This window comes from Hyalella azteca, unplaced genomic scaffold (assembly GCF_000764305.2).
Source record: "Hyalella azteca isolate HAZT.00-mixed unplaced genomic scaffold, Hazt_2.0.2 contig4677, whole genome shotgun sequence".
Lineage (NCBI taxonomy): Eukaryota > Metazoa > Arthropoda > Malacostraca > Amphipoda > Hyalellidae > Hyalella > Hyalella azteca.
This window is the reverse complement of record NW_025934888.1, coordinates 44,724-168,756: the sequence shown is the minus strand read 5'-3', so window position 1 is coordinate 168,756 and position 124,033 is coordinate 44,724. Positions and strand designations below refer to the sequence as shown.

Here is a 124,033-nt window from a genome sequence, read left to right as displayed (position 1 = left end):
CTGCGTACACACGGGACTGCTGCGTACACACGGGACTGCTGCGTACACACGGGACGTCTGCGTACACACGGGACGTCTGCGTACATGTGTCTAAATGCGGTGTACGCAGCGGCCTCCTCACTGAAGCCCGGCGGCTGCGTACACGCGTGTGCGTTCCTTGCAAGACGTACACGCGTGTGCGTTCCTGGCAAGACGTACACGCGTACGCGTTCCCCGCATGACGTACACGCATGTGCGTGTGTACAGCTACACGCTGGCGTGTGCGTGCGCGTGGCGGGTAGGTAAGGGGGGTGGGGAGGGGTTCCTGGGGTGGGCTGGCGGCTTACCTCCCCCTTTTACCCTCTCTGCCCCCTCTCTATCCACCCACCCTCCCCCTCCCAACTCTTTATTGCTCATTCCATCTGTTGCCCTTTCAACTTTCCCCCTACACCCCCTCCCTCTCCCTTCATCCTCTNTAGTATACAATATATTTAAGTTCGTACAAACGTATATATGTTATAGAGTGATATAGTTTCTATATTTCACTAAATTATTAGTTATTTAACTAAAAATTTAAAAGCAAAGAATAGTCCACAAAAATTCATATCTTTATAGAAAACGTTTCGGAGTCCAGCTCCATCGTCAGTGGAGCTGGAGCTACGAACTGGCGATGGAGCTGGACTCCGAAACGTTTTCTATAAAGATATGAATTTTTGTGGACTATTCTTCGCTTTTAAAATTTTAGTCAACTTGCGATCTAAGCAAATAAGTGACATTAATATTAGTTATTTGTTGTGTGAATTTCATGCAGTATTAGTGAAACATTTTCTTCAAGACCGACTGGTTTTGTTGAAGGTCCTGCGCAAGATGTGTATAAGAGACAGCCCTCGCCCCGTCTCCCGATCACCCCCCCCCTCACCCCCGATACGCACGATGGCCTCAAGTCACTTAACGAAATATGAAATGCTAAGAAAAATTCAAACAAAATCCCAAACAAAATAGGCACTATACATGACTAAATAAAATAGATTCTATACAGGGCTAAACAAAACTACTCCACACAGGGCTAAAGAAAGCTACACTATACAGGGCTGAATGATTCTCAAATCATATCTTGCTCTGACGCGTATATTATCATCCCCACATGCTCCAGGACCTTATTCCCCACAGCTTCCCCACGAGGTTGCTCACTCAGGGAGGGATGTGGGGATCACGTCGCGCTCTTTGTTAGGACTCACCTCCCCCCCCCTCCCACGAGGGGACTCGCGTGGGGCTACGTGATGTAGCCGCTCTCTAACTCGTGGCGTCGTATACGAGTATAACTATACTGGGGGATAGTCATATTATAAGATGATAGACATATGATGTCATATTGATAAGAGAACCAGGTGATGGTAGGTAATCGTGTTAGTAATAGTGGTGAGTTTAAATATATACATGATTATATAAAATACATGAAATACATTAAATATATACATGATATGATAAGGCACTGACAGTCATAGTAATTATGAAAATCGTGCATATTGCAGTGATGAGATGAAGAAAACTGCGCCTAACATCCAAATGCCTAATAAAGTATCTCATAAATATATCCCTACATGTTAAATATATTATTAAATATATTAAATAATATCGTTTGTTTGCTATTATATATTACTAATATTTTTAAGCTAAGCTTATGTGGTACAAACTTTCTTCCCAGACTGCATAAAATGAACTCATTAATATACACACCAATAGTAAAGGTACTCATAGTCATAGCTTCCTATGCTAAACATGGATAAGCTTGTGCGGACCATCTCGTTCTGCTCCGTTTCATTAAAAACAGAAAGTGCAAATATTGAGAATATGGTCGATAATCATGATTATATGATAAAGTTACATTGAGTAAATCATATCATGAATAAACGCAAGATACGAGCACAAACTTGTTGACAAAACTATTTTCCATTTTCGAACTAAAACGGCTACAGAATTGACAAAAATTAATATGCGAGCGTCAACTGTATTTACACGTTTAAGTTTTACTAGTTGGATGTACACTGTTGTGCTGTGGTCCACCACAACTACTCCTGCCAATAGAAAACTCGAGTATTTTCGATAAGAATTTTGAAAAAACGACATTGAAGCACAAACTTTTGTAAAAATAAAATTTCTGGTTTGAAGGAACCAGCAATCTTGGACCGTGCAACTGAAGCGATCCTTGTATTGCTAGTGTAAACGACGTGCTTGGTTAATAGCTTGCATTACCAAATGGTGTTTTACCACGGCCGTCGTGTGGTCAGCGCAGGTACCACGACCGTCGTGTGCTCAGCGCAGGTACCACGACCGTCGTGTGCTCAGCGCAGGTACCACGACCGTCGTGTGCTCAGCGCGGGGTACCAGTACAGTCCTGAGCAAATAATCGGTGGGTTGATTTAAATGTCTGAGTAAAGTCCCTTCAACCCCCACCCATCTGAGCGGATGCGTCCAGCATTAGGTTCGTAATGCTATTCTTACCGGAATTCTGGACTTAATGACGTAGTAAACGTTTAAATGCGACGGCGACAGAGCGCCACTAGGGACCATGAGTAAAAAAATGGACAAAGAAGGCTGGGAGGGAGAGGAGGGGAAAGATAAAGGGCAGGGTAGGTAAAGGGTGAGATCAGGCAACGGGGAGAAGGGGGAGAAGGAGAGGGAGTGGGAGTGAACGGTGACAGTGAAGTATAGCTAACCCCCCGTCATCCCCTCACCCCCATCTCTTCGTTGAGGGAACGATGGGGGGGGGCCGAGAGGGGGTGAGTGGCCGGAGAGGGGGTGAGGATGATAAATATGAATTGCCGTGATGAAAGGGCCGCGAGGCATGACCGAGGCGTGGAGACAGACGGTGTGAGGCGTGGAGACAGACGGTGTGAGGCGTGGAGACATGCGGTAGGCGGTGTGAGGCGTGGAGACAGGCGGTGTGAGGCGTGGAGACAGGCGGTGTGAGGCGTGGAGATATTCTGTGTGAGGCGTGAAGACAGAATGTGTGAGGCGTGGAGACAGGTGGTGTGAGGCGTAGAGACATGCTGTATGTGGCTTGGGTACAAGTTGTGTGAGGCGTGGAGACACGATGTGAGGCGTGTAGACGCGATGTGAGGAGTGGAGACAGGCGGTGTGAGGCGTGGAGACAGGCGGTGTGAGGCGTGGAGACAGGCGGTGTGAGGCGTGGAGACAGGCGGTATGAGGCATGGAGACAGGCCGTGTGAGGCGTGGAGACAGGCGGTGTGAGGCTTGGGGACTAGTGATGTGAGGCGTGGAGACAGGCTGCCTCCTCAAATTAATCAGGTTCGTGGGACGGAATCGGCTGTCGTATTCAAAGGTCACTTATCTAAGACAAATTACATGTTATTTCTCTAACAAAGCTAGATATTGGGCACCTATCTAGGCTACTTGTCCTTACTCATCAAGCTTACCCTTTACACTCAGTATTATTCATAAGGCATCCTTTATACGCTCAATATTTTAACTTTTACCAGAATATTGCCTAGTAATACTGAGCGCCTAGGCCATAATGCCATAGGGGCAACTATGTCGCGTGATTTCGACGAGACGCGTCAGTCGGGCTCTTTATAGATCAAGAACTAAGGCATACGGCATACCTAAATAATGTTCCCAATATCAATGTTCTCTAGGTACAGTAATAGACATCAGCCATCCTTAATTTATATATTATTGATGATGGGCATGTAACGACATAGGTAGTCAAATTATGCAGTTAGGTGTGATGTAGCACAAGAAAGAGGGGACTTACAATGCTCATGCTAACAAACGTTTAGGCGGCTAAGCGTTTGTCATCTTACTTAGTCAATCAATAGTCATCAGTGTGTCGTTGGCAGTCGATTTGATTGGTGTGCTTGTTGTTAGTGTAACTACGACATTCATGAATGCATCATTTTGTAACTGAAAACGATTAGTTAATTTGAGTGCGAAGGTTCAGGTGAGGTGGATAAATTGTACTTTTTCGTTCCACATGAACTCAAATCCTTATACGTTATTTAGAATGAGGTGGTTTCTTAGTTCTGAAAGCACTAGGCTACCCGTCAACTCGCACAACTGGCGTCAAATCAGATTTTGTATGTTCACCATCTGGGATGTTGCCGCCGATTGAAAATGACGCATTTCGTGAAGAAAATTATTTTGTACAACGAAATTGTTCGATTAAAAGAATTTCTATTAGACAATGGTTTTTCGATGGAGTTTTCCGTAGCTAGCTAATATGATAAAATGGGATGCGAGCGGAAAATACCTAATTTTTAAGGATGGACTTAGCTATGTAGGGATTTTGACTGCATTGCAATAATTATACTCTGTAAACAGTTACTATGTAATATACTCACGAATATTAATTTGTGAGCAGCTTACGGTTTCGCACGATTCACGAATGACGATCACACACGAAGAATAAGATCGCAAACTAGGTAATGCGATCGATACCAACTTTGTTCGGTGTTTGCACATCTGCCTGACGGCCCATCATGAAATATTCTGCCACTAAATTAAGGCTGATAGTAACTTCGATTTTGCGTGAATGAAAAAAAAAAATTAGTCATGAATTCACGATTAATCTGAAGTCATATGCTGGTTATGTTTTGCCCATCGCCCCATCCCATATCCTACACAAGTCCACCCATGTTGTGCATCAATACTCATGTCATTCACTCCCTCGCAATTTCCATCTCGCTACAGTCACTCTCCTTCACTAACTTCACATGCAACCACCCATTCACGTCACAGTCCCTCATTCACCTTCCACTCGGGCCACTCATTCACGATTCACCCCCACTCGGGCCACTCGCTGATGCAGCTCATTTCACAGGAGTGGGTAGCGGTAGCGCAGCAGCAGCGGGCAGCAGTAAACAGCTGTCCCTGTCCCCACATCTGCTGCCTCCTCCCCTGCCTTCTTCCTCAAGCACGTCGTCACTCCCCGGCAATCCCCAGCCGCCCCATTCCAAGGTGAGGAATGCCATGGGAATCTCCTCTGGATTGCAGTGAACGCTATTCCCGATCCTGGAATTAGGCGCGCGGTGTCCTGGAAAGGCGCCACCGTGTTGGTAGAGTGGCGCCGATAAGCCGCCGGTAGCCCATCCAAATCTTGCTCTCCACTTCTTCACAATTCCGGCCAATAAAATTTTGTTTACAGGAATTTGTAAATCCCTTCTCGCTCTGAAGGTTGGATGTTGATGAATGATCCTCGCATGATGAATGATCCTCTCTTGTCCCATTTAAAAGTTACAATTATTAGATAACATATAGACTTTTTGGTCTATCTCACTTGATGAAACCTTGCTAGTTCTAATTTGATGCTTCCATAATTCAGTTACGATGCAAGCCCTGTCCAATATGGATGTATCTTTCATCCTTATTTTAAAAACAAAACGTCCTCCCTCTGACCATGAGCTTAAGGCATATTCTTATTCTAGAGTAATCTTATTTTTGCTTGATTTTTTGACTAGTCTTGTTTAGTGACTCCATTTTTCACAATATCAGCTTGAAATTTGTTCTTTGAAATTTTGTACTCTCTTCTTATCAGTCATTGGTGCAGTAGATGATTGAAATTCTGTACATTTGTTAGCGAGCATTTCTAGCGACTGATGAACTTCAGGCAACGACAAAGAACATTTCACAATAATGCGTGGTTTTTGTAATTATGAAGCTTTGTGATGCCTGAGGTTTTGTTGGTTGCAGGTTACCGGCAATGCAAAGAATTTGTTAGACTCTCCCTCAAGTTCATTTTGGAGTCCTATAAGTAGACCAGTAAAGTATCATGGATACCAGCATTAACATACATAAGATATTGGTTTAAATCTTGAGTAAATAATTAAATTGAAAATGAACTGATTCTAAATAATCTCTGGTTTGCCACTATGGACTTGCAGGTTACCGGCAGCGGTGTGGGGATCATCAGCCCCAGCAACATCCCCAGCAGCCTCTCAGCTGGTCTAACTAGTCACGCTAGCCACCTGGCCAACAGCCACTCTAGCCTGCTAGCCATCAGCCACGCCAGCCATCTCTCGAACAGCCACTCAAGCCACTTGGCAAGCGGTCTCTCCAGCCACTTATCCAGCAGCCATGCAAGCCTCTTATCCAACAGCCACTCGAGCCTCTTATCCAACAGCCCCTCGAGTCTGTTATCCAATAGCCACTACCCCAGCAGCCACCTAGTCAGCCTCTCAGGTCCTCCCCTACACCTTCATCCCCACAGTTCCTCCCCCAATTCCCCCTGCCTCAACTCCTCCTCCACCTTCACCACCAACAGCTCCTCGTATCGCTCCACTGCGCCTCCCCTCTCTCTGGGAACCCCAATCCTCACCACAAGCGTCCCGGGACGCCCGCTGTCACCCGTGGGGAGGGACGCCACGTATCACCACGCCCTGGGGACGACGGGGACGGGCAGTTCATCGTCGGCGTCGTCATTTGCTGCCGCCCTCAGGACCTTAGCCAAGCACGCCACGTCGCCACTCGGTGAGTGGGTGGGAGTGGCACCCCCATTGATCTATATAGGATCTCTCCATGATACTTTATTAATACGAGTCTTATCTCTATAATACTTCAATAATCTATAATAGTTTGTTTACCTTAGCCTTGCAAAATTATTATAATTTGTCTTATCAGAGTTACGACATGGCTTGACATGATTAAAACATGGCTTGACATGATGACTCATGATGTTCTGTTTACATGCAGTGGGCGATAAAGATGGCGGCGGAGGTGGCCGCTCAACTAGCGGGGAAGGCCACTCCTCCACGCAGAGATCTTCCCCTAAACACATCCCCAGCTCGTCCTCCCAGTCCTCTACAGTGAGCATAGCCCCAACACACGCTCTTCCCCTCATCTCAGACCCCCGCAAGAGCCTGGACAGCCTCAGTGGGGAGATGGCTTTGGTGACATCAGAGGCTCTTCGCGCCTCATCGCTTGGGGAAGACCTCTTGGTCCGGGGATTCCAGCCATACAGAGCCCCTGATCTCACTCCCACTTCTGTGGGGGGAGCTCAAGCTTCCCTCAGACCTCCCCTCGCGCTGGACCTGCAGTCGACCTATTCTCCATACCATCCCTCCCTCTACCCCATGTCCCTCTCACATCCGGGATACAGGTTAGTGTTGCCACATATGCCTTCTCTCTTACTTTACTCTCTAACTCTTTCAACTTAACCTCTAAACCTTTTAATAACCCTCTAACTTAATCTCCAACTTTATAAACTTACTCTCTAGGCCTCTCGTGGTATACTTTGCCTGTACTCTTGGTGCTAATGATAGGTGATGTACAGCTTTATATCTACATTTTTTAAAATAATTTATCTTCAAATTTATTTTTGAATTTTGTTTCATTTTTTAGGAGATAAAACCTATAACTCTTGACCTACGCAGACTGCAGTAACAGGCTGTTCTGCAGTGGTAATGTCATGTAATAAGTGTACAAATGTCATGTAATAAGTGTACGAATGTCATGTAATGAGTGTACGAATGTCATGTAATGAGTGTACGAATGTCATGTAATAAGTGTACGAATGTCATGTAATGAGTGTACGAATGTCATACAATAAGTGTACAAATGTCATGTAATAAGTGTACGAATGTCATGTAATGAGTGTACGAATGTCATGTAATGAGTGTACGAATGTCATGTAATAAGTGTACGAATGTCATGTAATGAGTGTACGAATGTCATGTAATGAGTGTACGACATGTAATGAATGTGTAATGTAATTTTCGTGTTGTATCATATTTACGTGTATCATGTTCTTATTTCCGCCAAAATTTCAGTATTCAATGCTTCCTATAACTTGAAAATGAATGATGTCACATTCGAAACGTCGTTAATAAATTAAATTACTTCCTTGAACCTGAATTTTCATCAACCAACGTCCACTGAAGAATATTGTTCGATCCTGAAAATTTCAATCAATGATTTCTCAGGTCATTAACCACTCGTGTTTAAACAAGCTTATTCTGCTATCTTATAGTAATGACATGTAATGAGTGTACGTATGTCATGTAATGAGTGTACGTATGTCATGTAATGAGTGTACGAATGTCATGTAATAAGTGTACGAATGTCATGTAATGAGTGTACGAATGTCATGTAATAAGTGTACGAATGTCATGTAATAAGTGTACGAATGTCATGTAATGAGTGTACGAATGTCATGTAATAAGTGTACAAATGTCATGTAATAAGTGTACGAATGTCATGTAATGAGTGTACGAATGTCATGTAATGAGTGTACGAATGTCATGTAATAAGTGTACGAATGCCATGTAATGAGTGTACGAATGTCATGTAATGAGTGTACGACATGTAATGAATGTGTAATGTAATTTTCGTGTTGTATCATATTTACGTGTATCATGTTCTTATTTCCGCCAAAATTTCAGTATTCAATGCTTCCTATAACTTGAAAATGAATGATGTCACATTCGAAACGTCGTTAATAAATTAAATTACTTCTTAGTTCAGAGATTTAAGAGAAGAGTACAATCAAACATTAAACCTCTAGATTTGCAATCTAAAGGAGATACGAACTGCTATCGTTATTAAGATATGGTTTCCGTTTAATAATATGCTGCGATTCCAAAAACCTAAATTCCGAACCGAGTATCATCGTCTGGGCAGGAATAACATCCTTATATGTGCTGTTCTATGGTTAATGAATACAGTTGTGCGTGGTATGCTACAGTTGTGGCACGTCGCAATGCCGTCACGTAACTCCTACATCTCTGGGCCCATACTTTCAAAAAAAGTTAAGAGATCGTATGTTTATCAGCCAATCATTGAAGGCCTTTCAAGCCAAGTCCATCAATCATGGACAAGAAAATAGAGCATAAGTTTTTACGTTCACTTAGCGAGTTTTGAAAGTATGACCCCTGTTTCCGAACTCCACGGCAGGAGCTTTCGTTCGCATCTGCCACTCTCTAATCCTCCTCACTCTGCTGTGCGCCTTTCTGTAAAACATTCCTACGTCACTGTGTCTGAGAGCCATTTTGGGTATCAAATTTTTTGGAATCGCTGCCTTTTTTAAAGCAGAAATTTAATCTTAGTGGCGCGTTAAAGGCTCTTACAGCGTCAATTTCTAAATCGTTAGACTTTTATGTTCTGTTGTCGTTACTTAGGATTTAATCTCGTTTGTTAATATATGTTTTGATTTTTGCCACTGATTTTGATTCTATTTGGTGGTTTGATAAATTCTTGACCAACTTGTAATTTGAGCAGACTACTGATAGGAGTCCCAAAATTTATACAGTTCGTCATATTTAATTAGGAGAAAAGAGTTATTTTGAAAGAAGTTTCCTTGTTGTAAGGCGTATATATTGTATTAATTCATGGTATTTTGTATTATTTTTATGTTGTTTGGCATGCAGATTAAAGCTGGAGGAGGACATGCGGCAGAGAGAATACGAACTGGAGTTGCGGAGAGAGAGAGAATTGGAGAGAGAACGAGAGAAGGAAAGAGAGAGAGACAAGGAAAGAGAACGAGACCGGGAGAGGAGCAGAGAGCGAGAAGAAAAGAGGGAACGAGGGAGGGAGAGGGAACGAGAAAGAGAGCATGAAAAAGAGAGGCACAAACAACATGAAGGTAAGCCCTTAGATTTGATTTATTTTAAATCAATTCTAGTTATGATTTCATCTCATTTTAGCGTTATCGTAGGAAGTAATGTAATGTGCAGATTGCTCATTGCATTTGACTGATCCATCTTCACCGAGTGATCTGCGAGTTACATTGTTGCATGCGAGTTGACTTCATTGCTTTTAGAATCTCCTAAATGTTCCTCAACACGTCTACAACAAGAGATTATAAGCAAACAAAACGCTAAGTTCACTATAACTTAATTAAACACGCTTCTGAGTCCAGTTCCATCATTAATTCAGATATTTAAGGAAATACAAGTACAATCAAACATGGTGTTCGATCTATGGTGTGCGAACTATGGTGTGCGATCCACTTACCCCGACTCTCCGCCCAAACTAATCTTCCCGTACCTAATCTAACCTGCGGGGTGAGTGAGTTTAACGAGGCTGAAGTATGCGCGTGACGTGCGCCTAGATTTGCACGCGTCCAGTAATATGTTGATCAATGTTCTTTGATTTGCATTTAGTAAATTAAGTCCTTGTATTTTCTCAGATCGGGCAAAGGCTTCAGATCGGCATCTCAGAGATCGCAGCCCCCTTTCCAGCCCCCACACTCAAGCCCACTCGAATAATTCACATTCATCCCACGCCATCCCCTCGAGTGGAGCCCTCACTTCGAATGGCCCTCACCCACTACTGACGACCACCGCCCCATACACCCTCGGGGACCAAGCCCTCCCCGTGTCCGGGGCTAACACCCACGACCTCACGGGAAAATCCGACAGTCTTGTTCAAAACCCCTTGCCTAACAATAGCAATATTAATGGTCCGAGTGCCGTTCCTAACGTGTCTTCTACAAGAGCACTGCCGACCGTGGGAGTAAACACCAATGGCACCTTCCTCCCCAGTACGGACGCCGGGGGAAGGAATTTAGATGCCGTGTCTGTCAGCACGAGAAGTGTAGATGCTGCGTCTCTGGCAACTCGTACTGCAGACTCTAGTGCAATAAAAAGCCGCGCTGCAGACTCTAGCAGTCTTTGTAACAAAACCTTAGATCTCTCTACGACTGGATCCCAAATATTGCCTAGCAGTCGTGTTAGAAGCTCGTCCACACCAACTGTTGTCTCAACCATCGTCGGGGGAAGTTTAGCTCCAGTCTTGAGCAGTTCTCCTAGTCTGTGTGGTTCTTTGGTACCTGGTGTCAATAGTGTAGTCGTTGCAGACCAGCTAAATGGGCCGTCTGGTCTGATGGAGGAGAGGAACGCTCACGTCAGCGTTTCTGAATCTCCGTTGCTGTTGAGCCAGAATTTACCAGAAGGTAAGTTTTTTGTCTTTTTAGCGTCACGCTAGCACTTAGTAGTTTCATGCTGAGTATTGCTAGTTGAAGAGATCGGCTAGGTCTATTGAAAAATTATTGGCTTCATCCAGAATAGTATACAATATATTTAAGTTCGTACAAACGTATATATGTTATAGAGTGATATAGTTTCTATATTTCACTAAATTATTAGTTATTTAACTAAAAATTTAAAAGCAAAGAATAGTCCACAAAAATTCATATCTTTATAGAAAACGTTTCGGAGTCCAGCTCCATCGTCAGTGGAGCTGGAGCTACGAACTGGCGATGGAGCTGGACTCCGAAACGTTTTCTATAAAGATATGAATTTTTGTGGACTATTCTTCGCTTTTAAAATTTTAGTCAACTTGCGATCTAAGCAAATAAGTGACATTAATATTAGTTATTTGTTGTGTGAATTTCATGCAATGCAGTATTAGTGAAACATTTTCTTCAAGACCGACTGGTTTTGTTGAAGGTCCTGCGCAGTCCGTAATGGGTGTGCTGCCTGCACTTGGGGGGGTGAACGGACTGAAGCTCGCCGGGGGCCTCACCCAAGCACCTAACACAGAAGGAAACCACGTCAGCACCAACATATTGCACCAAAAAAAAGTTCCATCAGGCACCACTTCACCGCCTGCCGCGGTTGTATCGAACGCTGCACGGTCTCTCCCCGCAGCTGTTTTCCTCCCAGCTGCTGCGCAATCCATGCCCTACAGTAGCCAGCCTTCTTCTCAACCCCAAACTTGTGCCGACACTGCCGCTTCATTCGACCCTCAGTTACTCCCGACAAGTTCTGTGCCCTTATCTCTCTCTTCACAGCTCGTGGTGGCTCCCCACCAAATCCCTCCGTCAACATCCCCATCTAGACTTGCATCAGGAGCCACAGTCCCTTCGGGTACGAAGCTTCCATACCCTCATTCCCTACCTTCATCGCTAAGTTCTCAGTCTAAGGGATCCGTATTACCACCCACGCCAGCCACAAGCTTATCCCTGGTCCCCTCCACAACCACCCTCGGCGTCCCCTATACCCCGCCTGGGGCCCTTCAACCGCTCCCTCTTTCCACGCCGGACGCAGGGCAGATGAAGACTGAAATTTTGACTGCCACATCGCAATCTTTACTTTACACTGACCACTCCTTGCCACTCACGACTCACTCTTTACCACTGGGGTCTCAGACGCTGTCTCTCACCACTCTCCCATTGTCATTCTCCTCCCAGGCCCTCTCGTACACCACTTCTGCAGTCCCAGCACCTGCGCGAGTAACAGCAAACCCTACGAGTAACAACACGACCATTTCTACTCATGTTATATCTCTACCTTCTCAACCACTCCCATTCGCTACTCAAACCCCACCACTCTCCTCTCAAGCCCTGTCACTCATCTCTCAAGCATTACCTCACACAAATTACGCATTGCCTATCACCACTCAGCCGTTGCCTAACACCACTCAGCCTTTAGCCTTCACCACCTTAGCTCTCTCTTTCACCACTCAATCATTCTCAGCCCAACCGTCGTCTGTTGCTGACCGCGTAGGCATCCCAATTTCTTCGGTCGCCGAGCGGTTGGGCGCATCTGCTCTTCCTGTGGTGACTGCAACGCACAGTGTGTTGGGTTCATCTCGATATTCTCAAGTCGGTGGTACCACATCAACTATACCATTGATACCTACATCACAAGGGCTCACGAGTACAACCAAGTATCCTGTAGCCTCTGGTAGTGCAATTTCACTGCTGTCTAACCCCACAGTGTCAGGGTCTATCGTCGGTAAGTCCACGCCTTTACTCACGTCAGGTCACATGGTTTGTAACACCAGTTCATTTGAGGGTTCGGGCAACTTGTCAGGTATCCCTGCCACGTCAATCATATGCACTAGTTCCATGGGAGGTATTCCTGCTACAAACATCACCTGCGGTTCTTCTGGAATGACGGGGACCTCATTTCCCGGAAAGGCCATCACGCCGGCGAACTGCTCTTCAAATCTCGTGGCCACTTCTGTTAACGTGACCACGCCCAATGCAGGCGTTCCACCTATAGCAGTTTCTTTGCTTACTTCTTCGACCCCAAGTACTTGTATCCCATTGGACCCATCAACTGTGATGTCGCTTGGCGGGCCTGCAGGGCACATCTACGCCAGTGTGAACACCTCCAAAGACAGCAGCGAGCACGCCATCACGGGACGTGAACCGCGTAGCACAATTGGTAACGGGCCCTGTATTAATTCAGCTTCGTCTAGCACTTACCCTTCGGTTTTAGGTGCGATGTACCACACGAATAACCTCCCTTCTGGACAAACCGTTGGTGTGACAACGGCCCCGAAACTGGCCACATCTCTCATAGTCAGGCCGTTTGAAGTGTCACCTCCAGGACGGACTCAAACTTGCCTTCCGACTGCTGTGTCATTGGCTAACTCAATCAATGCCGCACTGAGCACGAGCAACCCAATTATCGGTGGCTTGACCTCTGCTTCTCTACCTTCCTGTACGCCGGACCAAGTTTTCCTTAACAAGAACTCTGTCTCTGTGAAGATTGAACCTGGCGTTGATGAGCACAAGAATGAAGTAGTTTTCAATCATTCAGGAGTAGCGCAATCGCGTGCCTCTATTCCTGTGGAGACAAGCAGGACGTTGTCAGGAAGCGGTAAATCAATCGTTACATCAGTGTGGTCAACCCCCCTGCCCGGTGTTGTGCAGTGCAAGATAGAGCCTATGCAAGTCGACTTCCCAACTCAACACAGTACTTTCTCTTATCCCCCTATGGGGTTGAATTTACAGGGACAATTCTCCGATGTCTCTTCAGCATTAACGGTTTCTTCGGAGCAAAAACTTCTCGTGCCAAAGTCGGAACCCAATTTGTCGTTTTATGTAAGCAACCTTGTTTCATCCGTCGCTTCTTCTCCCGCTGGTTCTGTACATAGTCAGCTAGTGGGCGATAAACCTGTCGATGTTTCAAGCAATGTTCTCATCAAGGCAGGAATGGCCGTGTTGCATCCGGCTAACAAGGACACCAACTTACCTCCATCATCAGCAGTCAACACGATAGGCTTACAGTATCCTCTCATACCCTCCACTGTTGCCAACAATGGCATGATCGTATCTTCAGTAACTGGTATCCCAAATTCAGCAGATTTTCCGAAATCGTCTAGTAAAATCGTCGCGACAAGTTTGCCTGTGACTTTTGCTTCGTGTAGTTCGGCTTCAGTTGACACACCTGACTTTGTGCCTGTGTTCTATCCTCAGTCATACGCCATGGCAGCTTCTATTCCGCCTGCAGTATCGACTGCTTGTGCTGTCACAAACTTCCCTCCAACAACGGGCCCGAGTAACCTGACTGAATTGAATCTAGCTGGCTGTGCTGCCGACAAGCAGAATTTCCTAGCAAACTTTAACTCATCTGCAGCGGTGACTTCTATCGGGGCACTTGGTTTTTCAGGAAGTAATGGAGATGTTCCTTCAAACTCCTTACTGCTTACCGATAGCGGTCTCCTTCCGTCATCTCTGATTGCCGTGTCTTCGGGCATTAGCTCTCAACACAAAATGATTTATTCTGCTCCAATGTTTTCCTCCTTACTTTCTGGTGGCCTCCCGATATCGGTGAACTCGGCTGTTACAAACCAAGCGTTGGTAGTTGAATCGGCCGGTGAGTCAATCGTCCCAAGCTCCTGCCCTCCCTCGGCAGGTATGACTACCGGACAGCGCATACCTTTCGATGCGTCGAACATTTCCAAGTCAGTGATGGCAGTGTCCAATGTAGCAACATCTTTAACGCACAGTGCGGGGGCATCGACAGTATCCTTGAAACTTCCTTTCAACAGCGGAAGCAATTTCTCGCTGCCATCCGTGACCGCAGCGTCCACATACGTGCACATTATTCCTCCACGCGTGGCCACTCCTGAGATGCCTAGGTCCCCCGTCAGTCTTTTGGACCTGCGCGCGAAACAGGAAGCTGATCAGAAGGTGCAGGAGCGTCTGGAGTGTAAGAAGCAGGAGGCGCAGTGCAAGAAGCTGCGTGAGGCGCTCAAGACGTTGGAAGAAGCCCATTTAGAACAGCAGCAGCACGCGCTACAGGAAAGCATCATAAAGGAAGAAGCCAATATCAAGAGGGAAATTAAATCTGAAGTTCCGCGATCTAGAAAAGAAGAAATCAGGATTCGGAAAGAGGAGGAGAAAGCTGCAAGAGAAGAGGCGAGGAATCGCAAAGAAGAAGCCCGGCAGAAAAGAGAAGAGGGAATGAGAGTAATTCGCTCAGAGCTGAAGAGAAAGCTACTGGAGGAGCGGCAAGGCAGCATCACCAAGAAGAGAGTCACTCTCTTGCATAAAGGCCTGCCGGCTCCGCTAGACTTGCCGGAAGAGGTAGGTCCAATTATGAGTAGTATCTGCATTCATCACTCCTGGTGATTTATATATATGCGTTCAATTATACACAACAGAATTCTGTTTCTTCTTATTCTGATGATGATGAACATTTATTTTTTTTTCTTCTAATAACAGAAAATTGCCATCTTCAAATGCGTGGGTTTGGTGACCCACGATGCTGCCGGTGAAGTGCTCTACAGTAACTGCGAACGTCGCGTACGACAACTGCATCCCCTCCTCTCCCCTCCTGCTTGTCCCTCCCCCGCCCTCAAGATCTCAGACTCGGGCGAGCAGCTCGCTCTTGCCATAGCGCCCTCTGCTAGTAAGGGCTTCATCAACCCGAAGTTGCTTGAAACGCAACAAGACCTCAACAAGAACGCCTTCCTCCACGACATCGGGCTCAAGAAGCAACACCCCATCGACGCTCAGAGTGAGTCAATTAATTTTTTGTAAGGCAATAATGCTCTCATAGTCGTTTTCTAAGACTTGCGTTGTGGTCATCATCAAGTCTGAATCGAAGCCATAAGATTTTCTGTCCATGATTTCACAGCATGAGACTCTAAAATCTCGGGGCTGCCTTTTACTTCTCTTGGTTATACCTTGGCTGAATAACTGGTCGTTTCTAGGAGGCAGACGAATAAAAAATTTCTATGGCTGAAGTAAATATGAATGAATTCTGAACAATTATATTGATTTGCCTACATGTTCTAAAAATTCGAATATTTTGCAAAGCGCTAAGTGCGGAGTACATATTTTATCCACGTTTGTGCACAGAACATTATATTTTATCCACGTTTGTGTACAGTACATGATATTTTATCCACGTTTGTGCAGAGTACATAATATTTTATCACCGTTTCCTTCACCAGATCTGGAGTTCCAGTACCAAATGGCCTTAGAGGAGCGATTGCGGCGCTACTCCAACAGTGCGCTGCAGGACAGCATGACGAGTACAGTGTGTGCTGCGTTGCTCGCGCGTCTGCGAGAGCGCGAAACCCAAGTTTCTATCGAAGCTAGTCACATCTTCAGCGTAGCTGAAGCATCAAACTGGCAGCCAGAAAACTTGGGGACTTTGAAAGCAAGCAACTCATCGCGTTGCGCTGCCAACGGCCCCACCCTTCAAGTTCCTGTGTCTGGAAATTTGGTCGTCGCCAATTCTGAAAAGATATCTGAGCGACAATTGTTGTTTGGCACGGTACATGGTCGTGCGCCATTGCAGCCAATCCTTCAGTCTAATAATCTCGCTAATAACTCCAAGCACGGCTCCTTGTTAGACTCTAAAAACTCAGGAGTCCTCTTTCAAAATTCTGAAATCCTCTTGTCAAAAATAGCACTGATGCCACCTCAGCAACAACTGCAAGTTCAAATGCAGCTGCTCAGTCAACAACAACATTTGACTGGAGCCGCTCGCGAGCTACTCATGGCTCAGCTGTCCTCCATTGCTACTTCTGTTTCGGACTCTGTTTCAATTCAGCACATTGCAAATATACCGGCAAAGAACACTTTACCACTGCCAATCTTACACACGCCATCCTCGTTCGCGGAAATTTCCCGCGTAGACGGCAGACCGATTCAATTGAATGTTGAACAAGGCTTCGCGTCAGGTCAAACTTCAGAGAACGGCTCCGGCCCAGGCTCGTTCCCTGCCTCCCCAGGCAAATCTACCACGACCAGCGCGTCAACTTTGGTAATTCCTCAGCCCCTTCCTCCCGCGGGGACCGCTTTGCCTGGTAACTTCCCTGGCCACGCTGAGACGGTCAAAGTTGAAGTGCCCTGCAGCTTCTTGAACGGTCAACTCCCAACTGCTGGCGTGAGCGTCAGTCTCTCGTCTCCCGGTAATATTGCCGGCACAAATAACATGGGCAGCGTTGAAGTGGTCGGTATCAACGGTACCGTGCTGCCGCATGGCTTGGTTGCTCCCCAACCAGCTGTACACCATGTGAGTAATGGGAAAATGCTTTCTGAATGAATTCAGTTATTTACATTTGTTGAGATTTTTAACATACATCCCGTGTGTTGATTTAAATGTGTTGTTATATTCTAAAATGATATTGATAAGCTAACATGATTTCAATTTGCGATTTTTTGGGTTATATTCATTTTCATACATGCTCATGGAAACTCGTTTGTTGGATAGAAATATAACGATTTATTACTGCTGTATTAATAAATCGTCATTCATCTTGAGATCAAGGAACACGATTTAAATTCTCTTTATATGAATTCGATTAACTTTTGAAACCATTGCTGATTGACTGACGAGGGTAATATCCTCAGGCTGGTCAGGAGGACGTGTTGCTGCTGCCGCCCCCCGAAGCTGACGCGTCTCTGGCTGGCCTGCACGGTCTCGACAAGGTCATCGAGCAGTTCTTGGCTGCCGCTGCTCTTGGTGGGTGCCCACCCCACATCCCCGCATTGTAAAATTTAATTTCGTTTTATAAATATTTGCCCGGCATTGTACTATGACGCGCATAAATAAATTTCTTGAAGAAATTTTGCTATAAGCTTCTCTTACTATGTTAGCTATTGGTTTCAACTTTGAATATCCATGTTTCCAGCCCCAATTAAATTTATTTGTTCGATTCATTGTTCATTATTTACAGATACGGCATCGCCAGAGAAATTTGGTATTTTAAATAACGTTTAAAACTTGATGAGTACGCTATTCGTAATGCATTCGTTTATTTCATATCAATGAACAGTCTAATATGATGAAATTGGTGCACGATGCTTCGAACTGGCCATGTTGGTTTGATTTGTTGATTGTATGTCTGAATGACAGGAGCGGCGAGCAATGCTGTACTGGCAAGCCACGTCGCCGGTGTACGAAGATGCCAAGCCGCGGTCATCAGCACAGCTCAGCTGGTGCAGGAGCAGGTACAACAGCTTGTGCAGACACGTCAACAGTTGGACGCTCATCGTCTCACTCTGCACCAACATCTGCAGGCAATCACCGCCCTTTTTTCCACTGAAGCTAACAAGTCTAACGACGGTGCTGGCTTAGAGGTACTGCCGAGTCGTGACGATAAGCCTCAACGAGCTGTTGTAAACTTCGCGGCTTCTAATCCATGCCCACCTGTGTCGAGTGGGCAGCAGGAAAGTGTACCTAATGTGAGCATGGCCCTCGCAAGTGAGGTCTGTCAGGATGGGCTGAGCAATGCCGAGCAAGTGGCTCGTGTCGGCAATGGAGTGCAGAGTAACGGTGTAGGAACGAAGCTCTGCAGTGCAGGTCGACAATCCCATGCTATACCATCATTCTACGACAACGGTTCCCCCATCCGGCCTGGGGCTCTATGCAGCAACATTTCTGTGTCGGTTGCGGTGACTAGTGCAGCAGGGAAAGCTATTAACGACGTCGGGAGGAATTTGATGGTTGTGAGCAAGCCCGTGACCAGCTTACCTACTTCGTCATCCACATTCGCACTGTCTCAAATTCCGACGGTTCCTGGGATCCCATGTACCGTAGTCGATGGTTTCAGCTTCAAGACTGGCAAAGACTCAGAAATTTTAACAGATTTTGTGACGGGCCCAAACGAGAATGTTTCATATATTGACGCAAATGGAAAACTGGTGCTTAACAGGTTGAATAATGTCCATGTTCAGTCTGCTGTTAACTCTCCTGTTAACCTCGATAAAACTATGTTTGCGATTTCTCGTCCTGTTAGTCCCTCCCCCGTTATCGGTGGTTCTCTGTACCCACATGCGCTCAATCTTACTCACAATTCAATACCTTCAACGTCCCATGCTGCGAATGCAACACATGGAGACAAACTTACGGACTTTTCCAAGCAAGGTATCAACTCGTCTGCGTATTCGTTGCAATGCAAAGACGTCCCACAGACGACAGTTATTTGTAGGGGAAAACAAATGATCATCGGAAACGGTTTGACTCCATCTTCGACAACCATTGAGGAATCCAAAGGTCTTGGCAATATTTTAACGCCTGCGAATGCCGCGAACACCACATTGACCGTACCAATAAATTCACAAGGAAGTAACGCTAGATCTGCTGAAATTGCCAATCTCGATTTGAGTTCACCTGCCAAGCGTCCCTGCCTGAGTTTCGATGCTGTGAACTTGATCAACGGGGCCAAGACTGGCGATCAACTGCGGCCTGTAGTCACGGCCTATCCCGGAGCTCTCAATAACACAGGCCTTAAATTAAACTCTTCCATGGTTACCGTGACTCTGCCCGCATCCGTCACCGAGGGTTCGGTTGCGAGTCCAGTGCCTTACCAGCCTCAGCCGCCGTCACTCCCTGGCAGCGCAGTGTTGCCTCTGAATATCGACCTCACATCACCGGTGCCTGCTCGCTCTTCGCCAGTCAACCCTCCTCTTTCGATGTCATCGCAGTCTTCTCGGTCAACTACTGCTTCTGGAACACCTCCATTTATTTCCACTACGCCTACGTCAGTAAACTCAATCACTATGCAGACCACTCTCTACAATTCTACTTTAACTAAAAATAACTTCAGCCAATCATCTTCAACGACTCCCCGAAAGAATTATACCTCTAACCAAATGACCCACAATTCGAATGTTCATTTGAATCACACTGCTACTGCACATCCGCAAAGCTTGTCCGTTGAAGCATCCGCAAAAATCATTGCAAATTCCAATTCAGGATTGCCCAGTCCATTCGCCATCGATCAAGTAATGCGAAGTTCCCCCAAACCATCGACCAATGCTCCGACCGCACTGAGTGCGAGTAGTAAGAATCAGTTTACTGGAAACTCGAGTGTCATTGTCAGTGTAAATACCACAGTGTTTGGTTCAACGTTAAATTTATCATCGAACTCTCCAACTTTACGGTCCGAAATCCAAGCTGAGTCAAATGAACCCATTTCTTCCAGTGGCTCTTGGTCCAAGAATCAGTTCGTCATCACGACGCCTGCAGATTTACCTAAACCTTATTTCGCTCCTCACCAAATCGTGTCGGGTGCCAAGGACCTATCGTCCCATAAGCCTGAAAATCTTGCTCAGAAGGGCGTATCAGGCCGTGCTGTTCATGGCATATCCTCGGCTAAGCCTACCAATTCGAAAGATAGCTACAACACGTTGCATGGGAAACGCTCATCTAATTCTGCAACGTCTGCTTCTGTACAAGCTAGATCCATACAAGCGGGAAATGCAGCGTCAACTGCAGCAACTCCTCTGCCCACATCCACCGCATCTGTTATATTGCAGCCTTCATCGTCTACGGTGTATGGCAAAAAAATGTATCAATCACCTCATAAAATGAATGGCATGGGAGGAGTGAGCACTTCCGGGTCCAAGCACATGGGGGGAGGTGGCATCAGCTCCCAGGGTTATAAAGCGAACGCTAAAGGCGTCCTCGGCCCTGGTCAAACTCAAGTCCGAGCAGCAAACCACGTTAGTCAATCCAAGCATCACAAGCGTCCTGATCAGAGAAGTCCTGCAAGCTTGAGCTCTGTATCTATTGGGCCTCACATACCGAGCTCTGTACCTGCTGGATCTCACATGACAACCTCCGTACCTACTGGTCCTCACATACCGAGCTCAGTACCTGCTGGATCTCACATGCCGAGCTCAGCTCAGAAACACGGCCAGTACAGGAGCGTTCAGCACAACAGTAAAGCTGATCACGGGTCCCTTGTTAAGTCTAATAAAGCAAACCATAACAAAAGTGGCGTCGCCTTCACTCCGTACACTTCGAGCAAGTCTCCGGCGTCGAAGGTTCAGCCCTGGTTACCTCACACTTAAAATGCACACGAATAGTTTTATTTTTGAGGCGTTTCCTGGGAGCTTCTCTCAATTGATGAAGTTTATTTGTTTTGTTTTTTTTTTCGGCTGCAGTAAATTCATGCAGGAAAATGTAGTAATTATAACAAAAATTATGTACCCCTTCATGGCAAGTGTTTGGTTCCACAACACTCCTGAAGAGTAAACTCTAGTCTCTTACAAATAACAATTCACAATCCATTCTCAGACGAACTTGACAGTAGTGCATTATGCAGACTCAAATTTGAGGACTTAACCGTAAGATGAATGCCATGACTTCGATTTTTCTAGCCTTTGTTGATGTTAAAGACAAGAACCACGTGATGGCCCCTTTGTACATATGCTCCCCTGAAGTATACCTGTACTCGACATTCACGAAGTCTATCAGTAAAAAGACATGCAAAAATGGCTTCTCGTGAATACTTGTGTGATATTTAGACCTTAGGAACATGAGTACGATGAGCTTGTGTTGCAAATACAATATCTGATGCGCAGATTATAGTGAAAGTTTCGATATCGTGAAATAGGGTAAGGAAGACATGTTACCTTCATGTAACTGCCTCTGGCTCATGAACGTCGATGACATGATCCCTCTTAGATACGAGATGTACATGTGTTATTAGCTGTCTTTGGGTAAACATGACGGCGTGATCATAGCGTGCTTTAGAGTGAAGCAGCCTTCATGCTGATGCGTGAGTAGCGTCTGCGAAATGATACCTAAAATTACCGTCAATATTAGACTCCAGTTTCTGTGTTGCTACAATTTTCTGCGGTAAATGTATCATTAAGCCATGCAGGCTCCACGCACTGAACTTCAGTCAACCACATTGACATTATGCGTAGTGTTTTAATAACAGAAATTAACGATGTAGACGTTTTGCCGTATAATTATTACCTACGTGTAGATTGAACATATTTATACGTTAGACGTCGTGTCTATTGAGAGCTTTATTACTATTGAGTTAGCGTTCGATGGAAGTGAGTGTTGCTGGCCATCTTGAGCTTGCGTCGTACATTCATTGTGGTGTAATATTTTATTCTAAGAAAACATTTCGCATTCTGTAGAAGAAACCTCCTTTTATGCAGTGATGATCTCCCTAACACATGATTACGTCGACTAGAAGATAGTAGGTGAAGAGTGATTAGAAAGCCCGTGCAACTATAATAGTACGGCTCCAACATTTCCCTCGTAGGACCTATAGACCAATCGTGGATTTTATCATTTTCGTCTACTATGTATTTGCGTACATTCTCCAAATTGTGATAGGAACCTTCATAATTCTGAAACCTCAAAAAGCACGTTGTTTGTACCTCAGTACGGCTGCCGGCATCACGTACGAAAAAGCTTAATTGGATTTTCCTGAGAAATTATACCTTCCGATTGAAATTTTAACGTAGCTCTAATGGATCTTAGTAACAACAAATTCAGTGTCTGATAGTTTTAACGCTAAATTTTAATAAATAACCTGAAAAGACTGTCGTTATTTTGGTATGCCACTCAGCCGAACAGGCACATAGACGTGTGTGGGCGTTAGGCCGAGTGGAAGCTTGGCCGTGTGGGCGTTAGGCCGAGTGGAAGCTTGCTTCTGCAGGTGCCTGGCCGTGTTTGCAAGACGAGGTCGGATGTGCAATTTGTTTTACCGACCGCTTTTTCTGAGCTGATGCTGATAAGAGTTGCGTTTCCCTATTACTGACTTGAACTTCATCTGTTATGTTCCGATATGTTATGGTATGTTCCGAATGAAGTCACGATCTCATTAGACTTTAGCTAACACATTCGCCAGAATTTCTGTCAATTGATGCGATTTCATTTACACATGGATCCCAAGGGCTCTTGTTGAATTTATTATTTGTATTTTCCAAATATAGTCCGGTATTTACGTGTGCATATTTATTTATTATTTTCTTATTTATTTATTAAATTTTAGGTAATTATATCCCCGGCATATTCTGTTAATAGGTGAAAAGTATATCTGTACATAAAATTGAGTAAATCTCCCTTCAATAGAACACCAAATATACCGCCTGAACCATTGTCCTTTCTAATTTATCCTGCTGATATTTCCTATTATTCGAGACTTGTTTCCCTATCTAAAAATGCTGCAAGATGATTTGTGTCCGTTTCATATTTGCGTAGCACGCTAAACGCAATATTTTATCAACCTTTGCTCGCATACCGAACTTAGCGCTTTGCGGGCTGCGAAAGACCTTAGCGGGCAAATAAGTTCTCGCACGCTCGCTGTAGCGTATTGACATTGTGTTCTTCTTAATTAATCTTTGTTCTTAATTAATTTAGTCATGACTGGTTTAGATTTGACAAAGGTATGCTTGGAACCGGAGCATTAGTATTGCGTTCCGATAATTCATCCCAAAAGTGTGGAAGCGGCGGTATATAAGCTATTTAATTGAGTTCACCTGCGGGTACGCATGAAAGTTCTATGGAAGTGTGGCATGCGCTGAGGACCTGTCAGGAGCTCAAGACGAAAAACCGCGGAAAAATACTGTACTCGTATCCATAAACTTTTAGTGCTTTGATTTTTAATTTATTCCAATGCATCAAAAAAGATTTTGTATTATATGATGACTGTAAACAAAAATGGGATAAGGCTCGGGACAACTTCTTTATAGACCGTAGTGAAAAATACGTACTTTTGTTTTTCAAGAACGGTTTTGATCGGACGAAGTTATGACTGAAAAACGAGCTGTAAATATTCGTCGCAAAAATTTGTTCCAAAATTGTCCGATCAGCAATTTACTGGATGAAAAGCTACGTTCAAAACATCTCTAGGCAGGCACACAATATCGTGACTTTAATTTTCATTCAATTACAATTCGTTATAACGATGTGGGAGTACAGTATTTGCAATGTTTTATTTGAAAGTTAAGATGTACCTGAACTCCTCTCTTAAAAATGATACCGAAAAATCCAAGTGGAGACTATGAGTATAATATAATCACATATTCATACCTTAGTATATGTGAGTTCCTTCTACAACATAGGCAGTAACTTAATTATATAAAAAATCTATCGCCGCCTTCCGCATTTATGTCCTGGAATGTCAAAAACGGCTAATTTTTACATTTAATATGTTCCAGAGAACCAGCATTATGCATTGATCAATCTTATTTTTATCTGTGGGGAAATTTGGCTTAAATGTATTTTCTTACATGTTTCACGTGTGTTTCTTATTATTGTTCTTCCGGTATGCAGACAGCTGATCGAAGCATAAGCAATTTCATTGGTTGAGAGCCCGAGAATCCTCCAATAAGATGCATGCATAGGAAACTTTTAGGTGGCCCAACACGGAATGAGAGACTGAGCTTCATTGGTTGACATTAGGTAGGTCTCCAACCAATGATATGCGTCAGTGCTCTGCCTGCTTCTGCTGAGGTGAGGAGTACTGATTTCAGTGCGGTAGCATGACGAATACATTTGCCGAGTTCATAAAAATTTTATGGATGAAGCAATCTTTTTAGTCCATTTATTATGTAAAATTTTAGCACTTAATACATTTATAACTATTTTTGATCGATGGAAATATCCTATAACCTAGTTCACAGGTTCATTTGCAAGCCTGACATGACACGCTATGTGTGTCGACAAGTGTTGTCCTCGCGACTTGCAAGAACTACTGTACAGTATAGTAGACGGATTCTGCAGCCTGCAGGAAAGTGAATTATGTGATCAATTATAAAACGAGACTGATGATAATCAGTCCCATTTAATTAGAGTTAGATGAATTAGCATTACAATTAGAGCAGTGAATTTTTATGGTTCTTTGTTAAAATTAGAGTGTCGACTCTCGTGACGTCTCATACACGTTCCTTGTTCGACTTTTAGTTAAAGAGATATAGGTGACCGTTCATTGTCGTACCTAATAGAATACTTTATAGTACTATTATTATCACTACTATATATATATATATTGTACTATAGTAATACTATAGTAGGCATGAGCTATTGATTATATTTCATCATTCTCTTGAATATGTCATTTTTATTTATTGGATATTAGTATCGCTGTAAGACGATATGGTTGAGGAGGCAAAATGGAAAATTGGACAAAATCCACTGGTGAATTGGACAAAAATGCCAGTGCTTCTGTCCAGTTCCATCAATTTCTTTGGCCATTTCCTAATTTTTTTTCAGTTGAGGATAATAATAAAATTTTCAGCTGCAATTTCCAAAAAGCACCTATGAAAAATTAATATTTGAGTATAGTAGTAATAGTACACTTCTGCCAAATGTTCCAAATTGGTTGGGAATGGGGATTGGGCTCATTGGGGGGTGGTGAATACCTACTGAAAGAGACAATTACTGTTTTCTTAACTGCTGTTGAGTTGATTCAATATACTATCAATTGGAAGATTGGAAATTTCAAATTTATGCAAAATACTAAAATTTTATGGAACCAAATTCTAAACTCCATGGTGACATATTTTTCATTAGGTACCTTGTAATCTTGGGGCTGGATCATCATCATGCACCTCTATGTCTAAGCATGATTGGAATATTTCTACTTGATTCCAGGGTGCAGAAAGTAGGTGAATATCTGAAGATTTTTGGTAATGCATCAGCAGCTAAATTGCACCTTTAGAAGATCTTGCCAGCACACTTATCACTTGTCCCATTTAAAATGGTGTGTTATTATTTCAAATTACAAGCCGTCCTGTATGCTCAGATACAGAAGAAATGCTATGTGGCTGCTGATATGAAGCTTGCAGTGGACAAGGTTGTTGTAAAATGTAAATGCTCAATGGCATGTTCATGGATAGGTATGGTAATATCCATCAATAATATGGTAATGTATGGATATGGCAATATCATAGCAATAGAGTAAAAACAAGTAAAAATCACAGAAAATGTCATTAATTCTACATCTATGTCATCAACAAAGGAAGAGGAGGACTTCAGAGTACCGTAAAATGGGGTTACTTAGACCGGCGGGGTAACTTAGACCACTTTTCGTTTTTTTTTTTAACAAAAACCCCCAAAACTCAAAAACTATTTGACATAGAATAATGTTGTCAATGGTCATTAAAGGCCTAATACTGTGGCTACATAACACAATATAAAGATTTAAAAAGTTTGCATATCTAATAGGTTAAAAAATTATCACTTTGCATGCTTCAAACATTTTAAAATCGATTTTTATTTCAAGTTTCCCGGATTACCCCATTCTAGGGGTAATTTGGGACGCATTTATTTGTGTCTGGCACCTTATAAATACCAGATGAAAATTTTTTTGAAATGCCATTTGATAGTACTCACAGAGAGCTTTAAAATGAACCCTAAATTGTTTATGAAATTTTACATGGTACTAAGTTATTAATGAATAATGCTTGAAGCTGTCCCTTATTATCCCGTTTGTTGGTATGAGGGAAAAACTGGAAAATGTTCTTTTTAGAGTCAAAGATACTTGTTCACTTGCCTGCTTAGGGATTAAATTAACTCGGCTTCACTGGTGCACTTAAGCCACTTGAACACAAAATCTGCGAGATTAGTTACCTAGATTTATATTTTTTGCCATTTATGACTCTTATGACACTTTGTATGTAAAAGTTGCCGCTTAAAACATTATCTTGAACTGAATAAAAGGAATTATGACTTGTATAACTCAATCAAAATATAGGGTTTCCTGGCAATTAATATTCATATAAGAGGTAATTTGAGTGAATTAGAGGTTTGAATTTCAGGTAGGTTTATATAATGTCTATAGGATAATTTCAAGATTTCATATTTTTTTTGCATAAGATAAGAAGTTAACAATTTTTGATAGTTGAAAATCAGGATACAGTGGTCTCTAAGAAACTATGTTTTCAATACCACACTTTAGATGGAGACCAAATAGAGTATATAGAGTCAGTGATGATATGTAAAGTAGGAAATAAAAATATTTCTGCATTGTATTCTCTATTCATATGCTAACTATTTGTTCAATTTTCCAGAGTGTTAATTATAATGAAGCAAAACAGTGGATCTAGCAATGGAGTGATAACATTTCGTAAAGTGGTATTTAATTCCACTAGTGACTCCAGTGTTGCTTCTGGAATAGCAAATGGCTCCATGACATATTCTGGGAACATTACAACATCTCAAGCTGTAAATAATGGAGTACTAATGCAGAGTGTTGCTGGAGTTGCTTCGAATGGCTCATTAATGCATTCAGTGAATGGCAGTGGAGCAATCAGTTGTGTCAATTCCAATGTTGTTAATGTTGGAGCCATGTTGGCCAACACCAATAATGGAGTGGTTACCTCAGTTACTGGTAGCTTACCTTCCTTCACTGCTAATGGCATTTCTACCATTGCTTCCAATGGGGTTCTTCAAACCAACTTAGCCAATGGCAATACAATTATTAGAGCCCAAAATGGCAAGATGATCACAACTTCCAATATTGTAGGTGCTGCTCCTGCAACTAATGTCCCAACTATGGGTAAATTGTGCCTTACACAGCAGCAGCTGCAAAAGTTGTTAGAGCAACAGTTACAGCAGCAACCTCAGCTAGGGTCTCAGCCTCAGATCATCAGACTTCAAAATCCTCAACAGCAACTAATTCGACTTCAACAGCAACCACAGCAAGTTCTCAGACTCCAGCAGCCAACACAAACTCAGATCATTCGTATTGCTCCCAACAACAAATTACATCAGGGGCATCAGCTACCTGATGGTAGAATAATTATCAATCAGCCTTTCCAGATAACAGCTCAACAATTGCAGCAACTTCAACAGCGTCAACAAACTCCTATTGCAATACAATCCCTTCAGTTGCAACCACAGCAGCAACAAGTTGTTTTACCTGGCGTTCAGCTTGTGTCAATTGCAAGTGCTCATGCTTTGTTGGAGAAGCAACAGCAGCAGCAGTCTATGAATGTCACCAATCAAGTTGTTGCAACCACTAGTCAACAAATAGGTGGATCTCAGCCACAGCTTCACTTACAAGCTATTCAACCCCACCCACAAATAATTTCAGTTTCACAATCCCAACAATTATTATCAGCAATTTCTAATGTGGCTAGCATTCCTAACTCGGTCGTCCAATCAAATTGTGTGTCTGTGAATGGCACAGCACCTTCAGCACCTGCTATTATGCCCTCCAATAATGTTCAGAGCAAAGAGAGTGATATGCCAAGCTTTCAGTCCCCCCTTGCTGAGGTGGAAATGAATGTTCCTTCAACTAATCAAGATAGTGAGTTGGATGGAGGTAAAAATTGTCAACTGACCAATGGTGCTGCTGTTGAGGCTCAGGAAAACACTCAGCCTCAGACCTCTTCTCCAGAAATTCATCAAGATGATGATGATGATGACGATATTCAAGAAGTTGGCCAGGTTATCAACACAACCAGTAATGGTTTTCTGTCAGGCACTGAAAAGGTAAGCATCAAGTTCTATGCTGTTGAATTTTTCATTTTCTTTGTGAATTGGAAATTTTTTTTAAGCATTCTCTGGAACTTTTTGCTTTTATTTCTATAATAAGTTTCATTAATAAAAGTATAACATTATTTGCGTATTAATCACTGCACTTGAATTCCATCAGACTGCAGAGTTGGAGAAGAAAGAAGATGCTGGTGGTGGCGGTGAATCAGACCCTGGAGTTATTGACATTGTCATCAACAATGTTGTGTGTTCGTACTCTGTTGGGTGCCATATAAACTTGCGGGAAGTAGCTACAAATGGCAATAATGTGGAGTACCGGCGAGAGCATGGGGTGAGTCTTGCCTTTTTTCAAACAATTCTTTTTTTCTGTTTTCATTCAATTGTCCTGTGTTATCTGTTTTTACTGTTCATTGAAAGCTTGATCATTTTAGAAGCCCAAATTTTATTTTTACTCAGAAATGCAAAATTTCTTGCCCATTGATGGTTTTATATAGCATTCTTATTTCTAAGTAATGATTGCACAGGACAGCAGTATTTTATTTATGAGAGAGATTTTTCCAAATGGATTTTATTTGCTTGGTTTTTGGATTTGATTCCAAATTACTCTAATAAAAGAATACTCAATCAATGGGGTTGGATATTTTCAAATATTATTTTGGCTGTCAAAATCTGGTTCTAGTTAAAAAGTGAATTTTATTATATTCTCTTGGTGTTTATGTTGTGTGATATTCCTGTATTTGATATGTGAACCGTATTCTCTTGCCTCCATGTTTGGGTTGTGCACTACCATCAAACAGGGTAAAAAGGGATGGGCGGGGTAAAAAGGGACAGTCCTCCAACATTTTGTAGAAATTTTGTAGCAGCTAAACTAATACAAATATTTCAAAATTAAAAATAGTGGCGTAAAGTTGAACATTTTTACTATCTTTACAGCATAAAGCAAGTTGAGAAATTATACATGTATTACCCCTAAAAAATCTCTGAAAAAAAGTGTGAAGAGTTAGATTTTGGAAAAGTACATCTGCTAAGGTCTGTAGCAGAAAAAATATTTGTCATATTGAAAAATTTTACTTACATAAAAGTTCACACTGTTGTTGGCTTAAAAACGTGATTGACAGAATTTGCATATCTCATTCCAAGAAAAAATGGCGGTCATTTGTGCAAAACGGGGTAATAAGGGACACCCCTAAAACTGCATTTGGAGTGAACTGCCTTGGTTAGCAAAGGCTCCAGTTAATGAAAAAATTAATTAACAACAAAGAAATTTGATTACATTCACCTTGCTTAGAATAAAGGGAAAACGAGTAAAAATTGCAGAAAATGTCATTTGTTCTACATTTATATCATCTACAATGAAAGAGGAGGACTTCAGAGCACTGTTAATAATACATGAGTACACTCTGCATGCTTCAAGCATTTTAAAACTGAGTTTTATTGCAAGTGTCCCTAATTACGTACCCCATTTCCAGATTAATTCAGGAGCCTTTTATATTGCGCCCAGCACCTTACAAATTGCATTTGGAATTATTTGGAGATGCCATACAATAGCCATCGCAAAGACCTTTAAAAATAAGCCCAAACACATTTGTAAAATGTTTTATGGTAAGAAGTTATTAACAAAAAAATGCTATAACTGTCACTTTTTACCCTGTTTGATGGTATTCATGTATGTGAACCATATTCTCTTGCCTCTGTGTTTATGTTGTGCACTATTCATGTATGTGAACCATATTCTCTTGCCTCCATATTTATGTTGTGCACTATTCATGTATGTGAACCATATTCTCTTGCCTCTGTATTTATGTTGTGCACTATTCATGTATGTGAACCATATTCTCTTGCCTCCATATTTATGTTGTGCACTATTCATGTATGTGAACCATATTCTCTTGCCTCTGTATTTATGTTGTGCACTATTCATGTATGTGAACCATATTCTCTTGCCTCCATATTTATGTTGTGCACTATTCATGTATGTGAACCATATTCTCTTGCCTCTGTATTTATGTTGTGCACTATTCATGTATGTGAACCATATTCTCTTGCCTCCGTATTTATGTTGTGCACTATTCATGCTGTCTCTTATACACATCTAGATGTGTATAAGAGACAGGTGTTTATGTTGTGCACTATTCATGTATGTGAACCATATTCTCTTGCCTCCGTGTTTATGTTGTGCAGTATTCATGTATGTGAACCATATTCTCTTGCCGTCGTGTTTATATGCACTATTCATGTATGTGAACCATATTCTCTTTCCTCCGTGTTTATGTTGTGCAGTATTCATGTATGTGAACCATATTCTCTTTCCTCCGTGTTTATGTTGTGCAATATTCATGTATGTGAACCATATTCTCTTTCCTCCATGTTAATGCTGTGCTCTTTTCATGTATTTAAACCATTTTCAGATGGTGACGATGAAGCTACGCAAACCCCCCACGACAGCTTCCATCTGGTCTTCTGGCAAAATTACCTGCACAGGTGGGCGCCTGCTCTGCTGCTCAAGAGGCGTAGCTTGCAATTCTTCAATGGAATTTAGTTTCAAAACCATGCAGGCTTCTGTAGATTTGTGCCCATTTCAAGTTTAGCATGTCACTCAGATGCATATTTTTCATCATTCAAGGAAAAATGCAGTTATACAATAATCTTTTACTACCACACAAACTTCAGTGTTCAATTAAAGCATGTATGAACAAGCCCATGAACAAAACTCTTCAAGGAATTATGTCCTTCACTGTTTAGTTAACATGTATGTGCAGTTTTTCTTTAATGAGTAAATAATCCGTGATCTGCATTGTTGCTCAATAATTGGCATGTTAGTTGCAAGAAATTCAGGAAATCACAAACATCAGTTGCCTCGACGTCATAAACTAACAGTAAATTATTTTGAGTAATAATGAGCGATTTAATTATCCTTAACCTGTTGATGCAAAATATGAAGACGTTTTACCGAACAGGTTCAACATCAGAAGTCGAGGCACGCACGGCCGCTCGTCGCGTGGCTCGCGCTCTGCAAAAGCTTGGCTGCAAGACGCGCTTCAAGAACTTCCGTGTCGTCAACGTTCTCGGCACATGTACCATGCCCTTCGCCATTAAGATCACGCCCTTCTCACGGCAGCACCGCAACAGTGCAAGGTAACAACAACTCCGTCGGCATGAGCCTTGACAAGGTAAATCTATTTTGTGACATCATGCAGGACTTCACATTGACAACTGAATGAACAGTATTACAAACGTACTTCGAAATACTACAATGCAAGATGCATAAATGAACGTTTTCAATATCGATATGGTGAATTTACTTGGCGTTTTCTTTGCTTTTAGATTCCTTGTTATCTTACGGTTCAAGCAGACTTATGATATAAGTACATATAAATTCCATTATAGTATGGTGCTCATGAAAAGACCCAAAGTGGCCACTTCAATTATGAGTCAGATGAAATTTGTACTGCACAGAATTATACTCTGCTAACGTTACCACAAAGACGAGTGCAAGTGATATGATGATCAAACAACGATAGAGCGATGCTGAAAACAATTTTTCTTGCTTCACTTCACATTCTCTTCAGCTATTGCTTTGTTCAGTTAGTATCTCATATGCATTGTACTTGAAACTTGATACAAGACATAGACAAATTGGCTCTTTTGATCTCGAAGGGATTTTTTTTTCAAATACCTTTGGATGCATATAGATCATATTCTTAGCATTAAAATTACCATGCTGCCAACTGTTGATACCAGGTACATGAAATGCTATTGCTGCAGTCTTAACTGTCTACTCGTATGTTGCAGTTATGAACCAGAGCTCCACCCTGGCGTTACCTACAGAATTCCTCACCCTAAAGCAACCCTCAAAATATTCTCGACTGGCAGCATAACAGTCACTGGTGAGCGTGCATGCCTTTGGTGCTCAGCACATTCATTGTTTTGACATTACGTTTAAATTTGAAATGTTATTCCTGAAATTTGTGTTGCAATTTTCATTGTTGAAACTATGTTAATAACAATTTCAGCCATGCATACTTTCATAACAGAATAATCTTTGCTTGAGCGTTTTCAACTCATTGTGATCTGATGTGGATCAAGCAGGTATTATATCAGGGACATAACCTAATCATAATTTCAAACACTAGTACGAATTGAAACAATATATACTTGTCTCTGATACTCCACCTGCCCCTAGACCTTGTGTACAAAATGATTATCTTTAATTAAGACATTTGAAATTGCTCATTAATGATATGCTGTGCAGCACCGAGCATCGCTAACGTGCAGGCAGCCATCGAGCATGTGTATCCTCTGGTGAGCGAGTTCTCCAAAGAACGCACGGCCGAAGAGGAGGCGCGACGTAGCGCGACCAGCGTCGCAAACCACGCCGTGCGACATCGACCCGTTGGCTTCTCTCTTGATGAAGATGAAGAAGAGGAACCTGGTGTGGGGCCGCCTTCCTTCATAGATGAGTTTCCTGACTCGCCACCATCATTCATGAAGCGCAAGCGTAGCGATTTGTCTTTCGGGAACGACAATAAGCTTAGAAAATTAGGTCCTATTGATCTTGTGTCTGACGACTCCGATGATAGTTCTGATGATATGGAAGACGTCGATGACGGATTCTCTTGAACTTCATAAGTGAACTAGTATTTACTCCTTCTTGTGGCTTATAAAGTTTCTTGAAGGTTCAGCTTAATGAACAAATATCTGCCCATTAATGATGACCAACTAGCGCAACAATGTGTAAAGCAGTATCAATCCATATTCACGTTAAAACGAGAACTAAACTTCACGAGAACTCCTCGAATTTATCAGTACTCACAATCAGTCTCGATTTGCCCCTGTAATTTGGGACAATTTTTGCAGCATTTTGGTAATGCTGCAACTTTTCAAGAAATTGTAGGAATCCAGCTGTTTGTGTGCCTATTGTTCCTATTTTGCAACGGAATGGTGTCGTTGCTTTTCTTCATGTGGATGGAGTCATGGGGATCAATAATGTCTGTTTTTCTACCATTATCTGTCTCAAGTTCATGTTGGAACATAACTTTGTTTTTTTCGTAATTAACCTCTTTACTCGTTTTTAGCGATTGACTCGATAGTCGTCTGGTGAGATTATTTTGTATCCTGTCCTTACTATTACGATTCCTTTAGATGTTCACGAGCCAAAGTTCCCTTAAGTTACACAGTGAATTTGGTCGAGTGGAAAAGCAGTTTTTGCTTTAAGTAGTCTGGTACGGCACGATAAAATGCGAGATGCTTTCTTTGATCATGCCCATAGCAATTTATTGAACGGTCCTTTGATTATTAGAAAATTTTCACTTCCAGTGACCATAATCTCGGCACATAGTTTTTTTCATTTCAAGATTGCTCGACCGTCTTCAGTCCCCAACACTTGTAAACTTTGCTGGATTTAAAAATCGATTCAACTTTTAGCTTTTCAGATCAAGACTGCTACTGGATTGTAAAATGATTGTTATGTTCTGGTTTTGATTATTCACGCTAAAGATAGACAACGTGATGTGACTTTTTCTTTGGCTAATTATTGAAACGAAAGTGTCAAATTTTTTGTCGTAACGCAAAACTGGTTATTGATACACAGATTTCCATTCGATTTTGTTTGAGAGAAATCGTTGCTTCTCTCACTTGTTTTCAGGAAAGGACTACTTGCCATTCTTGTAAATTTATCCTTTTTCTTCCCCCTAAGTTGTTCCTAGCGAATATTTTCTTATTCCAGATCTTGAATTCATTACCAAAAATTATTTTCGTCCACCAAACTGCTCCAACTGTAAACTAATCATTAGCTAGGTTAGTGCCAAACCAGTGCTGAGTTGCGGTAGAACAATGTGATGTAGTGTGCTCTGTAAGTTGTTATTTATTTGATTTCGTTTCAATTGGTTACACAACGAGTGCAAGTTTCTAATCTGCTAGCTCTTCTTCTGCATAAAAGCTGACTGAATTTACGCTGGTGCAATTCATTCATGTGGTGCATGATTAAATGGGTTGCACTTTATCCAACACTTGTAAGTAATTACCATCGAATTGGGTTGTTCGTAAATTTCCACTTGCAGAATGTTAGCAAGAATATTAGAGCGCCTGGAATGAGCTGTATTAAGCCTTCGGTATCCTGGCTGCTGTGACGGCCCGCGTTACACTGGAAGTTTAGGGCATGTCCATTGTCCAGTCTATAGGAGCAGACATGATGGGTATTCTTCATTGATGTTGTGGCTGGAGTAAATCGTTATTCTAGTTTTATTTAATTTTAATTTCCGTTGTTGCTTCTATTATTAGAATTTCCCATTCGTTTTGCTCGGTTGTTTAATCACCTTCCTTGATGTGTTTGCACATGTGATTTTAATGTTTCACTTTGATCAATAATTTTTATCATTCTAATCTAAAAGACAATGTTAACTTTTTTGTCAACCCTTGGCATTGGTTGATGAATCAACTTGTTGGCTGCACACTTGCTATGCTGAGTTCACGACTCATTCGTGAATGTTATAGTGTTAACTTCGCCTTATAATTCTGTAAATTATATCAATGTATCAATGTGAGGTCAGTAAATTGTGCAGCCATCAATATTTAACGCAGGTATTTATTGTGCCAATATTGGTCACGTCGTATTAAATAACTGGTAATAGTTTCACCGATAATACAGATTTATATCAAATCGTATTATGACTACTTCATCTAATATTTCCTTGATGTGTTTGCACATGTGATTTTAATGTTTCACTTTGATCAATAATTTTTATCATTTTAATCTAAAAAAATTATTGATTTTTATTTTTAAAATCATTTATTTTGTCATTTGATTCTTGCATTGTCTCCAACTTTACGCAAGTGTGCAAAATTTCAGATCGATAGGATAAGTAGAAGTGGGTTAAATTTCGATTATAAGATTTGTAGCAGACAGACAGACAAACAAGAAGTGAAGTTAAAGAGAAGTTTTGTAAAGACAATGTTAACTTTTTTGTCAACCCTTGGCATTGGTTGATGAATCAACTTGTTGGCTGCAGCTGCACACTTGCTATGCTGAGTTCACGACTCATTCGTGAATGTTATAGTGTTAACTTCACCTTATAATTCTGTAAATTATATCAATGTGAGGTCAGTAAATTGTGCAGCCATCAATATTTAACGCAGGTATTTATTGTGCCAATATTGGTCACGTCGTATTAAATAACTGATAATAGTTTCACCGATAATACAGATTTATATCAAATCGTATTATGAATACTTCATCTAATAACAATGACTAGCACCCATCACAGCGAAATCGTGTGTTGCACGTTTGTTCCACGCTCAACAGAATTCCTCTTATATTCATTTTCAGAATAGTTGCGAACTTGAATTGATAGTATTATTTGTGAACTGTGAGAAGGGAGACTGTAGTAAGTTTGGAATAGTGAAAACAAATTTTTTCATTGTCCACTGTGTTTGCTTCAAAATGTTAAACTTGTGTTTTCTGGCAAGATTATGAGAATTTCGGTGTGATAATAAGGGCTTTAAAACAAGATGTTAACTCGCGTGAGCGAGTGCCTAGCTACTGCTATGCTGCCTAGATTTTGTGTCGCGCGTAACAGTAAAACTCTTATGCTTCCTCAGAGCTCGTCATTATTTCATTGATGTTTTTCGTGCATAGGTATTATCTCATTTCTCTCACGCGATTCTCGACTGTCACTAAATCTGTAGCTAAAAATCGTTTTGCTTATTAACGGAATTATTTATGTTTTTGCAAGTCATCCGTTAGCCTTACTTGTCCGCATTCGCTCAGGAATCCATCTTGAGGAAAAATGGCATATCAGTATCAGGAAGATTTACTTATACTAATACGTGCACAATTTTAGGTATAAAAATTGAAGTGTTTTGGTGAACCGCTGCGGTTGGATTTTGGTGTCTTTGTGATGATTTAATAAGTAAATTAACTGTGTGATTAAATCCTCTGCACGAGCCAACATTTTTGCTATGGTTGACCGAAATAATTTTACTAATAAAAGCAACGCAGTGAGCGAAATAATAAAAAGTATTTGGTTATAATAATAGATCAATTGGATAAGATCACGTCCCCCTCTTGCCTGGAGTTGACGCGTACTGGCTGTTTGAAGCGATCCTTGCATAGCGGCTGTGAACGTGACTTCCCGTGTTAGCTGAGCGTCTTTAATAGCTTGCGCTCCTTGGTATACTTGGTATTTGTTACGGACGTAGCAGTCCCAGGCCACGATGGATCGCCGCCTCCCGGTCTGCACGCTTTTCCGCATCTAAATAGACCGAGGAAAATATAACTTTTTTCGCATTTATATTATCTTGGAGTCTGTCTTCTTCTAATCCGTTTTGCTCAAATTGATCTATATTGTTGAGTTAAATGGCTGAAATTTGTTTCAAGATCAATAGAACAATTGCTAATAACTCATATTGATTTTAGTAATGTTTACCTGTTATTTTTTAGTTCATCAATCCAAAGATGGGCGTAAGCAACCTAAGCCTCTTGTGTTGTTTCTGTTCTAGCGCAATTCAAATTATGATCATATTGAATTATAATATTTATCAATTATTACTAAGTGAACATTTCATAGTCTTGGGTGAGCTATTGTGCATCTCAAGATCATGCTACATATTATCAAAACGTGGAGGCCAGCCTTGTCTTTTGTGTGGTTTGGTGGTCGCAATCCCTTCGTTGCGTTGTCATTTTCCCGTATTAATATATCTACGTCTTAGCAATTTGAAAGCTCTTTGGTTTATTTTGTAAATACTTAGGTTACATGTGGTCTAGAAGTTCCGTGTTAATACGTAGTAATTTAATTTAGATAAACGTTGAAGTCAGATGGCATTGGTAGTTTTGTTCCATCACGAACGTTTCTACATCACTTCGCGTAAGATCTGCCTGTACAGCTGCAGCCAAGTAGTTCATGTGCTTCTCGTGTATCATACAACACAATTGCCTTTTAGTGCTCTTCTTACATGGTAATTGTTCATTAATATCAAAGTAGTTAACGAGCTACTTGGCAGTGTATTAATTTTCCCATGTTGATTGAATTTAGTTTGTAAGTAAATTTTTACAGTAGTTTCAACATGCATAAACTATAGAGACAACAAATTCTTTTTCATTTGCTAGATATTGACAAGAATTCCATCGCTAGTTTCAAATTGAAACTTCATGCGATTAGCTCGCGTAAAACGTGCTCCCGCTGTAGATTTATTTCGTGGCCTAACGTTCAACTGAATGCTTCATTTCGCAGTAAAGTTAAATGTTGCCAGCAATGTTCATTAGTACCACTTCTACTCAAGGTTAAAATTCTCACGATTCTCTTCACTGATCTCTCGGCAAACTCGTTACACTGGATGCGTGGGAGGTCATTCGTATTGTGCTTTCTTCAGTCATGTGCTCTTTGTTTTGATGGGTTCATGGCGTTTTTGTAAATTTATTTTTGGTGCCACTTATTTTATTTACATTCAAAGTATGACAGTAGGTCGAGTTGTATTGAGTAAATGAGTAAAGAACAGAATTTGGAAGGAGCCCATCATAGCAAGACTGAAGTTTATCTTTGGCACAGCTCGAAATTCCTCTCCACAGAATGCCTCCTTTAGCCCTTCAGCATTTGACTTCTGTGTAAGACATCTAACGTTGATCCTAGAGCTTGCCAAACAACTTGAAATTGTATTCAGACTTTAATACATATTTTGTAAGGCGCTGCCCTCAACAAATGGTCACCGATTAGACCGCACAAGTCTTTTAGCTCAATTCTGTGTGAGCGTTGATTGTGGTTCGTCTATTTACAGGAGCTGCTTTGACCATTCATATCAGTAGCCTTATTGAGAGTTACGGTGGTCTGTGAGAAAATCTTGCTTAGCACTACATGAGAGATCCACTCATCTGAAATTATTCTTCCTGCAGATCTGTGATGACTTGCTACCGGTAGCGATGCCCGGTGGGTTTGGCATTGTCGCTGGCATTTTACCAGCCTTAACTTATTGCCCTCACTTATTATTAATAATTTAACGTAGCATCTAACATAGCTGTAAGTTACGTGTGCGTATATTGTTTCCTTGCATTTTTTGAGCAATGCCGATGCGTCTCGTCTCGCCTGTAGATGCTAATGACGCCAGGGCCCACCGCCAGCTCACAATTCACCGGCGTTTATTTTTACATTGCTCAAGTTTTGACCAAATCTCACGTAGTGGCGGCTTGCGTTTCTACTTTAGTTTCAGCGTTATGAAGGTGGCATATAACACTTTCTCGTGATGACTAACTTTTTGCACGAGTTTCGGCCAGTGATGAAATGACTAACAACCAGACGGCTTCAAGTTTGATCACCCCACTAAGCTTTCAGTCGCACTTATTACGCCTTTGTCGACTGTTAATTAATGGTTTCGTTAAGTGCGTGTCTTACTAACATTAGCTTTTATGGCTTCCAGTGTTGCGCGCTTCCTTTCTTTGCCCACCGCTTTTCATTGTTCCGCATTTCATTTCCAGATTTGATACTATTTCCCTTCCAGTGGAAATAGTGATATTTACCGTTCATAGGTCGTAATTTATCTGTAATTGGACGTTTTTCCCTCGGGAATATCATGACAAAATGTACAGCGGAACACGATAACTACAAGATGTCTTTCATGTTCTTTTTCTGTATTGGGCTCGACCACATGGTGCATGTGTCAACTTTCTGGCGCATTGTTATGGATTTCTGTTGGCCTTGCTGCATTTAACGAAAATTTCCTTGTGCTGCACTGCTGTACATAAGTTGCGTTTCATGTTCCTTTCCATCATTATCAGTAGTATTATTGGAGAGTATTTCCGTGTGCTTATTGTAGCTTTTCTTTTGTTCGTTCAATCACTCAAGTTAGCTGTCAAAATGCGCGCCTTCTTCCCTCTTCTTGCTCTCCTATGTACTTAGTCATTTATAGACGCCACTGTCTACTGATCCAGTACCACAGGGTGTAATCTGACCATTTTTTTGCTGGAACATTGAACTTTCAATTTGGACTCTGCGCAATTGATATCGATGTAATTGTTAGACATTTTTTCAAAGTTTATGTAGTCGTCTGTCTGAGCCGAGACGATCGTATCCAGTTAGCTTGTTCTTTGCAGAGGAAGGTGAAACGATCAACGGCTGGTGATCATTGGAAAATTTGTTTTAGTTGTTGAATTCTGTTGTGTACACATGAGACTGCGAACAAGATTGTACGTTAAGGATAGTATCACAACCTTTTGCACTTTGTTTCTTTTGTACTGTCTGACAGCTTGAAAAATTTCAGTGTTTTATAACGTGTAAAAGTACTCTACAGTTTTGAAAGTATTTTTTCCCTACCGACAAGAAATGCATGCGGAAAGAACTAAGTATGAATGGTTGTACCGAAGACAATTTTATTGAAGATGCACAATTCGTAGTCAGTCAATTCAAAACATATAGTAAGATTAGCATAATTATCAACGCTGGTAATGCAGGCTGATTAACATAGTTGATTATTAGTCATAAATTGTGATACGCACATAATTTCATAGTGTCCAAACCTATGAAGCGATTTTCCTAGACAACGCAAATTTTATCTGTTTTTGGCACAGATTGACAATGTTAAATGCTTACTGAGTAAAGTTAGAACGACCCTTCTTGCGAACAGTATGATGATATAGCTACAATAAATAACTTAGCTCTACCATGCAACGCGTGAGTTTACATCTCAGCGCTGTAAAAATTGACGTCATGTAATAAAACAACAACCTGTTACTAGCGTACGTGAATGACCAGAAACTTCGTATTAAAGGGTTCCTAACACGACCATCTGTCTACATTATCTACGGAAAAGGGCAGCATGCTATCGCACCGCTAAAATACTATTAATCAAACTCGGTCATAAAAGCTGCAATATGAATCTATTAGCTAGCAGTCCTCGTAACACGACTTAACCCGGCAATGCTTCGAATTCCGTACAACAAATTGAAATATGTGTTCACCCATTAGCTCAGAATCGCAACAAGACCGGACGCATTATTAATTTAACAATAGATTTTAAATAATTACTACCCCGGGCCATTACCCTTCACCAACAAATACCAAGATATACTAATATTTAGGACAGCAAATCAAAAGTTTCACATTTGTTCGTTTCATAGTAGTTGCTGTAACAAGATCTTTCTCGGGTGTATAAAACAAGCTAGGCATAAAATAACTAACTATCGTGTTATCTCCAAGACCACAACAAGAAAAAAAAATCGCACCACTTTGTGCGTTACGACGTCGATCTTGCATTCCTATGAAATCTAAGCGCACAGTTAAGACTGGGGCACTGCAAGAACTATCGAGTGCTGCCCTCCAACGCTCACCGATACGACTTTCCTCTCTGCCAGCTGCTTGCCTGTGAACTCTTTTGGCTCCCAACAATCTTCATCGTCGCCTTGACTCATCTGGGACGATGTTCCCATACCAAATCCGTAGGCCACGCCTGCTCAAACACATTTAAAATAAAATTTACGCATTAAAACACACTGAGTTCCGATTTAGCTTTTTTTACCTGATACATTAATTTTACGTGATAAGTATACCAGTATTGACATGTGAAAGAAATTAGTATCTTAGCTCAAGAGAATTCTGTAACATTCATCATCTCGATGAGTGATGCCGGCCAATTGTGAACGGTATCAGCTCAAGTAGCTTTCAATTTGAATGATTTGCAGTTACAAAAATTTTGAATTCGATTTCTGTTACTACGATTAATCAACACGAAGAGCATCAATATGACTTATGTGATAATAGCTAATCAATTGCCTACCCTCTTCCGTGACTGCAACCGACACACAGCCTGCCGCGGACACGTCCTTGACAGGCTGCTTGAGAGTCTCGATCAGCGTGGGCACTTTAGCGTCCTTCCTGTCGGCGTCTCCGAGGCCCAGGCGTCCGTAGTCATGTCGTCCCATGGTGTAAACTCGTCCTTCGCTGTCTAAACCCACACTGAAACAAAACACAATCTTTTTACATACGTCAACACATATCAGGAGCAATATTTTTCATTTCTATTATATTTTATAATATATATTTTTATCAAGGTTCATCATTGTCTGATTGTCAAGGAGTCATAGACTCATAGATATATGAATCTACTTAAAGATATATGAATACAAAACACGTACGTATCAAATAAACAATAGGAGTGCAAATTCAGAGCCAAAATACTACCGTACTTAATAGTTCAATCTATCAACATGGTTATTACAAAAATACGTAAGTGGGGTGAATAGTAAGAAACAGACACAAGTGATCATTAGCTACTTACGTGTGGTGCTGCCCGCTTGTGAATTTCTTCCATTTCTTGTCAGCCATTGACTTAATAAGCGTCGGCTGGAATTTAGTGGACGTGTCTTCATCGCCTGGGAAAAAAATTGCGCGGTCATAATTGCCTTGTTAATAGTGAACGGGTAATGTTGTAGGAAGTATATTTTAAATTGAAGAGCATGTATGTATCGCTATATAAATAAAACATATATCTCTAATAGGAAAAGAGACGTAGTCGATTTGAATTTGATGTATGTAGTATTATAAACTGTTGAACAACAACTTCAGAGGTCGTCATATCTATTATAAATATAACATCCAGCAAACTCGCCCATTTGGTTGTAGTTATTGAGTCCCCAGGCGAATATAGCTCCTGTGCTGGCGTCTCTGGCGAAGGTGTTCTCACCACCGGCCCATACGTCGTCAAACGTGACCGCGACGCGTCGCAAACGCACCGCACGCACCGGAGCTGGTTGCAGCAATACCTCTGTAAGCAGAGTATAGTGTTAGCCAACTTAGCCTTGTTAGCTAGTCAATTTGTGTGCTAATTATTGGCCCATTGAGTAAGGTTTTTGTTTGAACTTAACGGTGGGCCGCTGTGACCAGTGTGTGGCGCCTGGTGGCTATGGCACATTTTCAGTCAGTCTTAGGTAGAGAACATTTTTCCACACAAAAAAATAGGAATCGTTCATGACCGTGAAAGTATTCGCATATCAAGTGGTACGAGAGCCACAGTTTGGGGATCCCTGTAATAATGTCAAGATCAACTAATGAACAAAACAAAAAAAATCAGCTGCTCACCAAAACCATTCCTGTTCCTGAGATCTCTAGATGCAAATCTCTCAGCCAGTCTGCCCAGCTGTCCGCTCTCGGCACAGCCGCAGGTGTATAGACGGCCGGCCTGGCTCAGCAATGCTAAATGGTTGTTTCCTGACGCCAACTTTATGATGGCTTCACCGCCTGCTGGCAGCAAGCGAGGGCTGCGCTGGATAGTGCCACTCTCTAGGAAACCCAGCGGACCACTGTTGTCCTGCCAAAAATTTAATCATAATTGAGTTTGCATGTCAGAAAAATTGTACATTCATATATGAAACATAAATAAAGAGTTTAAATTTACGTGGGAAAGCAATCTGAATAGTTGTGTTCCGCTAACATCATGGGTTATGAATGTGGACATTTAGCCATTACTTCACGAAGACCAGCCACGAAAAAAACATCAATGCACTAGTGAGCTTCATGAAAATTTGATTACAGGGGAAGAAACTTAAGTTTCGATAGTGATCTTTAAAAGATAGATGTTAACATTGGTTATATCATCCCAAGAAAATTAAGATAAATACTTAATTGTAAGGCACAAAAACTGTTTCATTTAGTTATTGACAACATTGATGAGTTCTAAATTTTAATTTTAATTCTAAACATAGAAATAAAAATTTTACTTCTAAATTTTTTTTTTACCTCTAAACATACAAGTAAAGTGCAGATTTTTTTAAACAGTACAAAATCATGTGCAATGCGCAGTAAAATACTGGCATCATAAAATTCCAAGGATATATTGTATATACAGACTCTGAAGCAGCCCCAGGCGTAGACTCTGCCATCGTGTGTGAGGGCAGCAGTGTGGCAGTCACCAGCCGTGATCTGTACCACTCGCCCCTCAATGCCCTCTACACAGCCAGCGCTGAAGTTGTCTTCTTCACAGGAAGTGGTGCGTCCTAATGCACCCTCATCATTGCAGCCCCATGTATGTACCTGAAGCAGAAATTTATATATACTCTAATAATATCAATAGATTTGCTTATAACTACTTGATAAGCTATTAGGTGACACAAAGGCTTGAAGTCATTACTGAAAATAAGATTTACTTCCCTGATCCCTCCCTTCCATATTTAGAATCTTCGACTTACTTTTCCTTGCTCATCAAGACAAACTGAGTGTAGTCCTCCAGCACACACTGCAACAATGTTAGGCAATCCAGGTACGACTGCTACCCTGGTTTTCTCTTCTACATCAGGGCCAAGACCGAGCTGTCCTATGTCACCCATGCCCACTGTAAGCACCACACCGTCCTTCACAGCAGGGGCAGTGAGCTGCACAGGAGGACTGCTGCTGCCACTGCTTACTGTTCATATTAAAAACATTTTAATTAGGTACGTACTGAATTTATTGGCTCGAACATATTGTTGACTGTTTTGCATCTGACTTAAGAAAATAATTTAATCAGTAGTAGAGATCAGTTGGAGTTGATATGTAAATCATTTGATATGAGTTGCATAAAATGTGTGTAAGAATTGAATACATTAGCAGCTGAACGCCAAGAGATTGAAACACAAAAAATCCTAGACAGATGGAGAGAGAAAGAATACCTATCATTAAGAAATAAATGGATCTCCAAACTCACAAAAATAAGAAAAATTTATCTAGACAATTACCTTTGGACTTTTTGCTAGTTGGCTGTAGCACAGCATCTGCAGCAGCACTTCTCTTGCGACCTCTCCCTGCTTTGCTGTTGGAATCGGCTGGGGCTTTGACAGAAGCAGGCATTTCTTTTTCAGCTGGTTTGGCTTTCCCATTCAATAAGTTACTTGCAGGCACTTTTTGAACTCCTCTCTGACTTTTCTTAGGTTCACTGACAGGTTTGACAGCTTTGGTTTGATCCACTTCCATTACTTCAGCTGTAGCACTTCCAGGAGTTGCTGCTTCAACAGCCTTTGACTGGGCTTTGCTTGCTCGAACCATCTGAAAAATATCAATGTGTATTTACATTGGTCTTTCACTTTAATCCCAATGCCTAAATGGCAAATTACACAGAAGCTACACATGAATGATTGAATCAGACAAAAAACGCCATGAATTTGGCCAATTTCACCAATTCCTATGACTTCTTCTAATTTGTTAAGAAGAAAATGAGAAAAATGCAATTTTTACCTGCAATTTTCAAAAATCATCCAAAAACAATTGTTTTTGTTGGCAATTTTAAGAAAATTCTGCCTGTTATTCCAAATTGGCGCCAATGACCTATACACTACACAGCTAGCATGGAATACTGTCAAACGGTTGGCGCCAATGACCTATACGCTACACAGCTAGCATGGAATACTGTCAAACGGGGTAGATCGGAACAGTCCTCCATCACAGCATATATATATATAAATGTTATATATACAGCAAAACTAATTGAAAAATTGCAAACTAAAAATAGTGGTGAAAACTGAACATTTTCCTATCTATGTAGCACAAAGGCAGTCGAGAAATCATACATCTACTAGCTCTAAAAATTCCCTGAAAAAAAACATTTAAAGGTGATATTTTTGGAAAAGTACTTCTGCTAAGGTCTGAAGTGAAAAAAAATATCTACTGGATTGAAAATTTTGCTTTAAAGAAACTTTCAGAGAGATTTTGGCTTTAAAACTTTATTGACTTAATTTGCATACGGTACATGGTTCATACCAGCATTTAGAAAAAAAATTCCATGACTCTCCATGACGATCAATATAATTTTCCAACACTCATATACGACAGGTTTAGCATGACTGAAAGACTAACCGTGCATATTCTATCATCTCCTACACTTATAAATAGCAAACATGTAAATGCATAGTTCTTCATGGCTCTTCAAAGATGCTGCCCCATATATGACATATCTTTCAGGCTGTCTACCGTAACTCCCTTACTTGTTAGCAGTTACTGCATCACTTCCGTGACGTCACTATAGTACGTCCATATAAGCTCCCCGAGCAGACCTTCAGTCAGTCTTAGGCAGTCACAGGCGAGATGTAGTAAAGCCATCATCATGTAGTCCGCAGGACATGCCAGACTCTGGCGTCGAGTAGCCTCCGTCGTTAGAGTAACCATCTAAAACCTACCTTGTGTACTTATCACCAAGCTTCCTTGTATTCCCATCTAGTTTGTAAATATATAACTAAGAAACTCGCCTCTCAATCAACCTGCCACTTATTGGGACCCTAGATAAAACCCTTGGACCCTCAGTCAGACCAAATCACATCCTGACATATCAAAGTCTTTCAAGCACAACGTACACATCGCCATACCTTCATGCTTTGGATGGAGTCATGAAATTTACACTTTCCAGGCAAATTAGGCAGGCATGGTGATGTAGAAATTGCACCCTGAAGATGGAACGCTGCCACTGCAGATCAAAAAGTTTTCGAGTGCAACTGAACTTGGTGACCAAGATCCCATGATTGGTTCTCCAATCAGAACACATGAAACAAGACACTGTGGCACAGACTCTTGTTTCATGCGTGACAATCAGAACGCAGGAAACAAGAGACTGCAGAAAAAGTAAACATATGCAGCACAGATAAACACTTAATTTTTTCTTCTTTTATTTGCAAATTCCAAAACTTTCCATAACCTGAAATGAAATTTAATGAATTCCCAGGCCTGGAAAATGAAAAATCAAATGCCCTGACTTTCCAGGTTTTCCATGACCAGTAAGAAGCCTATGCATACCCCTGGGTGCAGAAAGTGGGACTGTGGGTGAATATCAAAATAACTTTGGCAACACATCAGGAGCAAAATTTAAGCCTTCAGAAGATCTTGCTGACACATTTGGATTGAAATTATTGTATTTTAGAAATTACTTTGAAATTATTGCAAATCTGAGTTGGTTGGATCAAGATGCAGTGAAGCTTGTCCGGAAATAAGTTGCGATGAGTGTAAGTGTTGCAGTGCATGAAGAATAAAGGATATACCGCAAAATGGGGTTACTTTGACTCCCGGGGTAACTTTGACCACTTTCGTTTTTTTAACAAAAACCCCCAAAACTCAAAAACTATTTGACATAGAAAAATTTTGTTGATGGCCATTAAAGGCCTAATACTGAGGCTACGCAACACAATAGAAAGATTTAAAAAGTTTGCATATCTAATAGGTTAAAAAATTAAAAATGTGACCCAAAAAATGAGCTATTATCTAAAGCCTGTCAGAGTACCCCCTCCAATTTTTTTATTCATAGCTACCTATGTAACATATTTTATGTTTATTACACCTATTAATGTTTTTTCTTTATGTTTCAGACTCTACAGAGTCTTATATATGGTAGTTTTAACTTAATTTCCAAGCCAGTCAATGTTACCCCATCACAGCTGCCATTAGGTGGTCACATTTTGCCTATTGGGGGGTGGCACCCCCAATTTGCAAACTATGACACTTTTCTAAAATTTGTCATTTGCATCTGTAACTAGAAGAGTTATACTACAATGCACCAAAACCTGGAGTTATTTTACCAAGAAATAAAATTGATTTTACCACCCAGTCAAAGAAACCCCAAAGTGGGGGGTAACAAAGACCATCACTTTTTTTGAAATTACATCAAAACTATGAGAGGCAGAAGCCAGCAATTTATGGTGAGCGAAGCTAGAGTATAGACCTGTATTTTGCATGTTTCAATTTAAGTTTAACTTATCTAGTAAAAAAAGGCATCATTTCGAAAAAAAAAAAGTGATCAAAGTTACCCCATTTTACGGTACTATCAGAGTTAGTTGCATAATTTTTTAATAAAAATTGCCTGGCAACGCATCTTGTAAATGGCTGGAAACATTTTGGGCTAAAAATCCAAATCTTGGCAATGCTGCTTGCAAAGCTATGTAGCATGTTATTAGGAAAGTACATATTTTATTTGTCAACATAAATGTCACATTAGTCACCATCCAGCAACCCAGGGAGCAGAAAGTGGGTGAATATCAAAATATCTTTGGTGACGCATCTGTCGCATCAGCAGCAAAATATATGCTTCCAGAAGATTTTGCCATCACATTTGGGTTGAAATAATTGCATTTTAGAAATAACTTTGAAATTATGGCAATTATTGCAAATCTGAAAGACCACAAGTGCACACAGTAAGGTTTCCGGCACGTTGGTTGGATCAGGATGCAGTGAAGCTTGTCCAGAAATCAGTTGGGATGAGTGCAAGTGTTGCAGTGCATGGAGACTTGGAGAGTAAGGGATATACTATCAGAGTTAGTTGCAGTATTTTTTATAAAAAATCACTTGGCAACTTATCTTAAAAATGGCTGGTGACATTTTGGGCTAAAAACCCATATCTTGGCAATGGCAATGCTGCCTGCAAACTTTGCACCCTGGTGCATATCTTGGTCGAAAATAAAATGTCGGCCATTCCTGCAAGATAGGGTATTATAAGACACCCGCCCCCCCTCGGGCAAGCGTGGAAAACCTCTACCTGTAGGGCCGCGATAAGAGCTTTCCCGCCATTTCGGGAACCGCAAGATTTACGCCAGATGAATTACCTCCTATCTAATTGTTAACTAAAGTGCACAATCATCCGCAAGATTCCTCATGTATTAAAAACTTGTCACGTTGGAGCTGCAAGATTTCAGAAGCAAGCAGGAAAATTCCAATCCTGTCCAGGCCCTGGGTAATAATACACAAAACTGCTACAAATGCATTTACAGTACAAGTGTACAAGTACAAGTGTACAACTTCAGTTAGCAAAGCAAGATTGGAATTTTCCTACTTGTTTCTGAAATCTGGCAGCTCCAACTGGACAAATTTTCAATACCTTTGGAATCTCACTGCCCAATCCTGCACTTTTGTTAACAATTAGATAAGAGTTAATCATCTGGCAGAAATTACACAGTTCCAGAAATGGCAGGAAAGCTCTAGTTGCAGCCCTAATGGAGTAATGGTAGAAGTTTTCCATGCTATGATGCTTGTAGCAAAGCCTTTGACCAACAAAAAATCAATTAGTCACTAATAATTCTTAACAAATTTGCTTCTCTCAGCAAAAAATTTTACCTTGCATGGATTTTGGCTTCTGGCAAAGTTGGCTTTGTTCAATCGTTGCATTTAGCCTACTTCATTGGGCCATCATCATTTTGTATGAATGGAAATGCAAATCCCTATGCAGAATCCTCCTGAAACTGCGTGAGGAGATTCCTAAAGCAACTGCATGCCTTCGTGCAGAACGTCTTGCCCGGTCTTGGTGAGTGGATGACTGCTGCTTTCACCCTCTCAACATTTTCTGGTGTTCTGATGCTGATGGACCTGCGTCGGCCATCTGTATCTCTTCTTAGTGTGCTACCAGTTGCCTCCAACTGCCTAACCCAGGACCGAATTGTGTTCGCCTGAGGAAGAGCATCATTGCATGGAATATTGAACCGCCGCCGAAAAGCTCTTAGCGTTGCAATCACGGATTGATTGTTCTCGAAATATGCGCGTACAGCAAAGCCACGATGTTTTCCTGACCACACAGACACCATGTTGGCCTACTAAAATGAGAATACCGGAGGGGCAGAAAAAAACACCCTTTCTCCTTCCTTGCGTGTACTGACTGCTCAAAAGCAGCTCAATCGGTTCTGCCCCACCACCACCAGACACCAGTACACGCAGCCAATACCTATTTCCCATAGGAACTCACGAGTAATATTTACTAATATTATGTCCTACTAAATATCTCGTACAATTACATAAATTAACTTCACTTACCTTAAATCCGTGTTTGAGAAAGTTTATAATTGAACTCAAGTTCTCACTTATGTACTCAAAGGATGCTTTTCGGCCGAGTCTGCCGACACACGTTTGCGGGTTTGTACACACGAGTTGTGGGACTGGGATTACCGTTGGCGGGAATTTCAAGATTCCTACCAGAATGCGGATTGTGCAAGCATGTATAAAAAAAAACAGCTTTTTCATCCTATTCAATTTTTCTTCCGAAGTTAAACATTTCTGTCAGGTATACAAGTTATGATTGAATGCGCAATTTTGTTTCGAGAATTTGAATTGATTCATGATTCATCTTTATTAAAAAAAATACTTTAGTCATCAAAGTGGCTGATGAATAGCAATTGTAAACGCAAAATGAGGTAAAAAACCGAAACCTCCACGACAAGATAGATGGCATTGAAGGTAGCAAGTAATAATCGCCATACGTTGATCAAATTAGCATAATTCGCGTTAAAGCGAAAGTATGTTCTACTTTGAATTATTGCCGAGTTTCATCCACATGATAGAATAGATTTGCTATCGGTACTCCTACCGTCATTAATTTTGTTAATTATTGTTGTCAAGATAAATTGACAGGACTCATTGACAGTGCAAGGGCCATAAAACGATTATTTTGAATGACATGAACCGTACATCATAAAAAAGAAAAAATATTGCAATCAATTTATGAACTTAAGAATAAGATTGAGCTCCAAAATCCAGTTCATATATATTTTTTTCATAACATTACTTACTGCAAAATGTAGGTGAATAATAGAATATGGTCGTAATAGTTTGTTTTGAAGCCTGGTGCTGGAAAAATGTAAATAGGGGCTGCTCGGGCGCGTATCATCGATACGTATCACAGGCATTGCCGCATTGGAAAATGGGAAAGGGGGTACGGTTAATGATCACACAATGACTTTATTTTAGTTTTAGTATTTTACCTTAATATCACGAATAAAAAGTTATAGTTCCCGTTAATTTTATATATGCGCCTTCCATTTACCATCCGTCCAGCAGGATACAAATCGTGTCGGGATACGATGTGGACCTGAAAATTTATTCTACTGGAAGAATATTGGGGCATTGTAACACAGGGACCACTTTGTCACTCCTCTATACAGTTAGTCACATCACTCTGCAGTCAGTCTCACCACTCTGCAGTCAGTCACACAACTCTGCAGACTGCAGGATATCACACCACTCTGCCAGCAGTCTCACCACTCTGCAGTCAGTCACACCACTCTGCAGTCAGTCACACCACTTTGCAGGCAGTCACACCACTCTGCAGGCAGTCACACCACTCTGCAAGCAGTCACACCATTCTGCAGTCAGTCACACCACTTTGCAGTCAGTCTCACCACTCTGCAGGCAGTCACACCACTCTGCAGGCAGTCACACCACTCTGCAGGCAGTAGTGAGAACAAGGCAGTGATTTACTCGAGCTCAATTATGATTACATGCTTTTCAATGAATAATTTATTTGCTAAAGCTTTGGTTCAAATTTATGTACAAAGGATATGAAAGCGTGCTTTAGGTATGAACAAGGAATTTGTACACACGGGAATTTAATTTATCTATTTCTATCAACTGGATGTTCATTGACGTAACTACGAACATTGACATCGATTAACTATGAGCGAATAATATAATTTTTTGAAGTTTAGTAGATTTAGGAGCCGGATATTTCAACAATATGCAGGAGTTTCAGGGTTCGAAAAATCTTTTTATGGATTATCCTCGAGAACTTTTTTTTTAATTACTCGCATAACATTTTCTCTCGTCGCTTTCATCCCCCAAGTTATTCGGCAAGAATGTCTGCAGACTCGTAAGGAATTTCAAAGTTTAAAATCCAGCGAAAAGATGGCTTTTAGAATTTTTTCCCTTTGAGGAAGTCATTAAAATGAACTAGTTTTCGATGATGGTACTTTCCTGGCAGCTAACCTTAGCGTGGGAATATGAGGCAGCTGAAAACTTAAAGGAATCAACGCGACGTTCTGTTCCTAACCTGACATAAATGAGCCGGTGCGCTCGGCGCAAATTTCGGTGAGGGGACAGGCATGCTCGTGAACGTTTCTAAAAATTCCTAGATATTCGGATAGAGCGAACCAAATGCTAGCGATAAATGCTGGATGCAAGGTAATGAAATTATTGAGAGACTGCTGGCCGCATTTTACTATTGCAATAGGCTCATATTCATAGAACGATGAATGTATCAAGTGCTTTCGATGCTGCGGAACGTCCATTACCTCAAAACATAACGATTGTTTCCTGTATTTGTGCCATTAGTAGCAAGGCATATTCAAGTTTCGAATACAAGTGCAAAACAATATGAATCTGATGCCTACTTAGGCCAATGATTTTTTGCTGATCGGTCAAACTTGGATCCTAATTCGGAACGTCTATTTTGGTATAATCAATTGCAAGCAAAGGTCGGCTCAACGTCGATCCCGTCGTGGGCTGAAAACTGAAATATACATGAATTATTTAGAAGAAGCTGTTATTTGAAGTTTATGTATGCATTTCAGTGGAGATCAACCCAATGATGAACGTACAAAGCTGCTGAATACTACCAGGTATCAGCGAATAACACACTAAGTGAACGGATATATAAGTGGCTTAAAAATGATTCGCCACACAAAAAATTTAAAGTTGATTGCCACAGACCTTATAAGATTTATTGCGCTCTGATTAACAGATTGGTCAAAAACTATCTAAGCTAATTTGCAGTACTATTAGTACGGCGAATTATAAGTAATACTTGATTTGAAATATTGTTGAAAAAATGAGATTGTCTTAGAAGTTAAGTAACTCCTCATTACAAAATCAAGCCGCGGTTTCTAGCAGATCAAGTCATGGAGATACTTTTTCACCACTTGACTTATCTTTATCGATTATTCTACGCTGTTTGTTAGTTTGAAACTGTTCATAATTGTTATTCGTGTCATATGGTTACATAATAATTATTGCCGTCAACTACATTGACAAGTGAGAGAGAGAGACTGTCAGTCCACACATTAGCTCAAATCTATTCCTGGCTAGCTCGTCTCTCGCTAGAATATAGTAGAGAAATGTCGGCACTGAAGAGCAGACTAAATGGTCAGCTCACAGGTCTAAACATTTCAGAGATTTCACAGCGTTTTCTCCACTTGTATTTACAATCTCGCATCACCTTATACTCTAATGTAGACATGGGTTGCACAGCGATGGTCTGAAGTAATATTCGAATTCAAATTTAATATTCGAATTTAATATAGCTACACGGACTTGCATGTTGAATGCCGCATGACTGAACGTCGCGAGCTCCAATAACTTTACGCACACGTTCGAAGTTTCCCAGTGTCCGAACTGTTCGACCACTTTCTCGCGCAGCCCCTGTCTCATAAAACTTATTCGTTCAAAGTTTTTCACCACATCATTATCGTGTTAAACTTCGGAACACGACCATTACGCCCAGCGTAGTAATGATTCCAGAAACGACTCCGCGTTTTAATGACAGACAGGATCGTTTCAATACACGAGTTGTCCACGAGCACGCACTGCTCTATCGACCATTGTACTGAAATGGCGTCTATAGACGAGCAGATCCCCCCACTCTTCAACCCCATATTACTTCCTACTTAACGTGGCGTGCCGTTTGAATTATACAAACTTCCGAGCCGGACTATGCGCTTCATCTTAAATGGGAGTGATTAGACAGTATATTTTAAAATTAGAGTCCATCAAGAGTATTTTGAACATGGCATACCTGTTGTATTCATTTCGTTATGCAGAACTGAATACTAGTTCAGGAAGTATTTACAAAAACGAATTTGAAGCATGTAAGGATACATCGAAAGTCAAATATTTTTCAAGTATATTGGTCTCTCTCGACGGATACAAAGTCACGTTCGCAAGCCATAAATTTCATACACAAATAACAAAATTAGTGGAATAACAAATTCACTATCTAGATTACAGAGCGCCGCGGCCATCACCTCGCGGTTATTGTCTTACTAAACACACACTTTCGTCCTGTCTCCGTGCACCACTGGTAGAAGTGCAATACAGCCTGTATTAGTTCATATTGTGACTCTGAGAGTACAGATACTTCGTTGTTTGGTGACATGAAATGATATTGATAGAACAATTGTAAACACAGGAACAAGATAGAAGCGGGACAATGAGTAAACTGTATAACGAGTTTACCTGTTTGAATTTTGATACTATGAGAAAATAGTTGGAATGAAACTGGAAAAAATTCGAATCTATTATACATGTCTGGGGTCGTATTTTCAAAAATAGTTACTTTTTCGGAACGCTGTCAACCAATCATGACAGAAATCGGCCGCTACGTCGGCTACGTGTGCTAAGGCTGCTACTTAAGCTTGAGCGAGTTTTGATAGTACGGCCCCTGACGAATACACATTCCCATTTCTATTTTTCGAGTGCAAGAGATTAATGAAGAAACTACAGTAGAGTAATTATTGAGGTATGAATTCACGTCAGGTAATCAATTCTTCGCACACAACTAAAGATTTTTTTAGAGCATACATAGATATATGCAGGAGCAAGATCAGCAGAGCTGGCTGGCCAAAATGCAGTCGTCGCTCAATCGACATCGCATGACCGCATGTAATCGCCACCTAAAAACAAACGTATAGGGCAAACGTGCATCTCCGTAAGGGGAGAGTCACACTGCATGTTCCTCATAAACATCACCTTTCATAGCATCATTACTGCACAATAAGGATCCTAGCAAAACCACCTTATGGATGAGCATTTTTAATTCAGCTTGAGGTTTAAAATTGATAATCCGTCTTATTGGGCATCGCTAATCCGCATCAGTAAAAAAACAGTAATAATCCACCTAAGGAACAGCGTTTAGCCAGCGAGTTACTTTGCTGCCTGTTAGGTGCTTCGATTATTTGCAAAATAGGCGGTGACAGGACAAGATTGCGGCATTGTACAAAATGTTCAAGTTGCGATTGAATTTTTTTAATTATTCCTTTCAATTACGAAAAAGGTTTTCCACTACGCTAAGATATCTTTCAGTTTGTCAATATTTATGTGATATTTTGCAAATGCTTCTTGTTACCTCTCTCAACATTCTATTTAACATTCTTCTAACACATCGCGGTCACAGTGCCTTGCAATCTAAAGTTAACTAGTTTTCTTTTTAAATTTTGGCACGTTAACATATACATTGTACTTTATTTTGATCGCGAAACTGAGATAAATTATAAAATAAAACGACTAAGCTTCAATCATGAGTCATGAACGTATATACATTTCTGTAGAATTCATTGAAGACCAGAGAATTTGTTTTATTCGTAATTTTCTTATTAGTTTTTTCAATATATCGAACAAATGCCGTAGATAATATATTCTAGTATAGATACTAGGAGAAATGCCGTATCCTAACATAGGTACCGCTGAAGAGAATCAGGTTGCATCCTCATTTAGACCCTCGTTAACGAAATAAAAATGTCCATCGGTAACCTGATTTTCGATTTGCCAGTTCAAACTAAAAATATTGTTCGATATATTGAAAAAACTAATAAGAAAATTGCGAATAAAACAAATTCTCTGGTCTTCAATGAAACCTGCTTGAAAGAAGAAATTCTGCCAACCTATACTAATTTCTGTAGAAGTGTCCCAATTTATACCAAGAAGAAACAGAAATTCTACCGTGCACATGATACTAAGCAACGGAATCATCAGCTAACCAAGAATAATTAAGTAACATAGACGACTAACGGGACTAGTAAATTAATGTTCCTTCAGCGACGACTAGAATTCAAACGAGTTCTGTCACTTGCAAAAAAGGAGCAGCATAACGTTTAATAAATCTATTTATTATACGGTGCTCACGTTGCGACGTAGTCGCTGTTTTCAGATGCATAATCTTTTTCTTGTTGGCTGGAGGGCAGATCAAGTGAATGCTCGTTCGCATGGCAGTCCGTTCTGTGGCGGAATCTCCATTTGGGATGGAGAGGGTATAACTCAAAGCTCTACAATTAGTAAGCCTATTCAACTACAAAAATTATTTCAGTTTAAATTCTAAAGTGTCACCGTGGATTTCGAGACAGGTTTGATTCGGTGCCCTTTATCAGTTCTAAAGATGATCATAAGCATTATATAATGACATGTATGAATGTAGTTGCTGCAAGTTATTCACGCGTAGTTACACACACTGCTTATCTCTTACAAAAAACCATAATTGTTGTTGTTATATCAAAGGTCCTCACGCATGGAGCAGCGCAGAAAAGTCGGCATAAAATGCGTTGTCGCACTGTCAAATTTAGACATTTTTAGACTGCATTACTACTGCTTTTGTGAATTAAAAAGCATACAAGTGCAAAAAAAAAAAACAGAGATTTCGTCGCCATTAGTTAAAATCCTTTGACAGCTACAAATTAAAAATAAGGTTAATCATTTCTGTTGTACGGACCAATTTAAATGTATATAATTAAGAGTAATTAAAAGTTATAAATAATGCAGGAAATATATCCACTCAGCTATGATATAGTACATACGTAAACAAGTATGACAACAAATATTAATTCTAATCACCTAGTAACAATGAACGATTTAATGATCTCTCAGTAACAGTAACAACATCAACAAGAGTGAAACTTCCAAGGCAAATACACAAGTAACAATTATTTCTACGTCTAATATTCCTCTCCCATGTTACTGCATTTCTTCACACGATGTGACGTCAAATACGCGGTATATGTGATAGCTTTCTAAAATATAAAAGATCGCGTTATGTCTGCACATTATCACATTCATTATTTTTCACATCAAACGTCAACGGTTGACGTTTCCAGGATGTAAAATGAAACGCTGCCTTCATCAATATCGTTAGTGAATGAAAAATAAAGTAGAAAGTAAAGCCATTTTCACTTTTTTCGCATAGCGATCAAACTGTTGAAAATGAACATCAGTTGTCGACACTTTGTTGCGTCAAGATATTTGTGTTTGGCCGCTGTTCTCAATGTTCACAGAACGTAACGGCTAGTACAAACGTCTCGTATGGCTTGCTTTACTTACTGTAGCCTCTACCGCACAAACGTTACAGGAGCGTTCCAAACCAACACCATGGAGATAGGAAGCAAGCAAGCAAGCAAGTGACAAAGAAGAGTGTCCAATGTCTTTGACCTTCTAATGTCTTTGAGGTGTAACGAAAGACCACGGCAACTACGGCTGATTTCTTAACTGAAATGAAGTACATTTAATGCTACTAACAATCGACATTTGCGTCAGAATGACACACACATTTTCGACATTTTCAATCAGAATGGTTATCGGTCATCTCGAATTTGTTCTTCGTCGATTTGGATGGAATACATCAGCATGGAAATACAGGGAGAGTTGATGTGCTGCTGAAGACAAGTTAAATGACTGTAACCCTGTCCTGACGGCAGCGGGCCGCTCGAGAGGTGTCACGACACGCCTGCGGTAAGCTGGCTACGATTCTTTAGCCGTTTATTGGTGTGTCCTCGTGGTCGAAATTTGGCGTGTGCGTAAATCGGGTAGTGTTTGCTGAAGGCGGAATCGGTTTTTATAGTTGAAAACAGTCACTGCTAAAGAAAATGAAATGAAAAGAACAAAAAAAAAAATTTTCGTGCGCCTACTAGTGAAATGTCTTGCAATAAATTGATTGAATTATTTAATAAAGAATTGTTGAATGACGTAGGAGCAGGAGCTACTTTTCTAGAAACACATCACTCTTGGCTGAAATAATCTAAATGTGTCATTTACCACTAAACGAGCACAATTACAAACGCTTGCAATCCTATTTTTTCTAGGAAACTACCTAAAATGTCTCAAGTCTCAAGATGTCTTACGACTTAAAATAGCCTTAGATTTATCCTGCAACAAGAGTATTGTCAACTAATGGTTTAATTTTTGATTTAAAGTGATATATCGAACTGTTTACACACATCATCTGCTACCACGAGCCAATCAGGCACTTCTTCTGTTTTACTGGAATAAGCAGCAGCCAGAGCAGCAATTTTGCCCTGAAGAGAAGGCTGGGTGGGGCTGAGGGATGCCCTAATATCTGCCGTGTTAGGACCGCAGAGATCCTGGCCTAGCAGACAGAGCTTTCGATGCGGCATATCATTGCCGTTAAGCCGTCCAGGATCGACATCCTCACGATCATCAGCTTCCGCCGAATGATTTTCTTCTTCCGGAGTCTGACACGAAATACCTTGGTTTTGGAGTCCAGAGACTGTTCCGCTGTCTTCTTGACAATCATATAAACTATTACAAAAAGAAGCTTGCGCAGTGTGTGGCAAGTTTGGTGTCTGATCCGTCGTTACTCCAGACACTGTCTGCGACTTTCTTGTCAATCTATCACAGGATTTTTCTACATCAGAAGTCTCCAACGACGCTGCCTGTTGATGGCCTACAACTGTACTGTAACCGCATAGCTCGTCATAGCTTGCGGGGAGTAGATTATCGGAAACGATGGCTGGCATTACAGGCGAGGGCTTCAAAGAAAGTGGCTCGAGGGATTCCCTTTGAGGATCTTTTTCAGGGGATGCGGTTGAATTAGCCAATCGCACTTCTTCTGATGCAAATGCTGCATTATAACTAAAATGGCCAGATGTATTTTTATCTGGTATTGAGTTTCCAGTTTGATATGAATTCCATGATAACAAAGACAGAGTGTGATTTTCGCTGTCGTCACTTTTCAGTGAATTATTAATAAAATGTAAAGTATTCGATGCCGCTTTTCCTTTATTCGAGTTGAATGGGCTTTCGAAAAAATCGTCGTCACTGTCCAGTGCTTCAGCGGCTGGATTCAATTCGTGGTTACTCAGATGACCATTGCTTGTACGGTGATAATCTCTCGGGTTTGACTCGGCAAAGAGTATGCTTCCATTGTCAGAGAATTTTTTTACCTCTTTCTGAGATGAAATTTCATCGTCTTGCTTTTTGTCTGAAATTTCATTAGCAGTGTCGATGCCAACCGGAAGTTCTGATAGCGCATTTCCTTTTTTAAAGTGCGTAGTATTGTCCTGCAAATGCGAAGCTGTGTCATTATTTTCAAGTTTTTTTACTGCCAAACATTCTGAATCAAGAGCGGCTGTTAATGTAACCGGGGATAATCTGTTAGAAAAATCTGTTCTGTCTGAATGATTGGGCAAACGGGCTTGAATGTCGTCTCGAGCCTCCGGACTTTCTTGAGTTTTATCTTCGTTCGTCTCAAGTAAATCTGATTTTGGGTGGCATGCAGGTTCTGAAGAATAAAGCAGTGACTGGTCTGTTTTGTTGTCGTAGTTTTCAGGGGAAACTGTCGTACGTTTAGTATTGGACGTATCATTACATTGCAGAGAATCTAACGGTGGTAAATACAAAACGTTTGGCACACATTGTGTTTCGCATTCTTGATCATCTTCATGGCCACATTCAATGGTATTAAAGAAAGGACTTGTGAAGCCCAAAGCTTGAACAACCTCCTCCCAGGTTTTAGCATTTTCTAATATTTTTGTCGACTGATCTCTGATCCCGCACTCAGTTAAAATTTGACTAGCCCATTTAGCCTCGAGGATTTCGTCATGAGACAGCCATCTGACCCCCTCTCTAGAGTCTTTAGTTTTATCTAAGACTTCACGCAAGTGCAAGGCCTCTGCAGGCAAAATTAAATAATTTTCCTCTAAATCTTTTACTTCATTGCACTTTTTCTCAAGCCTTGATCCTCCAACCTGACTGGTATCTTCAATAAATTTAACATTTCCTTTCTTATAGCCTGACCCGACAGAAGGTTCAGGATGATTGCTCTTACTATCTTCCGTGTCTTCTTGACCGACTCCAAATTTATTTTTAATATAAATAGCTATAACATCAAATTGTTTTCTTGAAACATGCATATATTTTCGTCTATATAGATCCAGTAAAGTTGTGATTGCATACTCGCTGTAGATTCCAACTTCTTTAATTTCTTGCATAATCTCATGTTTGATTTTTTCTGAGATATCTTCGTCCTCGATTTTGATTATATTTTCAACTTCTTGCTGGTCTACAGTGACCTTTCTTTTCACATCCCCTTGTTTCTTCTGGTGCTGCATGTGCTTTTCTCTGTGATGAAGTTTATGCTGCAATGACTTGAGTTTCAGGTTTTTAGGGCCATCAGGAGTCGGCCCTCTGCTCCCAGTGTAAGCGCTGTCCACACTAGCTTCTGCATGGTCTCCCAAGTTCGTTTTCAATGGGCTAGAAGCATTCATGTTCACGTCTAAGGCACATTCTGAAATCTCGTTCTCGCTTTCGTAGCAAGTGTCTTCGGCTTCTGTGTTATTCGTGGTATTGGTTAAATTTTCTTCTATCGTCGAACTCTTTTGTTCATCAGTTTGCGGCGTGTCTGCCAGTAAAGTTCCACAATACTTATTTTGATTCTGGCCAACAACTTTTTTGTCTGCAAATAAATTCTTTCTAATTGACATTTCCTTTTTTTCCATCAATTGGCATCCCGAATCTTTCCTTAAGATCCGTGGTTTGTATGGCTCAAGTTTTGTGAAACATCTTTCGTGTGTCACTAGCAAATCACTAGATTTTGAACGGGTTCGTAACCTGCCATTGCCATGCGATGTAATAATATGAGAAAAACTCTGCTTGTGATCACTTTCATCGAATCTTTTCGAAATAATCCAAGTTTGACAGCTTCGTGGGCTCGTTTTTCTTTCTTTACTACTACTGCCTCTCGACGGTCTAAGAGTGGAATAATCTCTTTGAGAACTAAGAATTTTACGTTTCTTTTGTTCGACAATTTCTGAAAGTACTTCTTCGACTTTCTTTAGAAATGCTGCATTTTCAACAGTGGAGTAAGTTTTGTCAAGTTTTATCACATCGGTGTTTTGCGGTCTGTTAAGGATCGTATCGTTTTTCTCTGCAAGAATCTGATCGTTTAAAGTATGGACGGCTGAGGTTATTGGCCTTGAGTGGGAAGAAGCCTTCAATGTGGCTGCCTTCGCTGATTTCGATCGCTGCTGACTATCTTTGGCGGCACGTGAGATTCTCATCTTCGATGAAGAACCGGATAATGATGAACTTGAGGATCGAATTTGACTGGAATAATTTGAGTTGTTTTGAAAATGTTTTCCTCTTTGATGGCCCAATGGTCTTCCAAATCTTGTATCTATAACACTAGTCTCAAGTTCCGACGAAGACGACTGGGAAAGTGTCCTAAGCGAAACACTTTTGTTTCCATCCAACTCGGCGGTTTTCGACTTGAATTTAACCCGACCCTTTTGAGGATGGAAAACAGCGTCGTCGCTGCTACTTCCACTGAAATCGGGAGTGTTCTTAACTTTGGGCTTTGTGCCACTGTTGGGTGGGGCTTCTGCTTCAACAAGGTTTTTGGATTGTTTAGCTGAACTCAAGTCTGACAAAGAGGCGACAGCGGAAGGGAATTTCGACACTTCTAGGGAATCACGGGGGACAGTCATGGTTTCATCCAAAGATTTGTTCCTTACGAAGTGGTGTTTTGAACTTGTCTTCGCGAGCTTCTTTGCTTGTTGCGCGCTTTGGTCGACAGCAAAGAGTGGTGTCATCATAATACACGATGATGTGCTCACTAACAAAACTATAATTTGAGCGCAAAATATTAAGCTGACAGACTCAGGGCCCTTGAACAAAAGCTCGCTGTCAACAACTAAACATGAAAAATATTCGAGTCGCTGCTCGCATGGTAATGCGAGTCTGAAGCTGCAGTGACCGGGGCCAGTCAGAGGAGATAGGCGAGAGGAGACGAAGAGGGCGATGGTTCGGTGAAGCTCCTGACGATGGAAGTGCACGGCGACCATATCTGAGAGAAGAAAACAAAACTATTAGACTTGATTTACACGTCATGCTAGATATCTCTTGTCTTTCAGATACTCTAAATAGCTCTTGTCTTTCAGATACTAATTAGAATGTGATAAACCCAATTAGCCATGAAAAGTAGAAGCGGAGTAGAAGGATTTCCTGGTACAATTTCAATATGACCGAGATAAGGAAAAATATAACTTGAAGCTCGTCCGAGTTTTATGAACTCGCTCCGTTAGTATCTGAAATCCACTGCGCGAGTTTAAATACCAAAATTTACTTTTCAAGTCCCGTTGTTCGTGCCTATCTAACAAAGAGCAGACGCTCCTCCAATTTGGAAGAGCTGAAAATTGTTGACTGTCCCAATAGAGATAAATTTTATTCAGCTACGACGAGAGACGCTGGGGTGGAGGGCAAGTGTTTTTCCCTGTTGCCGTGTAATAAGGTTCTAAGTTTATGACTAAATATCTGTTGAATTATTTCAATGTACAATGACTAAATATCTGTTGAATTATTTCAATGTACAATCTTGTTGACCATAATTATCGCACTTAATAATCAGGAATATTGGATTAATCACGCACAGTCAGTATGATGATAATCGTGGAAGGTTTTTTTTTGCAAGCAAGATTAACTTTAAATGGCATTATAATTAGTCATGTCGTCTGACTTAAACCTCCAGAATCGTCGAGTTCTTAATAAAGAACGCTCAATGTTTTTCGACATCTGTCCAGGGAAATGCGTGGGACCAGCGTAGAAATGTGAAATGTGAGGGCGCACCGTAGAAATTAGAAATGTGAGGGACCAGCGTAGAAATGAAAAATGTGTGGGAATAGCGTAGAAATGAGAAATGTGTGGGACCAGCGTACGTAGAAAGACCAGTTACCCTCACATTATTGAAACTTATAAAAAACCGACTTTTTCCGAAGAACGCACCGTCTCATGAAAAGCGAAAGTATTTTAAGATATCGAACATATACAAAAATTTTAGCCATCAAAGATATATTAATTCAATAGGCCAGCAAAGCCAGAGAATTTTGTCTGACTTTTGCCAGCAAACAACTCAACCGGCGCGAGTGCAGCGGTGAGACTCCTCAATTTTGTTCCAATTCTTCCCCAGGCGGATTGCCAAGGTAGCTTCTCTATGAAAGCGCTCTGAAAAAATCTTTAATCAACAAAATACGCTTAGTCACGAACATCGATTGCTTTCTGGTCCCAGTATCAATTGAGAGTATATATAGTTCCTATGACCGCTATTCGTTTCTGCATTCAGAAGAGGCATACTCGTGTGCAAGAGAAGAGGTCGATCGAGGCGATATATTTACCCGCCCACTATAAACTGTAATTGCCACGATGTGAAAAGTTGCATGATAGTTTTTTGGCGGCAAATGAAGTATAGTTATTGAATAAGCTTTTAGTTATTAATTAAATTAGTTTTAGAAATTACAATCCGCACGGTACGTTTTTTAGCGATTTCTGTGAATAATACAAAATGCTCTCAAAGTTTTTACAAACAGAGAATTGTCTAAAAATTTTCTAAAAAATTACAAAATTTATATAATTTTACTGACCTTTTTCATCCTTGTCACTTTAAAACAATGCAAACACATCGGCAAAATATTGCACTACTCGCAGAAAACTTTAAGACTTCCTCGTACATTCCGCTAACTCAAAGAAAGAAAAGAGGTCGGCAATACTCGCCGAAGTTCAGCACTGGGCGCTATTGCTGAGCGAGAAATTGCCACAGCCTCAGATTCTCGGCCAACATCTCTGTATCCTGCCACAGCCTCAGATTCTCGGCCAACATCTCTGTATCCTGCCACAGCCTCAGATTCTCGGCCAACATCTCTGTATCCTAAATCTCATCTTTACGAATTGTGTCCGCGAGCCAGCGATCTAGGATACCCTTGACGCAGCACTAGTGGGTTGCTGCTGAAGATAACAAACTTGATTGTTACAAATGATAATCCAATGGCTAGGTCTAAATTACAAGAGGCCATGAAATATTGGGGAATTTCAAGATTCCCTAATTTAAATTTTAGCGATTGTAATCCGAACTTGAGAAATTATTGGGATCTACCAAAGACTTTGATTTGCAGTATAATTTATCCTGCCGGTTCACTCCATGAAATTAATTTTTTTGCCACCGCGTTCATGCGAATGAGTTATCATGTAAAAGTGAACTGCTGGTTCCTCAAATATAATAGTTATTCAGTAATTGACTTTGAAGGCATGATCTAAACACTATCAAATTTCATTATGCAAGCATTTTTTTTTAATTTTATCATTTTTCGGCATAAATAGTAGGGATTCATCGTAGAGTTACAATGAGATTTTTCAGGCATTTTTACTGCGATTACTTCAGTCAAGACCATTCAAATGACTGTGATGCATTGGAATGCAAGCTCAGCAAAATTAAATAAGTTCAATAATAGTATATCAGGCAATATAAATAACAGGTCTTTGAATAATCTCTGAATTGCATAAAAGGCAATATACAAAACTGCTCTTTGAATGACATCAATGTCTACAGTTTTTCATTGTATCAAAACTTCCGTCATTATGAAAAAATGGTCCATGGTGTGCAGCCTCATAACCTGGAATGGTTTAATCAGTTGTGCTATCAACAAGAAAAAAGAGTAGATTGAATTAAATGTTAATTCGATGAGAAAGTCCAACAACATTTTTTCCATGTCTGAAGGAACGATTCAAGTTGGCGGCATATTAATTTAATCAAATTTTTCATTTAGAAATCAAGCAACGCATTCACCGTAGCAGCAACAAGATTATCGTGTTGCCGAAGAAGCAGAGTTTGGGGTGATATCAGAGGCATGGTTAGGCTTTGCGGCTTTTAAATTGCAAAAAAAGTCTCATGTGCTCACATGACGCAAAAGTTGGCCGTCGAGTGTCCTGAGCTCAATAACTTTCCAAAAGAATTCTCATATCGATGTGACTGATACTAGAGAATGCAAGAGAAGCTTTGAAGTGACTTTTTGAAAGGCATCATTCAGCGACACGTATAGTTTATAAGCAAAGAAAACGCCAAGTAAGATCACCATATCTTCAGTGAAACGTTTTGGAGACCAGCTCCATCATCAGTTCTAATTTTTCAAAGTACGAGTACCATCAACAGGAGAAATCAAAATAAACACGAAAATGAATAAAGCCTATATAAGACAAGGAAACCACAAATGAACATAAAACTCAACGATTTGCAATTTCTAGAGTAGTATGAGAACTGTACGCATCATTGAGACAAGGATTCCGTTAAAAAATTTCATACTCCCAAATCCTCAAGTTTTCTGATTCTAAAATCTTAACGTACATCATGCAGTGCTCAGCAGCACTAGCTAAGTGAATGCGCTGCAAACCATAACGTCTGATCCTGTCGTGTCTTGTTATTGTCGCGGTACAAACTCAATGAAAAGAAAATAAATGAAGCCAACAAAGCTTGTCGTCTCATGAGCGTGCTACAGCAATAACATCACTTCGTTAAGGATTTCAAGTGCAGTAGTGCAAGCAGCCTTGTAATGTGAACAAATAAGCGTAAGCCTCTTCTCCAGATGTCAGCGTTTCGATACCATTGAATGCATACGCAAGAGAAGAAAATAATCTGAAGTGGTCGGAGCCATTGTAATGAAATCATTTCCATTTCCTCTGCACTGCCCAGCATTGTGCGCTCGTTGGTTAGAGATTTTAATTTAAACCAGTTTAGTCATTTGATTAGGAGTTTGAAGCAACATGAATATAGTGCTGCTGTTTACAATGTTGCAGATAACACAATTGCAAATATGTCTCAAATATTCAGACGTAAATGATCTAAATAATCAAAATCTTCATTTATTTTAAAAAAGGTGGTCCTTGCTATAGGACGGGCCTAATACAACTCATATTTATCATTCGCTTGCAGAAGTTAGCGCTACCGCACTGGTCCTAAGTTGATTAACTTGGTGAGCAATTTGCGAACGTAGCCAGCACGGCGGAAATTTGTACGTCTTGGCATTTACAAAGAGGACAAAGCCAGTTGGGAGTCGCACGTCTTAACACGATTTAGGCTTCATTCCAGCGCGGGATGCCACAGCAGGCTTTATAATCTAATGTTAGCGTCTCCACAGCTTTCTAAATCCCTTAGACAGAAGATACATCACAAGTCCACGATGAGAAACTCAGTTTAAATTTGCGTAATTAGTTAATAATAGTCGGAAATACTTCAAATTACTCGTCCTAGGCATTTAAAATAATTGATGCTACTACCGGTTGAAGCTGAGCCCGTGAAATGAAAAGTCGAAAATAGTACAATTAGTCCTATTCTGAAGGTTTTAGTATAGTAGCGAGCGTACCGTACATTAAAAGGTCTTTTACAGGACATATAGATCGCCCATTAAGAGGCCAGCGAAAGTCTAGAGCGAATTGCGCCAATCACGAAAAAATTAATCGAAAATGTGAGGAGTCGAAATGATTGCGCATGGTGAGCGCGTCGCGTTATGAAGAGGATGACTGACAGAAATGATAAAACTAACTCGCTCTGTTTTACGTGTTTTCTCAATTATAAAAGTTTTAAGTGGTGATCGTTTCGTTTCAGAACGCTTGAGAACTTTTCAGCATTTCTTTTAAATTCTTTACAAATATTTGAGGCATGTATTGCATTTCTGTGGAAGCTGGGGAATAGTTCATTAAAGAAGCAGAAAAAAGAAATAGAGGTTGAAGTTTAGTTTCTGGTGCAGAAGTAATTTTTTATGATAGAATACGATTGGTATCAAACCAACACAAGGTTTGGAATAAGGGGAATGGAACACAACGTATTCATCATCAAGCAAGCGTAATCACAATTTTCTCGTCCAGCTGCGAAGAGTCACACCAAAAACTTCATGTACATTGCCCCGCTCGATGGGTCTGAATCTGCGACAAAGCGCCCCGTTTCAATATTTGGTCATCGCACTCAACCTGATGGCTGTAATAAAAGATGTGTAATGCCAGGCGTCAAACGATAACAAAATGCAAGGATTAAATAGCTGGTAAATGAATATACGGCCGCATGGAGCGACAAGAGGACGAACATAATGGATATTTGGAGCGCACGACTTAACCTGGCCATTTCAAAGGATGCGAGGTGATGCATGATAGATTTTCGGCAGCTGCATGGTACCGTAAAGAACGTAAACTCTTCCTTTCTATTGCCTAAAAATTGTTTTGACTTTCAAGCCATGGTCTGCGGACCTTAGTAAATAAAGGCCTATGTATAGGTAATCTATACTTACTACCTAGGCCCTTATATACATGTATATTGCTAACAAAATCAATGATTACTAAATGTGTCGACAAAAGGTTGATAAACGTAGTCGTAAAGCGCAATCAATAATACAAATACATATCAACAAGAAAAGCGTTAATTTTTCTGACAATAAATAATAAACGTAGTCGTATTACGACAACAAATTAATTCGGATTAGATCGTTTCGTACGGTAGTTAAGCGAAATGTCTCGTTGCATCTAACAACTTTGCAAGTTCAGACGAAGTGGACTATTACAATTAATTCAAAACCGTGTCAAAGTCTTCACATAAGATCGAAGCAAAGTGTTTATGAGAAAGGAAGTCCTCAAGTTTCTCATTGAATTAGTCGGGTCCTTACTTTTTCGAAATTGTTGTCGACTCAAACAATAGATTCAAATTAAAAACATGAAAGGAAACGAGAAGCTAAAACGATTGATAACATCTTGGAGAGAAGGCATGTAATTCGAGCTTTTATTGCCCGATGACAATCATGCATGTCAGTGTATCGGTGTGGAGCGTCAACCTTGGCCAGGAGATCGTAGTGAATACGAGCGAGAAAGAAGCGCCTGCATGGAACTGAAGAAAGCTTTTGGCCAGCATCCAGAATCATTAGTTCGGAGGTGGCATTGGGGCAGGGAAGAGGCAAGGGAGAGGCAGGCGGTGTTTGAACTGCAGTCAGTGAGGGTGGGCGGGTTGTTTAGAACGCTCATGGATAAAGTTCAGTCAGAGAGTGAAATTAAGTGAAAGAAGATTATTAAAAAGTAAGAATAATAATAAAAGTGAGAATAATTAATAATAACCAAGAACTGCCTATGTTTAGATTCAATTAGCTATGGAATGGTACAACGGAACTCAACACATCTCTTATCACCAAAGACTCGCTTGTTTCATCAAATAGAAGAGGCTTCTGTTGTTTGCAACGAAAATCTGAGCGAATTGGAGAACTAGCGATGAGGAATGTTAATTAAGAATGCCGTGAATGCAAAGAACAACGTAAGTTTTGATTATACGAGAAGATCAGGAATGTGAAGAATGTCGGGAATATAAAGAACAACGTACTTTTCAGACCATTTTCTCATTTATGGAAAAAAATGCACTATTGTGCTCGCAAATGTCCGTCCGTCCGTCTGTCCGTGACCTCAAGTTTTCGTCGACGAGAAAATGCGCTCTCTGTCACTCACTGCAGTGAGTACTGAGTTAGGTACCTATATTTTTTTGGTTATACAAGGAGATAAGGAATGTGCATAATATCGGGAATATACAGAACAACGTACGTTTTGATTTTACGACGAGATTAGGAATTTACAGAATGTCGGGAATGTAAAGGACAACTTACGTTTTGATTATACGAGATTAGGAATGTACTGTACAGAATGTCGGTAATGTAAAAATCAACTAACGTTTTGATTATACGAGAAGATTAGGAATGTACAGAATGTCGGGAATGTAAAGAACAACTTAAGTTTTGATTAAAAGAGGAGATTAGGAATGTGCAGAATGTCGGGAATGTAAAGAGCAACACGTTTTTATTATACGAGGAGATTAGGCAGCTACGACGTTTGGTGTTATTTTTTTACGAAATAAAACCGAAAAATGCTGTGGTAGTTTTGAGAAGTGCTGACTCGGGTAGCGGCCATCACTTGGAGGTCGAGGCACACGCCAAGCAGCTTTAGTGTAAACGATCTCAGTTGAATTTGCAGTAAATGGGTAGTATTTGCAGTCACTGCTTCTGTAGTATTTGCAGTCACTGCCTCGGTAGTATTTGCCGTCACTGCCTCGGTAGCATTTGCAGTCACTGACTCGGTAGCATTTGCAGTCACTGCCTCGGTAGTATTTGCAGTCACTGCCTCGGTAGCATTTGCAGTCACTGCCTCGATGGCATTTGCAGCCACTGCCTCGGTAGTATTTGTAGTCATTGCCTCAATATTTGCAGTCACTGCCTCGGTAGCATTTACTGTCACTGCCTCGGTAGCATTTGCAGTCACTGCCTCGGTAGCATTTGCAGTCACTGCCTCGGTAGTATTTGCAGTCACTGCCTCGGTAGCATTTGCAGTCACTGCCTTGATATCATTTGCAGTCACTGCCTCGAGAGCATATTTGCTAAGTTAGCTAATGGAACGGACCTTTTTTCAGCTGCTGAAGATCGTCCAGCTAACATTTGCTGCACGCGTAGAGTATATATATATATATAATGTCGCGCGACCTTTTACTTCAGAGCTGAAAATCGCCTCTGCTATATTTTCAGCCACAGTTGAAGTGACGAAATTATTTATTGCAGATTGTCTTGGTTCCCTCCTCGGAAACCGGCATGATGGCGAGATTTTTTCTATGGCAGCCAATCGTTTGCTTCTTTTATAATAGAACTATAAAATAGTTCTATTCTTGATATATTCAAGGAAACTTGTTAGAATATATTCTAGAAAACTTTGCTACTTATCACGATATGTCATTGAGGGACTTCTGTTGTACATCATGCGGTATTGAATGTAGAAATGATTTATATTCCAGAAGTTGAATATTGCCTTTCTTCACATTACTACAGCAGTTGATGTGAAAACCTTGCAGCAGTATAGTGGCTATTCAGATATATTATTCAGATATATTACATATTCAAGACAGAAATTGTCATTAATTTTACACAGCAATAACGTCCATCGCTCTGAAGATTAATTCGAACAAAGAGACCGGCAAAGCCCATGATTGGATCCATTGACTTCAATCAGAAGTTTAGCTCCGAGTCCTGCCGCTGAACCACTGGACTCTAACAAGCCGTCTGCAGCTCGGTCTTTCCTTCGTCACGCATCAGCAAGACGAACGTCATGAATTTATATAGAATTTAAAATTAATCGAAGAGATTATATTGAAATTGTAAAAAAGGGAGTTTCATCATCATATAGGCGAAGAGCAAAAGCGTGATAAAGACTTAACTCCACGGAAACTTGGTTACTGGCAATTGAACGCTAATCTAATGAATGCCTGATAATTAATATAATGCCGATAAGTTTGAGGCTAAGAAATTTTAAGTATAGTAGTAGTAGTAGTAGTATATTGGTTTGCTAGCGCTTCAGCTAGCAAGCTATTTCGCACCGGAGGTCAAAATATACCATCGCCAGCGAAGCGGAAGGTCTCAATTATTCAAAATCTGAAATTGTTCTTCACCCACAAGGGGCGGAAGGTCTCAGTTGTCCAGCCCGCCAAAGCTAGCTCAAAAGAAGCAGCGTTAGCATCTCAAAGAGACGAAATGACAAAGAGGGACAGGTGACAAGCAACAGAAACTAAGACACTCAAACAAGAGGTCGCTTACACGGGACGTTGGCCGCCCGCATGAGAGAGAGAAGGGAAATGTAAGGAATCCTACCTACATAATAACTTAATGTAAGGAATCCTACATTTATGTAAGGAATCCTACATTTATGTAAGGAACCTACATAATAACTTAACCCCACAACTGAGACTTGCAGTCAGACACCGCGAGCTCAGCGGTGGGGCGCTCAGGAACAATTCCCCTAGGAGCGCGAAATCCCATAGGACTTCTGACGAGCACAGACACAGGTCAGAAGTCCCCCCCCCCTGAGGGGTTAGAAATTTTAAGTATGTGCCTCTTATTATTTGGGATTGTGGCTATCATTATTTGGGAATGTGGCTATTATCATTTGGGAATGTAATTATTATTATTTAGGAAAGTGACTCTTATCATCCATGATCCAAGTTTGTGGCTCTTATTATTTGGGCGTTCACTTATTTGGGTCTTATTTTTTGGATAGCTGCAAATAATATAAGACACATTTGGGTCTCATTATTTGGGAGAGGCTCTTATCGTTCAAATTTGCGGCTGACATGTCCGTGGCTTTTATCATTCAAGTCCAAGTCTTTTATTATTCAGATCCCAGGATCTTAATGTAAAATGTAAAAATGGTTCTCTCAAATGGAAAATAGTAATTTACGACTCTTCTCTAATTTTGAAATCTATTAAACTGAAGAACTGTTCGAAGAATTAAAGCAGAAGCTGCTTCTGTGCACATACTGGCTGCATGTCCTGCCATAAACTTTGTCTCATTAGCATGGTTCCTTTAGAACCCTTCAGAAGGCTTCTCGACTCTCAATTGCCTCAATAACAAATTTGTGTTTATATTCATTATGCGATTCTCTCAGCGCAAGCTATTTCGTTAGCAGTCAAGTTCACATTAACTTTGACAGCTAATGGTTACGTGTACAAGTGAAGTTTAATTTAAATCGTTCCGTGGATACGCCGAATTCAGGAGCCTCACGCAAGCAGGTATTGAGTGAAATAATTACTCTCCTTCCTCCTCAATGTTTCAGGTAAAATACTTGTTGAATTTTATTTTATCATTCTAAAAACGTTGAATATTTTTACGACTCAAAGGTTTACTGAGGAGCGACGGGGTCTTAATGGTTACGTGTACAAGTGAAGTTTAATTTAAATCGCTAAGTGGATACACCGAATTCAGGCGTTTCATGCAACCAGGTATTGCGGGAAACAATTATTGTCCGGCCTACGCAATATTTCAGGTAAAAAACTTGTCAAATTTTATCAATTTTAAAAAACATTGAATATTTTTACGATCAAATATTTGCTGAGGAGCGACGGGGTCTGTTGGATGTGCATTATCGCATTTTCAACTGCTAATTTCAAAGATGCGATAAACCAGAAGTAGCGTGATACAGAGATTCAAATTATTGATACTTATAAAAATCGAAAAACAAGTGCAGAAATTTCGTTTCGTTATAAAATTAAAACCTGTTGTGACAGCGCCACTAAACGTGTAATTCGTATATACGATAATACAAGTTTTTTAATCCTAGGGATATATAATAAAATTAATAAATGAACTAAAAATACCGTTAATAAAATAATAAATAACCAACGAGAGGTTCAACTCGGCTCAAGTTCGCCAAAAAATTCGATGTCGTCAAAGCCGGTAAAAGCTCCGAACTTTAGATGGGTTTCCTAAGGCCCAGTTTTTAAGACCGTATGGGCGTCAGGCGAGAGGCTACAAGAAAGGCTTGGCGGTGATCCTCGAGAGCATAAACTTGTCAGTTGCTTGACGCAAATGGCTTCAAAGACAACTCAGGGCCTCCCGTCGTAAAGTTACAATTTGATAGACCGCCACAACTCTATGACAGTAGGGACGTGCACCTGAAAAAATCGTATGACTTTCAGAACGCAGTTATAGATTTATGTTTAACGCCTGCCATGAAGTTTTTAAAAATAATTGTTTTAACTTTGACACTATGTAGCATCACTTTAACTTGAGTAGCTTGAAGCCAAACTATCAGGATCAATATTTTCACGAAAGATGTTTACTAGACAAATGCTATAGAATTTTACAATTGCTTCAGCTTAAAAATTCATTCACAGCACCAATATTTCTTTCGAAAGACCGGAGACACATAGTTGAAGACAGGAAATTGCAGAGCTTAGTGCAAATTGCACATNGTGCCGCTTTTCCGCAACAACACCATGATGCTGTTGTATTTAGTATTTTCACTATGCATGTACTAAACATAACAAATTGTCATAAAAGAACAAATTTAAGTTTTCCTTATCCAATTAAGTAGTGGACATGAATTTCGGGGCGCTGATTCAAGCAACCAGCAAATGAGATAAATGTATGAATTTTATCATCCTTATCCACCTATTTACTGTCTGTGCACAGTAACAAAAATACGCGAACTTTACATGATAACCGTAATCACCAAGAAAAAATTGTAAAATATAATGTGCATTAAGTGTGCGAATTTTTTTTTGCAAGCTATTTTTGCCAAGTAAATGAACCATATTCTCATAGGAAACGTCGTTTTTCAATGAAGATATTGTGAATTTACTTGGCGTTTTCCTTTGCTTTCAAATTTTTTGTGAGCTTGCGATTTGAGCTCACTAGATATTATAAGTGCTATTAACGAGAGAATAATTATAAATAAGAGAATATAAGTATTATATAGATATAAATAAGAAAATATAATTATAATATTAAAAGAGAATATAAGTGCTATTGAACGAAAATGTGAATGAAGAGACTCAGAAAACGAGAAGAGCAGCTGCAATCAATTATCAGGCCCGCTAATTAGGAGGCTCTGAATAATACAGGGGCGATCGAAGAGCAGCGTGAGGGCGCTGCACTAAACCTCGGCAACGTCACTGCACAGTGGACCTCCGTTCTAGATTTGTGTGGCATATGGATAATAAATGGACTATTGTCCATTTACGATGTTTTTAAAATGAATTTAAACGTGAATGAGGCTGCTAGAGAAGGATTTTGTTCAGAATGACCCGCTCATCTAATGATGGAATCTAGTGTTCTGTGAGAACTCCTTCTAGGTTGCATCACTCACATTCACTCAGTTATCTCTCGAGAACTCCGAGCCTTCGTCGTCTCGAGTGAGACGAGGAGGGTGTGAGTGATAAAAGATAGAGGCTATCGAGATGCAAAGCAGTCTCTCAAGCGAGACAGTAAGAAAAACAAATAAATCTGCGCCAGAATGCATTCTTGGAAGCCATACAGGACGGGGCCGCAGGCGCGGAATGGAAAGCTCAAACTTGAGTTTTTTATTAATTTTTTTCAGGTTGCGAGCGAAAACCTGAACCTTACCAGTCATTTAAATTAGGCTTTCAAGAACCCTTGATTGGTTACTGGTACAGAATAGCAATGCAGTCATTAAAAATTAAGAAGTAGCATTGCCTTAGCAATTTTTTTAATTGTCTCAGAGTGTTTCAGCATTTGGATGAAGCTTTATTGAGAGCAGATGAAGCATTATTTCTGGAGAAGTATTCCTCATTTTATTTCGGACGCCTGTGCATGCCAAATTAGTCGAGCATTGATTGCATACATTGATTGAGCTCAGAGTAATGGTCTTCTCATTAGAAAAGTTGTAAGACCGATAAGATTCAGAGTAATGGTCAGCTCATTGGAAAAGTTGCATGACCGATAAGAAAATAAATTGTCCTGAACGCGATCCTCCGCGATCAATCCAACAAGATAAAAACTTGCAGGTCAAGAAGGGCAAAGATTTTACCGATTTTAGTATCTCTGCATGTTTTTAAACAGAAACCTTATTTCAATAACGTGTAGTGTCCCCTCGAAATTGTAAATTAATTGGTATTTGTGTTCCGTTGTCGTCTTCATGTCATTTAGGTTTTGATATTTATTCGTGTATATTTGGATTTTCACTGCTGTTTGTACTGGCTTTCTCAAAAATTGCTTAGAACTGGTGATGGAGCTCGAGTCCAAAACCTTTTCATGAAGATATGCTGAATTCACTTTTTTGAATTTAAATTCATGGTGAAATTGCGATTTAAGCAGACTAATGATACAAGGAAAGTATAAATGAACGAGTTATTTCTTAGCTAAAAGAGCAATGAGGCAGAGAGCTTGAGTTGCTCTTGCCAACGAGTCATGCATAATAATTTATACTAAATGTAAAATTAAAATATTTAATTCCTTAGTATAGTATATTTCAAGAGGTGCTTGTATCTAATCCTGCTATGTTTAAACAACCAAAAAACACCAGGTTGAATTAAAACAATTTAAATACCTACGCAACAGTTCGAACAGTAATATTAGTCTTGCTTACGCTATAATTTACTGCAATATCTGATGAAATACACTCGACAGTCGACATCCAAAGGAAATTTGACACAATTTTATACGAATTTATCTTTTTACATGAGGCAGTAACGGAACTCTGAATAGCATCGCTGCATGGCTAGTAGGCTCTTATTCGCTCGTCGGAGACAAGCTGCTGGACTTTTTGGCCAAACATAAAAAGAAACTCACGGGTTCATTTGTCCTCGAGATGAGGGCAAAGGTGTATTTGCGAAGTTCTAGTTGAAGTACAAGTGGAAACCCTCCACACACGCGTGTCGTGTAGTTGCGACAACTCGGGCGAGTAGATGTGGTTGAGAACAGCCCAACCCTTTACCTCCCCGTACCTAATCCCAAGGCTGCGAGGCTCGTAAACTTTCCAGCGCAATTATTTCTACAGCACAGCAAATCATCTATAAGTTTCGGCGGTCGCTTTTATAAAGCTTTCTAAGTTGAAATAGCGCAAACTTCAACCTTACTAATTATAAAAACTTTGAGATTACTGCAAAAGTCCTCAAAACGAGGGCCTACTACGAAATTTTGGGCGTTTATCAGGTCCCCTTCTCAATCCAGTCGTCCCTCCTTAATATATGAGGACAATTGAGGTTTTGGATACGAAATAAAATGTAAGTCTATGAACACTATTGAATGAACTTTTTCATTATTAAATTATTCGAATACATTATTCGAATATTAAAAAATATTCGAATGAATTAAATAAGTTTTTTAATCATTATAAAATGTTTGATAAAAGGTTCTGCACGACTATTAGAAGTGAGAATACTACCTTCACAAATCACAAATGCGACAGTTACAAAGCAGCATAATATTACCAACGATAAGGCTGTAATTAAGAGATAAATTAACGATGTGCCAACTCATGGACGTGACAAATTTACGAAAAGCTAAATAAACGAAATTTATAATCAACGAGACAAAATTTATAATCAACTATAATTCTTGCGATACAAAGTGAATCGCAAATGTATCGCAGAAGAGCGCCACCTGTGCGAGTGCAGGTGGCAAGTCGCGTCTGTCATTCAGCTTATCGATTTTGGCGGTCTGTGCGTGCGAGCCCTCGTGCGGTGACTCCAGTTACCTGACCGTCGCATTCATTTCTCCGTGGACTATCAGCGTCACTCTTCAGGGATAAGCCTCGGTCGACGCACATTTCTTCTCGTCACTACGAAAACCAAATCAGAATGAATGAAAATGCGAGAGTTAAGGGAGAGAATATTTAGGTTGTATAACTGGTACGCGTGGGAAAATGTAGCGAATACATACCGCGATTAGAGCTAACTAAGGCCAACAGTTTCGACTGCAAAGAGATTGTCGTTCCTCACTCCACAAGTGTACACTTCTCGTGGTATTTTCGACAAATTCGAGGCTGACCTATCATGCAAACTTCTGATAAAGAAATTAATTAAACTTTATTTACAAGCTGCGCTGCTTAGGAAAGCCCCGTATATTTTTTTAGCAGATTAGAGTTAGTCGTGGACTCGTGGTCAGGATTAAGGTGAAGCCGCTGTTCATTGACGGTATGCAGCACAGTCACTGAGTCAGTAGTGACTATGCAGTATATATGATATATGGTATATGATAGTATACATGGGTTGTTATACACCATGTATAACAACCCACTCGCGACGGTATTTATTAGTTCACATCAACTCCACAGAAATAATAAAGATTACATTGCGTAGAAGAAAGACTGCGAAATTCCCAAACCATTAACACGTTACTGGCGTCATAAGACCTATTTTAGGTGGGTTGCAGCCTCCCGAAAATATTCTTAAGCCCTAAATAATTTCATATTCATTTATTAAAATTACTATTGTTGGTAAAAAATATGCCGACAAATTCGACGTAGTGTGTCCTGAATATGTTTTCATCGCTCTAAAGACCAAAGTCTAAACATATAATAATTCCTAATTTCCTATGTTGGTTGGCATTAGCGTATTAAAAAGTTCTCAGCTTTTGTGAAGTTAAACGTTCGCTCACATCCTGTTCATTTCATGGGCACTTGGTCCTTAAAAATAAGTGATGCCCCGGAACACGATACGAGTTACTTACCTAACTGACATGGTGAGCAGTGCGCATACTAGGCGAGTGGTATGCTAGTTGTACATCCACCATCACAAAGTTGTGCTTGCTGTCAGACGCTGTCTTCGTAGAACGGTTTATTAGAAGGTTCTGGTCTGTTTTGTGGACGAGAAACACTTCACCCTACCAAACAAATTAAGTAAAAGTTTGAAAAATTTTGGTTCAGCAAAGTAGCTTGCTGATAATTGAAAAAAACACGTAAATTAGACAGCCAAGAAAAATTATCATCAAGATTAGTTCGTTATGCAAAATGGATCGGTGACAAACGATGGATTTGTAGCTCAGAACACAGAACAATTTTTTGTGCCTGGAACATTCACTTACAAATCACCAAAATGAGTCAGTACTATAGTAATACAGAACTAACTAGTAAGTGGCCAGTGATCGCTCGTTAGTTGGTTCTTGCACTGTCGTTGGGCTGACTAGCAACGAAGCAAGTGTTACGTATTCATTGATATAAATCGATGCGCGTGATTGATTACATACTGCACAAATCACAATCAGATATCGAAGTAAATTGTTACAGAAAACAATTGACAAAATTATTGAAGTATTTTGATGAAGGGACAAACGTAGGACTGTCACAAGGTCACATGATAAGAGAGAGCAGAAACGGCTGCTACACCCACAACGAACGCACCAGAGTAGACACTGACCCCGGCGATGAGTGGCGACCCTAACTTTCGCACGATTCTAAAAGTTGCCAGACGCTGCTTTCTTTTGACCTTACGGCACACTTGAATGGAAGGGCATTTAAAGATGCATTATGGAAAGGAATTTAAAGATGCCTGTTATGCCTTTTGGCCCGCAATGTCACTGTCAGTTCGACGAGCTATATTATCCTTTTGATGGCAGCCCATGCGATACTGTGGCAAGAAGTGCATCGTACCACTCAGATTTACATCACGTATGCGCCATGAGACGAACATATAAGATAACGAATTTCTTGAAATGGTCAACGTTTCAAGTTGTTGGGGATAAAACAGAATAGAGTCAGTACTTCAGATGAAATGGACAGTGCGGGTATTTTTTTAGGTAAATCTTTATTCGCGTTAGCGATTCTCTCCATGATTCAAGTTTCAGCTGGTGTTCGACACACAAGAGGGTAATTTACTTCTTTATTTCACTTTTCCGTCTCTTCCATCACGAAGCCCTCAGTAGTCAGAATTGATCATTTTTGCAGATATTTGTCAATCATAAGGATGTCACACTGTTGTGCGAGGTTCCAACTTTTGCGGCGCACTGCAGCGACTGCACGGTACGGTACTAGTGTACTAGTGCCAAGTCGTCCTTCCAAATTTATTAACAGCGAATACCGATCATCGGTGTTTTAGCCAAGATATTGCAGATAATTACACATGTCTAAGTTCGCATTTTAATTATGTTGTTTTAATTAAATCTCATCAAATAAGAAAGCTGGTAATTACAATTCGTAAGGTGCTTCAACAATTCAAACGTGATTTGCAATTTCTTTTAACTTTTAATAAGAGTGATGTTCCACTTTTAAACAAAATAAATTAGATTTGATTGATAATAGGTGTCTTTATATTTCTTGCAAATGCAGGTCATCGTCAATGTCCTTCATAAATTTGGTCAGTTCCCCGACTACAAAGGAAAGATGAGGGGCTACATTTTCACCGTGTCAGATGAGTCAGTTATGTTTGTGAGATTTATGTAGTTCGTAATCGTTATGAGTATGAAAATGAACGTAAGATCATGTTCACAGTGTTCTATCAAAACGAAAATGCGCTGAAAAAAGCGACGTGGCGCTCACTCAATGCGATTTTTACTGCCAAGTAGTATGCGTGTCCACAAATATTGTCGATGTTACAGAGCATTTTAACCGCCATCGCGATTCGAGAAAGCAGCCTCGGGATAGTTTTGACGTGAGTTCCGCGCTATCTACAAATGCGGAAAATATATGCTATAAACTTGTAAATTCACTATTGAAGGATGAATTAATTATATTCGTTGTAAAATTACTTTCCAACATAATTTGATTACCTGTGAAAGTAGGGTAGTGAACATTTAATCAACAGGATAGGAATATTTCAACCCAAAGGGTTCGCGTTTGTTTGCGTTTGTTTGGAGGTTAGGCGATGAGCACGAACGTAGCATGTTGCCTCAAACATGGTTCTACTAGTTCAACCATGGCCTCAAAGAAGTTCAAGTCATTTCAGTGACTCATGCTTCATACATAAAAATGGTCATAATTAATGGTCATAACTTTATTAAGGGAATGAATTTATAGAAAGCAATGAAACATTGATTTGAATAAGGTAAATTTGTGACGCAATCATCGTTGAGAAATTGCAGGAGCCTGCTAAATGTGTACAGGATTGATATATGCGTCAGCAAGGACAAGATTGATAAGTTGGCGCTCAAAAAAATTGGGCTCTGCGAACAATTCCGAAAACGATATATTAGTCGAATTTTAGTCTTGATTCGCGTTGAATATTTACATTTATTCCGTTAAATAAAAAAAATTTATGATAAATTTGCAGAAATAAAGTAAGTAAATTTACGGACTAGTGGGAATTGTCATTTTCTGTCGTGCAACCTCAATCAATTGTGCCCATTATTTTCGCAGCGATTGTTGGGTAAGCGAAACTTCCGGATGTATAAAACATAGATAATTTTAGGATTGTAACTTCACGTACGAATAAATGACGATACTGGAAGCGTCTGCAAACTAAACTAGCAATTTACGAAGCAGAAAGCAATGCGATTAATTGAAAGAAAAATGATCGAATGATTACATGGTTGGCCTTTACCAGTGTAGTGGCCTACCCGTTTTTTTTTGTTTCACGCGCATTTTTAATGCAATTTGCATGGAGCATTCCGGTGCATTAATATTTAATTAAATAATTAAAATTAAATTCATTTGCTTCTCCGAATTAATCTTTTACCTAGGAGGTGAATCAGAGGCAGTACAATTGCATATGATCAGTGGCCTAAGTATGGCGCGGTGGTGATGCTGAACTAACATTCAAGGAAGTAACGCATTATTGAACATTACTACGGGCCTTGAAAAGTTCAGTACATACGACAGATTGTCTTACCTAGTCTATAGGCGCTAGCGGCTAGCGTAGTGCCGTAGTAGCGTTCTCACTTCTGCGTTCAGACGGTCAGTAGCAAACTGGTGTTCGCGAAGTGTGGTGCGTACGATAGATGATGGGACACCTGGCTTAATACTGATTTGCCTGCTCATGGCTTATGACTATAAGTCGATACTTAGTCGTCGGGTTTAACACCGAGTCAGAATAGTGAATAGGCTGCCTTTAGGCCCTTTACATTGTGAAATGAGTTGCAATTATAGTTACGATCACTTACGAACTCGTGACATTGGGAGACACTCTGACACCGTATCATTAGATATTTTGAATTGATATAATACCTATCTTTGGCTATATCTCGTGCAAAAATAAGATATTTTAATCTCCTGATTCTGAATGTTAATGTCTGTTTTTTTATACCGAGCCAAATGAAGAGCTACTGAGTGGGTTACCTTTCCGCCATCTACTTTGCTGGGCAACTACAACGAAATGTTCTGTTCAGCAGCGGAGGGCCGGAGGCGATTAGTTAAACATATGCTATCCAAATCGAGGAATTTCTTCGAAAGTTAAACCGTCAAGACTTGAATATTCAAAGAACATATTGCTAACTCTTAAGTAGTTCTCACTGATTTTCAGTCCGGTGCAGGTGAAGTCCAATTAACGATGAACGTTCACTCACCAATCGGTATCACATATGCGCCGGGCAGCACTCATACTGTACCTACCTAAGTGAGTTTCTTGGTCAAGTGCATGTCAGCGTCTGTAGTGGCTTTAGGCTAGTTGAGTGGCGAAGTAATGATACCGGAAAGCATTAGGCACCACAATCAAAGTTCGTAATACATGCATACGTTTCGGAATAAAAGAGGTGATGTTAGAAAGATTTTGAAGTAGGATTCTGTTACTCTTAGTGTTGTCATTTATTTTTTCGGCGTATGGGAAAATTGATACAAGTAATTATGATCTTACCGAGCTGCCATCGAAAATTCGAAATTCTAGCAACTATGTGATCCTAGCTACCACTTTGGCTGATTTATTGTTGGTACGGAAATATCAGACAGTAAACTACGGAATGTAAATGGCGGAAAATCAACCGTTCGGTCTTGGATTCATACGATAAAGAAATAACATATTTTGATGAATAAAAAATCGCATCAAGTTGGATAGTTGACACTATTTTAACTCCGGATGAAATATTTAACATATTTTCTGTATCATAATAAGATAGCTTAGTTTTGGTTGGAACGATCAAATATTTGTCTGATAGTAATTCATATAAATAAGTGACATACCTAGAACATTGGATTTGAAGCTACACTACTGTATAACCCGCGTCGATCTCATGATCTCGCACTCACTCCAATCACTCATTGATTGGCCCTCGTACGTCTGTGTTGCAATTACGCTGTCAAACTAGGCGTTGATGTTGCTCCAGACTTCCCACTGAGCAGCTGTTGTTGCCCCAGACTTCCCACTTAGCAGCTGCTGTTGCTCCATGCTCCCCACTGAGCAGCTGCTGTTGCCCCAGACTTCCCACTGAGCAGCTGCTGTTGCTCCAGACTTCCCACTGAGCAGCTGCTGTTGCTCCAGACTTCTCACTGAGCAGCTGCTGTTGCTCCAGACTTCCCACTGAGCAGCTGTTGTTGCTCCAGACTTCACACTGAGCAGCTGCTGTTGCTCCAGACTTCCCACTGAGCAGCTGCTGATGCCCCAGACTTCCCACTGAGCAGCTGCTGTTGCCCCAGACTTCCCACTGAGCAGCTGCTGTTGCTCCATACTTCCCACTGAGCAGCTGCTGTTGCTTGCTGTTGCTCCAGACTTCCCATTGAGCAGCTGCTGTTGCTCCAGACTTCCCATTGAGCAGCTGCTGTTGCTCCAGACTTCCCAATGAGCAGCTGATGTTGCTTCTGGCGGTTACTGTAATTCATTTATTTCTCAGGCTCTCAAGAAATGCTGGCTACGCAGTGCTTAAGAAATTATAGGGAGGTACCTCTAGCCAAATTTAATATGGCTCATGAATGGATTGTGTCGAGTGATCTGGCTAGTTTCGTGCCGTGTTTAGTAGCTACTTCGTGTCATTCCTGTTTGTCAAAATAATTACCAAGGAGACGGCGCTACTATCAATTCATCAATGTAGTCATCACTTCATTCCTCCCTTCTTTATAAGCAACTATGAATTGCTTCTAGTAAATAACACTAAATAGTTTGCATGATTTTCGTTAATTGCTTGTCGCTTAATAAGACTCTAAACTATATATATTGAACAAATTCACAATATGCAACAATAGATTAACGAAACTTGGAGGGAATATATTTACAGGTCAGGAAACTACCGTGTGCTGGTTAAATAAGTACATCAATATTCATTATTAATTAACGTGTAGCTGTAAGTAACGTGAATAGGTACTGAACTCATGGCATCGCACATCGTCGCTTGATGTCGCATAACATCAAATACATCAACGCAAGACATCGGATGAAATATTACGGCTACGCATAATATTTCATAGCATCACTAGCTTGGAAGTCAAAGGCATCACATGATGTTGCTTTGCATCGCATGGCGTGGCATCCTATGGCATTCCACGGCATCTAAGTGCATTGCATGATGCCGTATAAGATTGCATATATAGCATCGCACGACATCACGTGGCATCACATGAACATGAATGGAATTTCATGACATAGCAAAGCGTTGCATATTGTATCACATGACATAGCAAAACATCGCTTGGTATCACAGACCAGCGAATGGCATCACATGACACAGCTCGCTTATCCGACATTCATGTGCTTAAATATTCATACAGATGAATTGGTTTCGGTGAATATGAGAACTATGTAAAGTTTTTTGATCGGCTGCCTTTAATTAAAGTTTAACGTACAATGAACGCCGCTACCTTATGAAGTAGCGTCCACAACCTCGTTGTATGTGCCGTGCGTGTAGACCTCATCGCGTGTAGCGCTCACTTTGAACTAAAATGTTTAAATCAGTTGCATTATGAGTGACGAAAATGCAAAAATAAAATAGCATTTTTATTTCATGCATTATTTTTTAGCATTAATAATGCAATAAAAAGCATTATTTTTGTTTCATGTACAATAGTATTTTGAAATATTCATATATATTTGTATAATTTAATTTTTTAAAATGTAATTTTAATCAAATTACTTCCCACTAATAAGTAATAAGTTCCATTATTAACTTTCCTCAGAAGGTTTATTTTCGTTAGTAGTTCCATTGACCCAATAAGTTTCCTTTAAACTCGTTTTAGTTGTACGAATTCATTGATTAATAGAATTAATATAATAAAATTGTTAAAAATTTGAGTTTCTCATATGAATTTCTGAATACAGCAAGTTGACTTAATAGCCTCCATAAAAAATTCATTTGATATTAACATTAAGAATTCTAAATTAAATTGTTCGAAACTAATTCATTTATTGATCCCAATTAGTTTCGTTCATGAATTTCGATAATTCTTCACGCTTGCTTCAAAAGCTACAGATCGCTCTTGAACAAATTTCGGCAGAGATCACGAATGATTTGAGATTGGTAAAAATTACATTTGGAAGGAGCGCCCTTCCTAATTGTTTGTGAAGTTAAACTGTGTCCGTAAAAAGTAATGTGTTAGTAAAGACTAATGTTTCAGTAACAATCAAACATGTTATTTTTCCGTTATTAAAATTGTAATATTTATGCGGTCTTGATGCATTATGTTTTGGCATTTAATATCTGAATAATTTTTGATTAGAATTTTCGTAAAGACTAATGTATCAGTAACAATCTGACATGTTAATTTTTCTTCGTTATATTAAAGTTGTAGTATTTATGCGGTCTTGATGCATTATGTTTTTGCATTTAATATCTGAATAATATTTGATTAGAACTTTTGGACTAGAACCAGTAGTCATTGCATGGATGGAATGCAGCACTCTATATTTGTATAGCTTCTCTCCATGTGGTCGAAGTCCGTGCATTGATCGGGCAAACTTTCGTGCCACAAAGTTGAAATTTCCGGCACGGTTGTTACATTCATTCTCACGAATGTCATTCGTAACATTAATAAAAATGTGGAAATGTCAATCATAATAAAAGAAAGAAAAATGTGTGCTGAGTTTCATCGATCAGAGGCCAGCGGGATGTCTTTGCTGGAGATCTGATTCAGCGTCATGGCTGTCGGTTCCCTTCGCTTACCCATTAATGGACCAGCAGAAGACAATCGAAATTATTGGCTGCTAAGTTCAGTTTTAGATATTTAAAATTTCAATGGGTATACCGCAGAAAGCATTTAAAAAAATATAACTCAGTACTCACGGCAGTGAGTGACGGAGAGCGTATTTTTTCGTCGACGAAAACGTGGTCACGGACAGATAGACGGATGGACATAACGAGCACAATAGCGCCTTTTTTCCATAAATAAGAAAATGCGCTAAAAATCTCAATGTGATGCTAACACATCAATCGAGATAAAGAATTTTGATGTGAATTTGAACTTCAGTTATCATTTGAGATAGTAATTAATGCTAATTAAGGATAATTCATGCAATATTATCTGTGAAAATTGGAAAACGACCTGTGTTTTTCTGTAGGTAATGTTTTCAGTTTAAGATTGTGTTAATTATAGTAATATCTAGAAAACATTAACCTGAACGCTTTCCTGCATATTATACTTTTGCAGCGGCATTTAGTTGTTAGGAAGTTTTTCTCGTTTTTGACGTAAGGCTAAATCGATTTCTGAAACAGTTAAATTTTCTAAATTACCTAAATTTGCAATTCATTTGAAAATTATTTTTTGTTCGCTTTCAAACGGTGGCATGCAATATGGAACAAGACGAGGACGAAGAAAAGAATCCCGATTTTGGGATAGGAATATTTTTTAACTTGGCGCTTCAAATATGCTTTGAAAATACAACCTAGTCAATTCGTGCGCGTTTGTTGAGCGATTAGATACTTTTGAAACAGAATAGATGAAGAAATTGCACATGAGAAGAAATTCTTAAATTCTTACAAGTGAACAACGTCATCCATCATGGATTCTGAAGAACGCCCATCAACGGCCTCTCACCAGGTGATCAATATATACATATAATTAACAAATATTAGATACTACAAAGCAGCCAGTACCAGCGAATTTTGTTTATGCGAAGTATGTTTTTATTATTTTGTGTGTTATATGTAAGGTCTTAAATTTAAAGGTTATTGACCCTTTCCTGTAACTTCGCAATTTCCTCCTGTTTTACTGTTTTCGCAATTGCACTTATAACAAGTTGATGCCATCAATCTGGAATGAAGGGCGCGAGTTGATTTGATTCACAAAATAGTTGTAGAAAGCAGAAAAGAAATCCGTTTAATCATCATGTATGATTAAATACAATGTAAATAAGAGATTTTATACCTTCTTCATGCCGAATTTTCCTTGTACACTTGATTTATTCGAAATACTCTTATTTCAAGTTGGTTCTTGAGATCCGTCGCGCAAAGTTCTAGCGAAAATTAGTTTCACACATGACTCTTGATTAATTTTCTCCTAGTACCCGAAAAGATTGCTGAGCAAATTTAAATGGAAAATAGGAAAGATACAGACTCATTTCAACAGGAAGTAGCGGTACTCAATTAGGTTGAACAGTTTCATGTAAATCCGGTTTAATCCTCCTATTTTAATCCTCGCGAACAATGTTTATACTATATTTCAAGTAGTATAAATTTCATATATACATGTATATACATAAAATGTATTGATTGACTGATTACAAAAGTGCAATGTAGTCACAATGCATTAAGTGATGGCACCTTTGATGTGATATTCGCGTCTCCTGATGGTGAGACTCACTTCGCTCAGCCACAAAAAAAAAAACACACACACACAAAATGTTGAGAAATGTTGGTGCATATCCTTATAGTATAGCTTATCTTTTTTTAATGTTTGCAATTAAATTAATACCATCTGAACTATTACATTATACAAATGTTTGAGAATCTGTATCAGTAGAATCTGGTAGGTAGGCTGCAACTCGCGGAAGGAACGCGTCACAGGTTCGCGGAAGTCGCTCGCTGGGAGTTGGCTGAGCGGCCGGACAATTGGCTTCGCTGGTCGCTGCGCTTGCCAGATAACCTCGAAAAAAAAAAAAAAATGAAATTCTTTCTGAACTGTTCTCCAATTTTTAAAAGATCCCTAATTTTAACCTCCCTCTTTTTTGCTGGAACCTCGTCGTTTGTTTCGCTATAGCACGCTAAATATAATTATCTCCGAAAGGCGAAAATAATTCTTAGCAATCTCATGATTTGTTTTGTCACAAACATTAATAACTTGCTGACCCAGTACAAATTGTATACGGAGCTGCTGAAATGAGTGGGTTTGTTTCCAACATGGACCATGTGCTTATACTGCTTATATTGTATAGCGTGCGTTCCGTTGCCATGAGCACGAAAGTTCATGCAGTCCACTAATAATTCATGCTAGATTTTTGGGTCATCGGGTGATTGGACAAACATGGACTGGGGAGCCTTTTTCTGCACGGGACCCAAAGTTGACTATTTTAAATGTACGGTAAATACCATAAGATTCCGTGTATTTTACTTAGTCACTCTAAATTAACTTTTTGCCTTCCCAGTTGCTTTTCACCATGTCACAATTCTCTGGTACTGGATTACATCTATTGTTGCGGTATCATGCATGAAGAAGCCCATGCAATAGCTGAATAAGTACTCTCGCTCCTCTCGGTGGAGAATTAATTCTTTGTTATCACGGAACTTGCATCAACGGATGCCTGAAAAAATACGTCTTTGGAATCGATGCCGAATTCGAAATTTCTTTAATTTGGCTGTGTATTTTGCATAAAAAAATTGACAGTGAAATGTTTTTGCTTGCATGATATTTGATTAATAAAGGATTGAACTCGTCACGAATGTTCATCCTTGCCCAAAGTTTAATCCCTTACTAGTATTTGTCAAGTTTGTTCCACCAGACCCTGGTGTAGTTCAAAGTAGCAATCAATCCCATCATAATTGGAGAACCAATCAGAAACGCTCAATCAGTCACTTTAGATAAATAATAAGCCTTCAATTTGGAGCTAGTGCGGCTGTAAATACTGGGTTATCGATTGATCGTTGGATGGCTGTCATGCGGCACTTGAATGACTTGCTGCACCGGCCTGACTCAACCGTATAGTATCACCGTATCAACCGCCAACTCTCGTATCCGTGGCAGAGTTAATACTATGAAGAAGCGAATGAACCGCAGCCAGCAAAGTTTGAAATAGAAAAGTAAAATAAAATTGTTCTTGCTATTGATTTCACTGCGGCAAAACAAATTTTCGAAAATTGTGGGTATCGCCTATTTGAATAGCGCTCGTCTTAACGCAGCATTTTAGTTCCTGTATTTCCATACGTGCAGTAAACGGGAAAAACTTCCCCGTAATTATGAGCAATTAATACAGTCTGTAGCCGCACCTCATTTATTGGATTGAATGAGTTGCTGCAGCTCTTGGCACTCATGAAAAATTCATCATGAATCATATTGGCTTGAAGGCTGGCAGGGTTTCTCTGGCTATTAAATCATCGACAGCAGCTCACTGGCGAAGCTGTTGAAATGTGTAGGTAATTTAGGTAATAAATGTAATGTAGGCAATAGGTAATCTGTTCCCATCCTTTCTGGTATCTTTTTTATTTTTCCCTTGACATTAAACGTATGTGTAACGTGCACCCGAAGTTCGTTTGAACCATATTCTACGATAATTGCTTCTTAGAATAAGTAATATAATAGAATTCAACTGAATATAAATAGAACTCAAATTAAAAGTAAATTTAAAATTGAACAAACTTTCAATTACATGATACCGTTCTAGTCACTTCTGCAATTTATTGATTTCGAGTTATTTCGTGCGGTATTAATATGCTTCTGGCACGCATTCATTTGTTTTTGACAATAATCCACATTATTATAAAGGAATTTGGACGAGTATGCTTTCATACAAAAACTCATACACAAATGAATGAAAAATAAATTGTTAAGCGTTGTATCATCAGGCTAGCTACCAAAGGGTGAGGTACAGTGAAGTTTCAGAATGTAATTCTCGAAGTTTTTTTATGGGCAAATTAATTATTAGGTAGGCATTGTGAAGCACGGGTGAGTCACGACATAAAGCCACGTCGATAAGTGTGGACGTCGGTTGAGCTAAAACTTATCTTGACTAGAGTTATTCATTATATATAGTTTTACAGTGACCGTATTGCGAGTCTCGTGCATTAGTAAGACTAAATTTCTCACTCCTGTGGAAATACTGAGCTGATAATGCAGTCACATTTGTCTCCTTTCATTTCCTCCCTTCTCTTGTGTCTTTAGTATGTCGCAATGCATGAAGTATCGTCAATTCAATTAATTTGTTTTTGTGTGTGTTGACAACACCTCGCAGATTTTTCGGTAAAATCTCAGGAGATTAAGCCTGGCCTTATCTTGGTATGAAGTTGTCTCAGGATTGATCACTCGGGGTTCAGATGAATTGTTCGCTGATAAATTAATTTCCATTTTATAAAATTCTGATCACTTGAGATTCCGTCATATTGGTCAATAGGGATTGTTTGATCCCGCTAATTCTCACTCGGCATCCACGGTGGCGAATTCTGTGTCGCGGTAGGGCGATGTCTGGCTGCAGAGGCTATATATTCAAGACATGATCCCCATTGTCGCTTACAATTCTCCAAAATATTATGCTAGTTTATCACGCGTAACATATTCTTTATTGCTCGATATCTTACGGAAGTGTTCTGTAGTGTGCAATGGTGCTCAGTAGTTTTCAATTTGGTTTATCATCTCGGGAAAATCAAATTAAATCTTGAATACGATGATTTGTGCGTATTTCATTACAGTTCCAAATTTAGAAACTAATTGTGTTACTGTAGTTCTATCTAAAAGGGGGATTGCAATTTGGTTTCAGGATAGTGAGAACACTTTCATCGCCTCTTGAGAATTAAAATATTTGCCTTGTCATCCATCTTTCACTCACCTCTTCGTCAAAACCAACCGCTGTTGACGCTGTCGCCGCAGTCCATCACTAGCATAGTCATTACTAGTCAAGGACCCAGAAAGTCGGGGCGAGGTACAAGCAATTGTGCTCTCCCAGTACTTGTATACACTCAGAGTGCAACTAGAGTTTATTGATCCCGATGCCTCCACTGATTGCTTCTGATGCTTAGTAGCCATTATCTCGAATGATCCAAACATAATTGCCTCCTGCAATGAATTCGATGACATATGTGAGCGGCCAGACAACAATTGCATGTAATATTGTCAATCATAAGATGCTTGTCAAAGGGTTATAAATTTCTAGCTTGTCAACATCTGTTAGCGTTTGATTTTCAAGTTTGAACAAATGACGGGTGACAGGCGCAGGACTTTGGTACTTTTGAATTTGAAACGTCTATGAAATTTAGCTAAAATCAAGTTCAATGTATTAAGTTTTAACTAGAATACTCCGAATTATCTTTGATGAGATACTTTAAGGGAAAAAGTGTTCATTTATGCCAACGCCTTGCCCATTTGAAGAGCTGTGTGCTGTCGTTGCACCTAATGTAAAGATTACGAATTTAGATTTTCCTTTAACAATAGAGAAGATTTTATCTAGCTCCTTTCGTCACTAAGAATGCAGATTTGATATGGGACTCTTCTCTCTGTTTCTGTGCATGTGATCTATTTCGGCAAATCAAGACCCCATTATAACACCATTAAACAATTCAATACGTTTCGCTATATTTCATATGGAAAATATAAAATTAGTTCATACATTTTCAGGTGCATGAATATCATGAACTTGTACCTCCTAAGGATGGCGAACGTGAACGATATCCTCTTGTTTTTTTTCACACCATTAAATAATTCAATATATTTCGCTCTTGGGGAATTTCACACGGAAAATATAAAATTAGTTCATACATTTTCAGGTGCATGAATATCATGAACTTGTAGCTCCCAAGGATGTGTAACCTGCTGGCGAACGATATCCTCATGTTTTTTTTTGTCATATGACAAGCAACATTCAACCAATTCTCATTTGCATAAAGTAAGTCTCACCTTCCCACTGCAGCGCGAAGTGGTGAGTCTACACGTGGGTCAAGCCGGGGTGCAGTTGGGGGCAGCGAGCTGGCAGCTCTTCTGTCTCGAACACAACCTCAGCCCCGCGGGGGTGAGAGCGCCCCCCTCCCATGTACGTAGTGGTATGGTATCTATCTCATACATGTATTATTTCTATTATTATATTTTATAATTATAATTGTAAAAAAATTATTTTTATAAATGTATTATTCTCACCAAGGCAAGGCGAGATCATCTTCAGGTGTTCCGTGCAATCTTTAAGTTGTCACATGTTTTTTTAAATGTATTGGTGTCACATTCTGCCAAGTGCAATTGTTTTATAATTATTATAATAATAATTAACAATAGTAATAATAATTATTAATTATTATTATTAATAATAGTTATTACTAATGATAATAATAATAATTATTAATCATTCTAAGTGCAACCGTATCAATTTTGAGAAACGGTATTGTGTCACCTCCTCACAGGCCGTAATGCTATAAGTACCATAGAGGTTTTAGAAGTATTTGTAATTAGAAAGTGTCGTTTCACTAGTGGTGGGTAACCCGCAAAGCGTCCCATATAAATTATATATCACAATATTTCCAATGTCCCTCATTAGCTCCCACGTCTCAGTAATTTGAATGAATTGCAGTGAAAGACCTTTCGCGTGTACCTGTAAAAAAATTAATTATTAGAAATTGTGAATAAATTTGTATATTCTAAGAGCATCAGAAAGGCTGTTATTTGGGAGACATTCTTTTTGCAAACTTCAAATAATTTTGGCACGAGTCCGTGAGACGCTCAGACAAGCTAAACCACCACCGTCTTCCACACAAGTAGACTGCACTAACTGCATTTTTATAAATTAGGAATCTGATAGGCAATTTACTGTAATTTTGCATCGAAGCAGTTCTGTGTTATTGTTCAAGAACATTCTAAATATATCAGCAATTGACTGACATGTGAGAAGTAAAGATTTAATGATACTGAAATCTTCGGGAGAAATCCGCGGATTAAAATTTTGTAACCTAACCGTTTATGGATAGGTATTCGGATAGAATTTTTATATTGCATGATATAGGTTTTTGATGCAAGAAAACATCTGTTCGCACGTCTTAATTTTACTTAGCATTATTCTTTTCTTTTGGAATTTTATTGATTATAATATAAAATTTAAGTTAAAAGTTATAAACATCAAATTTTATTCTTTAATGATCCCCCTCCCCAAAAAAGACCTTCAAATTCACCCTCTTTCTGAATACCTTATAACCTTACAGCTTACACTATCAGATGCAAGGAAGTTTACAAAGTTAGGATGATATTACGAATTTAGTTTACGTTTCGATATGTTAACGAAAAACTCTGTTCATTTGTTTATTTCAATGTACGCAAGTTCAAACTTTGTTCAATGTGCGCAAGTTCGGTCATTGTGTGGCGGGGAGTTGTGACGGAGTTGTTTGGTCTACATTCTGTACGATGTTGCATGTGCATTTAACAGTAATAAATTCACCGGCTAATGCATTGTACCTGAAATTAATGACAGATAAATCCAAAATTGTTTGCTTATGTGTGTATTATGGCAGTATTTTTGATGTAATTCAATATTATATTTTCAGTTAAGTAGAAGTAAAAGGAAATACTGGATAGGAATTACTCAACTCTCAGAGAAAAATTAGTTTATTCTCTAAACTTTAGGGACGATCACAAGCTGCACTCCATTATGATAGAGCGCGAAGGCTCAGCTGGCAATTGTAGATCGAGCGAAAGCACAGCTAACAAAGGGTTAAAAGAACAGGCCGATGAAAATTTAAAGCTTTTTCCCCGCTTGAAAAATTAAAGAACATCCTTCAATTTTCACACTCTCCAATTCATTCAGAAATTAGCGACTTTTAATTTTTGCAATGAATTATGACCTCTAAAAAATTACTGCTTTTCTGGAACTGCCAAGTAAGCATTTAATGCAATTTATAAGCTTAAAATGCACCCTAATTCATGCGATCTTTCCTCTTCGTGCAGCCTCCGCCTCTTACCTACGACGAAGACGACTTGAGTTTCCTTTCATTTTTCGAGGAGGCGAGCGCGAACAGGTACCGCCCTCGCGCCGTCTTCATCGACACTGACCCCTCCGCTGTCCGTGAGTCCGGTTACGCGGATATAATGCGTTACTAATCAGGGGCCATACTTTAAAAACTCGCTAAGTGAACGCAAGTACTTACGCTCTATTTTCTTGTCTATGATTGGTGGATTTGGCTTGAAAGGCCGTCAATGATTGGCTGATGAACTTACGATCTCTTAACTTTTTTTGAAAGTATAGGCCCAGAGCTATTGGGTATCTGGGTAATTCTTTTATTAACTTTTAGGAAAACATTTGTAGAATTGCCTTTTAAAATTAAGGCCGGAACTTAGAATTAAAAACAGAATAGTTATAATTAAATTACGCATTTAAGAATAATTTATCTCTAGTATTCGCAGTATAATTACATCATTACTTAAGAAAATTTGCATCAAGAAGCGATCTTTGGAAATTTTCTCATAACATTTTAGAATTCTAAATAAAAATTGTAACTGTACGAGAGAAATGTACACTGTACGGAGTATTGAGCCATAAGCCTTGTATAACTGTCCTCAAGACGACGCACAGCTTATCTAGCCATACGTTAATTCCATAACTGTGAATTAAACGATGCATAGCGCATTAAGTCATGAGTCCCACATACCTGGGGCCATACTTTCAAAGCTCGCTACGTGAATGTAGGTACTTACGCTCTATTTTCTTGTCTATGATTGGTGGATAGTGCTTGAAAAGCCGTCAATGATTGGCTGATGAACTTACGATCTCTTAACTTTTTTTAAAAGTATGGGCCCTGTGCATTAAGCGATGTATTATACTGGCATTTCGAAAGTCTACGGAAATTTCCTTTCTATATTAACATCCCGCGTTGAACGATTAGAATCTACTCTATTTGGGTTAGAAGTTTCAATGGAAGACTCGTCGCATGAAATTAAGGTTTTTCTACTTAATAAAAAGAGTAATTGAGACATCCCTGAACTATTAAGAAATTCGTCAAAAGAACAAATTAAAATAAACCGATAAAATTGAGCAAAACAATTGAATAAGGTTTCTTGGCTAGCCTCTGTACGCAATACGCATACGTCTGTACGCAGAACAGCTGTCGGCGTCGCCGTACGCTCGCCTGTACAGCGGCGCACAGCTGCTGTACGGCAGGGAGGACGCTGCTAGTAACTTCGCTCGAGGCTACAACTCTGCAGGCCACCGCCTGCTGCAGCCTGCACTGCAGCAGATCAGGCTGCAGGTTGAGGCTTGCGACAATCTGCAGGTTGGTGGAGGTCGTAGCGTGTAATAGCCTTCATAAGTCTGGCTAACTTATGAAAAGAGCTGAGTTATAAAGCGAGCTAACTTATGAAGGTCACTTCACAGTTCACTTCCAAGACTGCAGAGGTTCCATGTACCAGAATTCGCCTAACTCGCATATTCTGTAATAACGATACTTATATACTAAATTTAGATGATATAAATTGTAAATATAACTAAACAATAAATTCATGTGAGATTGTACACGACATGCCAACGCGTGATGCCGAAGCGTTGCCTTCTCAGGGCTTCCTGCTGCACCACGCTGCTGGGGGTGGCACAGGCTCCGGCCTCACAGCGCGTCTTGCCGACCACATCGCCACCGAGTACCCTAAGAAAATCGATGTCAGATTTGCCGTCATGCCTTCCACAAAGGTTTGAGTAAGAATATAGCAATGAATAAGATGAGTAGCATCTGAGTAGGAATATGACAATGAATAAGATGAGTAGCATCTGAGTAGGAATAGTACAATGAATAAGATGAGTAGCATATCTGGGTATGAATATAACACTGAATAATATGAATAGCATCTGAATAAGAATATTACAATGGGGCCCTTGATATACGGGGACTGAATTTAGTGAATGGTGACTATCTAATACTCTGCAAAGGCGACAAATGAGGCCCAGTCTCAATTTTATAGCTGTCATATTGCCTTGATCTTTGTTTACGAAGAGAGCTGACTTATAAAGCGAGCTGACTGTTAAAGGGAGCTGACTTATGAACTTATGAAGTTCTGTCTGAAGGACTTATGAAGAGAGCTGTCTGGTAAAGGGAGCTGACTTATGAAGAGAGCTGACTTATGAAGCGAGCTGACTTATGAAGAGAGCTGACTAATGAAGCGAGCTGACTTATAAAGCGAGCTGTCTTATGAAGCGAGCTGACTTATGAAGCGAGCTGTAAGAAAATCGATGTCAGATTTGCCGTCATGCCTTCCACAAAGGTTTGAGTGAGAATATGACAATGAATAAGATAAGTAGCATCTGAGTAGGAATATAAAAATTAATAAGATGAGTAGCATCTGAGTAAGAATATAAGACTGAATAAGACTAGTAGCATCCGAGTAGGAATAGTACAATGAATAAGATGAGTAGCATATGAGTATGAATATAACACTGAATAACATAAATAGCATCTGAATAAGAATATAACAATGGGGCCCTTGACATACGAGGCATGAATTTAGTTAATGGTGACGATCTAATACTCTGTAAAGGCGACAAATGAGGTCCAGATCTCAATTTTATAGCGGTCATATTGCCTTGTTCTTCGCTTGACGGGATGTTTCTTTGCGTACCAAAAAATATTTTTTGGTAAAATCTCCAGAACGGTGATTTAAGTCAAAATTTCATCATTACATTCACTAAATTTTCTTAATAAAATGGAATTTATTAGGAATTTGGATATGGAGAGGAAACGAGCTCGAGCTTAAAAAAATTGCTCCACCATGTGAATGTTAATATAAATTATATGTTTTCATGTCATATTTTGCAATTAGAATGTCTATTGAATAAATTTCCTTAACAAGAAGTATTTTATTTAAAAGATTAGGATAGAAAATTTTAGACGTCCGCTGAAATTTATCTATATTCTTTTCTACGGAAAGATATTTCCCCGATGTATGTCATTTACGCTCAAAGGTCTTGCGTTTTTTTCGAACAAGGATCCAGTTGGCGACAGTAAATTCTATTTCCAGCTTGCGAAATCAATAATCAATAACCACACAAAGTTGTTAGCTATTTAGTTTAAAACGTAATTAAAAAACTTCGAATAAAAATTAACTTTGAAACCGTTGAAGGCCTCTGACGTCTGAAAAAATTTTTTCCTCGCAGATTGTGTTGTTATTAGTTGCAATTAAATTTTGTCGAATAATAGACTTGGGCCTCAAGTGAATTACGTGCCCGTAAGTTGATTTGAATGACTAATTAATTTGAATTGACAACGCTGTTTTACTCTCTTTTAAATTAAGATTGGTTCACGTTGAAATAATCTTCCACAGTGTACACAGCTAATGGTACGAAAACATAACCTTGACATAGATGATGGTTACCAATCATTGCGTCACATTGAAGATGATCTTCCACAGTGCACACAGCTAATGATACGAACACAATACCTTGACATGGATGATGATTACCTATCATTGCGTAACAGTAAAGATGGTCTTCCAGTGCACACAGCTAATGATACGAAAACATTAACTTGACATGGATGATGATTACCTATCATTGCGCAGGTGCTGAGCGCTGTAGTTGAGCCGTACAACGCTGTGCTCAGCTGCCACAACTCCCTGCAACGCTGCAGCGCCTCCTTCGCCGCCGACAACTCCTTCATGTACGACCTCGCGTATCACAGACTCGCCATACGCCGCCCCACCTTCCGCCACATCAACGCTATCTTCAGCCAGACCATCTCCGCTGTTACCGGGTCCCTGAGGTGCCTATAGTGTGCATGGGTCAAACTTTCAAAACTCGCTAAGGTAACGTAAGTACTTACGCTCTATTTTCTTTTCTATGATTGGTGGATTTGGCTTGGAAGGCCGTCAATGATTGGCTGATGAACTTACGTTCTCTTAACTTTTTTTGAAAGTATAGGCCCATATTTTTTGGTGTGCATAGACCTACGTCGTGAGATTCTGCGCAATTCAGCTGGATGAAAACTTGACCCATTGTTTTCGTGAATGATCATGTGTCTTTTCAATACATTTCCCTCTACTAGAATGCTCATTTCAGAGAATCGATTTGCATAATATTTTAGTGTCATGTTCACTATAAAAAACATGAAAAATAAGAACATGTATACGTAGATTAACTCAACAACGACGATCATTTTCCTAATTGAACTATTATAAGCTCTAATATAATGATAATATATAATATAATATTTAATTTATCCGTGAATATGCAGGTTCGATGGAGCGCTGAGCATGGGTTTGTCAGAGATCTGCACCAACCTCGTGCCCTTCCCTCGTCTGCAGTTCATCTCGACCAACTACGCGCCGCTCGTACCACCCCAACACGTTACCTTTAACAGGGTTCGTGGCTTCCTTAATAAAGTCAATAGACGTTTCCTTAATAATAAATNATCCAGATGCTTCCTTAATAATAAATCCAGACACTTCCTTAATAATAAATCCAGACGCTTCCCTAATAATAAATCCAGATGCTTCCTTAATAATAAATCAAGACGCTTCCTTAATAATAAATTCAGACGCTTCCTTAATAATAAATCCACACGCTTCCTTAATAATAAATCCAGACGCTTTCTTAATAATAAATCCAGACGCTTCCTTAATAATAAATCCAGACGCTTCCTTAATAATAAATCCAGACGCTTCCTTAATAATAAATCCAGACGCTTCCTTAATAAATCTCGTTTTCTTCAAGACGCCGAATAAATTTAAATTGCATTTTACGGTATTATGGGAATTTAAAAGCAAAGAAAACGCCAAGCAAATTCACCATATCGATATTGAAAACCTTTCGGAGTCCAGCTCCATCATCAGTTTGACAATCTAAAAATGATTAAAATCATTTTATAAGTCAAAATTCTAAGAATTTTGAAATAATTTCATAAAATTCTTAATAAGAAAATTATTTTTAGATTGTCGAACTGATGATGGAGCTGTACTCCGAGACGTTTTAGACATCGATATGGTAAATTTGCTTAGCGTTTTCTTTGCTTTTAAATTAATTGTGAACTTGTGATATAAGCAGACTGATAAAATAAGTACCACGGTATTATGGGTTTTATACGTAGGCGGCATGTACGTGGGTGTCATGTCTACTTTGGGTTGGGAATTCAGTTATTGTATCATTTCATCCGGGGTTATTTCTGAAAACGTTATATATTATCCGTACAACGCTGTGCTCAGCTGCCACAACTCCCTGCAACGCTGCAGCGCCTCCTTCGCCGCCGACAACTCCTTCATGTACGACCTCGCGTATCACAGACTCGCCATACGCCGCCCCACCTTCCGTCACATCAACGCCATCTTCAGCCAAACCATCTCCGCTGTTACCGGGTCCCTGAGGTGCCTATAGTGTGCATATCTTTTGGTGTGCATAGGACTACGTCGTGAGATTCTGCGCAATTTAACTGGATGAAAACTTGTCTCATTGTTTCTGTGAATCATCTGGCGTCCTTTTAAATACATTTCCCTCTACTAGCATGCTCACATCAGATAATCAATTTGCATAACATTTTAGTTTCATGTTCACTATAAAAATACATAAAAAATAAGAAGAGTTATAGATATAGTATAGGTGCGACTGTAGCTTAGCACTCGTCGAGAACAGGTGCGATTGTAGCTTAGCTCCCGTCGAGAACAGGTGCTACTGTAGCTTAGCACCCGTCGAGAACAGGTGCTGGCGGCATGTACGTGGGTGTCATGTCTACTTTGGGTTGGGAATTCAGTTATTGTATCATTTCATCCGGGGTTATTTCTGAAAACGTTATATATTACTGAAGTTTTGAATGATTTATTCTTGGTTATGTAGCAAGAGAAATAGCAAATGCGTGTGATTTATCATAAATTATAATATATTAATATATATTTCAGAAATGATCAAATCTTAAAAATGTTATCACGGGAAACATTAATTAATTTAAAAAAAATTAATATTAGCATCATAATTATTATCTTGAACGCAACTCATGCGGAGGAAACATTACACTGTTTAGGATTTACAGATTTTAGACTTTCTCGCCTGCCATTTTAAACTTTGACATAACGACTATGCTTTTAAAGTTTGATACTTCGACTATGCCAACTGAAATTTTATGCCGAAGGTTATTTCAGTTTATGGTTGAAAAAGAACACATTTGCACAAGTCCATTCTATCAGATTGCACTTAATATCTCTTTCCAGTTCACAACCATGGACATCACGCGTTCAGTCTTCCAGAGCGCCGACCCCAAGGAGGAACTTCTCCAGCAAGACGTTCCTGTTACTCCATCCTCGACCATGTCATCGTTCTCTGCTCCTTCATCCACCCAACTTTCATTCTTCACTCCATTGCCTCCCATCCGTCGCTCCTCGTTTTCGGCACCATCTAGCGCGCCTTCCACCTCTTCCTCCACTTCATCCACTTCCCCCATGTGGAGCGGTCCCCTCAGCCCAGGTGTACACATGGCGTGCTGTCTCATGTACAGAGGGCAGGTCAAGCCCTCGGATGTCACAACTGCCATCAAGAAAGTTATTCAGAAGAGGGCAATAAACTTCGTATCATGGACGCCCACGGGCTTCAAGGTGCGCAGATTTTGTAGGGCGCTATTTGTATTTAAATAATTTATCGTTCCAACATCGTATAGTCTTAGGAACTGTAATATATGAGAGGATGTAAGTTGTAGAAGTAGCATTAGTTTTATAATTTTCAATTGTAATAGATCGTATTATTTGTGCCTTTAAATCGCCAAAATCAAAGTGATGATACACTGCAGCAGCTGCCGAGCAAGAAGGGGAATGTAGTTCACACTCCAGAACTACAACAAATATTTAAGTAGTTTGAATTCAGAAAACTAAGGCGTGGCAAAATTTTAATTCACAAGTTAATATATAATGCATTACGTTAATTGAAAATTATTCATGATAGGGCCGAGAAAACCTACCCATTAAAATGAAAGTTAAAAAGTTTTAATATATTTGAATGAAATATTAGCGTGTTTGTACTGATGACCCATACTTCAGAAATGAAAAAAAATTTCTAGCCATAAAATATTTTCTCAGACTAAGTCACTTGTATGTGCCACATGCTACCGTGATGTTACATACGAGTCAACATCGAATTTATCATCAAGATATTAGAGTGGCCATGAATCTGTACCTTCATTAATATGCATGCAAATATAATTAATAATGATTGAATAATGAATAATTGAATAACAAACTCGCAGGTTGGAGTAAACTACCAGCCTGTGACAACCCTGCCTGAGCTGGGGCTACCTCGGCTGCCTCGGTCGGTATGCGTGTTGTCGAACACGACGTCTGCGCGGCACCAATGGGAGAAGCTTGCGGCCGACTTCGATAAGCTGTTCAGCAAGAAGGCTTTCTGCTTCTGGTACCTGGACGAGGGCATGAGCCTTGAAGACTTGACGGAAGCCAGGGAAGACGTGGCCGTGATGATCAAGGAATACATGGACGTAGAGGAGATGACAAGTAGGGAGGCCGCGAGGCGGAAAATTGAGACAGAATCGCTGGTGGATAGCAAGACAGAATCGCTGGTGAATAGCAAGACGGAATCGCTGGTGGATGGCAATGCCGGGGATGCAAGAGTTGACGATAAGAAAAGAAGGCGCATGAAGAGACCGCGGTTACGGAACCATTCATTGCCGTAGTGTCGTGAATTTATGCTTTTTTTCGTGATGTGAAGTTGGTTCGGGATAGTCGAAGGATTTAGATGTATGTTCTTGAACTCAATTCTGTTTATCAAGCATTGGTCGGTTTCTAAGAAATTGTATCATTGGTGAATGTTGAATGTGTGGTAATTTAGTTACATGTTGATCTCATTTTATTCTGTTTGGCCAACTTGATGTTTAGGTTTAATTGTGATGAAGCATGCGGTCAGTGCTTATGCTCTAACCCGTCATTTGATGATGGTGTGACTAACGTGTGATAATCGTATAATGTGACTAACATGTGATAATCGTATTATATGACTAACATGTGATAATCGTGTAATGTGTTTATCGTGTGATAATCGTATATTTTAATTTGTACTCATAAAGACATTACTCCAGCTAGCATGCAATTGTTTATTCAAAAGAAGCGTATAAATGTCAGTTTTTGCCGTCTTAACGAGTCAATTCAGCGATCACCTGCTTTATTTTGAACTTTCTACTATATTGTGAGGTTTTCTTTTTAATCGGGCTATAACCAGCACAATTATTCAATGTTCACATGTGGCGTTCAAATGTTCAAAATCAATTTAAATTTAAATTTACATTATATTTTTAAAAAATTAATTGAATTTGCTACACATTCTCTACGCTTGAGAAGCCCAAACCTTGCGCCTACCCAATTAGTTGCTATCCATTAGTAGCTTTCACGTAATTTTTATGTTACAACCTCATCAACAATTTTTGAATTAACGCTGATTAATAACAAGGAAAATTTAGTTAACTTAATCCTTAACTTATTATGGAATTAAGTTTCCTATTATTCCGTTGTTATCCATACTTGATGATCTCACTTTCCTCATATTAGAGATCAAAGAACACATCCGTAACTCATACGTGTCACCTCAATTCTTCATCAGCCCTAACTGCACTAATAGCATTAAGCATTATTTATAAATTTTTATTGATGTTTGGTAATATTTGCGAATATTTAAGAATATTCCTTGTGATTTATACTCCTTGTTACCTAATAAAACGATTGTGAAAATATTTTATTATAAGTAAGCCTTAATTTATAGCCTTAACAACTCTTGCTTTAGTGAGGAGGCTGCGCGTCGAAATGCTCTCACGAGCTACGGCAATGGTTCGTGTGTTGGTGGGTAGATATACAGCACAATGGTTGGTGCGTTGGTGGTTAGATATACAGCACAATGGTTCGTGTGTTGGTGGTTAGATATACAGCACAATGGTTGGTGCGTTGGTGGTTAGATATACAGCACAATGGTTCGTGTGTTGATGGTTAGATATACAGCACATTGGTTTGTGTGTTGAAACTTGAGGGTAAGATATGTCAAGAGGATATCTAGTAATTCTCGAGACATTGTTGTTTTATGAACTAAACATGTCATTGGCGGTATAGCGATGCCGATGGGAACTCAATATCTGGCGGCTCTACTGCCCCTCTATAGCTTTAAGTTTATGTATCATTTCATATCATGGTGATGTCGGCGCTGAAGAGTAGGCCTGATGTGGCCTGTCGCCGAGTCATGTACTTTTCGTGGCATGTCCATATTAGATCTAAAAAACAAAGTCATTTGACCGGATCTTTTCAAAACTGACGATAGTTTGAAATAACTACTGGACTTCCACCAGGTTCGATAAGGTGCTAGGCATTTCAAGTCTGAACATATATTTTTCCATAGCTTTATCTAATCTGTTCTTAAACGCGTTCATACTCGGAGCGTCAACGATGTAATCAGGAAGGCTGTTCAACATGTCGGTGACTCGAAGCACGAAGTTTTGTCGCGTGGACAAGCTGCAACTCAGTTTAAGTTTTTTTAGTTTATAGCCGTGACCCCTGGTGTTGGTTCTTCTTTCAAATTCTAGTAATCCTTCTAGGACCCTGTATAAACCATGAATATAATTGTATACTTCAATGACGTCCCCACGCAGACGTCGATAACTGAGGCTTGGGAGCTACATAATATTTAATCTTTCTTCATAGGACTTGTCCTTCAAGCCTGGAATTTGGTATTCCGGTCATTGCTGCAACTTCAGTTCAAGCAAACTATCGTCATACTTTCATTTTTTACCTTAGAAACTTGGCTTTACTTTTTCCTTTTTTGTTGTGCAAGAATCTTTTAAGATACTTTCAGGTAATGTTGTAAATATCCCACCCGACCGTAATCTTCCAAAGATTCTTGAAACGTTGTATGGAGACTTTCATCAATTCTCATTTCCAGATTATTTTAAGAAATTGAAAAAGAAAATATTAGATAATAGTTGATTGAGAAATAAAATATTGAGTCTCGTATTACTCTTACATGCATGGACATGTTGCTAATAGTGGTATTAATTTATTTGTTCAGTTAATTTATATTGTGGATGAACTTTTTAAGGAAGTTACCCATAGGTTAGCACCTCAGCTTTCTTTTAGCAGAAAATTGTTTACGGTATACTATAGAATATTCATTCCGTCAGGGCGATGCGGCGATTAAAATGAGATCAATGTGGGCAAAAGAATAAATATTGTATTTATGTAAAAAAATGACGCTTGAACGATTAAGCTACATTTATAGACGCTTGTTGAAAATAGTTTCTTGGATATGTCGTTCGTGATTACTGATTACTAGCCGATCATAAATTCTTGCCCAAATTCAGGCACGCTCCGCCTGAACACAAGTCCTGTTGACTCGCAAAACAGTTTCATTGCGAGGATTGAATGCGGTGTGAAGATCGAATGATTTGTGTTCCACGTTCATAATTCAAACTACATAACGTGGAGATATAATAAATTGATTTAAATTATGTACCATCGATGGTGTGAAAGTAAACGAATCGGCGATAGGCCCCATCAGGCCTATTCTTCAGTTCCGACATCACTGTGATATGAAATGATTCGATGTGATGTGTCCCGATTATTTTAATTTAGTGAGAGTTCAAGAACTGCGTGAGAAAACGCCCACTATTCAGAGAATCTGTAGTGTTAGGAACAGCACCACAAATCCAAGGCATTTATTGAAAGTTGTCTGGACAGGAGCACAGAATTTTCAGGCTGTAGGAAAATTAGTACAGGTATTCAATAAACGGATTTGCACGTTTCAAAATCGAAATTCATCAAATAAAGTTTCAAAAATAGACAGTTCAAAGTTATTTCTGAGAAAAAATTTGTTAACAGCAGTCATAAGTGACATGAAATGTAACAAGAAACGCGGTTTGCTATCTGCGGTACAGATATTATACATAGGAATCTTTTGCTTCTGTTGCTTGTGTATTCATATGATGAACTTGCTTCTGTTTTCTCATTTGTGCCTGAAGATTTATTTGCGCGTACGCAACTGCCCGTCAAGTGTCGTGGCTGACCGGAAGCACGGTAATGGCCGTAACAATTACATGGGAGGAGTTGAGGAGGCAGAGAGGGGAGAACTACTCACGTGGGAGGGGATCTGCAAGCTTGCCGAGTGAACGAAACCAAAACCTAAACTTTTGACGAAACTATTTGCCTCCTCACCGAACTTGATCCGCGAACCATGAATAAACTTTAATGAGATTGGCACTGTTTTGGTGATAAAAGTAATTAAAGCGCGTCACAGAATTTGGCAATGAAAGTAACTGGGCCATTTAAAGTCAGTGTTTACTGAATAATTTTGAATGGCATATGGATTGAAATGATTACTCGATCCAATTATGAAATGACCTTTAGTCACAGTGACTTGTTTTCGGTTCAAAAGATTTAAATACGCAACTTTTTGGAAATTTCTTAGGAATTTTTTTTAACAAACAGGCAATGTTAAAAATAATTGTTTATTAATTAGTATTGCACCTGGTGCTAACAAGCTAATAGAAACATTTTATAGCAAGCATTAATACACTAATAATTTAAAACGAGTTTGTAGAGGTTTCANACATTTTATAGCAAGCATTAATACACTAATAATTTAAAACGAGTTTGTAGAGGTTTCAAATAAAGCGTTATTTTATTGTTTGAAAATTTATGTGAATTTATCTGTGTAGAATTAATTAAAAGTAGAAGAATATGAATGTTTTGGAGCATGGTTGGACTATATATATACTAGTTCAACCATGGTTTTGGAGAGTGTTGGACTTGAGATTAGAGTTTGCAGTTACAGATACGGAAGGAGCAGTACGAAGTTACGAACGTGTGGACTTGAGAGTTGCGTCAATCGTGCGGTGAAACGTGGCCACAATAACGGAATTTTTTTTTTGGTTGCCAGATATTATGTCCATAACCTGCAACTGCGTTACGTTTCCTATGAATGAATAACTCGTAATGTGATTTGTGTGTGCAATCATGTGCTTCAATGTGCCCGTTAATGTATGCTGTTCACCGAACCTGTGAGATGCCACCAGCCCCACTAACCGAAGACTGTGTAAATACTGAAGATGATTCAGAGATGACTCTGAACTCTAACACGTGCCAAGTATTACCTTCAAACCAGGTAAGTGGAGAGTCAGCATCAAACTAAAATCATAAATGTAGGTTAAAATCACTATAAGCTGCGTACGACGCCCACGCACCAAACGGAAGATCCATTCAACAAAAGTACTTTCAAGAACTTAGAATTCAATAGTCAAGATTATAAAACTTGAATTTTTTATTAGATGAATTGAATCGATGTTTGATTAGATTATATCGTTATGCGTTGGTAAATGTGTAACGCGTTATCCCGTATCAGCACTGCTTCCTCGATGACAATTCAGCTAATGAACTAAATGTTTTCATTTATTAAAGCAATTCAAATTATTTTCACAATGAATGAACAAGACAATGGAAATATCAAGGTATACCAAGTCTAGGATCTGTTCATTTATTATTTCAAGTCTTCGGATATTTGATGTCGACCACAGGCTAATTGCCCGATGGATTTATCATCCCAGAATTAATTGAAAAATAAGTACTTTTGTCACTCCCTGATTGTCGATTTCAAAATTCAAAATCATTTCTGTACCATGTGATCATATTGGCAAGCCATATTGAACCAAGTGTCGGAGCAGATTAGAAGTATAATTATTTATGGAATCGTTGAGGCATTCAACGCAAGCTGCTACAAATATGGCTAAACTTTAGTTGAGGGCGCAAGCGGACACGGACTAGCAACGACCAAACGTTCCATTTGCGGAGTTATATCGTAAATGTGCATCGCGACAGTGAAGGTTTTGTACTCAGTCTTGTGAAATATGGAAGTAAAATACCAATTTTTCTACCACAAATGATCATTGCTGATCAAACAATATTTGGCAGATTCTCGTTTATGGCTTTGCAAAAGCACGACAAAAACTCGGTGATGGGAGAACTAGGTTAGAGGATACTTGCAGGTATTGTCTTGGGGAAGAATGATACGCATACACTTGAATGATACGCATACACTTGAATGATACGCATACACTTGAATGATACGCATACACTTGAATGATACGCAGTGTAAGAATGATACGCATACACTTGAATGATACGCAGCGTATGAATGATACGCATACACTTGAATGATACGCAGCGTATGAATGATACGCATACACTTGAATGATACGTAGAGTATGAATGATACGCATACACTTGAATGATACGTAGAGTATGAATGATACGCATACACTTGAATGATACGCAGCGTATGACTCCAGAATCCTGATGCCAAAAATTCATCAACTCGATGCCCAATTCTTTAGTTCCAATCAATGCAGCTAGTCTCACAAGCTTTTTGAGTTTTGAAAATAGCATTTCTGCTTTCAGTCTAATATTCTGCATCGAAAACGTATCCGAACTTTTTTCAAACAATTGCATTATGGCCGCACCATAAATTTTTCTTAATGCAAATAGACTTTATAACAAAAAGGGGATTTTAATTAAATTTAAGCCTTAAAAAATCATTTTCTAAGAAATTTTGGATCCCGTTGTAACACCTTAATCATTGTACTGAAACCCCATTTTGTTTCGAAATGAAATTTTAAAAAAAGAAAAACTAATTCAGCTGCAAATTCCCTAAATTCTGCGCTACGTGACTACCGCTTTAGCACGAAGCGTTCTAGTTTGAGTCATAATGCGCTCTATGCCTGAGAGATTTTGTGGACATGGTTAAGAATATTTTATCAGTTTATGTCATCGATGGGAAAAAAGGAAAGTCTTGTATTACTACGAGCGGAAAAACTGTGGTCGAGCGGACGCATCTAATCAATATTTGCGAGAAGGCAAACTGTACAATTGCGTTAGTGTCGACAGCAGCGAGGGAGCAATTGGCCTCGGGCAGACAACTGGCTCTGTCTCTTATACACATCTAGATGTGTATAAGAGACAGAAGCTATACATTGTACACCATCTGCGGTCCTGCTCATGCTTAGATACGCTGTCTGTACATAAAGCTATACCTTGTACACCATCTGCGGTCTTGTTCATGCTTAGATACGCTGTCTGTACACAAAGCTACACCTTGCACACCATACTCGGTCCCGCTCATGCCTAGATACGCTGTCTGCAAGTAAAGATATACTTTATACATGTACCTCATCTGTGGTCGTCACAAGTGTATAGCAGCCTCGAAACCCAGCAGCGTCTGTGGAGGTGGGGGTGATCCATCAGCTGCAGCGGAGGTCCCAGCTTCTGGCAGCGGGAAAACTTAGCGACGCGGTTTTTGTGGAGCGCTGAAGAGGAGCGCCGTGCCAGGAAGCGAACAAGGATGGAAGGAAGGAGGGATGAAGGAATGAACTGGACGAGGTATAATATCTGTCTGCAGCCTGAGTGGAGGAATAACGAGATAATGGAGCAGTTTGCCTGTGGAGCTGCTCATTGCCAGGTTAATTTCATTTACTAATCTCCTTCAAATGAGTCCATCCCAAAAGAATACTTAAAGAATTACATGTACTAGCTCTTCTGAGCAATACACCTAATTTTCTGGTGCTCCCTGCAAACGAATGCAGTGTAGTGACCAGCAGATGGTAATATCGACACACTCCACTCATCACGGCTGCCATGCACACCGCAGGCCGTTAGTTAGTTGTTCCCCATTAGTAGCCAGTTGATGGACTACAGTTGATGATAGTCAACTGTAGTCCAGCCATATAAACTTCAGTCCTCACATACCAGTCTACAATATTCTAGCCATTTAGACTTCAGTCGTCACATGCTAGTCTATAGCAGTCCAGCCATATAGACTAGTGACATTAGTCCAGCCATATAGACTACAGTCCTCACATGCTAGTCTATAGTAGTCCAGCCATATAGACTTCAGTCCTCACATGCTAGTCTACAATAGTCCAGCCATATAGACTTCAGCCCTCACATGCTAGTCTACAATAGTCCAGCCATATAGACTTCAGTCTTCACATGCTAGTCTTCAATAGTCTAGCCATATAGACTTCAGTCCTCACATACCAGTCTACAATAGTCCAGATATAGACTTCAGCCCTCACAAGGTGCGGCCAAAGTGTTTGCTCTTCCAATACGCACTCAAATTATATCCCAATTTTCTTGGCTCATTTACTAGGCGGGACGAGCCACACAAGCCATTGAACGAGGTACGGCCGCGACGTGTTCTTCGATCAATGTTTTATATGACTAGTAATATAACATGGAATAATTAACGTTCTTACTTTAACGTATAAATAATTGTAGGAATCATTCAGACCGGGCGGAAAATTATGATGGTGCGAAATAAATTGCTACAAGAGGTCGGTCTATTCTTATTTATACACGTGAGATATTCTGAGAAAAATTAGGTGATTGCTATTCTAACTATTCATTTACATTAATTACGCCTAAAAGAATAATTCTACAGTTAATGTTCATTTAAATTACAAACACGATGGATTCGTAAAAATTCTTTACAGTCACTGTGTCCAGACCTGAGTAGCTATAAGTTATCAGTGCAAAGCTAATGAAAAGATTCTGCTAATAGTGACCAACAATTTTGCAAACAACAAACAAGTCCAACCTTGTTCGATGTAACAAAATTTTTGCTCTTCGAACATATAGATGGAAATTTTAGCAGCCAAACATTTGCATCGTAGTGGAAACTCGCAACGTTCGACCTACTTTATTTCAACGTTCGCATCCTATTATGTATAATTCGTTCAAAGAAGTTACTTCTTGACACGAGATTAAAGACTAGAGCACGCTTAACTTCGCCGTTGCTTATTTTGGTCCAGTTTCGCTGTTTCCACGAAGACTAATAGTTTGGCGAGGGAAATAAAGAGCTGGACGTCGTCAAGCAGCTACACAGTGGTTAAGTTTAGGTCAATATATGCGCACGACTCTGGCCGCGTGATCAAACGTACAATTTTCAAGCAGCTCCAGAAAATTCTTCTGTTGACATTCGAACACGCTCTGTTTGTCCAGGTTCTGGTCTAGGAAGGAACGTTAACATAACGTATGCATGCCTTTATAATGAGCAGTTGTCTGAGGTACGGAATAGTTCGCTGGGGCTCAGAATGCGTGCAAATTGTGGCCCTAGCTGCTCTCGGAACAATCATAACTGTGTAGTAAAGTCGTGAATTTCGTGGCATGCACGATTGCAATTAACATGGTAATTGTACAACATGAGAGCCGATCGTCTGCCCTATGCACGTTATTGCAATAATGGGACACTTTGTTCTTGCTTCAAATTGCAAGCAAAGTGCAGCAATACTAGTTTTGAAACAGTCCAATAGATCTCGAGCTTGACATTCCAGAATTTTTCCCTTGTTATAAAGTTGATGGAAAATGTATGTATCAAGTTACCTTCTATATACCTGCTTGACAGAGACATCTTGTGGTGCGTGGAGTTGCTGGCCTTAGTGTGTTGATCATCATGCCTACTTTTTAAACCGGGCTCATCATGCCGTCTATTTAAACCGGGCTCATCGTTCCTGTCTATTTAAACCGGGCTCATCATGCCGTCCATTTAAACCGGGCTCAGCATGCCGTCTATTTAAACCGGGCTCATCATGCCGTCCATTTAAACCGGGCTCATCATGCCGTATATTTAAATCGGGCTCATCATGCCGTCTATTTACACCGGGCTCATCATGCCGTCTATTTAAACCGGGCTCATCATGCCGTCTATTTAAACCGGGCTCATCATGCCGTCTATTTAAACCGGGCTCATCATGCCGTCAATTTAAACCGGGCTCATCATGCTCGGTCTTTTTAAGTCGCACTCGTTATGCTCAATTTTTCATATTCCCCATTAAAGTTTGCTTGTCACAATCGTTAATTTTAACGGAGCTTTGTAACAGTTGACGATAAAACTTTATAAAGCATACATACAATTTATATATAGAAGAAATAACCTTCCATAAATATAGACATTGTCGAATAGGATTATTAGACTTTTGATGCGCAGTTGAATTCGATGGGACTTAACATCGGTACTTGGTTATGCATACAGTCGGTACATAACAATACAACAAACATAACAACAAACATTAATTTCCATCGAAAATCCTAATTATGAAACTTAAATATATATATAAAAAAACAAAAAGCAGGACAACGTAATACAAAGTTCACGAATTATGTCATTTGTGCGTTCTAGTCTAAAATATTTTTTCATCGGTACCACTTCGCCCGAACTTGAAAACGAATGTCACAAGAGCGGCGCTGTTTTTGTGTCGCACACCGTACGGGACGAGTCATTCTCGGGCTCGTGCGGAGACCATCTTTTGTTTTTACAAAGGCCTCAGTGGGAAGTACGGTAAATAGGGGAGCTCATTGCGAGAGACTCTTGAATAATGACACGCGGTTTTTTGGGCAGCTAAACAGACAGAGAAAGTACTCTAGGACATAGTTGTGTGGAGACAACCTGTGTACTGTGTGTTTCCTGATGCTATAGCTAGACGGCTTAAGGCTGCTTCCGCTGCAGACGTACGTAAGTGACGGAAGCGGTCGGCTGGCACTGAAGATCAAGAGTCATTGTGGGCTCTTCCTTACCTGACTCATGTTTACCGACCTTCATGCACGATTGTTTTCTTCATCTCTTGTTCGCACGACTGATGGGTCTTTCCTGTAAAATTTTTACCTGTTAATACTGAGAATTTCGGCATGATAAGAACTACTTTAAGAGTAGCGCACTTATTAGCGTCTTAATAAAACTCAGAGCCGCCGTTGTTCTAAATCGCCATTATTTCTGTTGAATCGATTTTTTTCGCAACTTTCGCTGCAGTAGTACGTATTTCTGTTTATCTCAGAAACCAATATTTTCATCCTCATAATTATTTGATTATAAAATGACCTTTTACCGTCTGAAATTAACTGAAAATTTAGTGTTCGACGGCCCTAAATTTAGTTTAGTCCTCGATTCTGATCCCAATTTTTTTAAAATGTGCCAGAATGAAAGGCAGAGGATGAGGAGACAGGCAGAATGTTCTGCTAGTGTGGCTGCCTGCCATCCATCTTAGGCACAAAAAATCATCCAGATGCCTGCCTGATATAGAAAGCCGTGCAGTTCTCGCCAGCCTTTTCTGCTCCACCGAAAAGTCACTGAAGCTTTCACTGTTCAGTGGAAAGTAGACGCTTGAAGTAATCCTGTATAAATATTTGCTGAGCCTGTATATTGCCGCAGTGTCCTCGGGATTTTTATGCTAATCAAATAATAAAATTTACAAGTCTCAAAGCAGTTGATATTATCTCTATTTACATCAGTTCTTATATTATCCATATTAAATTCTTTCATATTAATGAAGAAATTTCAAAATATTGTAAATATTATTATTTGTAGTGTTCAAATAATCAATCGAAATTTTATTTGATATTATCACGAACGGTAATGCCAAAAAATGCAACGAATGCAAATGTAATGAATGTAACCTTAAGTTTTCATATACCTTTGCATGCAGCGTGAAAAAGACTTCTTGCTTGTGCTGAATAATTCAATCTAATTGGATTGATTTTTCTTTCTTGTATCAATGGAGTCTGAGTAAATTTATTTGGAGCTCCTGATATAATGGGTTAGATTGATTTATGCTTACAATCACATCCAGTAAAATTTAAAATCTCGAAGTAAGAGTTTATTTGATAATTTCTTATCCAATTTTAAATTTAAAGTCTTCAGAGTTCAATTTAATCAGGATTTAATCGTCAGTGAACTTGAAATTATGCACTGCCTCTCTTGCACACGCTGACATAAAAAAACATAACTGATGCAGTTGTCAGTTCGCATCTCCTGAGCTTGTATGAGCCTTCTCACAATAATACTCGAGCATCAGAGAAGCCACGTATTTTGTTTATTGATGACCTTATTAAAGACGATTAGATTCTAGCCCCAGCTGGTCAGCCACCCTATCGTTTTGAAACTTTTCTCAGACTTCGTCAACTGCCAAACTCAATGACTCAGAATAACAGTGCACTTGATCAGTGAGTGATTATTTCGTTCGTTTTCTGCAGTGTTTTTTTTTTAAATTAATGAGATTAAAGGTATTGTGTAGCTCATTTTTTTAGAGTGTAGGTGCTGTGGGTATCAATAATGAGACCTAATTTTAGACAATTTTGAACGGTTACCGGTGAAAGTCAGAGCCTGTTCCTGGGACCAAGTTGCGACCACTGTAACTAGATGACCGCTGCCAACATTCAGTGGGTGGAAGAGAAAGTGCTCCAGAAATCAGCGGCAACACAGCACTGAAAGTCAGTGGCAGAAGCAGGGCGCCACTGAGCGTAGTGAGGCCCAGTGGCACGGCTGAGGCCAGTTTGGAAGCGCGGCAAAAAATGCAGGGCCGCAACTTCGGCAGAGATGTTAGCGAGGAATTTTTTGCGGGGAAGCGGAGAGCAGGAAAGTGTGAGGGAGCGAGTGAGGGAAGTTGGAATTGAGAGGGGAAAGAATGGTGAGCGAGCGAGTGGGTGGAAGCGAGGAAGAATGTGGATATATATAGAGTTAGAAAGGATGGAAGTGTTTCGGAAAGAGGGATTAAAGATCTAGTGAGGAAGTAATAATCAGGAGGAGAAAGTTGGGGTTTATTAAAGCGAGCGGGGAAGTTTCGAAAGCCAAGAAAACAACTGGCAAAGAAGCTTTAGACTGGGTTAATGAGTTCCTCAACTGAGACCAAAGAGGTTGTGGTGGATAACTTAAGGTTTATTTTGAAGATAGCACAAATGCATTTTGACGCTAAAAGTGTATACATTTCGCGGCCCGGAGTAGAGGAATGTTTGAGTTAATTTGTTAAAGCCATTTGATATCGGACAAACAGAATTTATTTTTCTGCCTTTATCTCACCACTTGCATTGAGAATATTTTTTGAGCAAATTGAGGATGAGATGAAACCATTGATATCTCCGGTTAGTGATTTGTATTAAAATCAATATATTTTCAATGTTTCTTAGAAAAGCTAATTATAATTTCTTGACGTATAAAATAGGCAAACTCTGATTTTTCATTGTAATTTCGCGTTGTTTTAAATACGTTGAGATCAATTAATTCACGTGTCTCGTGAATTTTGTCGGAGTTGCAGTTTTTGTAGTTACTGAAATGTTAGGTTCCCGCTCCGTGGAGTCGATGACAAATTTCGTTTCAGGTAAAAGGCATGCATATTTGTCATTGTTGAAATTTTGACAAAGCGTAGTGCGTTTTACAATTTAAACTTCACTTATTTCAGGTATATGCATTTTAGAAGGAGTTAAACTGAATTCTTTAAAAATCATGAATCAATAATGAAATCCTGAATTAGAATATGTATAAGTAACTGTAGAATCGCTTGCAGAAGTCGCCAGCTTGTGAGCGACGGCGAGACATTCTTCTGGAGTCGAGGCCAAATCTCGAAGACTTTACACGATCGCTGCCTTGTCAATCAGGCGTCAGCTGGCCTATTGAGCCTAAAATAGAGAGATGCTTATCAATGCTGCGTCTGAAAGCAGCTCTGCCATATCTGCCGTCGTGCCGTGCTGCTGCTACTATCCCTACTTCTACTACTTCTACTTCCCTACTATCCCTACTTCTACAGCTACTTCTACGCGTAATGCTGCTAAACAGAACGGCCGTTGTCATGGAAACTGCCGTGCTGCTGCTCCTATCCCTACTTCCACTGCTACATCTACGCGTAATGCTGCTCCTACCCCTACTTTTACTGCTACTTCTACGCGTAATACTGCTAAACAGACCGGCCATTGTCGTGGAAACTGCCGTTATTTAGATCAGTTATAATGTCGTCACTGCAAATGATTATCGTGATTCATTATTCTACAGCGTGTCATGGCATCCTAATGTTGAAACTCGTTTATTTGTTTTGATATTCTATATAGTGGCTACTGTGTGGAAACAGCGACCGCTGTTTTTAGGGATCCTTGAGTAACTCCTGCATATTAAAGTTGCCGTATGTTATTAAGTGGAACTTCATGCCTCTTTGCAACCCTAACTGCTTCTTTAGTAACTAACCATGCAGGCGTGCATGTTTATTATCGAGAACAGTTCTAGTTCAATACTAAACACTTTTTAGTGCCTTTCCCAAGGTTATTTTCCTTTAATTTTTCCATGAAGCTATCCGACTAATTGAGGTTTTTCATTTACAGGCAACATTAATTGATGTTGTTTCTTATGATTGTAATGAAGTTTGAGCAAAATTGTTTGCATGAACCGAGTACAGGGACACGCATACGGGCCTGGGGCGCCATTCATCAGAGGCAGACAAGGTCGCTTTCAGGGCAATTCTGTGAGTTGCCCGGTCATTTCAGTCCAAAGCTTTTGAAACTCGTAAATTAGGCCTGGTCTATCACGACGAGAAATTTATAGCCTCCTCATGCTGGGTTCTACTCGAAAAGAATGTATGAGGGCAGCAGCAGCGCTCGTGGAGTGGTTAGTGTTCTGCTGGCGGTCTTGAACGGCACATTAATTCTTCAGAGATTGATTATTTTTTTGCTCTCTTACTCGGACGCTCTGAAGAAATCCCGGCTTTGGGGAGGCGCCGCCACACAAAATTTCCGTAATGGAATATAAAAAAAAGCTCAGGCGCTGCCTCGGTAAAACGGAAGGAAATGATCGAGAATCGAGGAGGTCGTCTTGGGATGCGCTGAAGCTGCTTGTACGTTGCCAAGCTTAGAAATGTTGTCTTTTGATGTAGCAGGCAATCATTTTACAAAAACTTATGTCTATGCGTAACTAATTGAATCTGTTAATGTTTAGGGCTGTATTTGACAAGACATTTTAGCGTTTAGAAATATAAATTTGTAAAGCAAACATTCTTTCATTTTATTAGTGTATTAGCTTTCACTTATGTTAGACATAATTTCTATTTATTATATAATGAATAATTTTCATGGGTCGGAGTTGGATAGAGATATAGATATTATTTCGACTGGTTAATAGATGATTATCACCATTGAAAATATGAGAAATATGTATGAGCCTTGTTATCGGTTATCCTGAGTCATCGTGTACGGCAGTGGACGAAGTCTGAGAAAAGCTCCTAAATAATAGGGGTGGCTGACCGGCTATAGGCGCTAGATTCTAATTTCGTCTTTATTAGACTTTATAGATAACCGACAGCCAGACCTCAAAATTGACTCATATTTACAGCACCTACTTTCTAAAGAAGTAACCGATGTTTATATTAAGTATAAATGATTTTCGAGGGTACCTCGTTTATGGTTAATATAGCAACATATCACTCAGAAAATTTCATGGGTTATATTATAGCGATACGCTTTTTGCAAGCACTACTGATACGCCCTTTGACTGGAGCAAACTGGGTCAGGTTGACCCACATAAGAACAAAAATGCATCGCTGAGACAAAAACGTCTCAGCGAGTGAGACAAAAAAAAATGAGTGAGACAAAAACGTCTCAGTGAGTGAGACAAAAAAAATGAGTGAGACAAAAACGTCTCAGTAAGTGAGACAAAAAAAAAAAAAAAAAAAAAAGAGTGAGACAAAAACGTCTCACTCATTACTTTGGTTGAAACTATTAATATTTGCACCTAGATTCTTAAGAGAATCCGCATTGAACATTTTCCTACAGTGTTAAATCATACTTCCCAGATCTTTTTAAATTCATGACATCGCAGCATGGAAATGAAGTGATCTTCTTGATAAACAAGCAACGTGTGCGCCACAGCGCTGCTAACTTGGTTCATTTTCTGCTCCTCCATGCACAAGTTTCAGCCCGCTTCATATTCGGGCAAATTTTCTAACATTTTCTAACAAATTTTCTAAAAAGTTATTGATTGTAGATTAAAGCTGAACAAAAAAGAAAGTTATATATGAAGTAATATACAAAGTACATATGTACAGAGAAGTTATGTACAAAGTACAAAGTACATATACAAAGTTATATGAAAAAACGATTTGAAGATTGTTGAAGTTCTTCTTACAGTTGCATTGATTTCTTTCATTTCCAATTTTTCTATCAACAATGTTGATTTTTCTGTTCAATCGTTCCAAACCCACATTATAGCTTTAGAAATTAACGTATCTCTTCTAAACTTTAGCAAGTCATCACTATTTTATCCTTTCTCTATAGTTTTCAGTCAATATAGTTCCCCCTGTCACTAAATAGTGTCAGAGAATCGTTTAAATAACTTTAAAACCTGATATTTATCTATTGTATTTTCAAACTTTTCGTTGAAAACTTGCTAAAATATCGAAGCTTTAGATCAGCTGGTGTGTAGTTCCATTTTCTTCCCATAATTACCTGATAACTATTATTGAATTCCGTTATATGACCTGTAGAATAAACGTCGCTATCAAGGACCTCTCATTAGCTGGCAATGCAACACTGGGCGGTAACCTGTTTTTTGGGCGACTTGAGTGAGTCTTGCAAGAAGTTCATTGCAGTCGAAGCCTGCAGATAAGCACCTGTGAGCAGTCATTAAATAGTGATTGTTCTGAAGCGACATATCCTCGCCCATCATCTGGTGTCGGCAAATGGTTTGTAGTTTTTCGGTTGTTATTAAAGTGATGCAAGAACTAGCGTCTATCGATGCATTCCCGTTTCGTAGCCACACACCGTTACGTAGGCTGGGTTTTTGCGTGCTGTTCTTGCGCCTTAGGTTACGGCGGGTGAGATGAACCGAGCCGTGCTGGCTAAATTTAATGAATGTCTTGAGCGCATAGACGGCAAATTAGGGAAAGCGACAAACCAAAGGCTAATCATGAATCTAGTGTCACGGTTTGTGTTTCTTTCTATAGACACAAATGAAGGTTAGGAAACGCGATACGGCTTTCTTCCGGTGTCAATAATGTGAGGATTATAACTATATACAAAATATTTTTAATGAATTACGATGCTGACCAAGTAAGGAAATGAGTACAATACACCTCACAATTATATTAGCTTAATCATCGTGTGCTAATTATAGATTCATGTAAAACTATTTTAATATTTTCACTAAACAAGGAAATGAGACGATAAATCTTTGATATAAGGCCGCTGTATTGACTGACTTATAGTTTACTCATTTCAACTTATGGATGAAACGAAGGGTACGATGTGAAGTATTTACGTTATAAGTTGTACTGAAAAAATTTCTCACATTAAACGAACGAACCGTTATCAAATATGCAGCCACAACGTCATGACTAATGCTATAACGAGGCAATGAATCATGCGTTTTTATCATATATTGTTTTCGGTTACTTTTATTTCATCATAAATTTAACTTCGTTCGAACTCAAGTTGTGTGTAAGAATTCGATGTGAGTGGCTAGCACGCGCTGATTATTTTGACGGCAATTTTGCATCGACAATTCTTTCAATTTAATCTTATACACATTAATGTTCTCCATTTTATTGACTGGAATAAAAAAGTTTTTCAAAATATTCCAATGAAAGGTCAAAACTCACAGGCGTAGTTGTCGTCCGTATATCAAAATTAATGAATCATTTCATTTTATTAGATGAAAAGAAACTTTATTCCTCTAATTTTTATAATTTCGTCGAGTAAGAGTTTAGATACCAGTGGAAAATTATTCCTCATGACGCTAAGGTACGAGACTTGCCCTCCACCGCACGCACCATACAGTGAGACTTGCCCTCCACCGCACGCACCATACAGTGAGACTTGCCCTCCACCGCACGCAAACGATTAGCACAAACGTTTTATTTTCAATTTTTACACTTGCCCTTACGTTGACTTAATACAATAATAATTCGGCCTCCTGTGGTCTTGTAAACATGTGCAAAAGTTAAATGTTAGGTGTTGTCTCCATGCCTATAATGTAGTTATAATATCGATAATTACGCTGTCACTTTGTTCCTCGTATGTAAATTAGGAATTGTATTGAAGTGGAAGACAGACAGGCATGTTCACATCCGCCTGTGTAGCTGCAATGATCAGACTTGGCTCATCAATCAGGGAGGGAGATTAGCGTTTACAGCCGCCGGATACTTGCGAGCGGCCGAAAAACGCGCGTTTGCCTCCTGTTTCAGCTCTGGCCCTTATTGTTGCCGCACTCACATCCCTACTAAAAATATTCCAGACTTTTACGTCGGCAGTCGAGGGATGACGTTTGGTAGCAGAGGGCTGTTCTTTTATGAATGAAATTTGTTACATTAAGTTGTGGGTGAATTTTTTTCTTTCAAATGACTTACGTAATTTGGATTTGAGTTTCAGTGGTTTACTATGAGTTATGCTTGCTGTCAATTAATTAGAATTTTATGTTGACAGTGATACTTCACCAGGCACTTCATTAGCACAGCTCTACTCATCACACTGTGATTAGGATTCCCGGCCTCGGTTATACCGCTTATTTGGCGTGAGTGCGTCGTGGATTAATAGCGTGCACGGGCAGTTTCTAAATAAAATCTTCACTCTGCCCTCCAGGTCCATCGCACAGTATGTAAGCAACAGTGTTATCCGCGTACAATGAACTTCTACCTCATATTCCTGGTTCAAAACATGTATATAACTGCATCATCCATCTGCAGAGCGACCGTACTGTACCTACTTGTAACGTGCATAGCATGCAAGGAAAAAAATGTATGATATTTTAGTGTCCATCTATAGTGCACAGCATTTAGCAAATGTGTTATCATGTAGAGTGCGACTAAATAGTACGTGACTATATAGTAGGTGTATATTGCATAGCATGTAAACATGAGTGCCATCCACATACAGGGCCCATGTGCCTGCCCAGTGTACAGTACAAGATGTACAACACCATGCCATTGTTACAGTTAGTGACCGTACCAGTCTAATACAACATGTACTGATGTACAGTGCGTTCGCTGTTGCTCGTTGAAGCGCTTCCAGCGTGTGAGGCGTGAAGGTCTGTTTTTTGCGCCAACAGCGGCCCTGTAAGTTCGCAACAGTTGCTAATTATGGCAATCAATAGGTGGAACTGTTGCACCGCCTGTTGCTGCTGCTGACATCTGATTGCTTTTGGCGTGGTTTACCCCATGTTGTTTGTTTGTATTCTCTGCTTTCAAACTTCGACCATCTTAGTGATAACATAAAAATTTAAAGTATTTTGTAGAAAATACAAAAAACGAGAATTTTTCGTTTTTTTTTGGGGGGGGGGTTATTTTAAAAATGTAGAAAATTTTTTGGGGGTTATTTTACAATGTACCTGAATCATTCGTTGGGCTTGCCATTTCGTTAAATTATCATAGAAGTGATAAATTTGCACACGAACTTCTTGAAACATCATACATTATTAAATTATACCTTACAAAAATCTGGATAATTAAGATCTAACCATTTGGCATTTTGTCTAAATGTACCGAGGTGTTGCAGTCTCGTGTGTAAAGTGTAACGAGGTTGTGCAGTCTCGTGTATAAAGTGTATGATGTGGTGCAGTCTCGTGTATAAAGTGTATGATGTGGTGCAGTCTCGTGTATAAAGTGTATGTTGTGGTGCAGTCTCGTGTATAAAGTGTACCGAGGTGGTGCAGTCTCGTGTATGAAGTGTATGATGTGGTGCAGTTTCATGTATAAAGTGTATGATGTGGTGCAGTCTCGTGTGTAAAGTGTATGATGTGGTGCAGTCTCGTGTGTAAAGTGTATGATGTGGTGCAGTCTCATGTATAAAGTGTATGATGTGGTGCAGTCTCGTGTATAAAGTGTATGATGTGGTGCAGTCTCGTGTATGAAGTATATGTTGTGGTGCAGTCTCGGGTATGAAGTGTATGATGTGGTGCAGTCTCGTGTATAAAGTGTATGATGTGATGCAGTGTCGTGTGTAAAGTGTATGATGTGGTGCAGTCTCGTGTATAAAATGTATGATGTGGTGCAGTCTCGTGTATAAAATGTATGATGTAGCGCAGTCTCGTGTATAAAGTGTATGATGTGGTGCAGTCTCGTGTATAAAGTGCACCGAGCTGGTGCAGTTATGTGTATAAATATCTTGAATGTGGTTTAAAAAATATATCATTATTACAATGAGCCACAACTGATACACGACCACATACGACACGTCACAGTTTACGTGTCGCAAACGCCACAAAGCACAGACTGTATGAAACGTGTCTGATTGCGGATTTTTCTGTGTATGTGAGTGTGTAAGGAGTGGCTAGGCGTACGTCGAGCAGCATGTGTATGGTGAGGACATTATCGTGGCTGTTACATGATGAATAAATAATCACATTACGTGTTTTGCATTGCTGGATTGGTTACCAGTTACCTACAGGTATGGACTGTGAATGAATCTTTTCCTACCTAGTGCGGGCGCTGCACTCAAGTCACTAACTTACCGCATTGCATTTAACCCTCTACCGCCGTTATGTCACTCTCCGGGAACATAAGTTTCAACTTAAATTATACGTAAACTATTGTTCAGAACATACATATTCTAGATACAAGCATTTGGACGCAGTGCATTACTACGTAGGTGTATGTTCCAAGTGGATTACCGCAGCCGAGAAACACCCCTGACACGTGCCTGACATGTGTTCTTTATGAGCTGTAATTCTTCAGAAGAAGTCATCCTCTGGTCTTGCCTGCATCGCCCTCTAGATAATCGCTGAAAAAGACATAGTTTGAGGCTGTTTTGTGCATGACACTCGAGCTGTGGTCCATGGATTTTTGTTTTTATTATGAGTGTAGTTGTTATGGAGATGTGAGTATATGGTGGCATCAACGCTTGATGGGATAGCTGATGTAGAATGCTGGAATGCTATAGAGTGTAAAATGCTCCTTAGGTATTTATGGAGCAAATGAACCATAATATACCGTCGTAAGGCGTCGCTAGTTTATAACCAAGGCTCGTTTACCATTCCAGTTTACTAAGTATACTTATCTATGTATTGCCGCACAGATTCTGCATGCATTTAAGTATTAAGGGAACGAAGCTCCGTAACAGGTCTCCTTTTTGTTAAACAGAAAAATATCAGGAAATTTGTCTCCTGGATAGCCATTCGGTAATCTTCAGTAGAATTTATGACCAACTTAGAAGACCAGTTATGAAAATACGAGCGTTAAGACAAACGATTACCTTATTCCGCTTTATTTGATCGTTGACAAAGAAGCGTCGAACCGAAAAAGTAGATAGCTCAGCATTAGTTTGCATATAATAATTCGAATAAATAATTCAAAAATTCATGACAGAAATTCTATTCATTATTCATTAAGTTATTATTTTTAAAGTATTATACATTTAAGGTCTTATCAAAAACTAGATTATAGAAAGCATTATTACATTTTTGAAAAAAAACTGCTGGGATTAGAACAAAATTGTTCATATTGCACGAATTTTGTACGCGTTAAATTTTTAACTACCAATAATACTTGTACAAAATTCTTCTTACTCATACACGCATATTAATATGGAAACACCGAGAAACTATGGTGCTATTTATTAATCTTGCACCACGTAGTCCATGTCTATATAATTTCTAATTAACGTCATTGACAAGCACAAAAATACCTGTGGCCATACTTTCAAAACTCGCTAAGTGAACGTAAGTACTTACTCTCTATTTTCTTGTCTGTGATTGGTGGATTTCGCTTGAAAGACCGTCAATGATTAGCTGATGAACTTACGATCTCTTAACTTTTTTTGAAAGTATAGGCCTTGAACATTTATATAAGCAGACAACCAAAGTTTCAAATATATTTCTTCATTAAACTTTGCCCAAAGTCTTGAGAAAGTTGTATTCGTTTCGATTAGATTTAAAATTGCGATGAACCTTATCCAGATTTGCTTCTCACCTCGGCGCGGTCGTGGGAGAATCTCACGGTCAAGTCACCGTTGAAAAACTCGGTCGCGCCTACAGAACCTCGAAGTCGGTAGGCAGCTTTGCGTACTTCAAATCTGGGATCATTTTAAATTAGCAAACAATTGCTTCACATACCTAGTTACAATGAAATATCGTAATCGTATTACTTACGTATCGTAATCGTACGTATCGTTATCGTATTACTTAAATAATTAAAATGAAAGTTCACCATGTGGCAGATGGATGGCATCCCGCAATGTAGCGGGTGGATGGCGCCCCGCCATGTGGCTAGGGGGATGGCGCCCCGCCATGTGGCCGGGCGATGGCGTCCCGCCATGTGGCGGGAGGATGGCGCCCCGCCATGTGGCTAGGGGGATGGCGCTCCGCCATGTGGCTAAGGGGATGGCGTCTCCGCCATGTGGCTGTTGAGAGGCGCTCCACCATGTGGCTAGGGGTCGGTACCACGCCATGTGGCTAGAGGACGGCGACCGGCCATGTGGCATCGGAAGTTTTTGCCGCGCCATGCACGGTATTTACACAGCAAAGCCGCGACAATTAAACCCTAAAATCGCTGCGCTGTAAATCGTCGTCACGCCACACCGGATATCGGGACTCGGCCGCCGCCGCGACGAAAGCCGCCACTTTCACGCAATCATTGAAGCGAGGCAATCATTGCCGGCAATCTTGTGAGTGCAGTGATACCGTGGGTGCCGTGTGAGTGCTTGCAATGCTGACTGCTGTGCAATAATTAGCTTTTATCTTGACGTGGCCAGCGATTCAGGATATAAGATTCTGGCTTTAAGCTGCCATAGAAACCAGCCGCAGCTGCAGTCGACGCCATTTTGTTCCAGGCCACTTTAAGCAGAAGGGGTCGCGCGCCCCCTCCTTTGGGGGGCGGCTTCCAGTTGGGGGCTGAAGGGGGAAGGGGGGCCACCGAGCCCCCCTTGGGAAACAATGAACTCGGCTTCCTCTGCCTGCGTATATAGTGAGTAACGCAATTTAAATGGTTGCTTGATGCTAGTAAATTGAGTAATATAATAACTAATATTCATTCATTAATTGACTGGTACTTGCAGTCAAGTGCGTTTTGTAACATTGCAATAAAATCAAACACTCCGTTTTTCTATCATCATTCATCAGCTAATATATTTTACATTTCTTGTACGTATTGTAACAGAAATTTTCATTTAAATATGAATGTGAAAGAACCTCTATCAAATTTTAAAAGATTTTAAAGATTGAAAATTTAAAAGAAAAAAGAATAAATTAGATGTTTGCGGAAATGAATTTCGAAATACTAGTTAAAAATGAGCACAAGCATAATCGTTCATATGACAAATTTGCGACCACGAAATAATATTACACGCTGGTATACCGTCTTACTAGAATATTTAAGCGAAAAATATTCGTTTATTATAAAGAGTCTATTTACGGAAATCAGTTTGGAAAACCTGTTCGATTCGACGACTTGAAGTTAAATTTCAGAATATAGGAATTACCTAAAAAACTTTTATCAAAGTGATACCTTATATCATAGTTAAAGAAGATATACGAGTATATTAGTTAGGTAGTAGTGTCGAAATTGGCCTAGGGATACATACATTAGGGCGTCTGAAAGCCATTGGCCTATCACAATAATGGCTTGCATCATAGTTATAGAAGACATACGCGTATATTAGTTAGGTAGTCGTATCGATATTGGCCTAGTTGGATGAAACATAATAAAGGAAATTAGTTACGCGTGGGCGTTGAGAGCTTTCTTGATGCAGCGCATGTCAGTCAAGGTTACCTTTGTTTACTTCAGTGTTCACATTGTTTTATTCACTCACATTGTTTAATTCATTACACAATTCACACATTGTTTCATTCACACAATTCACACATTTTTTCATTCACACAATTCACACATTACAATGCACACAATTCACACACATTATTTAATTCATTAACGTCTTGATAGTAGAAATGACCAGCACATGTACCTGACTTGCCATACATAAACTAGCGCTGCAAAAGCTGTCGTGTGCACCAGAATTCTTTCCTTATTATTACACACAATTAATTCATTTCCGTCTATGAGAGTTGGCTTGGTGCACAGTATGAGAGGGAGACAGACATTCAACAATGGATACTCCGGCAGCGCGCGGCAAAAACTCGGCCACGGTGCGGCAAAAACCTTCATGGAACTCCACGTCCGCGACCGCTTGTAATTGGCCGCCGGCGCTGCGGTTCTGCCGGCGCTGCTACGCTGACTGCGGACGACGTCGCTGACTTCCCTAACAAAATTTAGAGTCGCCCCAGCTTCTTGTACACCAAATCCAAATCAGAAGCTGCCACAACTGTAAATTTTCACTGTGTGGCTTCACTAACAAAATTTAGAGTCGCCCCAGCTTCTGGTACACCAAATCCAAATCAGAAGCTGCCACAACTGTAAATTTTCACTGGGTTTATGCTGGATGTTACTCAGAAGAGTGGATGTATCAAATCGTCCATATAGTTGCACGCTTTCTCCCCGTAGCACCGGTACGACCTTTTGCCGGGCCAAACTAGGTCGAGATGACACACACAAGGACAAAAAGGGCATTGTTATTTAAATAAGATCATCAAGTGCACTCAACGTATGCGCTAGACCAGCTAGGCTCGATGCTGCAAATAAGCTTGACCAGCGCCAGAAATTGGGGAAACCTTCGGCAAAATTGCGATGATCTGAACACGATTATAGCGCCATTTAAAAATGTTCTTCCGATTAGGTCGAGCGTGATGAAATATGTTCGATTCCCGTGGCTGATAAGAGTTGAATTTTTTGACATGCACGTGAAAAACGCACAAGGTACTATCCCTGCTATCCTTGCTATAGGGTCAGCGGCCCTGAAGGTTTATTTATTAATTATTCTTCAGTACTCGTTTTATATTCTGCGGACCACTAATTAATTAAGGTGTGTGCAGTTCACCGAGACCCTGGCAACAGCCTTGGCCCAACGCTTTCTATATAAAAGCTTTACAGTGCGTTCAAGGATGAATTGTAATCCAGCGTGTAACAATAATACCTGCCCTGACCGAATGTCAGAATTTATCCTGTAGTCACGGAAAAACAAACGTTAACCTGTCGTTTATCCTGTAGTCACGTTAACAAACGTTAACCTGCCCTGACCGAATGTCAGAATTTATCCTGTAGTCACGGAAAAACAAACGTTAACCTGTCGTGGCGGTATAACAGACCCAATCCTATCGTCGGGACAATAACAGACATCACCTTTTCGTTGATAGAATAACAGACGTTAACTTGTAATGGAAACATAAAAGACGTTAACCTGTTGTTATTGATAAACTGACGTTAACTTGTGGAGCAATAACAGATGTTAACCTGTAATGGAGCCAGAACAAACGTTACTCTGTTGTGATTGAATAACAGGCGTTAATCTGTCGTGAAGCAACAGTAAGGAACACTAGACTCTTGCATCTCAAGGAAGATGAATAGACACTAGCCTCTCAAGGATCATTTGTCAATCCACGAAAGTTAATTGTTCCATGATTTACTGTGCAAAATATAGCGACAGGCATCACTCGCTGACTGTGTTTCCAGACGTTGAATGAACACGAAAAGTTTAGTTTCATTTCACGGTGAGGATTAGAAAAAAAATAGTTTATGATCTGCTCGCAAACGGTGATCTTTAAACACAATTTTTCAATTTACTTATCCCTATACGTTCAAAATTTGCACTGTCGGTAGTTTCCTCAAACTAACCAATGTGATCCATTACGTCTTTGGTTATGCATGTATTCATACCATTTGTTTGCTAACATCATAAATCAAACAATAATCCAGAAGCAATGACAATGCCACTTAGTTTCATTATGTTTTCATTGAAAAAATTTCGGAGACTCGACCCTTCATTAGTTAAAAATGTTGATGAATACAAGTAAGCTTGCAAATTAAAAATACACAATACTCATGTTTGTGCTTTCCATAAAAATATTTTGAATTTACTTGCCATATGTTTTAGGATAACTGGTCGTTGGTTATCAGTACTGCGAGTTTAGAATTTTTGCATTAAATTGCCGTGAGAATGATTAGTCGAAAATTTTGGTTCAGCAGCACCGAAGATAACTGGAACCAAGTTTTTCGTTCACTCATTTTTGGAAAAACAAATTTCGAGTTTGCTCCGATTCTGGTCAGTTGGAAATCAAATTGATGGTATGAATGCTGGGCACTGATATACAGTAACTGCTTATATCATTAGTCTGCTTATAT

The 124,033-nt window shown here is 39.8% G+C and overlaps 6 protein-coding genes across 7 annotated transcripts; 4 read left to right on the top strand and 2 right to left on the bottom strand.

Moving 5' to 3' along the window:
• The first annotated feature begins 2,548 nt into the window (after positions 1 to 2,548).
• Positions 2,549 to 23,035, top strand: LOC108681541. The gene is made up of 11 exons (XM_018170585.2): positions 2,549 to 2,609; positions 4,820 to 4,956; positions 5,880 to 6,465; positions 6,688 to 7,093; positions 9,360 to 9,574; positions 10,121 to 10,885; positions 11,382 to 15,256; positions 15,395 to 15,689; positions 16,129 to 17,198; positions 17,537 to 17,648; positions 18,042 to 23,035. Exons 1-11 carry the CDS (start codon positions 2,549 to 2,551, stop codon positions 20,981 to 20,983), a joined length of 10,464 nt encoding a protein of 3,487 aa, XP_018026074.2. The 3' UTR covers positions 20,984 to 23,035.
• A 1,312-nt stretch (positions 23,036 to 24,347) lies between these two features.
• LOC108681538 lies at positions 24,348 to 39,655 on the top strand. Of its 2 annotated transcripts, none has more exons than XM_018170582.2 (7): positions 24,348 to 24,392; positions 26,951 to 28,376; positions 28,540 to 28,710; positions 30,788 to 30,860; positions 31,337 to 31,514; positions 32,172 to 32,266; positions 32,632 to 34,849. In XM_018170582.2, the coding sequence occupies exons 2-7, from the start codon at positions 26,964 to 26,966 to the stop codon at positions 32,997 to 32,999; spliced, it is 2,298 nt and encodes a 765-aa protein (XP_018026071.1). In that variant the 5' UTR covers positions 24,348 to 24,392; positions 26,951 to 26,963; the 3' UTR covers positions 33,000 to 34,849. The 2 variants fall into 2 exon arrangements, 1 of the variants encoding a protein (XP_018026071.1); XR_001931512.1 differs by lacking the exon at positions 24,348 to 24,392 and adding an exon at positions 35,478 to 39,655 and having other exon boundaries at positions 26,949 to 28,376; positions 32,632 to 34,922.
• A 57-nt stretch (positions 39,656 to 39,712) lies between these two features.
• LOC108681539 (regulator of chromosome condensation) lies at positions 39,713 to 49,233 on the bottom strand. Its single transcript, XM_018170584.2, has 9 exons — positions 49,106 to 49,233; positions 44,068 to 44,374; positions 43,543 to 43,757; positions 43,205 to 43,387; positions 42,437 to 42,665; positions 41,967 to 42,122; positions 41,637 to 41,730; positions 41,136 to 41,314; positions 39,713 to 40,808 (listed from the first exon to the last, which is right to left on the bottom strand). The coding sequence occupies exons 2-9, from the start codon at positions 44,372 to 44,374 to the stop codon at positions 40,639 to 40,641; spliced, it is 1,533 nt and encodes a 510-aa protein (XP_018026073.1). The 5' UTR covers positions 49,106 to 49,233; the 3' UTR covers positions 39,713 to 40,638.
• Positions 49,234 to 55,538: 6,305 nt separating this feature from the next.
• On the bottom strand, positions 55,539 to 76,053 carry LOC125177768. Its single transcript, XM_047880144.1, has 2 exons — positions 75,851 to 76,053; positions 55,539 to 60,902 (listed from the first exon to the last, which is right to left on the bottom strand). Exon 2 carries the CDS (start codon positions 60,898 to 60,900, stop codon positions 57,007 to 57,009), a length of 3,894 nt encoding a protein of 1,297 aa, XP_047736100.1. The 5' UTR covers positions 60,901 to 60,902; positions 75,851 to 76,053; the 3' UTR covers positions 55,539 to 57,006.
• A 7,900-nt stretch (positions 76,054 to 83,953) lies between these two features.
• On the top strand, positions 83,954 to 92,766 carry LOC108681536 (tubulin alpha chain-like). The gene is made up of 5 exons (XM_018170580.2): positions 83,954 to 84,005; positions 89,017 to 89,136; positions 91,029 to 91,146; positions 92,178 to 92,350; positions 92,584 to 92,766. The coding sequence occupies exons 1-5, from the start codon at positions 83,967 to 83,969 to the stop codon at positions 92,764 to 92,766; spliced, it is 633 nt and encodes a 210-aa protein (XP_018026069.2). The 5' UTR covers positions 83,954 to 83,966.
• A 532-nt stretch (positions 92,767 to 93,298) lies between these two features.
• On the top strand, positions 93,299 to 99,655 carry LOC108681537 (tubulin alpha chain-like). Its single transcript, XM_018170581.2, has 5 exons — positions 93,299 to 93,329; positions 94,623 to 94,822; positions 95,294 to 95,420; positions 97,257 to 97,637; positions 98,282 to 99,655. Exons 1-5 carry the CDS (start codon positions 93,315 to 93,317, stop codon positions 98,720 to 98,722), a joined length of 1,164 nt encoding a protein of 387 aa, XP_018026070.1. The 5' UTR covers positions 93,299 to 93,314; the 3' UTR covers positions 98,723 to 99,655.
• Positions 99,656 to 124,033: the final 24,378 nt, after the last annotated feature.

Bases quoted from the DNA above. Each gene is read 5' to 3' on its own strand.
- LOC108681541 (XM_018170585.2), top strand. From the start codon at position 2,549: ATGAGTAAAAAAATGGACAAAGAAGGCTGGGAGGGAGAGGAGGGGAAA. The intron at 9,575-10,120 runs GTAAGCCCTTAG...GTATTTTCTCAG, and splicing joins GAGGCACAAACAACATGAAG to ATCGGGCAAAGGCTTCAGAT. The intron at 17,199-17,536 runs GTGAGTAATGGG...TAATATCCTCAG, and splicing joins CCCAACCAGCTGTACACCAT to GCTGGTCAGGAGGACGTGTT.
- LOC108681538 (XM_018170582.2), top strand. From the start codon at position 26,964: ATGAAGCAAAACAGTGGATCTAGCAATGGAGTGATAACATTTCGTAAA. The intron at 28,711-30,787 runs GTGAGTCTTGCC...AACCATTTTCAG, and splicing joins AGTACCGGCGAGAGCATGGG to ATGGTGACGATGAAGCTACG. The intron at 31,515-32,171 runs GTAACAACAACT...CGTATGTTGCAG, and splicing joins CAGCACCGCAACAGTGCAAG to TTATGAACCAGAGCTCCACC.
- LOC108681539 (XM_018170584.2), bottom strand. From the start codon at position 44,374: ATGGTTCGAGCAAGCAAAGCCCAGTCAAAGGCTGTTGAAGCAGCAACT. The intron at 41,731-41,966 runs GCGAGTTTGCTG...TTTTTTTCCCAG, and splicing joins CAATAACTACAACCAAATGG to GCGATGAAGACACGTCCACT. The intron at 41,315-41,636 runs GTAAGTAGCTAA...GTTTTGTTTCAG, and splicing joins ACAAGCGGGCAGCACCACAC to TGTGGGTTTAGACAGCGAAG.
- LOC125177768 (XM_047880144.1), bottom strand. From the start codon at position 60,900: ATGGTCGCCGTGCACTTCCATCGTCAGGAGCTTCACCGAACCATCGCC.
- LOC108681536 (XM_018170580.2), top strand. From the start codon at position 83,967: ATGGATTCTGAAGAACGCCCATCAACGGCCTCTCACCAG. The intron at 89,137-91,028 runs GTACGTAGTGGT...CTCTTCGTGCAG, and splicing joins TGAGAGCGCCCCCCTCCCAT to CCTCCGCCTCTTACCTACGA. The intron at 92,351-92,583 runs GTTGGTGGAGGT...AATTCATGTGAG, and splicing joins AGGCTTGCGACAATCTGCAG to ATTGTACACGACATGCCAAC.
- LOC108681537 (XM_018170581.2), top strand. The intron at 95,421-97,256 runs GTTCGTGGCTTC...ATCTCTTTCCAG, and splicing joins AACACGTTACCTTTAACAGG to TTCACAACCATGGACATCAC. The intron at 97,638-98,281 runs GTGCGCAGATTT...ACAAACTCGCAG, and splicing joins GGACGCCCACGGGCTTCAAG to GTTGGAGTAAACTACCAGCC.